General features: G+C 41.1%; 2 protein-coding genes across 3 annotated transcripts in view; one reads left to right on the forward strand and one right to left on the reverse strand.

Moving 5' to 3' along the window:
* The first annotated feature begins 205 nt into the window (after positions 1-205).
* On the forward strand, positions 206-85,964 carry TSPAN12 (tetraspanin 12). Its single transcript, XM_063445089.1, has 9 exons — positions 206-572; positions 1,445-1,530; positions 3,994-4,134; positions 16,090-16,172; positions 28,778-28,913; positions 61,034-61,108; positions 65,856-65,963; positions 78,721-78,864; positions 85,332-85,964. Exons 3-9 carry the CDS (start codon positions 4,069-4,071, stop codon positions 85,632-85,634), a joined length of 915 nt encoding a protein of 304 aa, XP_063301159.1. The 5' UTR covers positions 206-572; positions 1,445-1,530; positions 3,994-4,068; the 3' UTR covers positions 85,635-85,964.
* A 26,414-nt stretch (positions 85,965-112,378) lies between these two features.
* The window catches only part of KCND2 (potassium voltage-gated channel subfamily D member 2), a 361,032-nt gene continuing 343,278 nt past the window's right edge, over positions 112,379-130,132 (reverse strand). Inside the window, exons 5-6 of one of the 2 annotated variants that reach the window (XM_063446840.1) lie at positions 116,076-116,326; positions 112,379-113,886 (exon numbers count right to left, since the gene is read on the reverse strand). In XM_063446840.1, coding sequence (XP_063302910.1) covers positions 113,712-113,886; positions 116,076-116,326 — 426 coding nt within the window. In that variant the 3' untranslated portion in view covers positions 112,379-113,711. Of the gene's footprint in view, positions 113,890-116,075; positions 116,327-130,132 lie in introns of both variants that reach the window. The other variant, XM_063446839.1, reaches the window with a different exon arrangement.

Here is a 130,132-nt window from a genome sequence, read left to right on the forward strand (position 1 = left end):
CATTCAGCCACTCACTGTCTAACTGCACCCAGGCACGTGTGTGTGCTTCCAGAATGTCTGATTAGAAATATAGTTTAAAATTCTGATTAATTAGCAGTTTGAAACTTTCTAACTGAGATTCTTTTCTTGGAAACCCAGCTCAGTGCTGTCAGTCAAAGCATGGGGGGGGGGGGGGGGGGGGGGAGGAGGTGATCACTGAGTGCGAGGAATCCTGGGGTGAGTGAGAGAGTTATTCCTAGACTGGGTCCTGCACTTATCAAATGTCTTTTTAAGACCCAACAATGAAGCTGGGACCTTCACAGCGCATGCGCGCACAGTTCCTTTCTCCTGCTGATCTTGGCACAGCTCTGAGCAGCTGAGAGCTCTGCAAAACGCAAGGGGGGCTTCTCCTCTGCAGTCAGACAGAGCTGGGACCCCCAGGGACACACACTACCAATGAAGTGAAATGTTAGCCCACTCTGGATCTTCTAACAGTGTTCCTCCTTCTCTGGAAATGACTGCTACATAGTGTCAGAGAACTTGTCCTGGAAGTGTCTGCAGGAGATCGCAGGCTGAGGATCCCACACTGACAGGTGAGCTCCCCGTTCCTGCTCACTGCTCCTGGAGGGGGCTTCCCCCATGGGAGTCCTGCAGTTAGCTGGCTCTGGCAGTCAGTTTGTTACATTGTTACTCTGCTTGATACACAGCTGCACACATACAAATGGCTGCAGGTCACAGCCCCTGACTGCACTCTCCAAATTCCAGGACTAAGCACTGCCCAGTCCAATCTCACATTCCCAGGCTGAATCCCCAGCAGGCACATGGCTGTCTCTGGATCTCTAATAAACACTTTTATAACCACAGCATCTACAGATCAACCACAGGTATCAGCTGTTCTAGAACTACCACGCCTTTTTGTCTAGCAAAGCAGCATGGGAATTGTAGTTAATTAGTTACCCCCTCCCCATGTAAGTAATTTAATTTGAAAACTTGTGCAGCAGTGACATCCGATTACATGAAGTGTTTTGTTTATTTATAAAATCCAATACTCTAGTTGTAAGGTTTATTGTTTGCACCAATAATATTTAGGATTTTGGATCCCCCCCCCCCCCCCCCCCATCCTGTTATGGTAGAATCTGGAGTGGACACATGGTCAAATATTTATGAGCTGAACAGATATTTCAATGTTTTCCTGTATCACCTCATTGACAAGTCTTGCACTACTTAGCTCCTAGGAGTCACTCACTCCACATTGAATTGTATTAAACTGAAACTATGTATCATTTAGACCAAAACAAATGATTTGGGAAATATTCTCTTATAGTGAAATGTTGACTTTCAATGTGGTATTCAGCTCAATGTAATTAGGTATTTAGTGAATAAGCCCTATAAGTTTAAAGAATGATTGCAAGACTAATACTTTTTTAATGAGAACTAAGTTTGGACTGTCTCTTCTCTATTTTAGAATGAAGTAGATGACTTGGGACCTGGAACTTCTTCCTTGTCTGGCTAGGTTTGGTACCTGGACAGCACTACGGACCGGTCTCTCAGGTATTTTAAAAGCACGTGGCAGATTTCATTGTTGGTCTCTTATAATAATGAAACGCTTCACTGGTAACTTTCTAAAACAGGAAATGTGAAGAACTGACAATGGAATGGAAAAATGAGGCTAAAGTAAAAAAAAATGTCAATTCTGCATAATTCCCACCTTAGTAACTAGACTTGGGTTTATTAAAAAATTCAAAGTGAGTTTTAAATTAAAGGTCAAAGTAACTGAGAAGCATAACTGACTGAGTGAATTGTTCCAGTTTGGCTATTTTTGTCCTTTTATTTTAAATTCCCTTTGAATTTGCAATTTGGTGAATACGTTTCTTTTTAAGGAAGTTGTGTAAAATCTCACATATTTATCATAACTTGTTTCTCGCTCACATACATATTTACTCTCTATTTTATCTTCGGCTGTAAAGATTTAATATAACTACAGACTTCAGTAGTAAGTGTACGTTATAATTGCAGGTTGACAGGAGGCACAGGAAAATTTCTGTCTTGTACTAAGTTGCATTTAAATACTGCAGGACAGATAGAAACATAGAATGTGACGGCACACATGAACCATTCGGCCCATCTAGTCTGCCCAATTTTCTAAATACTTTCATTAGTCCCTGGCCTTTTCTTATAGTTAGGATAGCTTTATGTCTATCCCACGCATGCTTAAACTCATTTACTGTGTTAACCTCTACCACTTCAGTTGGAAGGCTATTCCATGCATCCACTACCCTCTCAGTAAAGTAATACTTACTGATATTATGTTTAAACCTTTGCCCCTCTAATTTAAGACTATATCCTCTTGTTGTGGTAGTTTTTCTACTTTTAAATATAGTCTCCTCCTTTACTGTGTTGATTCCCTTTATGTATTTAAATGTTTCTATCATATCCCCCGTCTCGTCTTTCCTCCAAGCTATACATGTTAAGATCCTTTAACCTTTCCTGGTAAGTTTTTTTTATTTTATTTTTTGTCCTGCAATCCAGGAAGCTCTCTCTAAAGTATCAATACCCTTCTGGAGATACGGTCTCCAGTACTGCATACAATACTCCAAGTGAGGTCTCACCAGTGTTCTGTACAATGGCCTTTAACCCCTTAAGGACACATGACATGTGTGACATGTCAGGATGCCCTTTTATTCCAGAAGTTTGGTGCTTGAGGGGTTAAGTCATCAGAAATAATCACCCCTAAATCCCTTTCCTCAGATGTTAGGACTCTATCAAATATTCTGTACTTTGACCTTGGATTTTTACGTCCAAGATGCATTATCTTACACTTATCCACATTAAATTTCAGTTGCCACAACTCTGACCATTTTTATAATTTATCTAAATCATTTGGTTTATCCCTCCTGGAACATCAACCCTGTTACATATCTTTGTATCATCAGCAAAAATACATACCTTACCATCAAGACCTTCTGCAATATCACTAATAAAAACATTAAAGAGAATGGGTCCAAGTACAGATCCCCGAGGTACCCCACTGGTGACCAGTCCATGCTTCGAATATACTCCATTGACTACAATCCTCTGTTGCCTGTCACTCAACCACTGCCTTACCCATTCAACAATATTGGAATCCAAACTTAAAGATTGCAGTTTATTGACAAGTCTTCTATGTGCAACAGTGTCAAAAGCCTTAATGAAATCTAAGTAAGCAATGTCTACTGCAGCACCCTGATCTATTATTTTATTTACCCAATCAAAAAAATCAATAAGATTAGTTTGGCATGATCTCCCTGAAGTAAACCCATTTTGTCTCTGATCTTGAAATCCATGTGATTTTAGATGTTCAACAATCCTATCCTTTAATATGGTTTCCATTACTTTCCCGACTACTGAAGTAAGGCTTACTGGCCTGTAGTTGCCCAACTCCTCCCTACTACCTTTCTTGTGAATGGGCACAACATTCGCTAATTTCCAATCTTCTGGGACTACTCCTGTTACCAATGATTGGTTAAATAAACCTGTTAATGGATTTCCTAGTACACCATAAGGTTATTTTAATAATTTTGGGTGTATTCCATCAGGCCCCATTGACTTATTTGTCTTTACACCTACTTTTCTCAGCCCTGTTTATTATTTTGCCTCGGAATGAACAGGTCGATCACCTGTAGTCCTGAGGCTTTAAATCTGAATTTTATCACAATATTCTCTCTGTTTTGAAAGACAGCAAAAAAAGAATAGAATGTAAGATAAGAAGTTTACAGAGGGGCCGTGAAACCATGCTGATCTGAAGTGTGGTTTTAACATTTAATGATATACAGCCACTTGAGGGATAAAATGAAGTAAGTGGTGGGAATCGTTCTTTCTTTTCTTTGAGTGTATTTGTGTGAATAAGTGCACCTGCTTTTCGTGGTGTACATCAAATAATAGTTATAGTCATTGGTAAACCGGTCTGGGCTTTTACAGAAGCTATTTGCAAGCTGATCTCTTTCCTATTTTTTTTTTTTTTTTTCTCTTTTGAAGTGCTTTGAATCTCCTGTAGTCCCAAGAGAGGATGAAGTGGTGAAAGGATGGGGCATTCTCCTGCAAGATTACACAATGGCCCGAGAGGACTCTGTGAAGTGTCTGCGATGCCTGCTCTACGCCCTCAATTTGCTTTTTTGGGTGAGTCAAGAAGGCCAGGCAGTCCCAGGCTATCTAGCAGGTGGCAATTTCTTGTCTCTGGTTTCATCGGCCAAGGGTAGAGTGAGTATACCAAAGGGCACAGCTAAGCATTAATTCATTTAACAGGATTAAAAGGAATTTTCCAAAGATCTAAGAGTTGTGTTCTATTAGCTCCTTTGATCAATGTACACTGTGGCCGCATGTGCCAGTTCTTGTGCCAACTTTTTTTTTTTTTCCTGTCCTTTATCAAAGAGAGAGGGTGATTAAATGACTGCCCTGGAACTAAAGAAGCAATACTTTTGCTTTCATCACTCTCCTAAATGAATGTAGTCATATGTTTTAAGTCCACCCTTAAAGTCTTTGGTTAGGTATTTTGGGGATGTAGCCAAACGATTGATGCGCCCAACTACAACTCCCATCATACATGATACGTAACATTGTAATTCATGGAAACCCTTTTATGTGAAAATGGCAAGTTGCTATAAGTGATAGTGGGACACAGAAAAGCAAAGAGGTTTTGAAAATGATAAGACATGGGTCGTTAGAGCTTTGTGGGGTTTCTGTACAGGATTTATTAAGCCCTTCCATTGTGATAATAATCTATTGGTCCTCACAAAAAATAAAATAAAACATAAAAGTAGCAAGTCTTGAGGAAATATAATTTGCAGGAATTGTTATAATTCAGCATAGCGTTGTTATATTTTCATATTGTCCGTGTCAGTGCCAATATGACGGCCGATGTGTTGTGGAGTAAAAAAGGCAAGGCAAGTGTCCTATTAGTGAATGACTGAAGAGCTACATTATGGTATTTTAAGCTGAAAATAAGCCAGACATGTTAATAGTACTGTACTATTATTATTATTATTGGTATTTATATTGTGCCAACTTGTTCCACAGCGGTTTACAATATTACATATAATCAGCCAAAACGGGGCAGTACTAATCTCCATTTGCTAAACTCCCCCCCCACCCGAACGTTGTACCTTATTGTTTGCAATGTGTATCAAGAACATTTGGGTTGTGATGTACAAATTATTTGTACTGCTGTACATGTAGTCTCTGATTACTCTGTCTGTGACCACCAAACTTAAAAACGAAATAAATCCCTCGAAAAAAAATATATACAAACACAAAATTACTTATTATTATTATTATTATTATTATTATGTAATTTATATAGCGCCAACAAATTCCGCAGCGCTTTACAATGGGTGGACGAACAGACATGTAGTTGTAACCAGACAAGTTGGACACACAGGAACAGAGGGGTTGAGGGCCCTGCTCAATGAGCTTACATACTAGAGGGAGTGGGGTAAAGTGACACAAAAAAGGTATAGGATAGTATTAGACTAGTGACAGTTGCAGAAGAGGAATCAGTCAGGAGCTATTAACAGTTTAATTGATACGCTTTTATGAAGAAGTGGGTTTTTAACGATTTTTTGAAGGAGTGGAGACTGGGTGAGCATCTAACGGAGGAGGGAAGCGAGTTTTTAACTTCACAAATTTTGGGCATAGTGGGCAATGTATTGTTGGAGAGTTTAACATTTTACACCTTTTCCTTGTTGAGCTTCTTTAGAAAACCCCCATATTCTGATTGGCTACTGACATCACATGACCTCAAGGTGGCCTCTTCTCCGAAGAAAAACTGTTACATTGTCAAGTGATAATAACATTTAAACATACTATTGTGTGGTTAGATGACAGCAACATTCAATGTGTTAGAAATGTTGTTTAAAACAGATTTACAGTATATATAGAACATTTTAGTGACAGTGGATCTTTAATTATAAACTAATCTGTTAACTAGGGTTGGCTGCTGGAGTGGTAATACATGTACTCGAATACGATGTCCATGTAATGAGTTAGTCCTTCATGGTTCACTACATTGCCTTATCTGTTCTAGACTTTTAAAATCTACTTTTTATGGTTTGATCCTGCACAGAAGAAAACAATAAGGCTATATCAGCGTACTTATCAGTGTAATCTATTTTCTACAGTGATACAGCCATTATCTGTGAAATACTCTCTTGCTTGAGTGAGAATTCCACTTCATGGGGTCAGTGTAACTCAAATCATTTTCTGGCTCAGCTGTTGTCTGTTTTATGTATCTTAGTTTTGTGTTCACTCTTAAAAACCAAAGGGGAAAAAAAAAAGAGTTACTTGCGCACTATCTCAAATCCCTATGCGCACTTAAATATCAGGAGGTTGTTTAGTATTACTCCAATGGCCATTCAAATGTAAGCTCATTTGCCACATCAATGCAAAACCTCTTAGGTGAGTCCTACACTAACAATTCACCTTGCTGCTTTTAGCTAAAAGGTCAAAATCTCTAATGAGACAGAGAGGGATATTTATATAAACCCTTTAATAGGGAAAACATGGGGTGGGGTGCAGCATTGTAACATGGCTGTGTGATACAAAAGCAAATACAAATATACAAAATTAAAGGAACACTATAGGGCCAGGAACACAAAAACATATTCCTGAGCCTATAGTGCTAAACTCACCATTTCGGTGGCTTGGCCCCCCTTAGCACATTTAAAAGCAATTAAAACTCACCTCATTTCCAGCGCCGTGTGGGTCTGCTGGCGCTGCCCCGCCCCCTTGGTGACATCATCAGAATTGAAGATTTTGAGCCAATCCAATGCTTTCCCATGGGGAAAGCATTGGATTGGCTAGAATCTGCAAGGGGCGGGGTCAAATGCTGTTTTGGCCAATCAGCACATCCTCATAGATTAATTTAATCAGTGCATCTCTATGAGGAAAATTCAGCATCCCCATGCAGAGCATGGGGATGCTGAACGGCAGAGCTACCTACTATGCAGCACTGCCCCAGGAAGCACCTACAGTGGCTATCTGAGGAGTGGCCACTTCGAGGTGTCCCTAGGGGCAATGTAAACACTGAATTTTCTCTGAAAAGGCAGTGTTTGCATTAAAATGCCTGAAGGCAATGATTATACTCACCAGAACAACTACATTAAGCTATAGTTGTTCTGGTGACTATAGTGTCCCTTTAAGCCCTGTACTCATACTCCCACTACTCCTGCTTGGCAGCAACAACTACTACATATCAGCCCAATACTCACAATGTAAAACAAATACCTATACATATTTAATTAACTGGAGTTTTTTTAGTATCACTCCAATGGCCATTAAACTTTTTACCCTTAAAACTATCATGCTTAACATAATAACAAAATACTTTTTCATAAATGGGAAACAGACATTTCTCAAAAATAAACCAACCATTTGAAACACCAGGAGCTTAACATACAATAATGGTTATGTATACATGATGGAGCAATGTGCAATTCAAGGGGTGATAATAGTTTTGTCCATATATCTGTACGGTATTTAGAAAGATGGTTAAACCGGTTTTCTACACGAGAACAAAATGTAACACAATACGAATTGTTATTCTTGCAACTCTTTATAAATGAAGGAATAGGCAGGATATTGTAGTGCCATTACAAAATCACTGTGAGCACCATAGCCACTACAGAATGCTGTAGTGATTAGTAATCAAACCGGTTTAGAATGGTTTGATGTCTTACTGGGGTCTGCTTGGAACCTTCACTACTTCAGAAAACGTACTGGAAGCTCTCTGTGTAAGCTAAGCCCAATGGTGCAGAGCTTAGCATATTGGCTAAGAGCGATCAGCTGAAATAGTGGAAGTGGGACTACAGGTAAGAAGTCAAGATGTTCTAAAACGGTTTGAATACTTGCCAAAAGGAGCATCCGAGCCCTCCTTCCAACAATGCCTGTGCGCTGTGCTGTAGTGGTTATGGTGTAAACAGTGTTCCTTCAAATGATCTAGAAAATCGATGACTAATTTTGTAAAATTTGCTGCAGCAAAATTCATTGGAAGTTTGCTATGTCACTTTTCTTATATTGGCATAGTTGGTGCGACAGTGCCTATTTCTGGTGAGAATGGGGACATACACAAGCCGTGTTTTACAGATATCCATATACATCATTTGTTTTAACCTCTGGTTTCATCTGCCCTGTACACCAGAGTGAGCCATTAAAATGAGAGCATGGCAGAGCCTTTTTGGTTGACTGCTTTCCAGGGCGTGTTAAAACCCTTTTATGACCCCAGACAGAAAGTCTTACGGTTTACAGTACGCTATACTATCTCCTTTCACCAATGTTTTAAGGTGCAAGAGCCAGGCATAAAATGCAGTAGTGTTATCAGGAGTTTATATTTATTATTATTTATTATTGCCATTTATATAGCGCCAACAGATTCCGTAGCGCTTTACAATATTATGAGAGGGGGATTTAACTATAAATAGGACAATTACAAATAAACTTACAGGAACAATAGGTTGAAGAGGACCCTGCTCAAACGTTTATAAAGCCATTTGTTGTTCCCCAATAACATGTGAGCATAAATATACCTACTTACAGACACAGACATGCATAGATACACATTCTGACAATGACACATGCTCACAAGGCTACATACTCTGACATCCACAGGTACAGAGAGCGGGGAATCTTGTAAACCTCGATGATTGTCCAGACCACTTCAAGGGTTACTCCAACCAAAAAACTGTGTTTTCATAAAAGCCTGGTTTTAGTAAGAGTAACTGTGACAAACTGCCATTTGCCACTGAGCATTGGAGAGGACTTATCGCTAGCCTCCTGCCCTGCGACTATGGCCCTGGAATGTATTGTCCTGTAAGAATTACATTTGGGCATGATGGATTTTTGAATGCTGTACCTGGCCCTTTAAATGCTTTGAAGCAGGGTTACAACTTTTAAACTGGCACTTTGAATGCAGTTGAAGTGCCGAAGTCGTCGAAGTGGCCGCCATTCGACAAACGAACACGTGGCGGCGGCCATTTTAACTTATTCGAACGCGGTCAGCGTACCTTCTTCGACACCACGACTGGAGACTAAGTCCCGTTCGAAGATTTGAACGCTCGTTCGAATGGGACTTTTCATTTTCTCGGTGCAAAATAGACCGACCGCACAGCCCAAATCCATGGAACTGTTTTGGGCATGAAAATGTGCTTGCGGTCGGTCATAAAGGACCTATCTCCCGAACGGCTGAACGGATTCAAATGATTTTTGGGTATGTTTGTATTTGGAATGTGCTGATTAATAATATGTAACTGTTATTAATATTGGATGTATGGTTTTAGAGTATGTTTAAATTGTACGCATAATTGGGTTACCTCTCAGGCTAAGGGGAGGGAATCTGTGGGATGTAATCATTGTGTGATTGGGTAATGTATAATTGTATGTGGGCGTCTCCCTTGCAGGGGAGAATTGCATAAAAGCAGAGTGTGTGTAATTTAACAGAGTTCTTCTTGATCCCTCAAAACGTAGCCTTGTCTCGTTATTGGAGGGAGCTGCTATAATCACACTGGGGATTGCTATGCTCTGCATACTCCCTTGAGCTTTAATCACTTAGCTCTTGTTCCTGATACGCTCTCCTGGAGGAGAGGTCTTCCCCACACGGTCCTGGAGGACAGAAGCTGATCCAGGGTGGACTGAAGACGACGAGGCTCCAGTTAAGCTACGGCGGTTGTGGAGTCTGCGGTGGTTGTGGTGTCCAGTGCGGTGCTTGTGGTCCTCGGCGCAAGCTAGGAAGCGTCCATTAACGGAAGGTGTCCGTTACAGTAACTTTTGCTGTGCGGAACTCTTGGAGGTCAATGGGGGGAGCACACAGAAAACATAGAGGTGGAGGCCATGCCGCCATTAGCTGTCTGGTCCCAGCATACCATGTCTGCTGGCATCAGATACCATATTTTCACAGGGTTCACATTATCCACCTGGAACTCTGATTATTCCAGGCTGGCTAATGACGCCACAATACTGCGGCCGGAGGCAGCAGGGGGTTTAAACTCTGTGCAGTGTTTAATAGCAAAATGAAGCACATAGGCTCCAACCATCATGACCACTTCAAACCAGTAACCCTTTACTGGACTGTACCCACCTGATTTAGACCCTGACAAAATGTTTTCTAATCGCCATTCAATGACTGTGTTTTTTTTTTTTTTCTTCCATAAGCAATTTCAATCTGCAGTCATTGTAAAATCACAGAAATGTTACTTCCTCCTCTGTTGCACCCCTTTATTTATTTTTTTAAATCCCTTTTCCGAGACCTTTAAAGTTTATAAAATTTAGGAACCAGACTGACAAATATTTAGCAGTCAATCCACATATCCTGCACAGCATCATTTATATTTAATGTAAGCACCCTGTACATTTATTTTATATATCCTGTGTGCAGTGTATATTTTCCTGCCTTTATATCGTGTCTGTCATGCTAAAGTGTAGTTTTGCTAGCCCTAAATGTAATTGTTTTATTCACCTATATGCATTCCTCTATTTCCCCTCTGATTTCCGACTGACCTCTGACCCCTCCCTTCTTTTATTGATATGTTTGTTTTTATTTGAATATCCATCTCTTCATCTCTGTACCTAGATCCACCTCCCTCAGCTTTATTGCAAGCCTATCTGACCCTCACATATCTTTATTCAACAGCCTGATTTCAGAATTATCAAGCCCCAATACTGCAGTAAGAAAGTCTGATACCCGCCCTCCCCTCACTATCCCACCCCATGCACATTATTATATTTATAGATTGTCTGTCACATTTTTGATTAGTAAAAATAACAGCTGTACACACTGCCTCTTATTAGTACACTCCTGCACTTTCTTAACCCTTAAAACTTTAACATTTACCCTACCTTCACCTGCTCTTGATATTCCAATTATTTCCAATGTACTTTTTTCCAGTTTAGCAATGATCTCTTCTCCTCCTTTATTTCCTCCTTCTCCCTCAGTATAAAAATCTCTCCTTACACCCACTTCACTCATCCCCCCACCCACATTTACATATGCCCCTCTCTGCTACATTCCCCCTTCTCTCATCTCATGCCTTGCACTTATTTTTCTACTCTCTCACTCCTACCCACAATCAATCTCATCCTAGACCCCATGCATAGAAAACCCATTCACACCTCCTGTCACTTTCTCTCCTCCTGCTTCTAGCAGCTGGTGATGTCTCTCCCAATCCAGGGCCCCTCACCTTCTCTACACACACCAAGACAACCAGAAACCCCACAAACCTCATCACAATACCCTGCCCTTTACCCTCACTTACCAACATTCAGTGTGCGTTCTGGAACGCCCGCTCCATCTGCAGTAATTTAAAATCAACAGCCATACACAACTTTTTCATCTCAAACTCACTCACACTACTTGCACTTACATAGACCTGGCTGTCCCCCTCTGATAGCTCTACTCTTGCCTCTTTATGTTTTGGTGGGCTACAATTCTCTCTCACTCCCAGACTTGACTGTTAAGGAACTGGTGTAGGCATCCTTCTCTCCCCTCAATGTACCTTTCAACCAATCATAACTTCTCCTGTCCGATCCTTTTCTTCTTTTGAAGTTCACACTGTCCGCCTATTTGAACCCACTCCTTTAAGAATTGCTATCATCTACCGCACCCTCGGTCATCTTAGGCTATTAATTTCTTCCTGGCTCCCCCACTTCCTCTCATCTAGCATTCCTTGCCTTATACTTGGGGATTTCCATATCCCATTCAACAACCCCAACTGCACTGATGCCTCTTGTCTGCTCTCTGTAACCTCCTCCTTTGGCCTCATGCAATGGTCCAATTCATCAACCCATGCAGCAGGAAACACTCTTGATCTTGCCTTCACCAACCTCTGTACCACCTCTAATCTCTCCAATATTACTTTTCCTCTATTTGATCACCATCTGCTGACTTTTGACATCAGCATACCCAAGACCCAATTGACACCACAGTCTGAACATCAATCTCACAGAAACCTCCAATGTCTTGACCTAGAGCATTTCTCCACTAATCTCCAAACTCTCCTTTTACCTATCTCAAACCTCACCTGTCCTAGCTCTGCAACCTCCTTCTACAATTCCACCCTCTACTCTCAACTAGACATCATGACCCCTCCTACATTTAAACACAGCAAGCACCCCCAAAAACAACCATGGCACACCAAGCTGACTCGATACCTCCAAAAATGCTCCAGAACTGCTGAACGCTGTTGGAAAAAGTCTCACTGTGCGTCTGACTTTCTACACTATAAATTTAAGCTGCGCTCAAACAGCTTGGCTCTTTTCTCTGCAAAAGTAAATTTGTTCAATACGCTCATAACCACACTCTCTCGCGAACCCAAACGGCAATTTTACACATTTAACTCTCTTCTTCGCTCTGTTGTTCCTCCTCCACCTACTAACTTGACCGCCTCAGACTTTGCAACTCACTTCACTGACAAGATCTCTACAATCAGAGAAGCTATCTCTCATCTTTCTTCTCACCCTTACTTCCCCTAACCTCACTCCCTCTGCTATTCCATGTTCATTCGCACCCGCTACAGCGGAAGCGGAAGAGGTTTCTGCTCTGCTCCAGTCCTCCCGCCCCACTACCTGCTCCCTAGATCCAATTCCCTTGCATCTCATCTGTACTCTGTCTTCTCTTTCTCTACCTCTCACTAAAATTCTCAATCTCTCTCTCTCTCTCTCCTTTCTGGCATATTTCCATTACCCTTCAAACATGCAACTATAACCCCAGTTCTTAAGAAGCCCAACTACCATCCTATCTTGCTACTGCCTTTTGCGTCCAAGATCCTTGAAAGAGTTGTATATGCTAGATTGACAGACTTCCTCAAGTCCAACTCTCTGCTAGACCCGCATCAGTCCAGTTTTCGCGCTAAGCACTCCGTAGAAACGGCACTGACCAAAGTATCCAATTATCTACTCGCTGCAAAATCTCGTGGTCACTACTCTATCCTAATTCTCCTTGATCTTTCTGCAGTTTTTGACACTGTTGATCATCAACAGCTTCTTCTCATCCTCCACAGTATCGTTCTACAAGATATTGCTCTCTCCTGGTGCTCCTCCTACTTCTCCCAGCTCTCTTTCAATGTTTCTTTCTCTGGCTCTGCTTCTTCTCCCCAACTCCTCTCTGTTGGTGCCCCCAAGGTTCAGTCCTTGGTCCCCTACTGTTCTCTATCTATACTGCCTCCCTTGGTAAACTCATTAGCTCCTTTGGCTTCTAATATAATTTCTATGCGGATGACACGCAAATCTACCTGATCTCTTCCCATCCCTCTTGACTAGTGTCTCTGACTGCCTCTCTGCAATTTCTAACTGGATGGCTGACCACTTTCTTAAACTCAACTTGACCAAAACTGAAATTCTGGTCTTTCCTCCCTCAAGTGTTGCTACTCCTGTGTCTGTCTCCAAGTCAACGGTGCTACCATCAGCTCCTCCACGCAGGCTCACTGCCTAGGTGTTCTCTTTGACTCCGACCTCTCCTTCACGCCTCATGTTCAGTCTATCGCCAAATCCTGCCGCTTCCATCTCAAAAATATTGCGCGCATCTGACCCTACTTAATGCCAGACTAAGGTGCTGGTCCATTCCACTGTCCTTTCTTGCCTGGACTACTGTAATCCACTTCCCAGTGGTCCGACGTGCTCCCAACTTGCACCGTTATAGTCCACAATGAATGCGGCGGCGAGGCTCATCTTCCTGCCCGCCCACACCTCCCACGCCTCACCCTTCTGTCAGTCCCTTCATATGTAAGATATACATAATGCTCCTCCCACCTATCTATCCTTCATAATACACAAGTATGTCCTGTCTAGGACCTTACACTCTGCTGAAGACTTACGTCTATCTTCTGTCCATACTCCCACCTTTGATGCTCACCTTCAAGACTTCTCCATGGCTGCACCGTTCCTGTGGAACTCACTTCCCTCCTCTGTTAGATGCTCACCCAGTCTCCACTCCTTAAAAAAAAAAAAATTTAAAAACCATCTTCTCCATAAAAGTGCATCAATTAAACTGTTAATAGCTCCTCTCTTGCAACTGTCACTAGTCTAATACTATCTTTAACTTTTGTGTTACTTTACCACCCCACTCCCTCTAGCATGTAAGCTCATTGAGCAGGGCCCTCAACCCCTCTGTTCCTGTGTGTCCAACTTGTCTGGTTACAACTACATGTCTGTTCATCCACCCATTGTAAAGCGCTGCGGAATTTGTTGGCGCTCTATAAATAATAACATAATAATATGCTGCTTTAAAGAGACCGACCAAAAAAAAAGATGAATTCTTTGTGTTTTATATTAAATGCTGCATATTATTGGGATCCTGCAGAAATATTTCTGAAGTCATAGCCTGCTAACTCGGGGTTTGTTACGACTTCAAGTAAATATTTATACTGTCAGACAGAAATGCCGTTTTCAGTAGCAGTGTTCTGGCTCTTATTGTGCAATGCTGCGAGAAAGCATGCATGCTTGGCAGTTTCAAATGACTGTCTGCCCCTGCTCTGTCGCCTTTTGTATCCAGGTTGCAAGACTCGACATGCACAAATGTGTATATACTTTGCCGACCGTAATAATCTCGAATGGCAGAAACCTGTATTGTGTTAAGAGAGTGACAAAAAGCTTTTAAAGGCAAACCATAACACCCCAGGAAACGTTATATAAAATAAATATTATGTTCTCCTGTGGAGTCTAGACTGGAGAGACACTTGTTTGAGAAACGCGCATGCTCCAGAGTGACTCAGACAAAAAGACACCAGTGGGCACATTGAGAACATAAATTTCTTAATGGTGGTGCAGTTGTAAAGACCACAAAAAGTGCAAAATTTTTATTAAGAGAGAAGTGCACATAAAATTCTAACAAGGCCTATCATACAATATAAATATAGAGTTATTCACATCTTACAACCATACCTTGCTTAAGCCCACCACTGCTTCAAACCAATGTCCGTGGTTCCTGCACTAATCTTAAAGAAGGACTCTGGGCACCATAACAACGTCTTCATAATGTGCCATCTTGCCTTTAGGGATTCATGTACAATCTGACACCCAAAGTCTTCAGTCCGGCGTTGTTTAGCTCTGCCCCCAAACATCTATCATGAAGCCTCACAGAGGGCTGATGCTTTCAATCTATCAGTAGCTCCATATTCACAAAACAGAAAAATTAAGTATTGTTCTTACTCCATTTTTTTAAATGGGGAGCTGCTGATAGACTGAGAGTGTCAGGTTGGTTGACACAAACCCAAAGGCTGGTTCTTTATTAACTCAAAAACAAAATACAAAATAAAAAAAAAAAAGCTTTATTTTATTTTAATCTGTAAATAAATTAGTTTGATTTCAAAGTTAAAACTAGAAACAACTTATTGTTAATGATGAACAATTAGTACCTTTTTAAAAAATGTTTTATTAATCAGTACATACTAGTAATACATCAGCATTTACATTTCAAATGAAAAAGCAATGTCAGATATCAGAAAATCTAATTTTTACTTTGCGTTTTTACTGAGGATAGAAGAAACTCGAACAAAACTATTTTTTTCCCCTTTTCTTTTCTTTTATCATAAAGTCCTGTTTGCAGAGAAAACTGCTCCAGGCAACATATCCATAGCCAACAACATGAAAAGCCTGTATTAATAATGCCCATAGGGGCACATCTTAATACCGCCCCGCATGTCAACTTCCACAGAGCGAACAAAATCCAATGAAAGTTTTACAGTGGTATATTTTAAAGTTATAGGACTGGATTTGGTCTTTATCAAATCATATATTCTTTTAAATGTATTTTTTTTAATTTATTTTTTTCTAAAGTGAGCTTGTGCATTTGTTTTCCTACCCTTCAAAATTATATAAAGTAAAATTAACGTTACGTAGACGTCATTTTAACATCTGCCTATTTGTTATACAAATGTATGTCCAACATAATCCCGTGGGTTCTCCTTTTTCTCTAATAAAATAAACCTTCTCTTATTGTCTTGCTATAGCTGCTCTGTATAAAAAAAAAAAAAAAATTAAAAAAAGTAACAAATGAACTTTCTTGAAGTAAACCATCCCCATGGAATGCTGTGATGTTATATCAATCGTAATCACTGTGGTGTGTTTGTATAATGCTTTTTTTTTTTTTTTTAGCTGATGTCGATATGTGTTTTGGGAGTTTGTGCGTGGATGAGGGACTATATAAATAACGTTCTCACATTAACTGCAGAAACAAGGTAAGAAATATCAAAATATACTTAAAAATATTTTATTTATCAGACTCCGTTCATTCATCCGTTTTCTCATGTAACAATTTAGATGGTTTGTCTGTTTCTTTTGAAACATTTCATGGTTAATGTACGCCGTCTTTTCAAGTTTGTGAAGAAACATTTGTAACGGTCCACTTCACTTGATTGTCTGCTGTCAGCCATGCTTTAGGAAAAAAACATTTACTTTTTAGTTTTCTTGCATTTGTAATGTCTAGACTAATCAAGTGTATCTAATTGCAGTTTCTAAAATATATAAGTAAAGTCAAGTTACTCCTTTACTTGCCAAGGAATTTAGAGCTTATATAGATATGCTTTTAAATACGGTACTCCTAATAATATATTTTATACAAAAGGGAATTGTAGAAAATTTGAGAAGGGATTTGTAAATGTTAAATAAAAATTGACAAACTGGAAGAATTCAATAAATTGTCTGTTTTTTTCAGTCATGGCTGTTTTGCAATTCTCTTTTCAATTCCCTGAAATTTCCAGTTCGCTGACTTCTTTGCTATTTGTTTATACAAAAATAGAAGTTTATCGTGTTTAGTTCACATGCATACCTAGAATAGTCTAGAAAATGTAAAAGCCATTTATTTGCATTTTAAATATCGTGTAGAATTAAAGGGACACTATAGTCACCAAAACAACTACAGCTTAGTGAAGTTGTTCTGGTGTGTATAGCCTGTCCCTGCAGCCTTTTAACCCCTTAAGGACACATGACATGTCTGACACGTCATGATTCCCTTTTATTCCAGAAGTTTGGTCCTTAAGGGGTTAAATGTAAACACTGCCTTTTCAGAGAGTAATGCCTCTAGTGGCAGTCACTCTGACGGTCACTAGCGGTGCTTCCTGGGTTGGGGGTCTTTGCTAAAGGGGTAGTGTACCATTAGAAATATCTGTTCTACATTGATCATTATTCATTAAGCGTTCACCATTCATAAGCTTGTTACTGTGGTTAAGTGACAGGGACTCCAGGCATCCTAACCACTACAGAGATCTGCCATTAAAGGAACAATCCAAGTACCATAATCACCCATCCTGCTATAGTTGTTATGGTGCCAGGAGTACTCTGGCGCACTCCCAGAGTAATCTGTCAAACCTTTTTTAGAATGGCTTGACAACTTACCTATATTCCTTTTGGTGCTATAGCCACTTCCGGTCCTCTCTTGCAGCAGAATCCAGATTTTGTCATTGAACTAAGCAGATTTTATACATGAGCGTGCTCGTTGGCTGATGGCCAACGTCAATGGCTGATTGACATTTTCAGCTAGTGAGTGCAGCCCTGTACAGCTCTTATTTTAGTGGCGGTTTGATAAATTACCCAGTAAGATGCCAGGGCACTCCTGACAACATTAGACTGTAGTGGTTATGATGTTTAGAGTGTACTCCAACTTGTGTCTTTACCTTCATAACCAGTATACAATTACTACCGTCCCGGCTCCCTGCCGTTGAATACAGCAACGGGAGTCTCGGCTCCCTGCCGTTGCATACATCAACGGGAGTCTCGGCTCCCTGCCGTTGCATACAGTAACCGGATTCCTCTTTTGATCTTAAAATAAATTTTTCTTAACAATGTGTGAGTATGAGGACCTTTTGTTAACCTCAAAACATTTCCAGGGATCCCACATGCTAATATACATTTTCTTTGACCTCTTACAACCTGTCCCTACATTTCATGTTCTAAGACTGCTCAGCCCCGGGCCTCTTGCACTCTCTGCTTTGCTTTTTTTTTCTTTAATTTTTAGCCCGTCCATTTAAAAATTATTTATATATTTTTTAACATTCACATTTCCTTAAATTGACCCAATAAGCACAAGAAACTTTAGCTCTGTCAGATAATCATGTATTTTTCTGATTGCTGTGTGCTTACTGCAAACCATGCCCCTTCACTCCCCTTATCATTTTTCATATTCCTTCCTACACCACCTGACCTGTATTACCCCCTTTCCAAGATTACTTACCCTGTGTACCCCCTCTTCCAACATCACCAGCCTGTATCCCACTTTCCCCACATATCCACCCTTGTCATCACGTCACTTGTCCCACCTCACAGTCTATTACTTACAATGATAAAACTTCCCTGACATAGACACGCTTAGTCGTAAAACAACAAACACACACACACGCACACTCATAAAGACACCATCTGCCATTGCACCATTGTTGCATTTACTGCCTCCCCAAAGTTTGATATTAACCATCCTCTTGACTATCTTCATTTTAAAGGGAAACTCCAGTGCCAGAAAAACGATCCGTTTTTCTGGCACTGGAGGGTCCCTCTCCCTCCCACCCCCCAATCCTCGGTTACTGAAGGGGTGAAAACCCCTTCAGTCACTTACCTGGGACAGCGGCGATGTCCCTCGCCGCTGTCTCCGCCTCCGCGACGCTCCTCCCAGTGATTGCGTCGGCCGGTGGGCGAGACTGATCTGAAATGCCGCGCATGCGCATTACGTCTCCCCATAGGAAAGCATTGAAAAATCATTTCAATGCTTTCCTATGGGGTTTTGAGCGACGCTGGAGGTCCTCACACAGCGTGAGGACGTCCAGCGACGCTCTAGCACAGGTTTCCTGTGCTAGAACCCAGGAAGTGACCTCTAGTGGCTGTCTAGTAGACAGCCACTAGAGGTGGAGTTAACCCTGCAATGTAATTATTGCAGTTTATGAAAAACTGCAATAATTACACTTGCAGGGTTAAGGGTAGTGGGAGTTGGCACCCAGACCACTCCAATGAGCAGAAGTGGTCTGGGTGCCTGGAGTGTCCCTTTAAGGAGCAGGAGAATGTGTTCCTTAATGTCCAGCTGTGAGTGGGTAGTATCTGCTTTCAGGGCTCCTTATTTTTTTTTCTGCGTGTTTGGCATTTGGAGCACTGGGATAATATGATTTGACATACTTTCATTCTAGCATTGTGCCATAAAGGAGCAAGGAAAGTCATTTCTTCCACTGGAGAATGCATCGACAGCCCACACCCTTGCACAGCTTCACAGAAGGCTAGTCGGGGGAGACCATTTGATCTCCAAGACTGATCACTTTTAATGACCCAGCGGGTTGTGGCCACTTGGACACTCTCTCTTATTGAGAAGTACTGCTTAATATTCGGTTCAACGTCCGCTCCCAGTATAAATAATAGTGTTTTAGGCTGTTTTTTTTATTTTATTTTTTTCAGTCTGGCTTTCCTAAGAAGAAGAAATTATGTGTTTGAAAATTAGGGATTATTCTAGCCTCGGTGAGGGAATAATCTAAATTTTATTAAAGACAGGAGGCGAATATTGCTTTACCTTCTTTACTGAAAACCTCCAGCAGCAAAGAAACAGTTAACAAAACTTTTCAAAACAACCAATCAGAACAAACAGGCATCAGTATAAAACCACTGGAACAGTCCCTCCCACTTCCTCTTTCTTTGATGAGGTCGAGCAGGAGAGCATGAAGACCAAACGAAAACTGTATCCGATCCGTTTAGAAGAGCAACCGTCATGTTCAGAGCAAGTTAGATCACACTGAAAAGAAAAGAAACGTCGTGAAAGTAAACTGTCATAGCAGAATGTCATATCCTATACAGGCAATGCAAAATAGACCGCAAATTGATAAATAAATCAACACTGACGCCAATTGTAGGTACAAAATGTTTATTAAATATAATTCGGACCATACATAAAGTAGTGTACATCGAAACCTAGATTAACATAAAACCAAAACTACTCCCATATAAGGGTGGGAAAAAAACAAAAACCATAAGGGTGGGAAATATTCGCCTCCTGTCTTTAATAAAATTTAGATTATTCCCTCACCGAGGCTAGAATAATCCCTAATTTTATGTCAGGACAGGAGGCTTCATATTGCAATTTTAACGTCCAGACATAAAAGCAGAAGAAACATGTGGGCGCGGACGAAAATAGAAAGTACGGAAAGTTGATTCCCTAGACCAGTCCGCAGCGTTGAGGATATCCCCAAGGGACCCACCGGCTTCAAGAGCTGCCGACGCTGCAGCACCCCGAACCGAATGAGCCCCAAATGAACTCGCCACGCCCGCCGATGAGAGGAGCCATCGAATCCAACGAGCGATCGTGGGTACAGAGACCGCCCCGAACGGTCGAACGTAGGAAATCAATAGCTGACCATGGGCGGAGGGCCGACACAACGAGGTCACGGATATATATGTCCGCACACAGCGTGCCACGCAGAGACGTGGTCTATCGGGGAAGTAGGGATAAGACACCGAAGACGAATTAGATTTCGTCCTGCGGGAAATGGAAACAGAGACACCATCTGGTGAAAACGAAAAGGATTCTACGTCAAAGGCCCGGACATCCGAGACCCGACGAAAGGATACGAGGCATAGCAGGAGAGCCAGCTTGGCCGAAAGCTGGCGTAAGGATAGATCCCCGTTATCAGGCCATTCCTCGAGGAAGCGTAATACGAGCGATACGTCCCAGAACGAGGAGTAGCGAGAAGTAGGGGGTCTCGAAAGCCTCACACCTCGGAGTAGTCTGCAGACCGAGGGTTCCCTACCAACACCAGAACCCTGAAAAGGGACATGGGCCGCCGAGATAGCCGAGCGGAAAACATTGATAGTCCTATAAGACTTACCTTGCAAAAATAGCTCCGCCAGGAAGTTCAAGACGGCTAAAACAGGGGCCGTAAAGGGATCCAAACGTCTCTCCAAACACCAGCCATGCCAGGAGCGCCAGGCGTGTAAATATGATCTTCTGGTGCCAGGTGCCCAAGAGTCCCAGAGTAATTCTCTAGCCGTAGCCGATAGTCCCGACACATCCCAAGATCCCCGGAAACGGTCCAGGCCACCAGGGTTAGACGATCCTCCGACATCAACGGGTGTGGGTTCCCCACTGGGTCTTCGAGGAGAAATCTGGAGGCTGGTAGCACCAGCGGATCCCTGCACGATAGCTCTAGCAGGAGAGGGAACCATGGTTGACTTCTCCAGAGAGGCGTCACCAGCACGATTGACACCTTTAGAAGCTTGAGGCGATGTAGTGTCCGAAGGATCATGGAGAAAGGGGGAAACGCATATGCCCCCGAAGGGGGCCATGATTGAAGGAATGCGTCCACCGCCATGCTGAGGGGATCCGGGAGCCAGCTGAAGAACCGTTCCGTTTGTCGGTTCGCCCTGGATGCGAATAGGTCCAGATGGAGGGGACCACGCACGAGGTCCAACTTCTGAAACACCCGAGGTTGCAGTCGCCAGTCGCTGGAGTCCCTCCAGTGGCGGGAGAACCAGTCCGCAACGAGGTTGTCTTGTCCCGGAAGGTATTCTGCGACGATCGACAACTTTCTGTCCAGACAATATTGGTACAGATCCTTCGTGAGGTCTGACAGCAGTTTGGATCGGGAACCTCCCAGCCGATTTATGTATCGGACAGCTGAGACGTTGTCCATGCGAAGAAGAAGGGAGCAATGACTCATCCCTTTGGTGAAGCTGCGAATGGCGAACATCCCCGCAATCAGCTCCAGGCAGTTGATGTGGAGAGCTCTTTCGTCCGGGGTCCAGAGACCCCCTGTCGCCACGCCATCGCAAGTAGTGCCCCAGCCTAGGCAGCTGGCGTCCGATTCCAGGACGAAGTCCGGTTTGTTCCCGAAGATTGCCCTGCCGTTCCACGCCTGCATGTGTCGAAGCCACCAGTGCAGTTCCAGGCGGGCTTCGTCCGACAGCGACACAATCTGGCCGTAGGAGGTGGACGACCGAAGGTAACGAGCCTTCAGGCGTTGGAGGGCCCGATAATGCAGGGGGCCCGGGAAGATGGCCTGAATGGAGGACGAGAGTAGCCCTATCGTCCTGGCCAGGTCCCGCAGGGTGATCCTCGGATTGCGCAGTAGGCGTCTGATGTCCTTCCTGATGGCAGCCACCTTGGGTACTGGGAGGCGGAGTAGTGTCTGGACCGAGTCCACGACGAACCCGAGGAACTGGACCGATTGAGAGGGGGTCAGTTCCGACTTCTCCACATTGATGACGAAACCTAAGTCCTGGAGCAGGCGGGTAGTGAAAGCCGTCTGCTTGCGCAGGATGTCGGGATCTTGTGCCATCAACAGGATATCGTCCAGATAGACGATCGATCTGATCCCTCTGGCCCTCAGCGTCGACATGACCGGTTTCAGCAGCTTGGTGAAACACCATGGAGCCGAGCTGAGGCCGAATGGGAGGCACGTGAACTGCCAAACGTGCTTCTGCCAGATGAACTGGAGAAAACACCTGTCCTCCTGATGGACGGGAACCGTGAGGTACGCGTCCTTCAGGTCTAAGCGCGTGAACCAGTCGTTCTCGCGAAGCAGATCCCTGAGGAGGTGGATGCCTTCCATCTTGAAATGTCGGTAGACGACATATCCATTGAGGGCGCGTAGGTTGATTACAGGGCGGAAGTCCCCTGATTTCTTCCTTACCAGGAAGATATTGCTCAGGAAGCGAGGCGGGCCCGGCGCCCTCTCCACCGCTCCCTTGCCCATCAGGGCGCGAATCTCCGAATGGACCAGAGCGGACGCCTCTCTGTCCATACGGATAGGCCGTGGGGCAGAGGTCTGGACCGGGGTTGACACGAAGTCGATCCTGAAGCCGGATACGGTTTGCAGAACCCACGGGTCTCCCGTGATGGCCCCCCACTGAGGAGAAAAGTGAGACAGTCTGCCCGCAATGGGTAAGTGTGGTAAATAAGGTAAGACTCTTACCTGAGGCGTATCTCGCCCGTGTAGAGGAGGCTCCCCGGCTTCTGGCTGATCCACGGGAGAACAAAGGGCGGTACTGGTACCGGGAGGAGGAGGAGGAGAAGGACTCCGAGATGCGGGGCCTGTTGCCCATGAAGGCAGCTCTGCTGGTGGCGCGGCCCCTTTGCCGACCAGCCCTGGAGGAAAAACGATCCCCAGCACGGAAAACTCTGCGGAGGGATTGTTGCGCCTTATTCAGAGACGTGTAGATAGACACGTGCCGGTTCAGTTCCTTCATGAAGGCGTCACCGAACAATAGGCCTTTGGCCTCCGGGCCCAGTTCTTTGGGGGCTAGGTCGGACAATTTCCCGTCCAGCTTATAAAGTGCCGCTTTACGGCGTTCCGAGTTCATCGCCACATTGGCATTCCCCAGGAGGCAAATTGCTCTCTGTGCCCACTCGCGGAGGAGGTATGCGTCAACCGCCGGTCCGCCTTGTAGGGAGTCATCGGCCATGAGGAAAATCTGAGTCAGCGGGCCGCTGATGTCGAGGAGCTTGTCTTGGGTGGAGCGCAAGCCCTGCTCCAGGCCTTTGCGGGGGTCCTTCCCCGACCTATTCAGAAAGGTTGCGAAAACCGGGTCAAAGTCAGGTGTGTTGGCCACCTTGTCTGGCAGCGTTGGGCGCGGGCATTCGGCCCGGAGCTTCGCCCTGACCTCTTTATCCAATGGGCGACGTAGCCAGTAGCGGAGGAATTCTGCGATGTGGTCCGGGGGAGTCCACTCCGCCGAGCGAGGATGCTTGAGGAGACGTGGGTCGAAGAGCGGCAGGCCCGCGGGGTCCAGTATTTCGCCGGGGTCGTCGGCGTGAGCGGTAGAGGCCTTCAGTGAGCTGGGTCGTGGAGAGTTCAGCACCGTCTCCCGTACATATCGGGAGGAGTGGCCCGGGGCATCTTCGCCAGGTGACGCGGGGCCTGATCCGCCGGCCCGGTATTCGTCCAGGACGTCGAAGTCTGGTTCCCCAGTAAGCGCCCCTATGTCGGGGTGGCCGTCCGATTCGGCACCCAGTCTGGCCAGCTTGGTGGGCATCTTGCCTTTGTCTGTGTGGGTGCTGGGGGCTTTCCAAGGCCTCTTCCGTATGGTGCATAAGTCCGCTGAACGCAGGGAACCCCCAGAGTCGGAGTCCCGTGCGCCAGCAGGACCGGGTGTGGAACCCGTAGGTGCGGGCAAGGCGTCCCCATGGAGGGCAGCGAGAGCCTTGGGTAAAGAATCCGCCAAGGCGGTGTATAGCCATGCCTGGAGGGCTTCAGGGGCGTGGGAGCCAGATTCTTCAGCCATGTTATAATATCACTGAAATAGAGGAAAGGCACAATCAGTGTGGTACCTCAGTATGGCTGGCTGGGGGTCACCCAGCGTGCAAGAGGGGGTCACCCAGCAAGCACTAGCATATATAATGCAATAGGAGGGGGTCACCCTCTGTTTTATGCCCAGGCTCCAGGCAATCTTGTCATTAGGGAGGGGGTCACCCAGCCCATAGCAGTGCAACAGCACGTTAGGATAGCCCAGTATAGGGCAGATTAGGTAGGGACTGAGTCCCAAATATATTTCAAAAAAAAAAAAAAAAGGGGGGTCACCCCTATTACTGGCAGGTTATCAGGGGCACCTGGGAGAGAAAAATCCACCTGCTAGGGAAGGAGAAACACAAATACTGGCATACAGTGTAGCATAGAAAAAAACTGTACATGAGTGTGTTTAACATGCCGTCAGTCTGCACCCCGGACAGCTGTGAAAGTCCCAACCACCAGGGAGTGCAGAGACCGAGAGACAACCAGGCCAGGGGCAGGGGGGTTGAGGGGGACCGAGGCCCGGTGAGAGGGAGAGCGAGGAGACCACGCGGCTCCGGCAAAATGGCCGCCGCGGCTCCAACAAAATGGCCGCCGCGGCCGCAAAACGAGCGCGGCCTACCTCGCGGACGGCTGCGCGAGGGAGGTCGCGGTGAGAAGTGCGGTCGGAGACCGCAGACAAGTGTAGGGAGAGGGGGGTGGAAGGGAGAGGCGGAAAAAAACGGGAGGAAACCGCCGGACCGAACCGCAAGGCGGATGGTCAGATGGGAGCCCCAGGGGAAGCCCAGAGCAAAGGGCAGGCAGGAGAAACAAGAACCCCCACACTCAGGACCCCGAGATGGGACAGAAGGGGCCACCTAGGCAGCCCAATTAGTCAGGTGGGAACAATAACTAAACAGTGCAAAAAATACCAAGTAATAAAGTATATGCAAGAAAATACAACCCAGAGCAGAGACAACTCTGAGTTGGTGAGTGCTCACCTGGAGGCAGCAGCAAAGAAAGAGGAAGTGGGAGGGACTGTTCCAGTGGTTTTATACTGATGCCTGTTTGTTCTGATTGGTTGTTTTGAAAAGTTTTGTTAACTGTTTCTTTGCTGCTGGAGGTTTTCAGTAAAGAAGGTAAAGCAATATGAAGCCTCCTGTCCTGACATAAAATTTAAAAATAATGCCCTGGCTATTACTATAATGGACATGTAGCGGATTGTATCAAGCCTGTCCTGTAATATTCATATAAGACTGCATTCGTTTTATTGTAACTGTGTATATATGTAATAGATGAGTATTTTCGTATGTGGGTTCGGTAGTCTCATAGGAATGAAACTACCGAACCATCAGACCACCCCAGTGAGAAGTGTGCGCCTCGTTAAGCGTTCACACTTCTCCCAAACCGCAGCTTAATGGGTAATTGGTAAATGCCTGGGTGGCCGCTGTTCGGTATATGAACCACGCGCGGTGGCCATCTTACGCATAAAAATCTCAGCGGTGTTTGGTCGTTGAGTGTCTGGAACTCAAATCGGACACTCAGACAACCGAACACCGCTGAGACCTCCAGAGTTCCGTAACTACCGAACGGAGGGACCAGACTACCCCCCATTTCGGTAGAACAAGTACAGAACAAGGGAACTACAATGCAGGTAATATTAAGTGTGGATGGCAAGGATTGTTATATGTTTTTACTGCCGAACAGAGACCGACCGCAGGGCCCAAACACATGGAACCCTTTTCGGATACTACCTTGTGTGCGGTCGGTCAAACTTCACCCTCCACCTAACTCCCGAACCCCTGGTCCGATCTGGGTGAATTTTGGATATATTATTCACCCAGATCAGGGCTACCTGGCGGTACCCTAAGAATTATGCTATCTACTGGTTTAGGGGTACATCCAGGTTTTGGGGAATTGTATGGTACAAATAATAGGATTATGAGTCACCTTAAGAGGAGGAGATGTGTGGGAGTTAACTATTACTGTATTGGCTGATGTCCTAATGTGTGTAAATCCCTCCCTTGCATGGGAGAAACTCTTAAAAGGAGACTGTGGGAATAAAAGTTCAGTTCTGCTCCTGATGCTGTGTGTCGTCCAGTTATTGGGAGTGCTGTTGGGATAGTGTTGGATTATTTTGCCTGCTGGAATTACTACTCTATGGATCTATAATACTTGTTCCTGAGCCTCACTGGGATCTTAAGTGGAGAATAGCTGTGGAATATCAGCTCTCCGCTACAGGACAATACCAGTTTTACCAGAATTTTAAAAGTAATGCATCCAATTATCTTCAATGCCATTCTCTTTCTTTTGATTCTGAGATTATGGTACGACCTAAGGGATTTGTTTAATGTTTTATGTGAGAGGCTTTTATATGTACTATAAATTATGTACTGGGGCATACAGGTGTGCCTTTAAGTCTGCTGTGACCACCGTGGGGGTTATGTATATAAAGTATTGTGTTCACTTTTTAGGCAGTCTTTTTCTGCCTTTTTATTCTCTTATTTGTACCAAAATATTCTTAACTTAACCTATTCAGCTATTTTATTTTTCTGTTCCATTTTGGTTTTTTTGGATCACATATTTGTATAAAGTATAAAACAAAAAATAGTTGCAAAAGTGTGACTTTTTTCATGTCAATATGGCAACATTCTTTTCTCATTTCACGACTTTCACCTTTTTGTATAAATAATGTAATAGTGTTAGTCATTTGTCTTACTGTGTGAATGTAATCGGTGATAAAATCATCAGGGAAAAAAAAAGCAGAACATCTTAAAGAGGAATAAAAAGTGTTGACAGACTGAACATTTTGCCACTTTACAGAAATGGACGAAAAAAAGGTCACATATTCATAAAGTGTTGTGGTAAAAGTTTTATATATAAAAGAAAATGGCTCATGTACACATGACTACCGCAAACATGAGTTCTGTGCCGTAACATTGTATCTGGCTTTCTAATCCACGTTGGCATGAACATTGGGATTACCATCTTCCAAACCGCTGGCTTGAGTGAGCTGGTTTAGCTAGAAGTATTCATAACTTGTCTGGTTCAAAATGTAATCTTTTTATTCTGCTAATAAAGGATAAGAAAAAAAGAAAAAGGCATGATTCGCAATGACTATTTCTGTCATTGAGGTGTGCACAAGGCCAAAAACTCGTGCAATAGCATTTTCTAGCAGTAGCTAGTGTTTAAAATATATTTATTGGTATTTTTAAAGCCAAGCACAAGCTCATGACATTTTGTATGTTCATTCATGAAAGAGAACAAAAATACATCTTGCCTAGCACGAACAGTACACTCTCTGCCTTTTTTATTGTGGCCTTCTCTCAGTCAGTTCACCTGCCCTGGTGAAAACACCTGACAAACCTTACAAGAAGAAGTGCACTCGCTGGATTTTCAGTTGGACTGGAAACTACTTTACTGAAGTGTGCGTAGCTATCTAAGACCTTAAATTTATTATTGTTGGATAAGTGTTTAAAATTATTTAAAGCGACATTGTCAAGTTTGGGGACTTTACGGAATTCGTAAAATCCCCTGATGAGGACATCGCTGCTGGGGATTTAATGGCCGAGGTGGTAAGGTAAAGGTGAGTTTACATACCTAAACCTGTCCCTCATGGGCGCTGCCAACTGGGTCTGACGTTGTCCACCTTGGTGCCGATGTAACTGCTTGCGTCCTTCTTAGACAAAGCCACTGGTGACAGCTGCAAGGATTGACACTTAGGCTCAGCTTTGTTTCAAGAAGCGTCAAGTGGAGGTGAAATACAAAAACAAAGCAGTACTTCCTTTGTCTCTGCATATTTCTTGAATGGCTGGAATTTAGGGGGGCATGACAGTGCTGCTTTAATATTTTTGGATAAACTTTTAAAGCGATTTAATATTGTGAAATTATTGGTATTATTTGATTATATATTTTTATTCATGATATATTTTTGGAATTTAAATATTTTTAAAAAATAATAACTAAAAAAAAGTTTATCCAAAAAAATTATTAATTTAAAAAAAGCTTATCCAACAATATTAAATAGAAGCCTACTTGGATTATCTAAGATGTAAAAAACAGATACCATTTGTATCTTGCAATACCTTTTTTATTGGACTAAAATAATTTTGTAATGACAAGCTTTCGGTAGAACCTCCCTTTCTCAACTCTAAAGCTTTTGCTCAGAAATTCTTTAGACTTGAGAAAGGGAGGTTCTTCCAAAAGCTTGTCATTACAAAATTCTGTTAGTCCAATAAAAAAATACATATTTTTTGCTTTTATGACTGATACTCTTTAATAAGCTACATTTACCATCATTAGATGCACTTGTGCTGCGAAGTGGGCACTAGGACCATGTAGAGAGCACTTCAGCAACGCTCCCTACATGTTCCTGGAGGCTGGAGTTGGCCTATCAGTGAGCCTGCTCCTTTTCTTGTCGGGCCGAACCATTGAAATAATGGATCCCACTAGCGATGCTGGTCACCCACCTGTCTCAATTTCCTAGTCCAGCTTATTGGGTTAAACCTGTCGTCACAAACGGATCAGTTAGTTGTGTAATATCTGAATTGTTGATTTAGGTATCAATTTTAGACATGATCACGCATAACCTGTAACATTGTCTCCCGTTCCAGGGTAGAAGAAGCCATCGTTCTGACATATTTCCCCGTGTTCCATCCAGTGATGATTGCTGTCTGCTGTTTCCTTGTCATCGTTGGGATGCTTGGCTACTGTGGCACTGTGAAAAGCAACCTGTTACTTCTTGCGTGGGTAGGTTTCTTTCTGTCTTTGTTCTTCGGCGCTGCAGTCACAGTACACATTGTTTATATTTAGAAAACCTCAAAAAGGTTAAAGAGCACTAAGTAAAAATAGTTAACGCATAACTTTATTAAAACGGTTCTACCAAAATTCAGTAATAAATAACTGACGCAAATATTAATGGTATCTGTAGGCAGAGAATATAAACAATATTCAATGATTCTGTATTTAGTGCAGTAAATATATAAGAAGTCCCATTAACTCTAGATTAGTCAAGGAAGTACCAAACCTGTCCAAAAGGAATGGAAATGCAGTTATCCAAATCAAATCCTAATGCTAAAACACAATATAATCATCTCGCCCATAGAGCGATAGTACCTGTTGGAAAATGTACTTTGTATGATCCTCAGCAAGACCCGATCTGGATAAATAGATTTGCATTTCAGTTGGACTGCTTGTGCCTTTCCTGACTGCTAGAGCGGCTCAGCATGCTCGCTCACTGTTACTGTTTCTGCATTTTATAGAATGGATCGAAAGCTTGCTCTTTGGGCATTATTGATGACCAGCATTTTTATTATTACAAATTGTACTTACGTCAAAGCTGCTTTTATCTGGCAGATCTTTAATGTCTCTTTCAACCCATCTTTCATACCTTATCTGTTTTTTTCCATACCCTCCTGTTTCTTCTGCCAGTTCATTATCTGGCCATTTTTTAAATAGCTTTATTCTTATCATCTATAATACTGAAAACTGCAATATGCTGATTCTCCCATTGTCAATTTTTTAATTTTTTTTTTTAATGGCTCCATAAAAAATACATATTGTAATAAAAAGAAAATGTAAGCACTTTTTTTTTTTTAAATATATCTTATTTTTAATTAAAATATCTGTGCTTACCAGGTTACAATCTCTGCTGAGTACACTGAAAACCTACAAATGTGTACATGGGTAATTTTTTAATTTCATCTGTTATGTACACCTTTATCAATCCATACCTGACATGTGATGTTTTGGAAATTCTGTCCCATCAAAGCCAAATGTTGCAGATTGTTATATTGTAATGTACACTATGACTTCCAGTGTTCATTTTCCCCAACTAGTTCCCATTTAAAACGCATGATTCACAGCACAAAATGCAATGTTATAATATAAATCAGATATATTTTGCTATTATAATATGAATATCTAGTAATATATTGAACTTTTATTATGTGATCACCCATTGAAGGGGGATTCTAAACACCATAACCATTAGAGCTCTTTGCAAAGAGTTTGACAAGTGTCATGCCCATTCCAGCCCTCAACGCATGGCCCCTATATAGCAGTTTGGCCAATGTTAAAGTGCTTGATGTGACATTGCCACTCAAAGTTGGATGGGCCACCAGTTTTGTCAAATTGCACAGATGGATTGACATAAGGCAGGGGGTGACCCCCCACATAATGATTTCAATGATCTATTGTAGTTATAGTGCCTCGGATGTTTTTACCCATTTAATAACGTGTTAGCTACACTGCTTCTGAGAATTGTTTGAAAAACCACTTGTTAATTGAGTGTTATAACATATAACACAGACTCTAAATGACAGCGAGCTTGATTTGGCGAGTTTCACAATAATGTACGACCTCCTGGACCTTTTTTCAATTTAATAATATTTTTGCATAAAATACTTTCTTGCATTTTTATATGATAAAACGTACTCCAGACAATTCTCTTTCATCACCTCTTGCTAATGTTTATGCTGATAAGCTGTAAATGTAACTTATTCTAAAATGTAGAGTTATGCAGATGACATGTAGCTATTACAGCAAGATGCAGGAGAATATCTTTCACCATTTCAAGTGCTCTAAAAACATTTAAGTCAATTTAGAGTAGATTCTCTGTCTATCAAAATGTAATTTTTATAATGGTGATATATATATATATATTTATTTTCTCTCGCCAAAATTGTATGTCACATATAACAGAAACGGTAACGTAAAAAAAGAATAAAATATGCAGAACTCGATTTTTCTTTTAACCCCTTCATCACCAAGGCTGGATAAAATCTATTTTTATGTTGCAGTCCTGCCATGTTTCTGGTACTCAAGAGGTTAAATGAGACCTACGTTTGGGAGACAAAACGAATGACGCTAGCTGGGTAATAACGTGCTTCATACTGAAACACCGCACCATGACCACACCAAATTACTGACGCTGTCAGGATGTTTGGAGTAACCCCTTACACTATATTGCTGGTTTCAGTTGTTGAACAATATCTGACAAAATATAAGAGCGTGTATATTTTACATGTAACTCTTCCTTTATATAAAAGCAAAAAAAAAGTCTTAAAAAAATCATAATGTAGAAAGTCTAGTATTCAAGATGGGGATCCCTGACCACAAGCCACAGGTTTATTAAAATGTTGTGGATGAGAGCCACTGGTTTTGCATAGCAGGAAGAAGGTAAAGAGGAAATTGTTAGAATTGAGTGAAAAATGGCAGTACCAGTGGACAGATGTTCATAGAACCAGGTTTATACAAAGGATTTGGGTACGAATGCCCCCACACTCTTGTGTAGATTTACTGGCCACAGTGATGTAAACTCTTCTACATTGTAAGCACCAAAACCGCTATATTTTAATATAGCGGTTTTGGTGAGTAAACCTTTTTGGTCTAACAAATCTATGAACTTTTGTTTGTTTGTGATCTGTCCGAGAGCCACAGAGGGTACTTCGAGGTGAAGAGTTTCAACTATTGAGAGTCTTCACGTTCATGAAGTTGTCAATTGCTGACAATTCTTGTTCTCATAGAGAATTGGAATAATGTTTCTCTATGTGAAGCATCCAATTGGTACAGATTGACAATTGTGCAGTAGGGCCTCGGTGCTCATAGAGCGTAGTGATGGTTCCATGGCAAACAGAGCATCTACGGGGTTGAGAACGGGACAGCAAGTAGAGTTTTTTTTTTTTTTTTAAATAAATTCATCAAGTGGGAACCCAATAACCATGAAAATGAACCATTTAACTTGATGGGAAATATGTTTATTGATAACATTAGTGTGTTCTTTTATTGAACAGCTAAATAAGTATTGTACCTGGTATTGATTCTGATATGCATTAACAATCTTTTGTATGGCCAAATATATAAAGGGTTAAAATATGTATTGTAATAATAATGGAATTAAAGTGTAATAAATGTCAGTGACTGATCTGCGTAATCAGTTATATGATGTCTACTAGGATAGAAAGGTAACAAGGCCTGATTTCCAACATCCAAAAGATTTAAAACCATCAAAAAATGTTTTCAGCAGTATCATTAAAGGGACACTATAGTCACCAAAACAACTTTAGCTTAATGAAGTAGTTTTGGTGTATAGATCATGCCCCTACAGCAGGCTTCCCCAAACCCTGGCCCTCCAGATGTCGCTGAACTCCAACTCCCATGATTCTCACCCTATTTATTTTTTTATTCTCAGCCTATCTATTTAATTCATAGAATCATGGGAGTTGTAGTTCAGCAACATCTGGAGGGCCGGAGTTTGGGGAAGCCTGCTCAACTCACAGCTCAATTCTCTGCCATTGAGGAGATAGAGAGATCTAATGTTTATACTTCTTTATTGCAAATTCTGTTTAATTTATAATTTCTTATCTCCTGCTCTGTTAATAGACATCTAGACCCTGCAGAAGCCTCCTGTATGTAGTTAAAGTTCAATTTACAGAGCAGAGCATAAAAACGTCTAAAGCAAGTTAACATCTCATTGGAAATGAAACCATTTTTCTCTCATGCAGACTGTGTCATTCACAGCAAGGGGAAGTGTTGCTAGGGCTGCTTAAACGGAAATAAAAGTGAATTAACTCCTAAATGGCAGAGAATTGAGCAGTGAGGCTGCAGGAGCATGATCTATACACCTAAACTGCTTCATTAAGCGAAAGTTGTTTTGTTGACGATAGTGTCCCTTTAACATTCACTAAATATGTGCGCAAAAAATGGTAGAGAATTTGTTGCATTTTATATTTAGTGCTGTTTCAGTCTCATGTTGTTTTGCATAGTGTTACATAGTTGCACAGTTAGATTGAGGATTCTTCATGGTGTATCCGTCCGGGAACTTATATCAGTTTCATTGTTTTTAGAAAATGTCTCATTTTATCCCGTCTCTGTTACTTTGTATATTCTTAAGAGATCTGCTATTGTGTGATTTAGAATAAGCAACCTCTCAAACAGAGATTAGGCAGCTGCCTTAAAACTGCTTCAGTGAGTTTAACGACTTTTGCTCAGACCTATCCTGAAACATATTTATTGCGTGTGGATAAGAAGTCATTTTTCTTCCTGCTCTGTTTCTTTGCAATAGGAATAGTGAGAGTTCTCTACACTGTTTTACTGCTGTTGAACGGCATTTATTATTTAATGTCACTGAAACGGTTCTTGCTCGTCTCTGTAATTTTGGTTTATACTGCTTCCTGCATTAACCATACAAGTGTTTTATGAATTCTTTGTACTTGTTTTTCATTGTTCTAATGGGGCATTAATTCTGATAATTACATTTATATATTTTGCAAGGACTCCTGTTGATGTTATGTCTTATGTTATTGAGGTTTGTGTTGCAATCACTGCGCATTTTCGCTTTGTGCTTTGTTGTCAGTGATCTGTTTTGACATCTTGAGTCACAGCTACTGCTGGTGCACCTTGCGAGAGTGGGACATGTTATCAGTCGGGCATTTATATACCTAACTTTTCATATAGGCAAAATCTCTCAGTTGAGAGGTCGAAGACTGCACGTTTAGTCGAGGTTTCGGTTTTACAAACTGATTTTGCGGAATGAAAGATACAATATAGCATTAGGAGTGCAAACATGTTTGCCTAACGCTATAGTGTTTTCCTCCCTATTTAGATTCAGTGCCCCCTGAATTAAATTATAAAAAAAAAAAAAGTTAATTTGCCTTTTTTTCCTTCGCTTGGTACTGCTGCCTGCTCTGCCTCTGGTGATGTCGTCCCTCATTCAGAGATTTGCATTATTTAGCATTTTCACAAATTTGCACATGTGAATCTCTGTCTTTGTTTACTTTACTGTACAATAATTTAATAGGATAATATTTCAAACCTGTAAAAGTTAGATAATATTTCTATTATTGTCCTTTTTGAATCATGGCTTCTGTAGTTTAAAAATAATAATAATTTTACTAGTTATTTAGTATTTTTTGTAGTTTGGAAGTAGACTCCAGTTGATGGGACACAGCGAGTCAATACATTTGAATATATAAATAATCTGATTTATAATTCAGTTTCTAACTTGTCAGTCAACATGCACACCCATTCACAAATGCATACAGAGTCAAAAATTATTTATAGACACTGTAAAATGATCTAGATAGAAATTAAGTGAAATGGATTTAGAGACAGGACTAAGACAAACAGATGCTTTGTGTCAACAATTTGCACATTTTATTTCTGTCTAAAGCCAAGAAGATATAAGCCTCCAGGCAATGGTAATTATCTAATAAAAATACTTGCAGCTAATGTAAATATTTAAATATTCATATAGAAATATGTTGCCAGCATGTAAAATAGCAAACATCACTTTTGATTTTGTTGGGCAGTTGTTGTGCCCTTGCTGTTTGTATCTGCACAAATGTCATTTCTAGACTTAGAAGTAAAATGTTCTGTTGATGTTTGACTTTATAATCCATTCATTGTTGGTACAGCACACAAACAGTAGCATTCGTTCGTATGAGGTTTCCAGATAAGGAATGTTTGCTTCTGAAATGCATTGGGGCATTTAAAGTAGCTCTGTGGCTTCTCAATATTTCATAAAAAATATAATCTTTATGAAATTCTAATGCTAGCTATGTTTCATTGATCCAATGCAATCCAAAGATACTATATGACAAAGTAGGGGTGCACTTAACATTCGTCCAATCCTAGCAGCTGTCAGAAGTGACAACTGGCTCAAGCATCGTCTTGCTCAGACGTGATGTATGCAGGCTCCTGGGACATTGTCAAAATACTAATTTATTTCTGGTTAGAGAAATATATGGGTGGATTGGCGCTATTAGAAAATAATGGGAACAGCAACAACCCCCAAGTGCCAAACAAATCACCCAAAGGCACTATACAAATACAAATAGTGAAAAAGAATAAAAAGAGGAGGGGGGTGCTATATATATGAAATCACAGTGTTATACTTATATCTGTATACAGGTGGTCCTGTCAAAGATCTGCCGAATCGATCTAGAAACAAATTATGTACATAGCATAATACTGTATAACACAAATGGTGAATGAATATAATTTGGTATTGGGTCACTCACGATCTCCAAAGCCTATTATAGCAGGCTTGGACTGTAATAGCTCTTCATAAGGTCATGCAGACTATGATTTCCAAGATGTTCCACTTTTTTGATTTCTCCCCGATCACATCAAAAGCTCCAATAGCCAAATGGATACGATTAAAGGGATTTATTCAATAAAATAACAAATTCACAAAGTGATAAAAAAGTATAAAAGTACTTTTATACTTTTTTATCACTTTGTGAATTTGTTATTTTATTGAATAAATCCCTTTAATCGTATCCATTTGGCTATTGGAGCTTTTGATGTGATCGGGGAGAAATCAAAAAAGTGGAACATCTTGGAAATCATAGTCTGCATGACCTTATGAAGAGCTATTACAGTCCAAGCCTGCTATAATAGGCTTTGGAGATCGTGAGTGACCCAATACCAAATTATATTCATTCACCATTTGTGTTATACAGTATTATGCTATGTACATAATTTGTTTCTAGATCGATTCGGCAGATCTTTGACAGGACCACCTGTATACAGATATAAGTATAACACTGTGATTTCATATATATAGCACCCCCCTCCTCTTTTTATTCTTTTTCACTTCCTGGGACATTGTGGTTTCACTGATGTGGCAAATTAATCAATAGTACCCAAAGACGTTCTGAGGGAAGAATATGGCGGTGGCCATGAAGGACAGTTTCAGGTAAGTAGAGCTACCTTTTTACTGCACCCCATGGCCACCAAACCCTAACTGTAAATTTCACCTTAGGGTCGGGAATCTTTGCAAAATATATGAAAAAGCCCAGAAATAATAGATTTGCTCTAAAAGACCCACTCTCTCTCCCGCTATTTTAAAAAAATCATTATTTTGATAATGCATTAAATAGTGTAAATATGTAAATAAATAAAATGGTAAAAAGTAGAGATCGACCAATATTGAATTTTTAGAACCGATACCGATAACTTACCGATACCGATATTCTGTTCATTTACTATTTTGAAAAAATAAACTATTTCTACACAAATCTACTGTTAACTTAACATATTTATTGTTTTGCTAATCTCTTTTTTTTAATTTTTTTTATTATTAAGGTAAATGCACAAAATATACATGCCAGTCAGAATTTTGTATGTTTTCAAGAATATGTGTGTGTGTAGTGGATGCAGTGAGAGTATTTGATTAGCGAATGCAGTGTGTGTGTTTGTGTAGTGGATGCAGTGTGTGTGTTTGTGTAGTGGATGCAGTGTGTGTGTTTGTGTAGTGTGTGTATAGTGGATGCAGTGTATATAGTGAATGCAGTGTGTTTGTGTAGTGTGTGTATATAATGAATGCAGTGTGTGTGTTTTGTGTAGGTATGTAATGTGTTTAAAATGTGGTAGGGGGCGTTTTTATTTGTTTTAACTTGATTGAGTGAATGATTTTTTTTACATTTTGTTTTAGTCCCCCCTCCCTGCTACATACCTGGTCAGGGAGGGGGGAGATCGTGTTCCCTGGTAGTACGGTGGCCTGGACTCTGCAAAGGTCGCCCAGCAACACTCTTACTTCCCTTCCCAGCAGCTCCCCTGGCTGACTCTCGCGGCCTGCTGCCATGGTAACCCGTGGCAACGCTCTGACAGCCATTCAGGAGTTAGACAGGGAGGTGCTGGGAAGGTAAGTAAGAGAGTGCTGGGCCCTGATGGCAGCCCTAGTCTTCAATATCGGTATCTTTATTGGCTGATACTGATATTGCTATAAGTACAGAATATCGTCCGATAATATCGGCCAGACCGATAATCGGTCGATCCCTAGTAAAAAGAAAAAAGTCACTTTTGTAGTTATCACATTTGCCGTGAATCCACATGATCTGCAGCTTCTACAATGAGACAAGTATCTGAAAGTCTCTCAGCCAATCCTGCTGATTATATAGCTTTTCATGGAAGTCCCATACATATCCGATGCAACACTGAACATCCTTTATTTATAGAAAAGGCTTGGAAATCGATATAAATTCAGTTATCCATTAGAATCACGAACATAGAGATGAATGTATAAAGCAGAATGGCAGCAGTGCGATATAAATTCCACGAGAGCCACATTGATGCACACAAACTCTTTGCTGAACACATCAGCATGCTGCAAAAAAGGTTGAGCTGCATGCTGCTGCCTTAAAGGGACACTCCACTGCCCAAATACAAAATAAAAGTTTAGAAGGTATACCCCAAATGAAAACATTTATGCATTAAATTATTAATTTTTTCATTGGGGTTATATCTAAAAAAAAAGTTTGCAAAACCTACAGATCTCTTACATGCAGGGTTTGCAAAGCCTTCCCTTCTAACTTTGCCCAGACTTTCTGTGGCTGTCCAATCACAGACTTCCCAATGCAGCTCAATGAGAAGTCTCTGCAAGGCAGGTGCTCTGAGCAATTGCTGTCTCTTAAAGGAACACTATAGTCACCTAAATTACTTTAGCTAAATAAAGCAGTTTTAGTGTATAGATCATTCCCCTGCAATTTCACTGCTCAATTCACTGTCATTTAGGAGTTAAATCAGTTTGTTTCTGTTTATGCAGCCCTAGCCACACCTCCCCTGGCTATGATTGACAGAGCCTGCATGAAAAAAAAACTGGTTTCACTTTCAAACAGATGTAATGTACCTTAAATAATTGTATCTCAATCTCTAAATTGAACTTTAATCACATACAGGAGGCTCTTGCAGGGTCTAGCAAGCTATTAACATAGCAGGGGATAAGAAAACATTAATTAAACAGAACTTGCAATAAAGAAAGCCTAAATAGGGCTCTCTTTACAGGAAGTGTTTATGGAAGGCTGTGCAAGTCACATGCAGGGAGGTGTGACTAGGGTTCATAAACAAAGGGATTTAGCAGTGAGGCTGCAGGGGCATGTTCTATACACCAAAACTGCTTCATTAAGCTAAAGTTGTTCAGGTGACTATAGTATCCCTTTAGGTTTTGCTCCATTGAGCTAACCAAACCAGGAAATAACAGGACCCGTTATCTGATTGATAACTGGGGGGTAGGGGGGCATTTACTATATAAAAGTGTAAATTTCTATTGAAATATGCTCTTTTAGCAAAATGGAAAGAAAAAGATACTCGCTTCACACATAAAGCTAACGTGCTTTAGGGGTGTGGAGTGTCATTTTAATAAACTGAGATTGAAGAGAATGAAGTCCACATTTAAAGCACACAGAGAAAGCAGTTTAATAATTCCATGCTGACTGATGACAGAAAATGCTAAATAATCAGGGGAGGGCTGGCAGCCTTAGGCCTGGGGGGCAAAACCAGTCAAGTGGCCCATTGCGCCACCAAATCAGTTCACCATCCATGCCCACCTTTTCCTGGTTTTATAACGGATATTGATGTTATGCTAATCAGTAGCTCTTTGCCATACCCACTCCTTCACGGCTCTGACTTTCAATGTTGTCAGAGCACAGGCTGAGAATCTCTGAGCCTGTGCTCTGACTCACTAACTGAGCGCTGGAACCACGAGGGAGAGGATATGATCTGACTTCACCTACTGCTGGTGCGCACCAGTGGACCACCAGCGAATCGTTTCAATTAAATATGCTGGTATACCCAACTTGTGAGCTGTGTTGGCCGCCGGGTGCCTCTGTTGTCATGGCACCCTGCGTGACCGCACAGCTTGCCCACCCCAACGGCTGGCCCTGCTGACACACACTGACGTTACTACTTAGACATCCCTCAATATTAATACAGACATCAGAGTAAACACCAATAAACTGTGGAAACAGAGCTGATCCCCCAAAATTATAAAGGTTTGCTTAGAGGATTTATTTTAAGATTAAATCATGCCTCCTCCTCTCTCTCCCCCATGCGCTGCTCTGTAGGCTGGGAGGAAGTGAAGAGTAATCACAGTCTCCCAGCACAACGCCACCTGTGGCTGCATGGGGAACAGCTGTTTAATGTAATGCTTGCAGGACGGCCAGCTGCCGCAGAACCTCTTTGTTTCCGTCTCTGCAAAGGGCTCCAGGCACTGCTTGTTGTGAGTGTGAGCCACTGTAAATTAGGGGCAGAGGGCAGAGGGCACTTGCACTGCGGTCAAGACGGGTCTGGGCAGGAGGAGAGTGCAGTGCAATCAGTGAACTCCCCTCCTGTGGGTCACCAGTAGACTGGTGCACCTGCCCAGGATCAGAGCCGGTGCAAGGATTTTTGCCGCCCTAGAAATATAAATTTGCCGCCCCCCCCATGTGACATCACAATGCCCCACCCATATGATCTGCCATATGAACTAACGCCAGTGCTGCACAACGTGTGTGTTTACATTAAAAAGCCTGCAGGGACCAGCTATAGACACCACAACCACTTCATTAAGCTATAGTGTCCCTTTAATGTGAGGTAAATTATAGATTAGTGTCACTAATAATATACTAGATTGCCTACTTACAATTAGATGAGGATGATGATGAGCTGCAGTTTGGCTCCACTTGTCTGGTGTAGAACAGGATCTCTGGAGGCTGTTTGCAACTGTGGTCACAAAATTCAATGTTCTGGGAGAATTAGAAGCAGCTCCATTTTTTGGGGGCCTCTTACACAGCTCAAGGTCTGGGCCCCAGGGCCTGACGGTGAGTATGCCCATAAGGCCCACTCATAAGTCCACTTATATGTTCCACCCACCCATGAGTTCGCTCACAGGGAGTGGAGTGTGTAGGGGATGTGTTATGAGTTATTGTAGAGGATCTAATATGTGTGCTTATGGTATGTAGTTTATAGGGATACCAGTTTGTGCAGGTGATGCAGTGTGTTTGTGTGTAGTGGAAGCAGTGTGTATTTGTGTATAAGGGATGTATTATGTGTTTCTGGTTGTGTGTGAGGGATGCATTGTGTGAATCTGTGTTTGTATGCATAAGGGATGCAAGGTGTGTGTCTGTATGTGTGTGCATTGAGTGTAAGAGATGCATTGTGTTTCTGTGTGTGTGTTTGCATTGTCTGTTTCTGTGTATGTGTGCAAAAGATGCATTGTCTTTGTGTGGGGGTTGCATTGTGTGTGTGTGTAATGGATGCATTGTGTGTTTCTCTGTGTGTAAGGGAAGCATGTTGTGTTTCTGTGTATGTATAGGGATGCATTGTGTGTTTCTGTGTATGTATAGGGATGCATAGTGTGAAATAGCTCCCTGTCTTGCCCCCTGTCCTATAGAGCTGTCCCTTCTGTCCCTTAGAGCTTCTTAACCCTCCTACTTCTTCTTACTCCCCCTTCTTCTTCTTACCCCCTCTTCTTCTTCTTCTTACACCCCCCCTTCTTCTTACCCCCTTCTTCTTCTTACCCCTTCTTTTTCTTATCTCCCCTCCTTCTTACTCCCCCCTCTTCTTATTCACCCCCTTCTTTTTCTTATCTCCCCTCCTTCTTACTCCCCCCTCTTCTTACTCACCCCCTTCTTTTTCTTATCTCCCCTCCTTCTTACTCCCCCTCCCCCTCTTCTTATTCCCCCTCCCCTCTTCTTCCCCCCTTTTTCTTATCTCCCCTCCTTCTTACTGCCCCCTCTTCTTACTCCCCCCTCCCCCTCTTCTTACTCCCCCTCCCTCTCTTCTTACTCCCCCTCCCTCTCTTCTTCTTACCCCCCTCCCCTCTTACTCCCCCCTCCCTCTCTTCTTAGCCCCCTCCCCTCTTACTCCCCCCTCCCCTCTAACTCCCCCCTCCCCTCTTCTTACTCCCCTCCCCTCTTCTTATTCCCCCCTCTCCCCTCTTCTTATTCCCCCCTCTCCCCTCTTCTTATCCCCCCTCCCCTCTTCTTATCCCCCTCCCCTCTTCTTATCCCCCCTCTCCCGTCTTCTTATCCCCCTCTCCCGTCTTCTTATTCCCCCCTCCCCCTCTTCTTATTCCCCCTCCCCTCTTCTTATTCCCCCCTCTCCCCTCTTCTTATTCCCCCCTCCCCTCTTCTTATTCCCCCCTCTCCCCTCTTCTTATCCCCCCTCTCCCCTCTTCTTATCCCCCCTCTCCCCTCTTCTTATCCCCCTCTCCCCTCTCCTTATCCCCCCTCTCCCCTCTTCGTATTCCCCCCCTCTCCCCTCTTCTTATCCCCCCTCTCCCCTCTTCTTATTCCCCCCCTCTCCCCTCTTCGTATTCCCCCCCTCTCCCCTCTTCTTATCCCCCCTCTCCCCTCTTCTTATTCCCCCCCTTTCCCCTCTTCTTATTCCCCCCTCTCCCCTCTTCTTATTCCCCCCTCTTCCCTCTTCTTATCCCCTCTCCCCTCTTCTTATCCCCCCTCTCCCCTCTTCTTATTTCCCACTCTCCCCTCTTCTTATCCCCCCTCTCCCCTCTTCTTATTTCCCCCTCTCCCCTCTTCTTATCTCCCCTCTTCTTATCCCCCCCTCTCCCCTCTCCTTATCCCCCCTCCCCTCTTCTTATTCCCCCCTCTCCCCTCTTCTTATCCCCCCCTCTTCCCTCTTCTTATCCCCCCTCCCCTCTTCTTATCCCCCTCTCCCCTCTTCTTATTTCCCCCTCTCCCCTCTTCTTATCCCCCCTCTTCTTATCCCCCCTCTCCCCTCTTCTTATTCCCCCCTCTCCCCTCTTCTTATCCCCCCCTCTTCTTATTCCCCTCCTCCCCTCTTCTTATCCCCCCTCTCCCCTCTTCTTATCCCCCTCTCCCCTCTTCTTATCCCCCCTCTCCCCTCTTCTTATCCCCCCTCTCCCTATCCCCCCTCTCCCCTCTTCTTATTCCCCCACCCTCTCCCCTCTTCTTATTCCCCCCTCCCCTCTTCTTATCCCCCCTCCCCTCTTCTTATCCCCCCCTCCCCTCTTCTTATCCCCCCCTCCCCTCTTCTTATCCCCCCTCTCCCCTCTTCTTATCCCCCCTCTCCCCTCTTCTTACCCCCCTCTCCCCTCTTCTTATCCCCCCTCTCCCCTCTTCTTACCCCCTCCCCTCTTCTTATTCCCCACCCTCTCCCCTCTTCTTATTCCCCCCACCCTCTCCCCTCTTCTTATTCCCCCCACCCTCTCCCCTCTTCTTATCCCCCCCACCCTCTCCCCTCTTCTTATCCCCCCCACCCTCTCCCCTCTTCTTATTCCCCCCCTCTCCCCTCTTCTTATCCCCCCCTCTCCCCTCTTCTTATCCCCCCTCTCCCCTCTTCTTATCCCCCCCCTCTCCCCTCTTCTTATCCCCCCCTCTCCCCTCTTCTTATCCCCCCTCTCCCCTCTTATTATTCCCCCCACCCTCTCCCCTCTTCTTATCCCCCCCTCTCCCCTCTTCTTATTCCCCCCCTCCCTTCTTCTTACCCCCTCCCCTGTAGCGTGGCCGAGCTGCTTTCCGGTCCGCGGTCCCGGCCGGAGTGATGGGAAGGTGCACGCTCAGTGTGCACTTCCTGTCAGTCCGGCCGGTTACAGGAAACAGAAACTCCGCGCGGAACAGGAGTTTCTGTTTCCTGTAACCGGCCGGACTGACAGGAAGGTGCACACTCCGGCCGGGACCGCGGACCGGAAAGCAGCTCGGCCACGCTACAGGGGAGGGGAGGGAGGGAAAAGCTGCTGCAGCCGTCTGAGCGCTCTTTACAGAGCGCTCGGCGGCTGCAGCATTTAAAGGGCCGGCCCACCGCGGCCGGTCCTAAAAGAATTTCGGGCGGCCTGGGGGGCAATTGCCTCCCTGCCCCCCGGCCCAGCCCGCCCCTGTAAATAATGCAAGGTTCCAACTGATGCTGGACTATAGACATAAGATTGTTATTTTGTTTTGTATTTTTATATGTCGAATCATTTTTGCTCTTTTTATATGCTGAATTGTGCTTGACACAAACACTCGCTGGGCAGAGAATTCTCATTCACAACAATAAAAGGGTCAGTGGGATTTCAGTCTCTTCATAGTCTGAGCAGAATACTCCCTACAGAACCGGCAAATCCACAGTATTTGTTACAGAAATTGGAACTTGTAACGAGACCATCCTTTTATTTTTAATCTCATTATTATTATTTTTAACATGAAAAATTTAATTCATTATCTATTTGAGGCAATACAACTGTCAGCTCTAAACATGAGTGTCCTAAAACATAGTCATATTTTGTTATGAGGAAAAATCATTATTTCTTACTTTTATTAACTTTTTTTGTCCTCTTATTTTGTACAGCTGTTGGGGAAAAGTAGATTTGTACATTGCTAAAAAAAGAAAAAAAAAGAAATGAGCAGATCTATCAGGAAGTTGTGCTGGTACAATATATGTCTTTAGAGGCATATTACACACCGAGAGCTGTTAAGTTCCGAAGAAAATAAACTGCTTGTAAGATGCTTTAGAATTTACTTGGCAAGCAGTCGTATCCATTTCCTACTAGAATGAGCTCTTGAGACCTGAAACACAAAATCGCTCTGTCTTAGGACTTATTTCAATTAAGAGAAAAAGTGAGATTGATGGAAGAAAAGGAGTGAAAATATGTGTACATAGAGGTGACGATTTTTGCACAATTATCATGTGTGCACATTAATTGCCAAGCTTTGTGTGTTATGGAGTCCATTCCAACCCGGAGGGATGGGTTTAAAATCAAGTTCTATCAGCAAAGAATTTGTAGAATTATGGGAAAATTCAAAAGTGACAGAATCTCAATTCTACCCTTCCTCAGTAATTAATAGTAAATCACATTAAACAAACAAACCAACCAGTAATGTCCTCTACACTATATATTATTTACCAAAGTGAGAATTGTTTGGAATTCAAAATTAATTTTTAATTTAAGGCCAAAATAGGCAAATTGGAAAAATTCTGGAAAAGTCAGCAATGATTCCAGTTTAGCGACTGTGACCTTCAGTTTCAAATTCAATGTGAATTCCAGACAATTCTCAGTTTAATAAATAACCCTGATAATGTCTCTAAAACATTTTGTTTTTAGATCCAGATGTGTACTGAGGTTTTTTTTGGACCAGTGTGGGATTGTCAATTTCAGAATTTTTAATCCACTACCATTGAAATCTTTTTTTCACTCCTTTTACCGCATTTTGTGTCTCTACTAACTCCCCTTACTCCCTTTTATATCTTTACACACCTTACCTAGTTGTGTCTCCTAAATGGTTACTCCAACCAAAAACAGTGTTTTCATTGTAGTAACCATTGCTGGCCCCCTCTTATAAAAACCAAACAAAACCCACAACAAATAAACAAACAAAAAAAAAAACCCTACAAAGTCTTCACTCTGAAGCAAAGTTCTCCCTGCAATCTGATCCTCCTCCGGTGATGCTGGCTAATGCACATAAATCAGCCCGGAACACTCCTGTCAATCTTATACCAAAATAAAAGCAGAATAATATAAAAGCCTCTCTCTAGAACAGCTCTTTTTGTTTTAAACCAAAATAAAACCCTCTGTATCGATTTACTGCAGTGTGAAGAGTTGTCTGTGGCTTTGGCCAACAGCCGATTAGAGTGGATGAGGAACCGGCAGCTAGATAGCAGGATTGAGTGGCCAGAAGCCACCTACTCCCAGATTTACTTTGGAAAAAAGCAACCCACCATATTTAATAATGGGCAGACTGGGCTGAATTAAGGTGGTTGGCTTCTCATGATCCACATTGAGGCCTCTCTGTGCCACATCTGTGCCTCTCACATCTGGCGGCAGCTCTAAAGTGTGCATGGCAATACAAAAATACAGAGTCATACACAGGAAAATGCATCTAAAATGGCTGTCAGTGAATTAAAAGCAATTTTGATGAAATCGTTTGTGACATTTTATGTCATTATTTAAAAAAACAAAACACTTTATCATTAATGGTCTGTAAAAGCAGAACTGACCTTTTCCATTCAGGATTCAGTTGGAACCCTTTGCATAAGCTGCTACGGCAGTATCTTTTTTTAAAAATAGAATGTGGATAGAGATGTCCCGAATAGATCGCTGGCGAATAGTTCTTGGCGAACATAGCTTGTTCGCGTTCGCCACGGATGGCAAACATATGCGATGTTCGGTCCGCCCCCTATTCGTCATCATTGAGTAAACTTTGACCCTGTACCTCACAGTCAGCAGACACATTCCAGCCAATCAGCAGCAGACCCTCCCTCCCAGACCCTCCCACCTCCTGGACAGCATCCATTTTAGATTCATTCGGAAGCTGCATTCTTTTTTTTTTTTTAGACAGAAGTGTGTTATATTTGAGCATGCTAGGCTGAACGTGCGTATACCATGGCTAGTTGCACTGAGGGTATGAGTATATAGCAGTACATTGTTGTGAAAGATGGCTGTCATGTTTAGGGTGTAGCTTGCATGTTATCAACTGTGTATTTATATCAGCAGCTCCATCACTAGTTATAAATCAAGTGTGAGTCGCCCCATGAGATGAAACTAGTGAATGCTGTTTACTGCTTGTGCTCATCCGATCCCTTCTGGGTGCCAGGTGCAGACCCTGGGAGTCCCTGATACCTGGAACAACAAAGGCAAGTCTCTGGCTGAGTGCCGGGTTCGCGGCTTGAGGTGGTGGAAGCTTGTTTTGTCGGGTGGTCAGATCTGTCCCGGTGGTGCTTCACGTCCGGTACGGGATTGTGGTGGCTTAAGGTGGAGGCGAGTGCTTGACGTGGGGCAGGCTCTGCATTTCTGTTTGTGCCTCCGGTCCCGTCTTCGACGCCTTTCGCGTTGGTGGATTTTAATGGGGACTGCTTCGCTTAGCTGTGGTGGAGCTTGTTGGGCCTGTGGTGGAGCTTGTTGGGGCTTCCTGCTTGTTATTTACTTCCAAAATTGATTAAAGAGTCTGTCCAGCTTAGACTCAATATCCTGCCATGCTTTGCTGGTACCAGGAGGACACACGGCTGCCGCCATATTGGGAGAGTCGCAGATGAGTATGTCAGCCTGGGCGGCTGTGCTCTGTGCGTCCATTAGCTCCAGACAGCCTCTCAGGGGTGGACTGGGATAACCCCCACCTGTCAGAGGGGTGGGGGGGTAACGGAGCTCCTGCCGGGAAGTAGATCGGGAGATCGGCCGCCTCTCCCGCCCGGTGAGCACCAGGCCACACTTGCCACGCGGAGGTAAGTAAGACTCTGTCGAGTTGCTGACTGCTATTAAGCATGTTGGGTCGGTCAGGTAGGAGCAACATTGCTGGGTCATCCCCTTCTGGGGTGAAATTAGCTTGTTGATAGCTGCTTAAAGTGAGGTATTGAGGGAGCTCACACAAAGTGCGTCTTTCCTCCATGACAGCTAGGCCCCGCCCCCCGGAAGCTGCATTCTTAGTGAGAGGAGGGACAGTGTAGCTGCTGCTGATTTAATAGGGAAATCGATAGCTAGGCTAGTGTATTCAGTGTCCACTACAGTCCTGAAGGACTCATCTGATCTCTGCTGTAAGGACAGCACCCCAAAAAGCCCTTTTTAGGTCTAGAACATCAGTCTGCTTTTTTTTTTTCCTGTGTAATCTAATGCAGTTGCCTGCCTGCCAGCGTGTGTGTCAGGCTCATAGCGAATACTGTGCCCACTTGCCCAGTGCCACCACTCATATCTGGTGTCACAATAGCTTGCATTTAAAAAAAAACAAAAAACTTTTTTGACTGTAATATAATAGTCCGTTTCCTTCACACGTGTGCGTTTCAGGGCCTGCCAGGGCACAGTGTCACACCAGTGCAACTCATATCTGGTGTAACAGTAGTGTACATTTAAAAAAATAAAATTTTTGACTGTAATAGAGTGAATAGCAGTTAGTTGTCTGCAAGCGTGTGTGTCAGGCCTACAGCGTCTACTCTGCCAACTTCTGCCAGTGCACAGTGCCACTCATATCTGTTGTCACAGTAGCTTGCACGCATAGTACCACTAATCGAAAAAAAAATGACAAGCAGAGGCAGGCCAACCCGCAGGGGCCGTCGTGGTCGTGGTGCTGTGATTTCCTTTGGCCCTAGAATAATGCCCAGTGTTCCGAGGCCACGTACCCTGAACTCGAAAAGTTCTGAGGACATAGTTGACTGGCTAACACAGGACACCCAATCTTCTACAGCTTCCGCTTGGAACCTTGACGCACCATCCTCCTCCAGCTTAGCTTCGGGCACCTCTCAAGTTACCACTCACCCGCCTGCCGCCACCACCAACACTAGCACCACAGCCGCTTCACTTGATCTGTCAGAGGAGTTATTTACACATCAGTTGGAAGAAATGAGTGATGCGCAACCATTATTGCCAGAGGATGTAGATAACAGGGATATGTCTCAGTCAGGCAGCATTACACACATGGATGTACGGTGTGATGATGATGATGTTGTCATCAACAAGGAATGGGACATGGCTAGCTTGGTATCCAACCTTTGGCAAATGGGGAGTTTGCGGTTGTGCAAATGGACTGTTTGCGGTTGTTTGCGGTGCGTTAAATGGGGAGTTTGGTCTGTCACTGTGAAGCGGGCGGAACCCTTACACTACCTGATCGATACAACATCATACCTGATGTTTTAAAGCACGTTATTCCAAACAATTTAGGAATGTTAGGTGATTTATGCCCTTTATGGATTAAAACCAGACTCTGCATCAACTATGTAATTTTCCTTGGGAGTTTTGCCATGGATCCCCCTCCGGCATGCCACAGTCCAGGTGTTAGTCCCCTTGAAACAACTTTTCCATCACTATTGTGGCCAGAAAGAGTCCCTGTAGGTTTTAAAATTTGCCTGCCTATTGAAGTCTATTGCGGTTCGCGAACATTTGCGTAAACTCGCGTTCGCCATTCGAAAATTTTATGTTCGTGACATCACTAAATGTGGACAATGTTTTTGAATATTTATGAGATTGTTTGCAATTGTAAGTCTTAAAAATCACAGATAATGCATGGATTTTATTTTGTATTTTTTTTTTTTTAATATCATTTTTTAAACTCTAAAGCCAGACTTTTCACCCAACACACCATCCATCCATCAGAATGGATCTAGTAGTCCAAAGTTCGGGAATTGTTTAAGATTTTCTGAACTTTATTTTTGCTGAAAACAAAGACTGTATTTTATTGTGAGCACTGTATGTACAGGCACACCTTAGCTGACATGAATGACTTAGCTGCCTATTCAGTGTCCTGTAATCACAGTGTTATTCAAACCATGTGATCTAATGAAATAGAACCTGTCTCCTTGGGAAATAGAATCTGGACAGGAGAGCAACTGATACACCTGCTTACATGAAATGCAATTATCCCAGACCTCTATTCAAATGAAAAAGAAAAGAAAATGACAAAATACAATTACATTCCGAAATAAAAGTATATCAGGTGTTTAGATTGGAATTGTATTGTGTTTGTTTCAGGCAATAGAATATTGATGGACACTAGCTATGTTTAGATTACAATAAACATTTTTATTTAGGATTCTGATCTTGGTTAGAACGAATAAAAATGATTCTCTTAGTAATAAAACCAGGTACTTGGTAATTTCTTAATACTCTTTTTTTTTTTGCAGGATGCCACAGACAATATATTGTATATACATATGGTTTACGTGTACTTAGGGCATACGCCATATGATTAAGCCAACTTTGAGTTAGATGTTCAGTAAAACTTTAACTTATATATTCTATTCTAGGGATTATAGATATCTGCATGTGGGAAGAGTCAGTTGCTGGATTAAGGTGCTGAGAAGTGTGGAAAATATATTAAAGGTAGACTGTTCTATTTCTGACAATTACACCATGCAATAAAATGATGAAACCGTGATAGCTTAAAGGGACCTTCTGGGCACTAATGCAACTTTTAAGGGAGGTGCAGCCTGGTTGGTGCATGGAGATGCAGAACGCACCCCCCAAGAGATGCATCAATTCAATGCATCTCTATAAAGAGATGCTGATTGGCTCAGCAATGCATTTTGCCATGCACACCGTCTCAGCCCCAACATCACCAAGTGAACTGTTTTTAAGTCACAACTTGCAACAGTCAGAGAAACTACAAACAGGTAGTGATATCCTTACAATATTCCTCCCTGGGTGGCCTCTCCTTGTAATGCAGCTTGTATCGCTGTTTAGATCATTCAGTGGCTTAGCTGTGTACATACTGTGATAAAGTGAATTGTATTTTGTTTAAGTTTAACCCTTAATAGAGAGGGAATTGAATGTTAGTTAGAGCTCAGCCGAGCTAGGATTTTGTTTGCAGGGATTTCTGTTATATTATTTCGTATTGCTGCTGTCTCCTGAGCGGATTTCAACAATAAAGTGCCTGAATTCATGTTAATTAACCAGACTGTGCATGTTTATATCCTAGAGGATCGTGCTATTTGCAATACAGGATCACAATACATTGGATAAGGTAGTCTTTTTCTGGCATGAGGAGGCGTGGTTAAATAGGCAGGCTTATGGTGCAGCATTCTGCAAAATATTTTGTGGCGCATGAAAAAAATACTATATATTAATGAGGTCAAACCCTATCAAATGCATTAAAGTTGTACTGATGCTCGGGGTCTCCCTTTAAGTGTTTTTTTTTTTTTCTCCATGTGCTCTTTTCTGTTACATTTAGACTACAGATTTTACAATGGACATCAAAATCCAGTTCATTATCGGCAGAGCCAGGGCACAGGTTGCTTTGTAGTAGGAGAATCTGAAACAATGTACTCTCTATCCATACTGACCGGTACAAAGGGCCTTAGAACAGTGATTGGCTGAGGGAATACACCTTTAAAGGGAGACTAGTCACCAGAACCACTACAGCTCAATGCAGCATGCTGGCACAGCAAAGAAAGACTGCTTTTTAGAGAAAAGGCAGTGTTTACATTGCTTTGACCATTGACATGGCTGAGACCATTAATGGCTTTTTATTGACCGGCATAAAAATAATACAGCAGGTGTTTCAGATGCATTTTACATTATGACTTTGCGAGTCACAGCCAGGAAAGGTGTGAATGGAACTGTATAAACATAAACAATAGCAATTTAATTCCTAAATGGCAGAGAATTGAGCAATGAAACTGCAGGGACATGATCTGTACACCGAACCAGCTTTAGTAAGCTAAAGTTGTTTTGGTGCCTATATTGTCCCTTTAAGAACTTTTGCTTTGTTACAGTACTTGGCACTAATGTACTCAGTTGTGTTTTCTGCTCTACTCATGATGACTCACTATGTTTCCTGTGTAATCGCCTTTCCAGCTTGTGTCTTGCCCCTTAACCCCACATGTGGTTCTATGTACAGGTTGTAACTCCTCTCTTCAGCACCAGTTTTTTTTATCATTGTCATAAGATAAACCCGTCGTTAGCAAAGAATTCAGCTTTTTCTATTACTGAGAATCTAACAACCCAATGCTAGATAAAAAAAGCTTTATGGCCTGGTGCCCAGCAAAAAATATAATATATAATGAAGAAAAATACCGGCACTCTAGGTCTTCCAATGATTGTAGTTTAATTTTCAATCCAATGTCAACGTTTCAGCCCTGGTTCAGGGCTTTCATCAGGACACACAAAAAAGTGTATATGTATGTATATGTGTATATGTATGTATATGTATATATATATATATATATATATATATATATATATATATGTGTATATATATATATATATATATAGGCAATTGAAATAGTTGGCTGCACTCTCGGATTTCCTTAAAACGTAACTTTTATTGAAATATTTAAAGGGAATCTCTAGTGCCAGGAAAACAATCTATTTTCCTGGCACTGGAGGTTCCTTCTCCCTCCCACCCCCAGGTCCCCGGTTACTGAAGGGATGAAAACCCGTTCAGTCCCTTACCTGAGGCAGTGACGATGTCCCTCGTTGCTGTCTCCTCCTCTGCACCACTCCTCCTCCTGACTCTGTCGGCCGGTTGGCGAGACTGATCCCGCCCACCGGCCGAGGAGACCTAAAGAGCTCACTAACACACAGATTCACTACAGACAAGCTCACTGACACACACAAACTCACAATAGGCGCGCACACACACAGAGGCTCCCTCACTAGCAGATGCGTGCACACACACACACACACACATGCTTGTTTGCACACTCACTAGCAGATGCACACACACAAAGGCAGACAGTCACTGACACCGAGGCAAACATCCACACATACAGAGACAGGCAGACAGTCACTGACACTGAGGCAAACATCCACACATACAGACACAGGCAGACCGTCACACGCACAGGCAGACTGTCACACGCACAGGCAGACCGTCACACGCACAGGCAGACCGTCACACGCACAGGCAGACCGTCACACGCACAGGCAGACCGTCACACACAGACAGTCACACACAGACAGTCACACACAGACAGTCACACACAGACAGTCACACACAGACGGTCACACACAGACGGTCACACACAGACGGTCACACACAGACGGTCACACACAGACGGTCACACACAGACGGTCACACACAGACAGTCACACACAGACAGTCACACACAGACAGTCACACACACACGCAGGCAGTCACACACACACGCAGGCAGTCACACGCAGGCAGTCACACACGCAGACAGTCACACACGCAGACAGTCACACACGCAGACAGTCACACACGCAGACAGTCACACACGCAGACAGTCACACACGCAGGCAGTCACACACACACAGTCACACACACACAGGCAGTCACACACAGACACACTGACCTGCTTCTTACCTCCACATCCCTTGGAGCTCCTGGAGGTTGGGTGTTGGGGAAGCAGGGACTCATTCCTGCTTCCCATGCTGCAGTCAGCCAGGCCCTGCCGCACTGCAAGCCCCGCCCCTGCCGCACGCTTAGCCCCGCCCCACCGCACACTAGGCTCCGCCCCCACCGCAATTTATTTTTATTTTTTTTAAATTATCCCAGCCGGCCATGTGTGAGCGGTGCCGGCCGCCTGGCTCCCCCTGCTCCCATGGGGCTCTGTGCGGCCGCACAGCTCACACATGGCCGGCCGGGATCACAGGAGCCTGAGCAGGATGATTAGGGCTGTCAGTCCAGCCCCAGGTGCCGCGGCCCACCGGGAAATTTCCCGGTATCCCGGTGGGCCAATCCGGCCCTGCATAATACAGTCATATCATGTTAAGCCCACAATTACGTCACAGTACCCCAATATCAGTGGGTCCTACACTAATATTAGCAGGGGAGACAAACAACTGCTAGAATGGTGCCAGTATTTATCCTACACTAATTGTAACATAGGAAATGCATGATCTTGGTGTGCCCCCAGCTCTCCTTTTTTACCATGTGAATGCTTGACTGGGATAGCAGAGCAGATATAGGAGAGGTAACCATGACAAGATTCACTAACATGACAGTTAACTACAGGCAAAGCTACTAAAGAGGACTTGTTAACTAAACCAGAAACCACAAATGGGATAGACAGAAGCGAAGGTCAAACTGTGTGATGGACCAAAAGTGAAGAGTCCATGGATGGGTTTGGGGATCCCCATTGGCACTTAAAAATAAGAGTCACAAATGGTATTGGGAACCCCGTGAGAGAGCGAGAGAGAGAGAGAGAGAGAGAGAGAGAGAGAGAGGAAATGGCAAGATGGAGAAGTAATTAAACAATTTATGTTTTATATTAATTTAAATGGGTTAAAAGTATGTTTGTCTTTTGCCACATCACCTCTAATGCAAAACTTGGATAACGCATTGAAAAAAAAAATAATAATAATTAAATAACCCTGTTTAGTTATCCAAATGATTCACCTCATTCTAGTCAATGTGTACTGGTTGTGTTCAATATTATAAAATAAAATAATATAAAAAAAGGTTTGGTGTTTGAACAGCAAAATTTGCAGTTCTTAACGTTTACATGGGCATTTGTCTAGACGTCTATTTTGAGTTAAGTGAAAAAAACATTCTAATTAAATCTGATCTCATCTGTCCCAATTTTCATCTCAATGTATTCACTATGTGATTACATCACGAGTTTTGTCAGGTCATACAGCTGACGGTCACAATCCATTTATTGTTTGCCCAGTCCCACTTCTGTGGGTGCCTGATGCCCAAGGCCAATTTCGGAGTCCCACTGGGAACTTCATCCAGGTTAAATCCTTTCCATTCTTTTAGCAGGACTTGGTAAAGACGGATACATTTCATTAGCATTGGTAGAATTTTTCATATGTATTAGGATTAATTAACAGATCGTTAAACAAATTACTCTGCAGTTGCCAAATAGCCATTTTGTGTAATCTTATTAAAGGGTACTTGAACATGTTGTTCTTTTTTTTTTATTGGTCCGTATTTTACAAGAATAGTGGGAATTGGCACTCATATAGGGCAAAATATACTCCTGGCACTATTTCACAAAACACTTCTACCCAACGCTTTCTTTTACATCAATCTTTTATTAGATCATATTAGTTTTTTTTTCATCTACTTGCTTTTCTTAATTTTTAATTTATTTATTTAATGTACGGTTTCTGATAGGATTTTCCAAATATTATTGTTAATTTCCAACCCATAACCTATATTAAACGCGTTAAACTGATTGGCTTGGAACCTATCCTATCATTGCCCATCATTTCTTTCGAAGATTATAAAATGTATAAGTTTGTTTATTTCAAAACTGGGTTCTATTTTGAAAAATGTTATGTTCGGTTTTGTGGAGATTCCATTTTGGTCTAACATTCTCTTTCTGCAAAGTGCAAATTGATCAGTAATGTTTTGAAGAACACAACTTTCTCAGTAAAAGTGTTTTTTTAAGTAAAGCTCAGCTACTATTAAAGAGTATGTTTACAATATTTCCTTCACTGTAAGTGCACTTTCTCTACTTTTATATTTACCACAATGTACGAAGCATCCTAAACAATTCACTCTACATCTTTTTTTAAACCTTAACAGAACCGAAATTGCATTCTACTTTGGGAACTCTTTTATATATTGTACATTTATGAACATTAGCTGGGTAATCTTTCATACAGAAAAATCTGTACATTTCTGCCATGCTTGAGTGCATAACCTTTCAAATGTATTTAGATATAACAACCTTTAGCCTTACCTTTTTTTTCACAAAGTAAATCTAGGGCATAAGTTTTGTTGTAGTTACCCAACTCAATGGTACTAATCTTATTGTCCTCACAAGGATAAGGGTCTGAGATTATTCTGATGGAATTTAAAGGACCACTATAGGCACCCAGACCACTTCAGCTCAATGAAGTGGTCTGGGTGCTCACTTCAGTTACACAACATACTCTTTGTAAAAACCCCTCACATATCACAAATGTCTAAACTTTGTATGTCTCCCTGGATAAAAGCATTGTGAGGGGAAAAAGTAATCACTCAATGAGTGAAATAAAAAGAGAATGTTGAAGGTCCTTTAAGTAATTAGTTTCTTTATAAAGTCGATAAATCAATATATTTTTTAATGGGCAACATGCTGTCTCTGTGACTTATTCAGTTTTATTAGTAATCTAGATCTTGGACCGGAGCCAGAATATTTAGTTAATCACTCATAAGCAGAAGTGGTCTGGGTGCCAGGTCCCCCAGGTTTTAACCCTTCAGATGTAAACATAGCAGTATCAGAGAAACCACTATGTTTACACTGCAGGGTTAATCCAGCCTCTAGTGGCTGTCTCCCTGACAGCTACTAGAGGCTGCCTCTGGCTGTGCATGCGCATTCAGATCCACTCGTAATCTGACGTCGATGGAGGAGGATAGGTCACCAGTGCCAAGAGAGCGCTGGATTAAGGTAAGCAAATAAATGGTTAATTAACCATTGATTCATCATGTAACTGGGTCCTAGTCACCTAAACGGTGACTAGGGCTCTATAGTGTTAGGAATACAGATTTGTTTGCTAACGCTATTAGGGTTCCTTTAAGATTCCATTTCAATAGACACTAGTGATAGCCCAGGAACCAGTGAGTTCTATCACGATAATGTCATAATTTTGCTAACACTCATATTATTTACACATTCTTCAGGTTACTTCTTACAAGACGTTGCAATATTTTGAATGATTTTATGAAGTGCTATCTCAAGGAATGAAGCAAAGCTAGGGTTTTCTGTTTGTAACTATTTTATGAAACTATAAACACATTTTTGTTAATTTCTCACTCATATAAAGCTCCTTATGTTATATACCGCCCCCAAACATCGAAATGGTCAAAAAAGTAAAGTCCCCATTAGGGGTTAGGCTCTTCATCGGTGACCTTCTGATCTGATAAGCATTTGTGCAAAATGAAAATATGATTAGCAACAAAATCAAAGTATCTTCTTTCTACATATATGTCTGTATTATTTATTACCCACTTCAGTTACACAACATACTCTTTGTAAAAACCCCTTACATATCACAAATGTCTAAACTTTGTATGTCTCCCCGGATAAAAGCATTGTGGGGGAAAAAAGTAATCACTCAATGAGTGAAATAAAAAGAGAATGTTGAAGGTCCTTTAAGTAATTAGTTTCTTTATAAAGTCGATAAATCAATATATTTTTTAATGGGCAACATGCTGTCTCTGTGACTTATTCAGTATCTAGATCTTGGACCGGAGCCAGAATATTTAGTTAATCACTCATAAGCCACATGGCATTCTTGATAAATAGGTTCCAAAGAAGAAAAGAAAAGATTTCTCTCTTTCTGCATTATCTGTCCCTTTGCTAGGCGGTAATTACAAAGCTGTGATTCTCTGAATCCTGAAATGTCACGTAGGGTTGCAAGAAGGAGATGAGCAGTAAAATGAAAAACTGAAAATAGCCAACTGCTCTCAATCAATATCTACCATTCAAGACAGTCGTGTGGATTCGTTTTAGGTACATCTCTCATGCATAATGATTGATGGGCTGTCATTAAGCACATGGTGTTATCAACTAACAGACATTTCCATGACACCCACATAATCTCTCCTAACTCAATCCAACCGATTTTTATAATGCAAATCCGAAATGGGAAATTCTTTCGAAATCAACAAATGTTGTTGCAGAGTGATCTCAACATTAAATAGTTAGAAAAAACTTTCACGGAGAATAATTATTCTAATCATGTTTGCCATTGCAACTTAAAATACACTCAAGAAATCGCAGAAGATAAATATGCATCTAATTTGCCATCTAGTCTAAGATGTAACTTCTGTCTAACCCATTTAAAATGCAGGTTTTGTAGCATTTCTCCTATAAACCTATTTAACCGTAATTTCACGGTTTCCTTTATTGCACATATATGGTATTATTTTTAAAGAACATATGGGATTTTCTAGAGACTACGTCTGTGCATGCATAGGACTTTACTAAGTATATGTCCAACATAGATAAATAAATAAAAGTAATACTTTCATTTTTTTTTGTAAATTATAATTTGTACATGACTTGTGAAGCTACCTAAAATTATATGAAAACTGTTTGTGGATTTGTCTTGATTTGAGAAGTTCCTCAGATTAATTGGGTTTTCATGTATATACTTATCAATCATTTGACATTGCAAAAAAAAATTCTGTGAAACATTTTTTTTCCTCAAAAGCATTTAGCATTTAAAGCATTTAACACTTTAAAAACAAAAAAACCCCAAAAACCTATATACCCTAAAAGAGCTTGCACTAGTAAAATAAATGGATTAACATATTACAATAGACAAGCACAATATTGGTAACATCAAATAATCACACAAATGAAAACATTAATCCTGAGATTAAAAACTCAGATATAGACTATGTAATATCAGCTGCACAATATATGTGCAACAAACCCTACACCTAAAAATATATATATACAATCAAATAAGGTAATAATATTTATCTTAAACAGTGAATATCAGGTTCCTACAGATTACCTCCCAGACAAGGATCTCATATAATCGTTAAAAATACAAAGGAAACGTGGGATACATCTAATGTGCCAATTAGAATATAAATAAATACAGCATCGTGTGATATCACACTATGTTGTATTTATATTTTATTAGATACGTCCGGAATATCAGCGACACACTTTGTGGAGATAATGAGAGTCCCAGTTAAATAATGTGGGGAAACAAGTGAAGATACACAAAATACAGGGAGAAAAATCAAATAATAATAACAATATAAACCCCTCCAAAAGATTTCAAGATGTGTGATATAACAGAGCAAATAAAATAGCCTCTAATGGATGTTGATCATAGTCCCCATCGTATATATGGGAATCTTAAAGTGTAGCACATAGTGATAGGTGAAACCTGAGATCGCCACAGGAAGAAGTGTACTTAATTTCATCTGCAGCACTGGACAGAGCTCTTTGCAGTAAGGACAATAAAAGTGGATTAGAGAGGTTGTTATAATAGCTTCAGTAGAAGCTTTTAAATGGCTCGATTAGGTGTAGGCAACTTCCGGCAGTCCAGATATTGTGAACTTCTCCCCTGATGCTTTGCCAGCATTATGGCTGTCAGAGCATTCTGGGAGATGTTGTCCACAATATTTGGTGTGCAGAAAGTTGCCTACCCCAGGTCTTTTTGTCAAAGCAAGATGATCAACATGGGCATTAACATATATATGGTTATTCACTCTAGTCCCAATGGCCCCATATTGAGCTGGGCAAAACCATCAGGCTGTATACGGGAGCCATTAGAACAGATCCCATGCATTGTTCATGTTGCCTGGATCTTGCATACAAAACTCTGGATGTGCCCGAACTAGGTCTGGATTTCAGCCGGACCGATTGTAGTTGACTGCTAAAATCTGGACACAAATCTTTCAAATGCTTACTTAAGCAGTTTTGGTGTATGGGTCATGCCTCTGAGGTTTCACTCTCAATATACTGCCATTTAGGAGTTAAATCACTTTTGTTTTTGTTTATGCAGCCCTGGCCACACCTCCCCTAGCTGTTACAGCTTGCAGGAAAACAAAATGGTTTAATTTTCATTCATATGTTAACTTGCGTTAAAAGGTTTTATGTCATGCTCTGTAAATTGAACTTTAACCCACCCAGGAGGCTCCTGAAGGGTCTATCAAGCTATTAACAGAGCAGGAGATAGGAAATTCTAAATTAAACATAATTTGCAGTAAAGGAAGTGTAAACATTAGATGACTCTTTACAGGAAGTGTTTAGGAAGTCTGTGTAAATCACATGCAGGGCGGTGTGCCTAGGGCTGCATAAACAAAGTGATTTAACTCCTAAATGGCAGAGGATTGAGCAGTGAGGCTGCAGGGGCATGTTCTATACACCAGAACTGCTTCAATAAGCTAAAGTTGTTTTGGTGACTATGATGTCCCTTTAAAGTGCCAATTTTTATTGTAAAACTGCACTTTTTGTGAAAATAAAAAAGGACACACTTCACACATAAAGCATTTCAGCAAGCTAAAGTGCTTGATGGGTCTGGAGTTTCTCTTTATTGTTACAGCGCTTCTTGACTTCCAAATGATTGTGTACACATATTTACATTGTGTCAAAGGTCCAGGATTCTCTTACAGATGGGATTAACTACCAGCATTGCTGCAGCAAAATGAAAATTGGATTGCGATGGCAACATCAGGACAAAGAACAGGAAGATATAAAAAGGATAAATTAATAAAAATATATATATTAAAAGGGCTGATATTCAGTATAGAAAGCAGGCGAGATGAGGAATGATATGTGATTAGTGTAAAGAAAATAGAAGGCGAGGCTGAAAATTGGCAGGGAATGCAGGTTCGGCAGAATAGAGGGAATTTAATGACACAATAAAGCATTCTTTGATATCGTACCGGCATATCATGTGTCCACATACTGCGGGTGTCCAACTCGCCTTTATACAGATATAGAGCAAGCTACAGTGACTTGTGAACTGTGATATAAATTAAAAATATAATCGGCACAGTATAAATAAAAGTCACTATTTAATTTTAAATAGTTTTCTTATGAATCTGATTTTCCTTCTTCAGAGGCACATTTTAAAGTAGTTTGTAAAAAAAAAAAGAGAGAGAGAGAGAGAGAGAGAGCACAAAGGGCCAGGTACGAGAAATTCAAAAGTAAAATAATATATATATATTTTTTATTATTTCCTCTGCTCCCCCATCCAACAATCAAAACTAGGTAATGCTATAAGTAGAAAGGAAAGGTCAGAAAGTGATGTTGGGTCATCTACTTGTTTATGTTTCCAAAACTTTTACCATTATGGAATACAGTTTTAATGTCCATGTTTTATGCTTTTTATGAGATGACCTAAATCTCTGGTTCTGTCTATGCTTCACTGCCCTTCTTCCAGAGTGAGTTATGCAGAATTTAATTCTGTCTTTTCTTTTTGTTGTTGGAGATGTGAAAACATGCGATCTGATCAGTAAGATCTGAAATAAATTTATAACTTTTTGGGAAATTAGAAAATCTCCCAAAATAAAATGTGAGAATTTATAAATATTTGCAATTTTCACTACTGGGTTTGGAATGGGACCTAAGCTCCGTTTTGCTTCCTCATGATAAACTTAATGGAACACACCCCAGGAACCATAACAACTTAATCTAAATGGAATTATTCGTTCACTATTCCTAATCCCCCCCCCTTTATCCTAAACCACCACAATTTAAAACACTCCAACAAAAAACAACAACAAAACTGGCTTAATTTAAAGCCCCATCTTAACCCTAAACAACCTCTAACTCTATGGCCCCTCTAACGCTAATATTAATCCTCCTAATATTATCCCAACCCTAATATAAGTGGTATCATTTTCATCTTAGTTTTAATTGCGCTGTAATTATATTCTGTGTTTCAAATATATATAACAAACACGCCATGCCTGCAACAGGGACGGGTGGAGAAAGTGATGCCTTGTAGTCTGTTTGTCCAATCTGACATTTCACAGATGTGTTAATTTATTATAGTCTGTTTGTTTATTCCTAACCTTAACCTGATGGGATATAAAGCAATCAGAAGACTCAAGTACAAAGTTTGGGACTATATGTTTAAGCAACGAATTCCACAAAGTGTTAACATTATCACATAAGGACCACCTCAGTGAATGGGGAAATGTACATTTGGTTATACAATTTAACCCCCCCCCAACCCACAAATGTTAAGGGTAAAATGGTAACACCCTGGTCCTATTAGAGCTTTAAACTTAAAGGAACACCCTGGGCACTCTTTATCAGAGTCCATAAAGATGTTTAAACAGCAATTGGATAAATACTTCCAAAACCATAACATACAGGGATATCATTTCTAATTAGTGGGGTAATAGCTGCTTGATCCAAGGAGAAATCTGACTGCTATTTTGGGGTCAAGAAGGAATTTTTTCCTAGTTTGTGGCAAAATTGGAAGCGCTTCAGACTAGGTTTTTTGCCTTCTTTTGGATCAACAGCAAAACAAATGTGTGGAAGGCTGAAGTTGATGGACACAAGTCTCTTTTCAGCTATGTAACTGTGTAATAACAACTTCATCTCAATTAAGTTATTATGGTGGCAGAAGTTCCTGTACATAGTATTTAGGGGACAAACATTTACAAACACTTTAACTGCAAAGTTGTAAAGACAGCACCTGTAAACCTTCAAGGTACGCTGCTTTATAACACGTTTAACGTAAGTTCCCCCCAATGAGCTGCTGTACCATGCACCTTTGCAGCATCGGGTACAGCAGTGTACACTGCACTCTAACAACACTCGCATCACAAACAGTACTGCAATGCAACTGGGTGACATTTTTCTAACCCGTAGCAACAATGTAATTCCACATTTTAATAGTGAATATTTTTGTTGGTTAATGTGTTCGTCAACTAAAATCTAGAAACGTGCATTACCTTCCAAAATAATTCCCGTTCTCCAGGCAGCCATCTTGCCTTGAATTTCATTTTTATTTGTTTCTCTCTGTTAATGGAATTTGATATCGCTGACTTTTTCGGATAGGGGAGTTAAAAAGTGAAGCTATTTCAATACAGATGAATTAAAAAATACCATGTGGAAAAACGAATAGCATAGAGGTAAAATACAAAGGCATACGGTAGAGCCCATTGTCGTTAAGATAAACCTCCCACAGTTCTCGAGAAAGCAAAACTTAGTGGGTATATTAACCCAACAGCGACAGGTTGGCTTCTGACGTAAATACAGGCTCCTCAAAGCTTTTTTTTTTTTTTTTTTAAAAGAAAAAATAAATAAATACAAGTAGTTTGATTATCTGTATGGTTATTTTGCAGTATTTTGGGAGTCTACTGGTCATCTTCTGTATTGAGCTGGCCTGTGGAGTGTGGACATATGATCAGGAAATTACGGTATGTAAAAGGAAAGGAAGTAAATGAAAATAAATCGTTTTTGAAAAGTCTGAAGTAAAAGTAAAACTATCACAATAATTTGTGCTGTAATATCTGAATGTTTTAGCAATTTGTTAAAAGGATTTTCTTTGTGGAGATACAAGTCATTTTTTAAAGGAAGTTTTATTCTGAAAATTCAATTTTGCTTGTTAAGAAATGTGAGGTAATGTGATTATTCTTGCTTAAAGTGAACGTCACTCCAGGTTCAACATTAGGTATAACCGTTCCCAAAGCAGTAAATATATCCTTTATCATAAATATAAAATACACATTTATTGACTTTAGGTGGTATTGTAGCATTACTTACTTGCTGTCCTAATAGCTCCAATAAATAAAAGTAAATATAGAAATCCAAACTCCTTTAACCGCCAAACGGTTGCCACCATCTTACCATCAACCATTTTATTAAAGGAACACTATAGTCACCTAAATTACTTTAGCTAAATAAAGCAGTTTTAGTGTATAGATCATTCCCCTGCAATTTCACTGCTCAATTCACTGTCATTTAGGAGTTAAATCACTTTGTTTCTGTTTATGCAGCCCTAGCCACACCTCCCCTGGCTATGATTGACAGAGCCTGCATGAAAAAAAAACAACTGGTTTCACTTTCAAACAGATGTAATTAACCTTAAATAATTGTATCTCAATCTCTAAATTGAACTTTAATCACATACAGGAGGCTCTTGCAGGGTCTAGCAAGCTATTAACATAGCAGGGGATAAGAAAATCTTAATTAAACAGAACTTGCAATAAAGAAAGCCTAAATAGTGCTCTCTTCACAGGAAGTGTTTATGGAAGGCTGTGCAAGTCACATGCAGGGGGGTGTGACTAGGGTTCATAAACAAACGGATTTAACTCCTAAATGGCAGAGGATTGAGCAGTGAGACTGCAGGGGCATGTTCTATACACCAAAACTGCTTCATTAAGCTAAAGTTGTTCAGGTGACTATAGTGTCCCTTTAAGTTGTGTTCTTTCCACCTGCCAGTCAATATAGAGAAAACGAGAAATTGAACAATGTTTCTATTTATCCTCTTCATTTGCAATGTTTATATGGTTTTGCTTTGTCTGAATAGCATTATATAATTTGCTAAATTTTCATTTTAATTTAAAAGTAAAAATGCATCTCATTAAGTAAACGTTAACTCGAGTTACAGGTTATTTTCAATTAGGTGCTTCACCATCCAGAGAAATGACTGTTCCCCTTTAAATATTGTATTTTGTTTTTTTTAATCTAATTCAATTCAGTGTTTAATGAATTAACCTCAATGACAGTAAAGCAATTTGTTGCTAATTTCTCTGTGGTTGTAAGGCTGAAATAAACTTGTATTTATGAGTTACAAGTTGTCAATGAGTAGTTAATCTTGTTTGTAGCTATATAGTCTCTGGGTTATATTTTCGGGCTATTGCAAACAATGTGTCATTTTTGTTCTCATTTATCTAGCGCAGACCATAACTTGTCTTGTACACCATGAGTCTGTTTCCAGTCTTTGAATTGTGTCAGTTTTACTGCCAAGTTAAACATTATTTGCTTATTTTATTACTCATATGTTACTGGTGGGATGGTATCTGGAAAAGGCAACAAAACATGTTATTAAATAAATTAAAAGAACAAAACACTGCCTCTTTTTTCCCCTAATAACACTGATTCACAGTCACCATTTTAAGGAAAGGGTATTATCTGGAAATTTATTTCAACAATGTAGTGCTGACTATGGTGTTCGTTTATATAAGATAACATATATAAATAGCAATAATAATTTAATCACTTGAGGCGAATGTTTAGGTCAAAATATCAAAATTGTAAAATTTCTCCGACTCCAAGTGATTTTTCCAGCTTGGCTATTTGATTTTAAAATTGAAATTCCTTTATCAAGAACTCTCTGCGTGCCAGTAAGAGCAAAGTTAAGCTACAGAGGCCCTTTATACAATTGTGTAGTTATGTTAGTGTGGGGAATGTAACAAATACACAGGCCCAGAGCCAAACGTCCCACTGGCCAATAAGCTCGTGGAGATGCATTGAATCGATGCACCTCTGTAAGAAGAGTTCAGTGTCTCTATGCAGAGGGTGGATACACTGAATGTCAGTGCTGCACACGGTGCAGCACTGCCTCAGGAAGCACATCTAGTAGCCATCTGAGGAGTGGCCAGTGGGGAGGTATCCCGAGGCTGTATTTTAAACACTGCCTTTTAGCTGGAAAAACAGTGTTTACTGCAAAAGCCTGCAGGCATTGACTATACTCACCAGAACAACTACATTAAGCTGTGGTTGTTCTGGTGACTAGTGTCCCTTGAAATCACCTCATTTTATATTTTCATTGTAAAATATATGTATCTGTTTTGAAATTCCAATGGACCATTATTGGCTTCTGATTAGACTTTGATTCAAATATTCCAATCCTTTAAAAGACTTAAATAAACTCAATAAAGACAATTGGCCTTAATTTAATTGATGCTCAAATTAGCTGGTAGAATTGGTATTTTTAGATGAGCATAGATATCTGCACTCTACTTTTCATGAGTTTGAATTGGTCATCCATATTTCATTCTGGCATTGGTAACATAATAAGTGCTAATACAAAATAAAATATATTGTTAACATGTACAGTGTCGCTCTGTGGTGTGTGGAGATTGAGGGATCTTACTTTGCCTAGCCTCTGTTGGTTAGTAGTCTGTTCAATGCAGCTAGCGCTCTATTATATGCATACATACATAAATAGTTACATACAGCTGCAGTTTCTCAGAGTCACAGGTTTCCTGACAAGGTCAAATAAGCCTTTCATCCTTCCGAGGTCAATAAAATGAGTATCGTTAATTTGGGTAAAAATATTTACAGCCCAGGATTTACATGAAACTATCGTCAAGCTAAATCTACCTTTTCTGATAAAATACTTTTATATCATTATTATCAAATACTTGTTAATTTGATGTGTAATTTATAAATAGCAAAGGCTGCTGTCTTGCAGGCCTGGTTGGTTTTAACTCACCAAAACAATTAGTCGAAGTACTCTTAGAAAATAAATGTAAAATTGAATGCTTCGTAAGAGCAGCCTTCGTCTGCAATCCACTGTCTTCCTTGTAGATTGTATTTAAACACGAGCTGCGTCTTCCAATGTAACCTTTGATTGATTGAACTTTGCAGAAGTTTGTCCTAGACGCTCTTAGAATATTAAGCAAGACGCAATTGTTTGCCCGTGAGTCTGTTTCAATTACCTGTGAAAATGTCACCCTTTTTCAGCACATCAATAAATCCCTAAGATAGTTAAGAGAGTCTACATTGTCTACAGCTAAACTTTTGAACATCGGTAATAGTTTTCTTTCAGGTAGTAGAAGAAAGTGTTTAGTTCGGATAATATAATATGAAAGAATATAAAAAAAAAAGGAAAATGACCAGTGTTTATCTGTATATTGTGTGACCACATTGTGAGACTATTTGTTACAGTACTGTGAAATAAATACATTATATGGTCAACGGAGTAGTTTATCAGGTGAAATAGGGTGCATTTGTGATTGCTGTATGGGGTTTTGGGAGTTTAATCATTGCACATGCTCTAAATAATGTACTGAGCAGGGGTTAATGTGTCGGTAATTTATTGTAATTCATATTTAAAAGCCTGGAGACATGTGATGTCACCTCAAAGCAAGGAGACGTGGGAGAGCCTTGTTACCAATTACATTTATATGTAAGCCATAGACTACCATAACTGGAGTGCCATTGACATCCCAATACTGTAAGCTTCAGTTGTATGTGTTTGCCAGAAATAGAACTACGTACCCTCTGCCTGTATGGAATAAAATATAAATACACTTTTATCAATGTCATTTCCCAGAGGTTTGGTGGACTGTTAAGTTAATGCAATTGTACACCTATTGGTTCTAATTGCCAATAAAGACATTTAGTGCTTTTTGACCTAAACATAGAGTTGCCAACATTTTGAAGAACATCTATATGGTTACTTGGGAGGTGACTTGGTTGATATGTCAGTTGACTTAACTTGACCCAACATGAGATAAATAAGAAAAATACCAAATTAAAATATCTTAAAACAGAGTTGAATTGATAACATGAGTGTTTCTGTTTGTCAGTGATTCAACTTATAAACCGAGGAAACTCCTGAAATCCTAAAACCAATCAATGACTAGCAACTTTTGAGAAAAACAATGTGTTCTTTCAAATCTATGTAAAATACTATAAAAAGTAATTATATGTGCAGCACTCTTTCAGGTATTCAGGGACCCATGTTCAACTTGTTTTTCTGTTTTGTTATGCTCTGTTTGCTCTATCTTTCTATATTGACCTGATGTGAATATTAGTCTCTTCCTGAGCTCAGTTTGCTCGCTGACTCGGTATAAATACTAATGAGTGCCTGTGTTGTTATGCATATTATTGGAACTCGAGTTATTGGAACCATTGTAACTATTGCCTCTAACCTGCCTTTGAAACCTGTTCATGCAGGGTTGTACTTCCCATTTGTGTGTCTGCAGTGAGTCCTGAACCTGTGATTCTGGTGTAATTATTGCAAACTTACTATACATTGACCTTTAGCAGAAAGACCTCTCCACGAATTGAGTTTTATGCGTGTATTAAGGTGTAAATACAAATACGCTTTACTCCTTTCCATTCTAATAACCACTATGTGAGTTTTAAAATATAAAAAAAAGATTATGTAGCATGATCTAAACCTTTTTTTTTTTTTTTAATGTGTTTCAGGCTACAGTCCAATGGGCCGACATGGTCAGCTTGAAGTCTCGAATGCCGAACTATGGCTTCCCCAGATACCAGTGGCTGACTAATGCATGGAATTTTTTTCAAAAAGAGGTAATAACATTTTAACAAGGAAATTGTCTGTCTTGCATTCTGTGCTCTATAATCAAGGTGGTCCCTTGTGGAACCAGGTGAAAATATGGAATAAATTGTTTCAATGCAGATTATGGGAAGTCACATTCTTGCAACATATGACCAGGGCTGGTGCTAGGATTTCTGCCGCCCTAGGCAAAGATCTATTTTGCCACCATCTCATGTCAATAACTCACTGACAGATACACACGCTGACACACATACACTCACTCACTGACACACACACACACAGAAACTCACTGACAGACATACATTCAATCACTGACAGACATACACTCACTCACTGACAGACACACATACACTCACACAGACTCTCACTGACAGACATACACACACTCACTGACATACACTCACACAGACTCTCACTGACAGACATACACACACTCACTGACAGACACATACACTCGCACAGAAACTCACTGACAGACATACTCACTGACAGACATACACTCACTCACTAACAGACACACATACACTCACACACACAGACTCTCACTGACAGACATACACACACTCACTGACAGCCATACACTCACTCACTGAATTGATATACATTTTTTAGTTTTGTTTGTAGATTTCTCACTAAAAGTGAAAAACATATTTTTTTTATAATTTTTATATAATGCTGACATCTGATAATATATACTTTGCATAACTGTATTATACCAATAAACACCTTTCAGTAGTGAGAGCCTCTTTCTGGGTGTTACATGCAATATTGGCAATTCATCGGGAATATACACAGAAAATTAGCTTCTTATTGAATGGAGAGAAATCTTTTTTTATTCTGCAAGTTAAAGCAGGGGAGCTCAATTCTGAGAAATTAGCCTCTTTGCATTAAGGAAACACATTTGAGGTTGATACATCTAGCGCATGTTTTCTGTAGGAGTCCAAAGATTTAATCCATTCACATGTTGTCCGTTGTATGATGAGAGAGCTGTTTTGGGATGTGCATCTTCCCAATGATTGCACAGGGAAGTGTAAAGGGGAAAGATGACAGAATTTAGATATATGCTTGAACAACGGAAACACAAAAAATATAGACTGCTTATCATTCCGCTGGCCTTGTCATGGTGTTAAAGAAATCCATTGTTTCACAAATTTCCTGTTAAATGAAGTATTTCCTGGCTCTGAATTGATTGGGCTGGTTTGTACTTGGCATTGACTGAATTAAATATGCATTTATCAGTTTATGAAATGCTTTGTTTTTGCTAAAATAAATAAATGAAAAAAAGACTTTAAGACCAACATAAATAAATGACAGAATAATTAGTTTTACGTGGCATACAGACAGTCCATATTTGAATATACCTTTCCGTTATATAGATATATAATTTGCTACATGTAATGTGTGTATTTCAGTATTACATACAATGCAAAAATAAATCCTTTCGAGGAAATAATAAAACGTTCGCAATATGATGTATCATACTACGGTTATTGTTGTGTGCGCCCTCTAGAGGTTAGCAGAGAAATTTACCTTGTTCTTTTTCATGTGTGAATATATTTCTTATGCCCTTATAATGTTCTGATGTATCCGTTATTAATATACAGTATATTAACACTAATTTGCAAAAAAAAAAAAAAAAAAAAAGACATAGCAAAGTCCAACCTACATTTCACACGACTTCAGAGAGACCTATTTCTCCATTGGAGCACTTTCAGTCTCACTGCATAGAGCAGAGCAAAATTGGCATCAGGCTCATCACATTTTCATTTTTTTCTGTTACTCTTTCCAACCAAAAAGGTCAATCGCCAGATGTTGTAGAATTACATCTCCCATGATGCTTTTACCTTAAATCATCATAGGAGTTGGGGTGCAACATCGAAGAACCTATATTTGGTCAGCCCTGCTCTATTGGGTTGTCAAAATCTTGCTCCATGGTGGAAGTTTTCCTTGTTGTTGGATTAGAGTTTGATAAATTACTGAAATCATAGCTAGTTTTATCAATCAAACAAAAGAAATAGGGGGTTAGCTTTTTCTGAATGCTGGAGAAAGATTTTAAATTCATGTGCCATTCTGTATATAATTTGTTGGGGAATTGTGTATATAATTAAAACGGGTAAACAGAGTGTTTTGAAAAGCACACTCTAGAATGCGCTCCATCGGAATACCCATTTCTTTTGTTTATCTGTAACAGAATCTTCGTAAAAGACATCAATCAAATCAATTTTTTATTTTTTATTGTTGCCTGAAGTCCCTTTTGGAAGGAAAGTTAACCCCAATAGTGTGTGTTCTATGTCATCTGCTTCAATGCATCATGAACAGTAAATGGAGTCCATAATAGAAAAAGATTGACAAACCACAAGAGAATTAAACAATTATAGCAAGGCAATATAGAATTCTGTAATCAGAGGTTATAAATGTAATAAACCTTTATTTGCCTGTATTTTAAGAGTTAACCATTGTATCACCTGTAGTAATCCATGTTGGGGAATTCTGTAGTTGTGAGTAGAAGTTAAAGGGTTACTCCAGTGGTTCCCAAACTTTTTAGGTTCAAGGCGCCCTTAATATTTCAAAGTTTTTCCAGGGCACTTCAGGTCAAAATTTCTAGGTTCTATATCTGTACAGCGCTATGGCATTTACTGGTGCTAAAGTGTAATGTACAGTGTTGGTGTTTAACCCCTTAAGGACCAAACTTCTGGAATAAAAGGGAATCATGACATGCCACACATGTCATGTGTCCTTATGGGGTTAAAGAGGTACTTATGTATAGTTTTAGCGTTTAAATATAGGGGTGTGTTTGTATGTAATGTTTGCGTTTGATTGCAGGGGTGTGTTTGGATTTAATGTTCACTTTTAAATGTGGGTGAAGTATTTGTAGTTGAGTGAAAGGGTGTTTTTGTATTTCCTTTTGGAGTTTGAATGCACTAGTGTGTTTGTATGTAATATTTGTGTTAGATTGCAGGAGCATGTTTGTATGTTGTGCTGGTGTATTCACATATACTTACACAGATAAACATACACACAAATTCATATAGACACCAAAACATACACACATAGATACACATACACACACACTGACATATACACACACCTTAACACACACATACACCGACACATACACACACACGCACCCTGACACACACAAACATTGATACATGCATACACCATGATACAGATACACACACTGACACACAGATGCACATATCCTGACACATAGATGTGTCCGCACACACACACACACACTGACACAGAAGCAAACTGACATACACACACACACACACACACTCATTCATACATACATACATACACACACTTATACATACACTTATACACACACACACACACACACACACACACACTTATACATACACTTATACACACACACTCATACATACACTTATACACACTCATACACACACACACACACTCATACATACATACTCACAAAGTATAACTACAGACTACAATACGTCCGATGCTTTTTTTTCTTATACAACTTGTTTCCTCATTAAGAATTTTAAGATGTCTGAAATCTGTCACTCTATAGTTATACTTACTCATGATTGGTTCTTCATGATCACATGAAGGCTTTGTTATCAGTTTCACAGAATTACTACATCATTTCTACGATGAGTGGGGTATGGGATATTTTTAAATGGGATATTTTTTAAAGGGATCACAACAGAGTTCCCAGTCCCCATTTATAACCAGGCAGTTAACTCATTGAAAATATATATCCTGACAGACCTAAGCAGAATTTTATAATATTTTTTATAATATTTATTATGAAAAACAAAGTTTTACTAAAGTTCTGAAAAATACCATCATGGCCAATTAGAGTTGAAAATAGAGTTTCAGATTGTCTTCTTCTGCATTATTCATTAAAGGTTAGGCAATTTTCTCATCATGGGATGTAATTTGCACAGAAAATATCAAATGACGTTTTTTTCAATATTATAGCCTGCAGCAAATCGATGAAAACCAGGAATACTTTACACTTTGCAAACCAATAATACATTTCTGCCAGCAGTATAAGATGATATGAACTCAAACAATTGTTCAGTTGTAATTTGATCTGTCTTAGTCCTTATATACCCATGAAATTCAGATATTTTCTAATTATACCAAACAGAAATGTTTCAAATTGTGCTGTATTTGCACCAACTGGTAAATTCTATTTTCTTTTCAAATACGAATGAAACCACGAACGTTGCTGACACTGGGTGTCTACTATAAGTAAATGTCAAAGCACATTAAAGGACATCACCGAGATTCTGCTAACGTTACAGTTTAGCAGCTGGTAACCTTTGACTCCCCTGCAAATTTGTTATCAGGTGGCAACTCTCATTACTGTCTTGTCATAATTCAACCTTGACCATCTAAAGCTCAAACAGTATAGGAGACATGTACCTAGTGCCTATTTAAGGGGGCTTCATTCTTTACTTCGTTTTTTTTCCTCTCCTTCAGGGAGAACTTCCTCTCCTTAAGGGGGAACTTAAATATTTTATATGTTGCAGCATATGTTACAATTTTATGGCACATTCATTCCGTCAGTATAAAATATTAAGTTTCATACTTACAATTCGGTAATAAGCAGAAACCACAAATCCTAATCTCCTTTAAAAGGGCTATGGCAATTAAGACTTTCAAAATTAGCATATATTAATAAATGATACAGCATATCAAATGTAAATGTTTAAGATAATTGCACGTTATTATAAAATTCTAGTATTTAACTATTCTTTGTCTTCAAAAACATCTTTGCAATCTGCACTACTAATGAGCCCCCAGTAATACTAAATGAGTAGTTAATTCTCATCTGATTAGTGTCTATAATAGTGACTCTTGGTTCAGGTACAATTTTGGTTCCCAAGCTATTTCAATGTTTCTCCAAAATGAGCTGCAATTTGGCCACATTTTGGCCAATCGGGTGGTATGCAAATACCCGAACCTCGAGTCAAATGTGCTGGAATGACAACCCAATGAAACGCGAAATACCAAACAAGTTAGTTTTGCTTCTTGATTCTGAAATCCACCCATGGTACCAAAAAAAGAGATGATTGATAGCTAGTGGACGGTCACTAAATATTGATTTTATTTACAGATCTAATGAGAAGTGAGCAATAAAGAGGAAAACAAGGAGGAGCAGTAAACAAAATCTCTATATATTTATATATTTAATAAATATGTGCTATAGTTAAATATAGATTTTTTTTAAATTTTTTTTTTTGTACTGTTTCTTTTTTTTTTTTTTCTGCCTGTCACTATTTCTCACTTGATCTGTGAGCCAAATTGCAGGAAAATGCACAGAATATATATATAACTGTGTATTATATTATCAGAGTTAACTGAATTTCAGACTTAAAGCCAAAGTAGCTAAACTGGAAGCATAGCTGACTTAGAGATTTTTTCCAATTTGGCTATTTTCACCTTGAATTTAAAATTCACTTGGTGAATAACCCTACAAGTAAATATTTTGTAGCACATTAATTGGCCTATTTGTGCACCATATTTTTGTTCTTCTGATTCTGTTCCAGGGGAATACGGGTGTTCCGAAAGATTTTCTGTTTTCTAGAAAAATTATTTTCTTCTCATGCTCAAGTCTAACATTCACCTCTGCATCATAAAACTGCCCATGATAAATTATTTATCATAGCAGTGCAATATGGATCCATCTGACATTATTAAAATGAATAATTAGTATCTCTTACGAAATGTATTTTAATATTAATTATATTACAATTGAAGGCGTTACCGAGTAATTTTAAAATTGGAGAATGGTTCATTGTGGTGATGTACTGTATGTAATTTGGACCTCTGTCATAAAAGGATTGACAGGAAGTTACCTTGTGTCATTGGTCCCTATGAGCAAAATGTTTCATCGCTAATATGTGGGTGGGAACATGCCAGTTACACAAATTAGGAACATAAAAATGAGCGTCATTGTTGCTTATTGGATGATCGGTGACCTTACAGTCATTCCAACCAGAGTACACCTGTACACAGAAGTGATAAAACATGAATAAAAAAACATGAATAAAACATGAAACGGCCTCACTTCACAATCAGCTCAGTGAAGACTGCATTTACCATCCTGCAGAAACACCCATCACTCTCAGGCCTAACTTCACAATCAGCTCAGTGAAGACTGCATTTACCATCCTGCAGAAACACCCATCACTCTCAGGCCTCACTTCACAATCAGCTCAGTGAAGACTGCATTTACCATCCTGCAGAAACACCCATCACTCTCAGGCCTCACTTCACAATCAGCTCAGTGAAGACTGCATTTACCATCCTGCAGAAATACCCATCACTCTCAGGCCTCACTTCACAATCAGCTCAGTGAAGACTGCATTTACCATCCTGCAGAAACACCCATCACTCTCAGGCCTCACTTCACAATCAGCTCAGTGAAGACTGCATTTACCATCCTGCAGAAACACCCATCACTCTCAGGCCTCACTTCACAATCAGCTCAGTGAAGACTGCATTTACCATCCTGCAGAAACATCCATCACTCTCAGGCCTCACTTCACAATCCGCTCAGTGAAGACTGCATTTACCATCCTGCAGAAACACCCATCACTCTCAGGCCTCACTTCACAATCAGCTCATTGAAGACTGCATTTACCATCCTGCAGAAACACCCATCACTCTCAGGTACTGACTGAAGCTTGGAAGATACCCCACCCCCGATTTACTGGATTGCTACAATATTCTCATGTGTTACTATAGAGTTGTTACAATTTATACCTGTAGTTTGCCACTGTAATGTTATGTGCATGCAGTGTGTACCACTGTCATTTAATGATTCTGACCAATATTTCATGTAGACAGTTATTAATATTTTGGGTGATAGAATTTGGTTGCTAAACTTTTCAATAGTTTATAACACATGCCTACTCTGCCCCCCCCCCACACTCTCCTTTTCCCCTCCCCACACTCTCCTTTTCCCCTCCCCAGTCGTAAATACCTTCATATGACTGTCCCATCCCTATTCCTCAGGCCTCACTTCACAATCAGCTCAGTGAAGACTGCATTTTTTCTCCCCACTTCCCACCCACCCTCCTCTCCTCCCGCCCACCCAGGCTCCCCACTTCCCGCCCACCCAGGCTCCCCTTAAAGATATAGCATGCTCCTCCAGCTGTTTGAGATTCTCACCCATTTACCTCTTCATTCCCCTAACATCTTACCAATAGCTTCTCTCTGTTAACTCTTTCAGCCATCACCTCCAAACTTCCCCTGCTACCTCTTGTCTCAAATCCATGGTTTCCTTTAGATTGTAAGCTCACGGGCCATCTAGCCAAGCACTTTGTATAAAAGAGCTCCAATGGCTAGATATCAGCTTACGGGCAGGGCTCTCTTACCCCTTGTATTTGTATGTGTATATTGTACGTTTCTCAACTAATTGTACAGCGCTGCGGAATCTGTGTGCGCTTTATAAATAGCAATAATAAATAAAATAAATAAATGAATGAAATGACTTATAGTGAAATAAGGACGCAAGCTCAATTTCATTGAAATCTATTCAATTAAAGACAGGCATGATAAAAATGATAGGTATAAGTAGAATATCACCACTGACCAACACATTAAAGATATGTAGAACTCAGTTGTAGAAACAATTCTTTTATACCTACATTAGCACATTGTGGGCCATGGCATCATAAAAAATAGTAATTACATTCTGCAAATTTTGAGAGGTCTTTTACTATTGGGGAACTTGGGTGCAATTTCACTACTATTGCATATTCACTGCCCGGACGCATCACACAAGGCACCATGACAGCACACAAGACTGTGCAAGACATAGGAACATTCTGGGACAGGGTCCATCTAATAGAACAAAATCTTTCAAGTCATCTGCTGCCCAATGCTTTGTGCCGACATTACAGTGTATAGACTGTAGAAGCATCTGTGCAATACGTACACTGCATTCAGTTCATTTTGATGTTGGCAATGGCATCAAGAGCCATTCAGTGCATATACTGTAATGACATGCAATGGGTGTAGAAAAGTGTGACACTGACCTAAGCTTTATAGTGATAACATGGAAATTCCAACTTTACTTTGGTGCAGCACATTACTATAAAAGATTAGCAGTTGTAGCTCTTTTACAGTGAAAGAAATATGGGTGTAGGGCACATCTTCACCCTTCTCAATGTGCCTCTTGTCACAGCAAGGGTGCCTAATTTCTTATTGCACTATGGAATATTGTCCTTTAATGTAATTTGTGTAGTGCATTAAGGACCTACCGGCCTGGCAGAGATGGTATTGTCAATATCAAAAGGGGTTAATTTGATTGTATGGAGGTCAAAAGGGGTTACATCCTTTGAAGCTGGAACCCCAACAGAGGCCAGATGACAGAACGAGTAGTGTGAATGGCATTGGAATGTGAAAAGTATTTTACCATATGGATGTGAATTAATCAAAGCTCTGCAAGGTGTGAGATTCTACGCTTGAAAAGCCTAATGTCTGGCTTCAGCCATTTGGCCTGTACCTTGTAATTGATGAGGGGATTTCTTTAATATGTTAATGATCATTAGCCTTGTGCTCAAGTATCATATGCAAAAGAAACATTAATATGTACCCCCAGAATAATGACAAAACCTAATTTTTGTTATATTTAGAATGGGACAAACACCATCTTCTAAATAAGCCCAAACATGAATGGCATAACGTAACCACATGGGAAGGGATTGTGATGTCCTTTATATTGGGTCACGAGTAAGGCATATGACATATCTATGGAATGGAAAAATAATAAATTCATAGATGCAATTATTATTTCTGTGGCAGGTACATAAAACGAGTGAGCCAAATTATTCCATTTAATTGATGGGGTCTGGACACAAGGGGGTGGTCCCATAGTGTCTTTATAGATACGCCTTAACTCCACCTCTGGGTGAGGTGTGGTAATCCACAGGGTATATCGCTAATGAAACTGAAGTATGCCTGGTACATGCTTGGGGCCAGGATCTAATTTTGAAGTAAGTCACCATCTTTCCTACCAGAGACCCCCTTGGGAAGAAGTCTTACTTTGAAGAGCTGAGTAAGTGATTAGGACTTTATGTTATCCCTTTTGCTTTTTTTCTGTTCTGCCTGTCTGGTAAAGAATCACGTTACCTGGAGAGACTAAAGTAGTATTTTGCAATTACATAGATATTGTGCTAAGTTTTATTTGGTGCATTTTTATTATTTATTTACCTGGGGGGGACCAAGGCACCACATTTATAGATTGTCTTGGCTGTGGCAGCGTTAAAATAGTAATAGTCATATTATTATATTTAAGTGTGGGTGGTGTTAAGGGGGATTTTGTAATTATTTCTGGTCCAGTGCAGACAAATAGTGAACTTTAACCCTTTCACCACCACAACTACATCATGCACACTCTTGAAGAAGGGTGCGTTCGTGGCACTCTTGCTTTTGCTCGTGAGGATTCCATGATATTTAGTGACATATAAGTGGGTGGTCATACAATATATTTAACTCTGTGTCCATGCCTGGCTGAACAAGTTATCATAATTCCGAACTACCAATCTGGAATTTTCTTTCACTGAAGAGACCTGGTTAATAAATGTCGTATATACAAATGCTTTTGTTTCAATTTTTGGAGGCTCAATGTTTATGAGCGGACTGATTTGACTCCTAATGCTAGGAGGTACAGATTTTCTTGTAAAATAAGTGGGTTGAAAACTGATTACAAGCAGCAGACTAATCTACTTAACTTTTTAGAGATTGTTTTACATTTGGAGGAATTAGCTGGAATTGGAGTAAATGAGCATCACATTGAAGGCAATAGACTACAGACCGCCTATAAACGTCTGACATTGAAGAAGATTTATCAGGGTCGTCTGTAAGTAAATTGGAAGTTAGTAGTCTTATCAAGAGTGACATACTAGGAGTATTTATATTCTCTTTAATGCCAGTTTTCATCAAAGCCACCTGAAAAATAAAATCAATATATATTAGTGGTTGGACCATGGATATATAGAAATCGATTTTTAAAGTGCGTGTACAAGGGGAGCCTGGATTTTATAGGTTTGGTATTGTTTGCAGAAGAATGGGGCTCAAACAATGGCTGTGCATGCTCCTTTATGCCGGTTTGTGCACTGGACTGGTCATCAAGCCATAGGAAACTCATTGAAACACAGACTGTTTTCAATGAAGGCTTACGTATAAAAGTACCGTTTTTGGGGTAATAATTAAGAAGTAATCAGCAAGGATACCCCATACATTTTTATGGTAATTACTCAAATTTTAGAATATTGCCCTAAAATGTTTGCCCTAAAGTGTTTCTGTGTATTCAGATGTGTCTGGTTGTTTTCATATCTATATAGTGGTTCATTGCTGCATTATAAAATGTCCCTAGGTATGTTTGTCTGTTATATGTGTGTTTGTATATATACGTATTAGTCTGTTTATATTTCTACCTCGCTAAGGAACCTTACAGCGTTAGGAATGCAAACTTGTATTCCTAATGCTACTATATGCCCTATTCACAGGTTTGTGTTAGATCCACCCCTCCGTTTCATGTGAAGACCTAAAAAAAAAAAAACGTTTTACTTACCCTTACTCTTACTTACTCTTACTCTAACTCTTACCCTTACTCAGCCCTCAATGTTGCCAGATGCTCCACCTCCTGTGATGTCATCCATCTCTCGAGCTGATGACCAATCCAATACTTCTCAAAGAGAAGAGAAACTGATGTGCACACAGAGCAAGCTTTCCGCACGCATCCAAGCTTCCCCATAAAAAAAAGCATTGCATTTAGTGTTTTCCTATGGGCTTGCACGACCCGAGACCGAAATGTTCTCAGTCAGTGCAGCATAATGCCCTCTAGTGGCTGTCAGTAATATTACTGTGGCTCTCAGCTGTTATTATTCACAATTCAGTATAACTAACATCATACAGTGCTTTACCATTATAGATATCTGGCAATAAGTAATACAGAATAATATTTACAGAGACAAGAGGTAAAAATAGCCCTTCTCAAACATGCTTACAATGGGTTTGTACCTGTTGGTGCACATAGCATTCTACCTCCATGCATTGAGACTGCAGACATTGCTTTATTAGAGGTGACTTGGCTACATTGCTGCTGATCTGATACAGTTTAAAGTGCTATGTCCCAAAGCTCATGTTCAGCCTATTGATACACAAGAAGCTCATGCTGTACAGGCTATTAAGGGACAGTAAAGAAGAAATTAAATTTGCGCTTTGATGTCCCCAAATGTAAGGGTTGGTTTTGGGTGCTGGGGATCCTATTTTTTTTTTTTTTTTTTTGGAAAATTGTTTATAAACATGTTGACAGACAACTGATAGCAGACATGCATAGCATCCAAGCATTACAATCAATAAAATAAGCTTTTATGTTTTGTCTTTTAGGGCTCCCCTAAAAGCACACTCCAGACCCATGAATAAGTGATTTATGTGAGAAGAGTGTGCTCTCTTATATTCATTTTACCAAAAAACTGCAGATTTCAATAGAAATTGGCACTTTATTAATTTAAACTAGTTGCACCCTCTTGGCTGTCAATCAGACATCCAAACCTGTTACTTCCTTGTTTGGTTAACTCAGTGGAGCTAAACTCAAGAGACAGCAATTGCCCGGAGCACCTGCCTTGCACAGACCTCTCTTTGAGCTGCATTAGAAAGTCTGTGATTGGACAGTTACAGAATGTCTGGGCGGCGTTAGAAGGGGAGGGCTTCTAAAGTTTGCAGACGAGATCTGGAGCTTTTTACAAGCTGCTTTTAGATTAACCCCAGTAAAAAAAAATATATATATATAATGCATGCATGTTTTTATTTGGGTATATCTACCAAACACTGATTTTTATATATATTTATATATATATATTTTTAATTTTGGCACTGGGGTGTCCCCTTTAAATACACAAGAATAAACTTTTTGGGTCAAACTGGAATAACCAATTTCTGTTTATTGCTCAGTACAACTTTGTATTTATAGCAGAGAGAATTGATAGTGATAATATATCAATGTAAATATCACATTATAAATATGTAAAACTGGTGAAACCTCCAACAATACAGTAGGCGAAGTACTAAACATGTTTTATATCAAAAAAATATCTACATATTTTCATATTTTCCTTAGTTTAATGAACATTGTCTTGCTTTGTCTCTGTATTCATTAATTTGTCTCAGGGTGCTGCTCAACTTCTTCAATGTTTGTGATGTTGGTATTACTTGTGCATCTTGATGTAAAACATTTATCTTTTGGTCCTTTTAATTTGTTATGTATATTACACTCTATTCTAAACGTTGTACTCCATACTGACACCTACTGGACAGTTAAAGCACTAATCTTCAAGAGCTATGTCTAATCTAAAATACAAAATACAACACGTTTTATTCAGTGAAACCCCAATGCAAAATGCATATGTAATGCTGCACTTTTTGTTCCATTAGTTTTCAGTGTGACCCTACTTATCACAGATAGATGGAACATTACAAAAAACATTACCTCTTGCTTTCATTTCACAGTTAAACAAGTCAAATGGGACTCTGAGCCTTTCATCGCACCATTGTTAAATAAAAAACGAGTGGTGTTATTTATGGCAGCCTGTGCAGCGCTTTAGTTAAGAATAAAATACTATCATTATGCAGGATGGTTTTGTCAATATCTGACTAGCTCCTGCCTTTTATACGTGGATGATTGCATGCGGTTTATTTTGTATCGTCTGTGAAACATTCATGTGAAAGATAAATCATTTTTTTTTCTTCTTTTTTTTTATATTTTAACAGTTCGAATGTTGCGGAGTCATATACTTAACAGACTGGCTAGAAATGACGGAAATGGACTGGCCCCCGGATTCATGCTGTGTTAACGAATACCCAGGATGCTCTAGGCAAGCTCATCATGGAGACCTCAGTGATCTTTTTCAAGAGGTAATAAAATCTGTACTTTATGGTTTATTTACTAAACAATGAGTTGCAGGTGAATTGACATATGGCTTACAATATTTTGGCCAACATGGCACATTTGAAAAAATACCCAGGGCTTTTTAGATCATTTTTTCTAATTTTACTATCTCGGTCTATTTTTTTAGTGAACAGACCCATGTGGGACTTTGAAATGTCTGGAATAAAAGGGAATTGTGACATGTCACACATGTCATGTGTCCTTAAGGGGTTCAAGGAAAACTGTAGCATTAAAAATACAAACATGTATCATGCTCAATGTTTAATAGATAAGCCACCCACTGTGAGAAGTGAAAAGGCCTTTTATTTACCTTTTCTCCGTCTCCAGGGTGCTCTCTGTGGCCGGCCCCATTTCCTTGGCTGAGATAATCAATCTTGATGCAGTAAGATGCTGTGCTGCGCCAGTTGTATCGCCACTATCAGACCATCTGATTCAAATAGCCAAATTTTGCGCAGCTATTTCAGCGGATGCACCTCTAGTGGCTGTCAGTGTGAAAGCCACTAGAGGCATTTTAACCCTGCAATGTAAGCCAATTGCTGTTGCTGCAGAACAGCAATGTTTTTCATTGTAGGGTTAGAATAACAGGTGTATGAAACCCAAACCACTTCATTGAGGGAGCTGACCGGACCGGAGGAGAGAGAAGGGAGCTGACAGGAGCTGCAGGAAAGGTAAGTTACAGCCCTCTGCCAGACCCCAACAGGACCGCCGGGCTTGTAATGAGCCTGGCGGTCCTGGTCTGTATTATGGCAATGTAAGTTGCCATAATACAGACATTGATTTGAGTATAAGTCGAGTGGGGGTTTTTCAGCACAAAAAATGTGCTGAAAAACTCGACTTATACTCGAGTATATACGGTAACCAATTTTTACTCTTCAATTAAGTTGAGTTAGGCAAATAATTAAGCTTTTGTTACGAGTATACCATGTTTGGTATTCATCAAGTCATCCAGCCCACTTATTTGTGCAAGTCAAGCATTTAATTCACAACATTGAGATGGGACTCATCCTCACTGGTATAGCATGGAAAGGTCATGGATTTCATTTCACGTGATCCGAAAGTCCCAACTTTAGTGTCGAACTTGTGAAAATGATAAACTGACTGAATTGCAGTTAAAGAAAAAGTCCCAAAAATATACCACTATATAACAATGCTAAAATAATTCAGAATTGTATTTGCTATAATTAAAAAAACTACGATCAACCTGCATAACAAATATGCAATAGAGAAGAGGTGTCAAAGATGTGTATTTAAATAATCACATTAGAATCTGCAGGAGTTTTATAACCGTTTAATGCTATATGGAAAACATAATCAAAAATGTAAGCACCAATGTAAGCAGATTATTGAAGTGGTTTTGGTGTATAGATCATGCCGCTGGTGTCTCAATATTCAATTATCTGCCATAGCAGATCAATAACCTTTGTTTCTGTTTATACAGCCCTAGCCACTTCTTACACAGTCTCCCTACAAACTTCCTACAAAGAGAGATCCATTTTTTTAAACTTCCTTTATCATAAAATGTCTTATCGTCTGCTTTGTTAATAGCCTGCTGGAGCAGAACATGAGATAAGAATGTCTAAACTCTAAAGTAAACACAATGTGCTGTAAAATCTGATGAAAATTAATTCTTTTTTTCATGGAGACTCTTTGATTCACAGGCAGAGAAGGTGTGGCTAGGGCTGCACAAACAAAATAATTTACCTTTTAAATGGCAGATAATTAAACAGTGGGACTCAAGGGGCATGATATATACAGGGAGTGCAGAATTATTAGGCAAGTTGTATTTTTGAGGATTAATTTTATTATTGAACAACAACCATGTTCTCAATGAACCCAAAAAACTCATTAATATCAAAGCTGAATATTTTTGGAAGTAGTTTTTAGTTTGGTTTTAGTTATAGCTATTTTAGGGGGATATCTGTGTGTGCAGGTGACTATTACTGTGCATAATTATTAGGCAACTTAACAAAAAACAAATATATACCCATTTCAATTATTTATTTTTACCAGTGAAACCAATATAACATCTCAACATTCACAAATATACATTTCTGACGTTCAAAAACATAACAAAAACAAATCAGTGACCAATATAGCCACCTTTCTTTGCAAGGACACTCAAAAGCCTGCCATCCATGGATTCTGTCAGTGTTTTGATCTGTTCACCATCAACATTGCGTGCAGCAGCAACCACAGCCTCCCAGACACTGTTCAGAGAGGTGTACTGTTTTCCCTCCTTGTAAATCTTACATTTGATGATGGACCACAGGTTCTCAATGGGGTTCAGATCAGGTGAACAAGGAGGCCATGTCATTAGATTTTCTTCTTTTATACCCTTTCTTGCCAGCCACGCTGTGGAGTACTTGGACGCGTGTGATGGAGCATTGTCCTGCATGAAAATCATGTTTTTCTTGAAGGATGCAGACTTCTTCCTGTACCACTGCTTGAAGAAGGTGTCTTCCAGAAACTGGGAGTTGAGCTTGACTCCATCCTCAACCCGAAAAGGCCCCACAAGCTCATCTTTGATGATACCAGCCCAAACCAGTACTCCACCTCCACTTTGCTGGCGTCTGAGTCAGACTGGAGCTCTCTGCCCTTTACCAATCCATCCATCTGGCCCATCAAGACTCACTCTCATTTCATCAGTCCATAAAACCTTAGAAAAATCAGTCTTGAGATATTTCTTGGCCCAGTCTTGACGTTTCAGCTTGTGTGTCTTGTTCAGTGGTGGTCATCTTTCAGCCTTTCTTACCTTGACCATGTCTCTGAGTATTGCACACCTTGTGCTTTCGGGCACTCTAGTGATGTTGCAGCTCTGAAATATGGCCAAACTGGTGGCAAGTGGCATCTTGGCAGCTGCACGCTTGACTTTTCTCAGTTCATGGGCAGTTATTTTGCGCCTTGGTTTCTCCACACGCTTCTTGCGACCCTGTTGACTATTTTGAATGAAACGCTTGATTGTTCGATGATCACGCTTCAGAAGCTTTGCAATTTTAAGAGTGCTGCATCCCTCTGCAAGATATCTCACTATTTTTAACTTTTCTGAGCCTGTGAAGTCCTTCTTTTGACCCATTTTGCCAAAGGAAAGGAAGTTGCCTAATAATTATGCACACCTGATATAAGGTGTTGATGTCATTAGACCACACCCCTTCTCATTACAGAGATGCACAACACCTAATATGCTTAATTGGTAGTAGGCTTTCGAGCCTATACAGCTTGGAGTAAGACAACATGCATAAAGAGGATGATGTGGTCAAAATACTCATTTGCCTAATAATTCTGCACGCAGTGTACAACAAAACCAATTAATTAAGCTAAAGTTGTTTTGGCGCTCTGAGTGTCCTTTTAATTTACACACGCTAATCTCCGCTAACAGAGCCATTTAGAGGAACTGAAATAGTGAATACCAACAGGGTTAGTTTGACTTTTATAAGGGGTGAGAGATATATTTGTCCTACCAATTGCCGTTTAGGTACATCCACACATTTCCAAAACTTTGATTGGTACTAACACAACCAATATTAAAAGGGTTACTCAACCACCATAACCATTTCAGAGATTTTAAGTGGTCATGGTAGTAGGCGTCTGGATGTGCAGTTATTCTGCTTGAAACATTGCACATACAAAGTTATTTTTAATTGTGTACTTAGGGCTAGTTGCACTGACACCGGTAACTTAGGCAGCCCAGAACGCTGTTCCCGTCTGCATAATGTGAACTCTGCATTTTGTATCTGTCATCAGTGCACATAGCATTCTGGCAACAGATGTGATAATCTCCTCCCTTGCTGGCAGAGCTCCTGCAAGGGGAAGATAACCGTCTCTTCCTAAAAGAAGCCTGTGATTGGACCGTGGGAGAACCGGGTTACGTCATGATGGGGTGTCGTAGATCAGTGCCAGGAGCTTTGCCTGGCACTGGATTAAGGCAAGGTTTAAACCTTTTCACAGGAGGTCCTCATAGTTGTGCTTTATAGCACATTTATAATTTGAAATATATATATATATATATATTTTTATAAGGGTTGTAAGAAACCCTTTAAGATCAGTCATGATCCTTTTTGCTTGGATCCATCCCATTTAATGGATTTCAAAGTGAAATAATGATGGATGACAGATTGATTATGTTGGGGGCAAAGCAGCCAAGTATACGAAATGCCATTAACTGACTCTTTCGATTCTGTTTATTAGGGCACACATACGTCTTGGAAGTAATCAATTAAGTTTAGATTTTTTTGTGGTGTTCTCAATGACCCGTTGAGCATAAACAACGTGCCGTATTTACACAGGAAAGCAGAAAAGATAACGAACCTTTAGTTAATTACCTTTCCAGTTGTTTAAACAAATTATTTAAATATTTTGTCACTTGTGGTCTTTATTAAAGTTATTACAGGAACTCTTGAGGAAAGCCAGAACGGTATTACATACAGCTTTCTTATCTGACAAATTCAAGATATAATTACAGATAAAGAAACATGGTTGTTGGACTTATTATGATAGCGCCGAATGCAATTCCGTAAGGCAATGAAGAATAAACAGTAATATATTAGTCACCAGCTGGAAATAAACTGCTGGCATACACAAACATGTAATGTAAGGTGGGTAATAAAAGTAATCAACGATTCTGATACAACTTTCACGGAACATGCTGTCCTTGGGGGTCTCTAAACTGCTTGATATTTCATTTAAAAATATACCAGAATAAATGTGTTGATAAACTTTAAATATATGTAAATCATTGTAGATCAAAAGAATGAAATTCATATACATTTTGCAATGTAGGCTCAGTAAACACACTGTGCACTTAATTATAGATGAATCAGCATCTACAATGAAGAAGTTATGTTTAGAATTCTGTGGAATAGTTTTGCAGTGTCGTAGGGTACCACAGTCAGGTGTATGATTTTGCCCCATTTTTCACCCTGACGAAGGTGCCCTATTGAGCTCGTTGGGTATATCTTTTATTTCACTTGCACTATGGGTAGCACGGTTGTTAGTTACACCTAGAACAAATTGTGCAGGACAGAATTTAGCAGGCACATTTTTTTATTGTGCCGAGGTATTGAAGTAGTTTAGCAGAAAACTGTGTATTGAAGGATTCTTTGTCTTTTTGTTATTGTTTTTTCTGCCCTTTAATGTCTATAACTGGGTCTAGTTGTTGCAGACAGACTTTGCTCACTGTCTCCTCCTATTATTCATAGTGTTTACATTGCTGCTTAGGAACACCTCTAGTGATATTCAGGCAGATGGACACTAGAGTTGCTTCCTAGTCTAGTTCTGCACAGTGTGCCCTGTTATTGTGAATCTCCATGTATAACCCCCATCAGTCTGACAATAAGCAGTTTATTGTTCTAAACCTTAATGTTTAGTCTTTATTTTTAGTTTTGTTCTGCAATATCTTTTTAGACATGCCTTATTATCAGGTGTATACCTTAATGGGACACTGAAGGCACTCAAACTACTTATTTCAATAAAGTGGACTGGACCTCTGTTGTTTTAACCGGCAATGTAAAACACTGCCATTTTTCTAGAAACCAATATGTTTTTATTGCATGATTAAACACACCTCTAGTGGCTGTCCTACTGATAACAACCACTAGATGCACATCTCCGGTGAGAACTGAGTCATACTTGATTCTTCAATCAAATGCTGATCATAGAGAGCATTTGATTAGACAAGCACTGCGTTTTGCTGCACATGTCTATAAATTCCCCAATGTTTCTCGGTGAGAAGCATTGAACTAGATAAGCGTGCAGAAAATGTCACCAGGCTAGCTGACACAGATCAAGGCAGAACGGGCAACTGCACCGGAAGTGTCTCGGCGTGAGTAAACTTTATTTAACTAAACATATTCACCAGCAAAGGTGGGGGTGGGGAGGCGGACAGGGGGAACTTAAGTTGAGGTTACCAGATTCACCATGTTTTCAAGGACACACATACTTTTGTCGTATTTATGAAAACGCATTAAAGGGTTGCCCAGCAGTATGTATAACGGATATTCTGCAGGTTTCTTCATTGCCTAATTACTAAATCTTATACATCTTCTTCTGAAATCTACATACTACAGGGCAACTCTTTTCATGTGCTGCATATGTGATATGTGTGTCTGAAAACATGGTTTATCTGGTAATGCTATACATAGTCATGAAAACCTGACTATAGGTTCCATTCAATAAATGTTGGCTTCCAATTGCGTATGTTATATTCACAGTATGTTTTTCATTTTTATATTTCATTTAAAATAAACTTTTCATTTGCAGAAATTATCTTGCTTTACCAAGAGTACACGGAGATGTGTTTCATATACAAGTATTTTTTTTTTTTTTACTTAAAAGATTTATTTTTATCGTGTGGCTTTCAGATGATATGATCATATAAAACAAATGAAAGCTTGACAATACGCTTTGATGAATTAACCAATAAATATTTTTGTTTCAGGGTTGTGGCAGGAAAATGTACAGTTTCCTGAGAGGAACCAAACAGCTACAAATGTTGCGATTTCTTGGAATCTCTATTGGAGTTACACAGATTTTGGCCATGATCCTTACTGTCACATTGTTGTGGGCATTATATTACGACAGGAAGGATCCCCGAAAAGAGCAGATGGCGTCCTTAAATCACGACTCCTCGCAGCTCGCATGTCATCCAGTGGAACTGCTGAAGCCAGGCCTGTCTAGGACTTGTGATCAAAGGACTACAGCCAATGGCTTAAACACATATTTTGAAATGGAAGAATTGTAAATGGTTATAGCACAAACGTGTTATATTAAATCCCTCTGTATGAAAAAAAATATTCCCCAGGTGCATATATGTACGTTTAACCAGTTGAGGTCTTGAAGAATATTCAAGTCAAAGTTATGGATTCAAAATGTTTAAGGGAATATGATAAGCTCAGTGTAATTTGATTTGAAAAAATCTAAAAATGAAAGTAGAATTTGCTATTTAATTAAATTAAACCATGGTTTATTGTGAACAGCCAATTTTACAATTGCTGTTTAGTATTAACGAAATGTTATCATCCTATAAAAATATGTTGACAATTATTTTTAGCATAAGACTGAAGTAGTACAATATATTTTCACTGTGATTCATTTAGCAGCATCACCTGGTGCAAACCCTCCTAGTACAGGGGATCTATAAAATAGGGACAGGGAGGAGGTGAGTTAGCCATAGCTGTGCCTGTACAGAACACAATACAAAAAAAAAAAAAATACATGGATTGTCCCTGTTTAGTACTGAAGAATTTACTGCACCAGAAAACTTAACTGTGGAAGAAGAATCTTAAATGCGGACTGTCCTGGTGGTTCCAGGACAATTGGGTGATATTCAAGAAGAAACCTTATGTGATTGATGTGTATAGATGTTTGACTAGTTTTGTAATGGAAATGCTATCCAGCATTTCAGTTCGGTGGTTTAAATACGTTACCGCTCAATAGGTAGAACACATTAGACGATGAAAGTGCTACGTATTGTGAGTTCACATATGTAAGTGTTCAAATATGGCTGTAAGTAACACAGACCAGTGGCAGAGCTAGTATTGTTTCAACACGAATAAGCCCCAGTGCTTAGAGAACCTTTATACTGTCACTTCCTGTGGATACAATTTTATGTCATCAGAATGGTAAGAATTTTAATATCTTTGCACCACAAAGATATTCCTTTTCTGGTCACTGACAAATCGTTGCAAGGCAGCATACCGTTTGCTAACTTTGCCTGGAATGCAGCCAATCAGTGATGCTCACTATAGACCTGATGCTTGGTTATATTACAAATGAATATGAAACCCACTACCTCTTCCCACCCTCCCCCAGTTAACATATCTTTATAGAAATAAAAACACTTCCTTTGTTTACAATTGTAAACAACTTTTTTTGTTTTTACATGACTTCTGCTGTTTTAGTTTAAAGTTGTTTTGGAATTAGAAACCTTGTTTGCTCCATCTTTTAGCACTTTGAAAAATGCATTCTAATTTTGATCAGCTAAAAACTTTTAAACAAACATTTTCACTTCTCTGTACACTGGGTAAATTAGCTTAATTATGGACATCCCAGGTTCTGCATAGCTGATAGCATAACATGTGTGTCCCCCCCCCACTAACAATTAAAGGTTTGAAATGTGTAAACAAGCTCCAAAATGGCCACTTGCTCTTAAATCAGTTATAGCTTCAACTCTAGTGATAGGATTATTTCCTTTCAGTAACGTTTAGCTGTTAAACAGTAAAATAGCCAATGGGATTTTCACTGAGAATTACCAATATGATTCCTTGGGCAGCACGAGTTGGACATCTGCACACTACTTACACCTGCCTCCGCTGATACCGTCCACCCTCAGGATTTATAATTTTGTAATTTTAGCAATTTTGTCCCTGATTTTACTATATTTGGAAAAACTATTAAATGACTGTCTAGGAGATGTCGCCAGTGATTCAATTCACAATACTGGTGACACCGACGATAGACAGAACCCACCTGGGAAGTGAGCTTGTCCACCCACTAAAGGGGGTGTGTCAGCCTGGTGTCAATGGAGAGCCTTCTCGTTGACCTCCAAGCTACAGGACCATGCAGAGAGCATTGCTATAGCACTATATGCATGATCCTAGTGCCCACCTTACAGCACAAGTGTGTCTAATGATTTGCTCATAATGTGCTTCTCGAGAAAAGTACCCTGGATGGTAGGACACCAAGGAACTAAATCGGGACCATACGCAAAATCGGGACAGTCCTGAACAAAATCTGAACAGTTGGTAGTCCTTGTAAGTGCCTTAATTCTATCTTATTTTTTGTTTTGTTTTCTTTTGTTTTTGTGTTTTTATAGAATGTACTCAATATGCTGTTAATTCCTTTAATATTTAAAAAAATGTGTATCTAAAATGGAATGTCCTTCTCTGTAAATCACATCAGGTGTTTACTGATCTCCCATAGCTAATTAAGAAGGATGTAGTATGCTGACATGTTAAGGACTACCTTGTTATGCCTACAGCAACTCTCTTTGGTTTTTAATATTTCAAAAATACAATGTCTATTAGCCTACTGTGAAATACGATTGCCCTATTCACAGCGGTGTTGCTGGGGCAGAGGGGTGGCTGACTAGGACTACAGCTCCAAGTGGAATCCTCAAAAGCTGTGGGTCTCAATTTGGCACAATTTCATTGTTATCCTAGATACCTTATAATTCAGAGTTTAAGGCTGGGCATAGGACATATTATAGGGCTTGTTCTAGAAGGGATTTAAGTCAATATATGTGGAACCCCCTGGACTTTTTCCCCACCTAGCAGCGTCCCTGCCAGTACTTTTAGCTATAGCAACCAGCTTGCATTTCTTGAACCATAGCTAGCCCATTAAATACTTTTAGAGTTTCAGGATAATGCCTATAGACAAATTGGCATGCTCCTTTAGAGCTGCAATTCACCCACTTTAAAGCTGCAATTTAGTTTACTGTTATAGAAACCACCATTGTGGAATATCTGTCTCTACATAGCAATTTACCTTCCTAGCACAGTCTCTTAGAAACAGTTAAAAATATCGACTTCGACTTTGCGGTTCTCAGCCCATCTTTTCTCTTTACGTTGGGATCTGAAAACAAGTAATTTAAGAACATGCAGCATGTGCAGAAATGTTCAAAAATTCAGTCTCCTACTGTATGACATTATCAGGGACTACAATGTTTCCAAGCTTCAGATAATTCCGTGCCGCACTGCCTTAGAACTTCAGAACGGATCTTACTGTTTGACGCGTGGAATCAATGTATGTATAAACAAAAAATATGTATGTATATTTTGTGAAAAATTTTACTAATTTGTAAAGTTAAAATTGATTTGTTTAAGATATTTTATATAAGAAAAAAACAAATTTATATATTTTTTAACTGTTCTTTTAATATATAAAGTTTTGACACATCAAGTCTGTTTAATTTTGATTGTGAGTTTCTGTTTGAAAAATCAAAAATGGCCTTGTACCTGTTAATTTTACCTGTTAATTGTGGACATAAATGTATTGATACATTCAAAGTATAATGGTTTTTAATGGAATAATGTTTACGTTTTTATGGAAATACAAAGCCTTGAATACATCCCATGTAATTGGAATGAAGCGGCTCTTCATTTTGGCCTGGATCTGTGAACTTTGAAATGTTGATCCTAATAAACTAGCAATACATTTATTATGTTTTTGTTTATTTTTGAGAACCTTATAACTTTGAGAAAATGTGTTGTATTGACCAGTTTCCTCAACATAGTAGTGGATAAACCTGCATATTTTCCTTTTTTTTACTGATGCAGTAGCAATAATCTAGGTTGAAAAAGACTCTGGTCCATCAAGTTCAACCTTCTAACATATCCTGTTTAACCTTTTATTATGTGTTGGCTTCCACCATCATGATGAAATATTTTACAGGACACTCTAAACACCAAAACCATTACATTAGCTTACTGTAGAGGTTATGGTACTATTAACCTTTAGGTGATGTACCTTTGATTTTGTTAAACCTTTTTAAAATGGTTTGATAAAAATCTGTGTTCTCCTGACACCTAAACCTTCGACCCCTTTGCTGCGGCTAAAACCTGAAAGAAGTTTCACTTCTATATAATTTACGCAAATTCAGACAGCAAAGACAATGAACCCAGCTTAGCAGTCCTGCCCAATTATGCTTGGCTGTAGGCATCAGAAGAGCCGTGGAGTTTGTCAAACTACTCAAAAATGGTCTGAGACCAAGTAGTGGGATGGTGCCCTTAATCTCTTTGCCCTATAACCACTACAAACATCCTTAGCGGTTATGGTGCTAAATGTCCAGTCAGGTTTTTCAACTGACATTTTAAAAAACATACCTTGTGAGCTATCTAAGTAAGTCATGTAGGTGTCAAAAAAGGCACGATTGGTTCATGTTTTTCTTTTATTGCAGAGTAAACCGTCAATCGTAAATTTCTCTAGACAATTGAAACATCCAAATGTAATGTGGAAAATATATAGCGATCTATGATTTAGACTGACAACGTTTTTCAATAAAGTGAGATGTCGAATTGCTTGACTTAGAGAATGTTTCCAGCTCTGCTATTTTTATGTTGGATTTGAAATTCACTTTTAATTCTCACTTTTGTTAATAACCCTGCAATCTCCTAGAAAGTCATTTAGTTAATAACCCTGCAAGTAGAAGTAGTGTATACCAGGTGCAATTTTAGCATGCAGATTTTAATAATATAATAGTATAATACATTTCTGGGCTAGAGAAATTCCCATTTCGATTCCCTACCATTCATGGTTTAATGAAAGAACTTGTGGCGGAACCAACTTCGCCACTGTGCACTGGAGAAGCCTGGTTGCTCGCCTGCTTCCTTTAGACTATGGCCCGGCAGTTAAAACCTTTTATTTTCCCTGCAGAAAGGCTTATTCGTGCCTTTCTGCCAGGGTGTTCGGTAGATTCAATCTACCGAACAAAGTACCGATCTAGGGACCACCTGGGAACTGGAGTGTGCCGTCAATTGACCACCCAAACGAACACGTGGCGGCGGCCATCTTAAACTTCCGAACAGCGCTGTTTTGCCGTCGAGTGTCTGGAACTAAAATCGGACACTCGACTAGGCAAACACCGCTAAGACCTCCAGACTTCCGTGGATTCGTGCCAAAACTACCGAACGAGCCGCCATTTGGTAGAAAGACTAATGCTAACATGGGGATTCTAACGAACACCAGGAAACCCACGGATGGCAAGCCATTCGGGACTTTTTATAGCACTCACAGAGACCGACCGCAAGGCCAAACCTCATGGAACTATTTTCGGCTACTTTGCCTGTGCGGTCGATCAAAACTTTAAACCTCCATAGCTCCCGAACCCCTGGTCTGATCTGGGTGATTTTTGAGTATGTTGCTCACCCAGATCAGGGCTATCGAGGGATACCATTTTTGAGGTGTATCCTAGGCATTTGTGGTACATCTAAAACTTGGGGAAAATTGTACACAGTTTAATTATGTTAACAGATAATGTGGTGGGAGGAGATGTGTGGGTTGTACCTTGTACTGCATTGGTTAACGTACTAATTGTTATGGGTGCCTCCCTTGCATGGGAGAATCCCATAAAAGCAGGGGTTGTGTGATTAAACTTCAGATTCTGCTTGACCCTCAAAACTAAGTGTCGTCTCGTTATTGGGGGAATTGGATTGTATGCTGACTGCCAGGAGTGTAAACCTTTCGTATGGTTTTTCCTGTTCGGCTATTTCCAGTGTTCATGTGTTTTCAGATTGGTGTTTTAAGTAGCTGCCTGGGCGTCTGGAAAGGGGAATATCGCCTAAACGGTTTTTAACCTCTGGTGAGCAAAACGGTCCGTTACAGAACTTTTTTTTTTTTTTTTGCTTGCTGTATGGGAAGAACTACCGCATGCCTATTTCCTCAAAATAAGGGTTAACTATCTTGCAAACATCCATGAGATTTAGAAAGAAAACAAAGCACAGAAATATACATACAATCTACATTCCAAGAGTTTATTTTGTACAGTTTTTTTATTACCAATCGGCCAATACTGACACCATTAACCCCTTAAGGACAGATGACGGATATATTCCGTCATGATTCCCTTTTATTCTAGAAGTTGTGTCCTTAAGGGGTTAAAGGGAAACTCCAGTGCCAGGAAAACAATCCGTTTTCCTGGCACTGCAGGTCCCCTTCTCCCTCCCACCTCCCAATCCCTGGTTGCTGAAGGGGTGAAAACCCCTTTAGTCACTTACCAGAGGCAGCGACATGTCCCACGTCACTGCTTCTTCCGCCGCCGCTCCTCCTCTGCATTACGTTGGCCGGTGGGCGAGACTGATCCCGCCCACCGGCCGGGGAGACCTAATGCGCATGCACGGCAATGACGCGCATGCGCATTAGAGCTCCCTATAGGAAAGCATTGAAAATGCTTTTCAATGCTTTCCAATGGGGAATTGAGTGATGCTGGAGGTCCTCACACAGCGTGAGGACGTCGAGCGACGCTCTAGCACATCTGTGCTATGATGCAGGAAGTGCCCTCTAGTCTCTGTCTAGTAGATTTTAAAAAAAAAAAAAGAAAAACTGCAATAATTACACTTGCAGGGTTACGGATAGTGGGAGTTGGCACCCAGACCACTCCAATGGGCAGAAGTGGTCTGGGTGCCTGGAGGGTCCCTTTTAAAAGCACCTGTAACAGCAAAAATTGATTTAGTAGCTGACAATTACTGAATGTATTGGTAGAAAGAGCAGGCAGAAAAGGTGTTTTCACTTATACCCAAAAGAATGAGTCATTTAATTCTGTCATCTCAGCCCACCATTTCTTTAGAGTACTTGTTAAGTAACTCACCAGCAACCCGGTGGATGACGTGGTTCAATCAAATTGGTCTGAATGAGAAATAAATGCAGGTTTGGGATGGTCAGAGGTAGATTTCTTCCTAGCACTGTAGAACTACTTCTGCCATGATGCTTGGTCAGTCTTGCGGTTTGCAAGGTTTCGTGGAAGCTGTAGTAGTACAACAACTGGGGAACTACATTTGGTAACCCTCAATGTAGATCCTGTTCCGTCTCAAATGGAGTGTGATGTGTAGCAGTACTGCCCACTTCAAGTACTTACATGTAAGATGAAAATGAAGTTTCACTCACATTTACTGACATTTTATATCTCGAATTTAATACCTTTGACTGATTTTATCATTTCTGCAGAGCATCTCCTAGATGAAGACAAAGTAATTAAATAAAATTATTTGTTAATATTTGAAGGTAATATGAGTAATTTCTCTTATAAATGAATATTTGTGATATTTAAAGTGGCTATGCCACCTTCAGAGGTCTTCATGTATTTTACAAATACCCTCAATGGTGACATCGCCGCCTGCCCAGGCTTCTGAATGCAGAGGAAGGTAAGTTTTTATTACCTAATGCTGTCCCTCACAACTATCACCATATCCATCTGGTGGACCCTCTTGAGCTCCTGGCAAGTCATCTGCCAGGAGCCCAAATTAATGCTGTACTCTTGCGCATGCTCAAGAGTACAACACTGATGTCTATGTAGGATCTCCACGAGACTGCAGGAGCCTCCATAGACATGCTTTTTTACTCACAGCCCCCCTTGGTGATGACTGTTGGACTTGACAAAACTTGATGGAATTAGCTTTGCCTTTAGTCACTGTGGCGAAACCGACCTCGCCACGTGTCCTTGGAGGGGGCTGCTTGCCCGCCTCTTGCCTTTGGACTATGGACCCGACTTTATGTGAATGTGTTAACCCAGATAGCTATGCCATGGAGCTTATTCATATAATGAAAGACTATGGGAAAGACTTTAGCTCCATGGCAATTGAACTGTGTGAATAGGATCTGAGCGCTATTCGGTAGTTTTGTGCGCTCAGATCCCAGCTATCTGGGGATATGTGAAATGTCTGTGTGTTATGTGTAAAAGGTGACTGTGTGACCTGTCTGTGTCCTGGGAGGTAATTGGATTACTTCTCCATTGTCTCCAGGAGAGAGGGCTCTGTAAAACCGGTCTGAGCCGGAAAGTCATGCTACTTTACTAACTTTTGAACCCCTGGTCTGATTCATGTCATTTTTTAATATGTTGTTCCCCTGAAAGGATTGATTGTGGATATGCATTTCTATGTGAATGTGATGTATGGTTTTAGAGTTATGAAAGTTGGTTAAAAAGTATGTTTTAAACTGTATGTATAATTGGATTACCTCCCAGGCTAAGGGGAGGGAATCTGTGGGATGTAACCATTGTGTGATTGGTGTAATGTAAATCCCTCCCTTGCATGGGAGAATCCTTTATAAGACAGTGTGTGAATAAATCTTGAGTTCCTGTTTAACCCTCAAAGTGAAGTGTCGTCTCATTATTGGGGGAGGATTTATTGCATGCTGTTCCAGTTTGACTGATAGGAGTGCAAACCTATTCGTATGGTTCCTATTCAACTGCATTGAGAGGCTTGAGAGGATTTATATGCTTCTCAGATTTGGTGATTGTGGTGTCTGCCAGAGTGCTTGGAGTCCTCAGGAAACGCTAGGAGCATCCTTTAACGGAGGTACCCAGTCGGGGTGCCAGGCGATCCGTTACAGTCACATTTTGTCAGGTGTAGGAAAAATGCATAAGAAAAAGTAGTCCTGACTTTGTCGTATGATGTCTTTTGAATGTGAGAATTGAGTCAATGTGAGTATTTCAAGATATATATATTGTTTATAATTCTTTATTTTTGTTGTGCATAATATTACATACAAGCTTGCATTGCCACAACAGCAGGAACAAGCTGTTCAAATACATACATACATGGTAAAACAGTAGTATGGCAAACAGAGTTGTGACGGAGCTCCCTGTACCCCAGCTGGTTACCTTCCGCCAAGGGCCCGCTTCCTAGCTGTGGCTGGATAGGGGAACTTGCTCTGTTCACTCCCAGGGGCTGGACGGCACACAGACCCAGGAGCTTTAGTCCTTACAAAGACTACCCCGCTGCATTGTCCACCAGCTGCGACAAGCTGGCACAGGGATTGACCCTTTTTTTCCCCCAGTAACTGGACAAGACCAAGTTCTGGAGGTACAACACTGACAATCCTTTATTGGTACACACAACGTTTATGCACAGACCCCACAGGGGGTCTCCAATCTTTCAATACACATTCCTTTGTCCCAGGCAGGAGAGGAGGATGGGTTACAGATAACCATCTCCCGCTCTGGGAGATACCAACAGGACACAGTTACATACATTAAAACATAGAGAAGAGACTTCTCCCTTAGTGATAGAAGCTTTAAGAGCGCATGGCTTGCGTTATCGCTGGGGATTTCCTACGAAACTCCTTGTCACTAAGGACGGAGGCATTGCAGTGATACACACACCTGAGAATGGCCTTCATAAGCTAAAAACCTGGGGAATGCCGGCTCCACCTACTGAACAAACACTTCGAAGACTCACAGCAGACTGGAACAAAGTACCTAAGTAATGTGATACAGTGGAGGACTGCTACAAATTGAGCAAGTACCACAATGACACCTCTACTTGGGACACTATACAGGTTATATTGCAATGCACTGTGTTGTTGAGCAGTACTAGCTCGTAAGGTGGTTTTCTAGTCCAGCAGCTATTTTATACTACCGTTTATGCCTCACACCATATATATCCTTAACACGATACACACCTGGCTCTGCAACCCCAACACTAAGATACAGGTCAAGAATGGGGCAGACAGCCTACAACAAATCCCACCGGACCACGGCATTTGCTGTGATGAGGCTCATGCGGAGCAGAGGGATATGCATCTACATTTCAATGTATATAGTTCACTCTTTACATCTACCAAAAGCCGGGATTGTACAACCAATGGTGTTATGGGACAGACGGGCGGTACACCAGAGGGAGAATGGGTTTTATGTTTCATGTGGTATAAATGATTGTCAAGATATGCAAACATGGAACCAACTCATAGGAATTGGGTAATTCACCCTCTTCTTTTTATGTATATAAAGTTAAGTTAATGCTCCTCTTGATACACTGTTGGCTGTCACACGTGAGGGCATGAAGGAGGTACGTCCGACACTTTCCCTTCGATAACGCCCATAACCAACAACCCCCACATCCATTTATTTACCTCGCCTTGTCTAACCAATTCTATTATGACCACCAGTAATGAGCACACTGTCATTCCTGAATAAAGTATGAAAATACATACTTACAATGTATGCCACATAAAAGATGTATTTTATTAGAGTAGGCCAAACAAACTCAAACTGTGTCTCCAGGAGACACATTTTGTGCATAATAAAATACCCAACTTTGCCAGCCGTGACTACCCAACACAATATCATGCCACCCACTTATCTAAATCGAGAGGGGTGTCCATATTCATACACAGCTCTCTAACGTTCAAACTCTTGCAGCTCAAAAAGGATACTCAGGGTAGATATGTAATACTTCACTGCAAGGTTAATGATAGGTTGTACATTATAGCAGTAATATACGCACCCAACGAAAACCACAGAAATTTCCTGCACAAGGTGCTAGCAAAACTCCCCACCTCCCAAATCTCAACCATGTCCTGCAGCCCCAACTGGATACAACACTGACAGATACCTCACACAGACATAAAATCTTACAAACCTAATGCAAAGCACTCATAAAACTTATATCAGAATATGGCCTGTACGATACGTGGAGGACATACCACTGGAATAATCGGGAGTACTCATCGGTACACAAGACATATTCAAGAATAGATTTCATTTTCCTGTCAGGGGATTTACTCCCACTTATAACACACTGTACGGTTGGGGATATGGTGTGGTCTGACCACGCACCTGTAGCAATCACCCTAGCAGACAAATTTCGAATTAGAGGCAAAGCACCTTGGCGCCTCATCAATAATATTCTCCAAAATGTTGAATTTAGAAATAAATTATTTATTTATTAACTTTACATTAAATGAAACCCCTGACATCTCACCAGGCTCAAGTAAAAGATACACAAGGGTCGCTGTAAGAGACAAAAAGGAGACAATTGGAGACAAGATACACTAAACGAGGTAAACGAAAATAGACGTAATTGATGTGATCCTGACAGTAATACACACATATATATATATATATATATATATATATATATGTATATATATATATATATATATGTATACAGGGCCGGACTGGGAATTAAAAGCAGCCCTGGAAAAAAAATATTTACCAGCCCCATAATGTGTTGCGCCAGCATAGTGTGCAGATACAGTGTTAGAACAGATAACTTTAAATAAAAATTACTCTAATGTAAAAAGCGCACTCATAGGCTTCAAAATAAACAAAAGTGCAGATTTATTTTAAGCAGATGTGAATCCCTGGTGGTCGCAGTGCTGAGAGTGAACTCTAGCCCGTAGCTCCAGGGCTAGAGTTCACCCTCGTGAGAGCTGGAGCGTTGCCGTGGAAGCTGGGGCAACGCTCTGTGCTCACGCGAGAAGGACCCAGGGGGCTGCTAGAGCTCCCCGGGTCCTCTCTTCCTCCCTCCCCTGCCGGCTGCCCGCACGGTGCCTGCGGAACGGGGAGGGAGATCGGCCCGCAGGGGAAAGTCTCGTGGGGGGGGGGGGGAATTGCCTTGTTGCCCCCCCATCCACCAGTGATATATACAGCACCTATGTGCTATGTGTCTCTTTATCTCCAGCCCCTCTGTGTGCCTTTTTGTCTCCCCCAGGCACTCTGTATGTTTCTTTCTCCCCCTCACTGCTCCACTGTGTCAATGTCTCCCCTCTCCTTCCCAGTCTCTCTCCCCCCCTCTGCCTCTTTCTCCCCCTCCCTTGTGTGTCTCCCTCATTTCTCCCTCTTTGTCTCTCCCTCCTCCACACCTCTCTTCCTCCCCACTTTCCCAGTGTCTCTCCCTCCTCCCCACCTCTCTTCCTCCCCACTTTCCCAGTGTCTCTCCCTCCTCCGCACCTCTGTTCCTCCCCACTTTTCCAGTGCCTCTCCCTCCTCCACACCTCTGATCCTCCCCACTTTTCCAGTGCCTCTCCCTCCTCCACACCTCTCTTCCCCCCACTTTACCAGTGTCTCTCCCTCCTCCCCACTTTCCCAGTGTCTCTCCCTCCTCCGCACCTCTCTTCCTCCCCACTTTCCCAGTGCCTCTCCCTCCTCCCCACCTCTGTTCCTCCCCACTTTCCATGTGTCTCTCCCTCCTCCCCACCTCTCTTCCTCCCCACTTTCCCAGTGTCTCTCCCTCCTCCGCACCTCTCTTCCTCCCCACTTTCCCAGTGTCTCTCCCTCCTCCCCACCTCTGTTCCTCCCCACTTTTCTAGTGTCTCTCCCTCCTCCACACCTCTCTTCCTCCCCACTTTCCCAGTGCCTCTCCCTCCTCCACACCTCTCTTCCCCCCCACTTTCCCAGTGTCTCTCCCTCCTCCCCACTTTCCCAGTGTCTCTCCCTCCTCCGCACCTCTCTTCCTCCCCACTTTCCCAGTGTCTCTCCCTCCTCCCCACCTCTGTTCCTCCCCCCTTTCCCAGTGTCTCTCCCTCCTCCCTTCCTCCCTACTTTCCCAGTGCCTCTCCCTCCTCCCTTCCTCCCCACTTTCCCAGTGTCTCTCCCTCCTTCCCACTTTCCCAGTGTCTCTCCCTCCTCCCTTCCTCCCCCACTGTCCCAGTGTCTCTTCCTCCTCCCTTCCCCAGTGTCTCTCCCTCCTCCCTTCCTCCCCACTTCCCCAGTGTCTCTCCCTCCTCCCTACTTCCCCAGTGTCTCTCCCTCCTCCCCTCTTTCCCAGTGTCTCTCCCTCCTCCCTTCCTCCCCACTTCCCCAGTGTCTCTCCCTCCTCCCTTCCTCCCCACTTCCCCAGTGTCTCTCCCTCCTCCTTTCCTCCCCACTTCCCCAGTGTCTCTCCCTCCTCCCTTCCTCCCCACTTCCCCAGTGTCTCTCCCTCCTCCCTTCCTCCCCACTTCCCCAGTGTCTCTCCCTCCTCCCTTCCTCCCCACTTCCCCAGTGTCTCTCCCTCCTCCCCTCTTTCCCAGTGCCTCTCCCTCCACCATCTCTCTATTCCCCCATCCCCATGTACCTAGAGACGTCAGAGGGGGCCAGCCGCGTTTCAGGCTGGAGCCGCCGGGCCGGGTGGCAGCCTCGCCGGGCCGGCGGCACTTCTGTCATTGGTGATGCTGAGGGGGGAGGAGCATGTCTACCATGCTCCCTCACGGTACCCACAATCCCCAGCACAGCATCATACTGATACAGCATAATGTGCTGGGGATTGTGGGTACCGCGAGGGAGCATGGTAGACATGCTCCTCCCCCCTCAGCATCACCAATGACAGAAGTGCCGCCGGCCCGGCGAGGCTGCCACCCGGCCCGGCGGCTCCAGCCTGAAACGCGGCCGCCCCCCTATGAGTGTGCCACCGGACCGGCCACCCGGTGGCACATATATGCGCAGCCCCCAGGTGCCGCGGCCCACCGGGAAATTTCCCGGTATCCCGGTGGGCCAGTCCGGCCCTGTATGTATATTGATTTGTGTATTAGTAACATATATAATTATGCCTATAATATTTACACATATATTAATATACATTTATATATGCATAATACACACATAAATGTCATTAATATATACATATATGTAATGATCACGTATTGGCTATTCAAAGTAAAGAGCGCACCCATAGGACTTCAAAATGACTTAATTTTTTTTCAGTTGTGCAACCGCATACATTCACCATTTCAGTCCCATTACTAAAATGTCCTTAATAGGTCAAAGTAGTTGTACTGAAACAATTACATGCAAAATTATGTCTGCTTAAAATAAAGGCGCTCTTTTGTTTATTTTGAAGCCCTATATGCATTCTTTCGTTGGAGTAATAGTTTTCAATTTAAAGTTATTTTTTCACCTTCTATATCAGCACACTATGCTGGCGCGATGCATTATTGGGCTGGTATAGAATTTTTTTCAGGGTTGCTTTTAGTTCCCAGTCCGGCCCTGGTCTCGTGTCACCCAACCCCCGCTGTAGGGAAGCTCATGAGGCCTGCATGGCCTTCATCAGTGAATGTAGCATAATGGGAGCAAGGGATAGATCCTCCGCCCCAGGCTGGTATGCAGGCCGGCACCTTCAAACCATGGACTTGGGGGGCCCAGTCCATCTCTTTAAGGGGACAGCAGGAGACTTTGGTGGAGATGGTCTTCCTCTTGTGTGGATGATGCTTCGGTGTACAACCCTGGGTGGGCTAGTATACTAGTAGCTGTAGATGCTTGCAGAGTCGCGGTTTTCCCCCGGAATAAGCCCTGCCTCTCCATGCTCTTTGTTGCTTTGTTCGTCCTCTGAGGGCAGGTGTGGAGTTGACGTGGAGTGTGGAGCTTAGGCCAGAAGTGTGCAAAGATTTCCTCCGATCTCTGTATAGAGCCCGCAGTCAAGCCGTGCAGGAACAGTTTTGGGTCCTGCCCACGGTGTGAGGATGCGTCCGCCATCTTGACTGATTCTATACAGCAGGGATTATAGGCAGGTCCATTGGAGACAGGGATTACCCCCCCGGTCAAAAGTGGGGGTGGGAAATAGGGCTGCAGGAGGTCTCTACACTGAGGCTGTGTTGCACGGAGCAGGAGAGTGGCTGCCTCTCCCACCCGATGGCCCCACTGGGCCTCACTTGGCGCTTTCGGAATAACTGGCAGCCGGCGCTTCACGGACCTGACCCTAGGCACTCCGCTGGTAGCAGGAGGTGGGTAAGTCCATATGAAAGCTGGATGGGAGTGTCCTAAGAGGGTATTATTTGAGATTGCGGGTCAGCACGCGCAAAATGCATCTGACCGCCATGATGGTAAGGCCCCGCCCCCGGAAGATTTTATCTTCACAAAAAACTACTTTTGGGGGGTTTGGTGGACGGGACAGAGCCACTTTAATTGTGTATAATGCTCGATCCTACTAAATGAAAGATTAACTTATTATTGAATAAATATTTCATATTTCAAACGTGCCAATGGTTTCCTATGGAGGGGTTTTGCTCTAGTTGCAAATCTTTTCTACTGGTGCACTGGCTGAGATACACAAACTGGTAAAAAGCATTTGCGCTTTGGGCACTTGTAAATTATCGTAAAGGGGTCTATTAATTTGCTCAATGATTGCTGAGAATTGACATGTGAATTGCTAATTTGTGGACAAAATGCTATCTTAGTTATTTTTCAAGTTCAACTATTTAAGCTCTGCTCTTTTATCCAATTCCCGCATTAGTGAAAAACCCTGTTAAAAAAGTAAAAAAGATTTACTAAATTTCTGACAAATCTAGATTTAGTCAGTGACAAATCTGTGAATAGCTGTTTTATTGTTCTGTAAATGTAAGAATTGTTAATTTGGCTTAGTTAGTATGTTCAATATTTATTATTACTATTGGTTACTTTAGTCTTCCCTATAGAAGAAGACAATTGACCAATGACCAATGTTGTCAATGCTTGTTTTTGTATCAATATCTAGTAGTCATAGAAATGCGAGGTAAAGTACTAAGGGCTCATTTCATGTTTTCCATTGAAATGTACATAAAATGTTAATACTGGGGGGCGGAGCCTGACCGGGAAGCTGGGCAGACATGCTTTTTGTGAGCTCCCGAGCCTGACCCGGAATCTTGCCTAAAATTGTGGGTAAAACACCCAACCCAGAACCCTTACCTGCCTCACTGTGGACTACAGAGTCTGGGGAACCGGGGGACACCTCGCAAGCCTGAATGCCGGCAGAATTCCCGGAACAGAGTCTTGGGGCCTACTCAGCACAGGGCAAGGGAGAGACGGCCGCTCTCCCGGCCCATCAAAACAAGCGATACCCGAAGTATCGGACCTGCCCCCCCTAGGACCGGTGGGGGTTATCCCGGCTCCACTCAGCCTGTATCATGACTACCCCAGCCACTGGCTTCACCAAGCAACGGAACCAGCGGTCAACCAAGTCCGCAAGGGCCCAAACAAGATGGCGGCCTGCACGAGACCCGCGAAGCAAAGCACCCTCATAAAGCCACCTAAACTTGTCCACGACTTCTTTCAGAGGCTCTGCACCAACCTATGGGCACAATACCGCAACAGGGGTCGGTCATTCCGACTAGCAGTGAAGGAAACGGCGGCATGGATCCGCCCTGCCACCCGGTGCCGCTTGTGCAGACACTCGCAATGCGCCCCCAGAGCAGCAGCCAGACGGAGACTGTGCCGGAGAGCCGGATGGCGGGAAGGAGAGGTTAACTCCACAAGCACCATCACCCACCCTCGCACACAACGGAGCGGGACTGCCAGACAAACCCCGACCCGCTTACCACACAGCAGCACTAGTGTCCTCCGAACACCGCAGCCTCCAAGCAACGGCAAGCTCAGAGCGGTCCCTCGCTTGCTGCCGCGCCAACCGCCAGGAGAGCAAGACCTCAACCCTTACCTCAACCTGGCGCAGACCGCACGATGAGGAACGAAAAGGTCGGTGCCCACCGCGAACCAACATGCAAGACTACCCCCAGAAGCACACCAGCGGCATCGGGTGAGGACTTACAACTACCCGTTACCCAGCTACCTACCTAGACACACAATGGGACTTGGGACACTTATTGCCATTACTAACAAGTAAACTCAATTCATACAAGCCACGCTCCTGCAGCCACATTACTTTTTACCATGGCATTTGTGTTTAGTATTGATGTGTTGCCGGTGACTTTTTGTTTTACTCTTTCGCACTATCTACTAATCTGCTTATTGTGGTTCGTCTCTCTAGCAATATCAGGCTACTTAGCTTGCCTAAGCTACTCTCAAATGGACTTCCCAGCCTGCGCAACGTAGCTACTAATAAGTGAAGCTTCTATTGCTCTACACAGCATGTTTAGCCAGACACAGCTAATCACTCACATATCTATTACATAGCTACGTAAGCTTGAGCAACTAACTTGCACTGTTATCTATCACTTTTAAAACTTGTTTTAGGCTAATCCAGTTTCGTACTTTTATCAAAAATCAGCCTAGACATAACTCATTGTTACACGTTAAAAAATTTAAAAATGTGCAAAGTTTTCCACTGCCTAACTGATGTACACCTTTGTTTCATTATGCATACTCTAGCTGTTGTGGCACGGTGTGCTATATGTATATCTTCATGCACAAATAAAATACAGAATTTAAAAAAAAAAAAAAATGTTAATACTAACAGGCAATAGATATTTGTAGCTAAAAGGACTTGTGCACAAATTCATTTACCTGGTGTGAACGAATCACAGATATATCCCAGAGGGATCGATTAGTTCGGCTGTAGATTAAAAAGGATTTGATTCCTTCAAACCAGCTGAGAAACATTTGTGCACAAGTCTAAAAAAAAACACCACAAAGGTTCCATGGTCAATGCTTGCGTCTATTGTCCCCACGTCACTTTGCCTCCACTGATACCGACTACCACTTAGTGTTTACCATTTTGCAAATCTGACGTACATCAAGAATAAGAATACATTTTCCAATTAATTACCATAGCAACCCCAACAGAACATTACACATGTTTCATTCAGTGCACTTCACCTGCAATCATCTGAGAACATTGCCTTTCAAAAAAATTGATTTTAAATATAGGATGTATTGAGAGTTTGTAATAACTCGCCTTATCCTCTTTACACATAAATGTGACATATGTTTTGTCTGGTAATGGCAGGAAGTAAGTTATACTGTTTAGTCAGGTATTAGCATTTAGTTACTTCCATTAATCTCTATGAGAGATGTTAAACCTTTTCACACCTGCTAATTACCAATTGTTAAATGTTACATTTTGGAGCATGGAAACAGACGGTCATTAGCCTTCTATTAGAATTCTTTTCAGTTGGTTCGCACTATATCAGATTTCCTTTAATCAATGGTTGAACAAACCAATCCGTCCAGAATTTACCTGTTCAATCTTATCAATTGAATACGACTTTACAGCTACGGTATATACTGAACAGATCCATTTGTTTGGGCGTAGATTAGAATTGATCAGCTTTGTTCGCACCAGCTAAAAAGAAGATAAGCACAATAATGCTAATTGTCTAATAAATGCTAATATTAATGACAGTCATATTAGCAATTACGGACTGATCAGTAAATAATTGCATCAAGTTTGGAGACAAACCCTTAATGAGTTATTAATTCAGATAAGGACAATAGCTGTATTTGTAAAAACAAAGAACATTGGGGAAAGCATAACAATATTTTACATTTGCTGTCACACATTAAGCATAGAAAATTATTAAACATAATTAAACTTTCACCCTACAGCAACAGAACATCTCATACCATTACAACGTGACTATTAATATCACAAATGAATTTAATCTGCAAAAATTACAGTGTATGCTGATGCTTCAGTCTGATCATCAAGCCATTTTTTTTTAGAGACTTCGCGACAACAATGAGGATGCACACCTGGGTATAATTAAAACAGTCAGACATGCTAATTTGCTTTTGAAGTTTACCGGCATAAAACAGACTATGTACACTGTTCTGTATTATTTAGAACCTAGCATCAAAGCATGTATGATGTTCCAAATAATTAAAACTGGTTCATGCAGAGGCCATGGTTTTTTTTTTTAGGATAAAATAAATATAGACATAAATGCATTGAAGCATATACCCAACTGAGTCAGACAGAGTCATCCCCATATCACATAACCCACCCTTACCCCCACCCCCCCAAATTACATATAGGGAGTGAAAATAAATAACCCCATTTACTCTTTTTTTATTTTTATTTTTATTTTAAAGATGCCAAAATGCCAAATGATGCCAAAGATGCCAAAATAAATAATAGTATTGCAGTATGCAATGATACATTTTTTATTGGACTAACATAACATTTCAAAGACAAGCTTTCGAGAGTTTTCCTCTCTTCCTCAGGCCTGAAGCAATACTGATCAACCTAATAGAGTTTAACACTTACAACAACTGATGTTAGAGAAGGGGAGGGAGGGGTGTGAGTGGGGAGTTTTAAATAGCAGAAGATGTGCCTGAAAGTGAGAGGTGCAGGTTGGCTGAGAATAGCCAGTAAAAGTAAATGAACAGAGGAGAGTCAATAAGCTAGTTGTCTTTGAAATATTATGTTAGTCCAATAAAAAACGTATCATTGCATACTGCAATACTCTGGTATGTTGGCATCTTGTCTACTGGACTAATATGGCTAATCCAATATACTCTTGGTTTTTTAATAAATAGGAAATTCAATTATTAAAACATTTAGGCACAGTACATGAAATGAACAATAATGTTTTAACGCAGTATACCTGTATTTTAAAAAACTGTGTATGAAATAGGACTTTATAAAATCTTTAGAATTGTAAAATATGTATCACCCCTGCGAAATAGCTTCCATTGTTAGCCCTTTTATTTCTCTAATGATGCAGGTGTCAATTGCAGACAGTGCAAACTACAGTGCTACGGTAACAGATTTATAGTCTGGTTAATATAATAAAGCACAGTAACTTAAAGGAAAAAAAGATTACTTCCACTGAATATAATATAAAAATAAAATTCACCTTTAACTTTTTTTGTGAGAGGTTCAATTTTTCTGAGTTACACACCTACCACCAACTTCAAATTGCGAATTTACAGTTTGAGAGTTATATGGGGATGTAGTATATGCATCTGCATCGCAATCCGACATTAATAAACTAAACACATTGTATAACTCGTTCTGCCGATTTGTGCTACAATGTAATTACAGGACCCACCATTGTGACATGCTAAAAGAACTAAACTGTCTGTCGCTGGAATCCAGACGCACCCTTCCTCTTTCCAGCCTTGTGTTTAAGAGCTTTTCTGGGAAACTTCCACTCTACCTAAACACAATGCTTTCCCTGGCTGTTCCCACTTCCTATAACCTCCGATCCAGTACCAACACTTTACTTAGTCTACCTCAATAGTAGAAATATAGATCAGGGTGTTGCAGTGGATGTGATCTACTTGGATTTTGCCAAGGCATTTGATACGGTTCCTCACAATAGGTTAGTCTTCAAACTAAAAGAAATTGGTCTAGATGAATATTCTTGTTCTTGGGTAGAACATTGGCTTAAGGATAGAGTACAACGAGTTGTCATAAATGGTAAATTTTCAAGCTGGACAAAAGTGGTAAGTGGTGTCCCTCAGGGTTCTGTTTTGGGACCGCTTCTATTTAACATATTTATAAATGATCTTGAAATGGGCATTGAAAGCCATGTATCAGTGTTTGCAGATGACACAAAACTTTGTAAAGTAATAAAATGTGAGCAGAATATTGCCTTGCTGCAGAGGGATTTGGATAGATTGGGGGACGAGGCACTAAAATGGCAGATGAAATTTAACGTAGAAAAATGCAAAGTTATGCACTTCGGGGTTAAGAATGCACAAGCAATTTACACCCTAAATGGTAGTGAACTAGGGATAACCACACACGAGAAGGATTTGGGAATTGTTATAGACAATAAATTAGGTAGCAATATGCAATGTCACTCTGCCGTTGCTAAGGCCAGTAAGGTTTTGTCATGTATAAATAGGGGCATAAATTCTCGAGATGAAAATATAATTTTGCCTCTTTATAAATCGCTGGTAAGACCACACCTTGAATATGCTGTGCAATTTTGGGCGCCTGTTCTAAGGAAAGATATCATGGCACTAGAAAAAGTGCAGAGACGAGCTACAAAATTGATAAAAGGAATGGAGTATTTTAGTTATGAAGAAAGGTTAAACATTTTTAATCTCTTTAGTTTGGAAAAACGGCGCCTGAGAGGGGATATGATAACATTATACAAATATATTCGGGGCCAGTACAAACCATTATCTGGAAATCTATTCATAAACAGGGCTACACAGAGGACACAGGGTCACACATTTAGGCTTGAAGAAAGGAGATTTCATCTAAGACAAAGAAAAGGTTTTTTTACAGTAAGAGCAATAAGGATATGTAATTCTTTGCCTGAAAAGGTGGTTTTGTCAGAGTCTATACAGATGTTTAAACTGCAATTGGATAAATACTTGCAAAAACATAACATACAGGGATACAATTTCTAATTAGTGGGGTAATAGCTGCTTAATCCAAGGAGACATCTGACTGCTATTTTGGGGTCAAGAAGGATTTTTTTCCTAGTTTGTTGCAAAATTGGAAGCGCTTCAGACTGGGTTTTTTGCCTTCTTTTGGATCAACAGCAAAAGCATATGTGAGGAAGGCTGAACTTGATGGACGCAAGTCTCTTTTCAGCTATGTAACTATGTAATACAAAAAGAAAGCAGCCCGATCCTCCTTCTCCTACAGAGCACCGCAATTGTGGAACGACCTCCCGCACAATTTAAAATCTTCCTTAAGCCTAAAGTCCTTTAAGAGATCCCTCTCTACATACCTCAAAACAGAATGCACCTGTTATGGTTGATTATAGATTTCCTACCTGTTCTATGTTAAATGTTGTATTTATTGTGTATTAATATTGTTTTTGTATTTTATTGTACCCTAATTGTAACAATGCAATGATTTGTGGACCCAGGACATACTTGAAAACGAGAGAAATCTCAATGTATCTTTCCTGGTAAAATATTTTATAAATAAATAAATAGATTTGTTAAATAGGATCTGTCCCTTTTGGGGGTCTTTGCATATTTTACAAAACTTCACGAAAGTGACAGATCCAGTGTCAGTCCGGTGGCCACTGCTAACCTCAAGTTGTCCCTCGTGTTTACTGCCATCTTCATAATGCTGTCCTATTCAATTGATAGGAGCCGCACATTTGAAGAGTACGGCAGTGCGATCTATATTAGATCTCTCGTGACAGGAGCCTCCATATATCAATGTCTATCGATGCTGTTGATCCAATAGAAGGCAAAAAATACAGTTTGAAGCACTTTCAATTTTTGCAACAAACTAGGTAAACATTCCTTCTTGACCCCAGAATGGCTGTCAGATCTCTCTATGGATTAAGAAGACATAACCCCACAAAAATAAAACTTATATGTCTTATATGTTTAAACATCTGTATAGACTCTGATAAAACCACCTCTTCAGGCAGAGAATTCTACATCCTTAATGTTCTTACTGTAAAAATCCCTTTCCTTTGCCTTAGACTAAATCTCCTTTCTTCCAGTTTAAATGTGTGACCATGTGTCCTATATATAGTCCTGTGTATGAATAGATATCCATAGAATGGTTTCTATTGGCCCTGAATATATTTGTTTAGTGCTATCATATCCCTTCTGAGGCGAAATTTTTTTTAAACTAAAGAGATTAATATTACTTAACCTTTCTTCATAACTAAAACGTTCCATTCTTTTTATTCATTTTGTTGCCTGCCACTGCACTTTATCTAGTGCCATAATATCCTTGTTTAGAACAGGTGCCCAAAATTGCACATTATATTCAAGGTGAGGTCTTACCATTGATTTATAAAGAGGCAAAATTATATTTTAATCCTGAAAACTAATGCCCCTTTTATACATGACAATACCTTACTGGCCTTAGCAACTGCTGATTGACATTGCATATTGTTGCCTAGTTCGTAGTCTATAACAATTCCCAAATCCTTCTCGTGTGTTGTTATCGCTAAATAACTACCATCTAAGGAGTAGGTTTCTTGTGCATTCTTTACCCTGAAGTGCATAACTTTCTACATGTTTCTACATTAAATGTTATCTGCCATTTGAGTGTCCAGTCCCCATTGGATTGACTGAGATTGCCAAGGAGGTGGGTCGGGGTCAGAGCTAAGTACCACCCTGGCCAATTAGCATCTCGTCATAGAAATGCATTGAATCAATGCATCTCTATGAAAAAAGTTCAAGTGGAGACACTGAATGTTAGTGCTGCTCAGTGTACAGCATCGCCCCAGAAAGCACCTCTAGAAGCCATCTGAGGAGTGGCCACTGGTGGTGTCCCTAGGATGTAATGTAAACAGTGTCTTTTCTCAGAAAAGGCAGTGTTTACAACAAAAAGCCTGCAGGGACTGACTATACTCAATAGAACAAATATAATAAGCTGTATTTGTACTGGTGACTATAGTGTCCCTTTTAAATAGTAGTGGTCCCAGAACAAAACCCTGAGGGACACCACTTTTGTACAGCTTAAACATTTACCTTTATTCACAACTCTCTGTAACTTTAAGCCAATGTTTTACTTAAGAACAAACATTTTCATCTAGACCAATTTCTTTTAGTTTGAACAGTTAGCTATTGTGTGGAACTGTTTCAAACACCTCAACAAAATCCAAGTAGATTACATCCACTGCAACACCCTGATCTATACTTCTACTTACTTCTTCGTAAAATGCAATTAAATTAGTCTGACATGACAAATGTTTCATAAAACCGTGCTGATTTTTGTTTTTCCCAATGAATTCCTGAATATTATCCCTTAATAGCCTTTCAAATATTTTCCCAGGCACAGAAGTTAAGCTCACATGTCTATAATTTCCAGGCAAAGATTTTGAAGCCTTTTTGAATATAGGAACCACATCTGCTTTCCTCCAATCCTCCGGTACAATTCCTGAAAGAAAAGAATCCTGAAAGATTAAAAATAGAGATTAACTTATTTCCACACTTAGCTCCTTAAGTAATTGTGGATGAATACCGTCAGGCCTAGGAGCTTTATTTACATTAACTTTCTTTAGTTAATGCAGCACCTTGTCCTGAGTCAACCAATCACAATTTTTCTGCAAGTATTTTTGAGCAATCATTTGCATATCTCTACCCATATATTCCTCCATAATATATACTGAGGAAAATAGTTTTTATTTTTTGCCTTTTCCTGGGATTCATGAACTAACATACCCATCTCTGGTTTCAGTGTACATGTGTACCTACACTTTTATTTGTATATTATTTTAGAATTTATGTACTTAAAAATGTTTTGGAGTTGCATTTGCTCTCTTTGGCTATCGTTTCTAATTTTCTAGTTTAGCCAATTTAATTGTCTTTTGTTGCATGCATCATTGGCTTCCTTATATTTTATGTGAGATGCCTCTGAATTGTCTGATTTAAATGCTTTAAATGCTGTTTTCCTATTTTCAATTTCTAGGTTTACTTTCCCACAAAGCCACATTAGTTTGATTTGTCTCTTTTATATTTATTACCCGATGGTACATACTGAGAAGTGTACCTTTCTAATATTTGTTTGAATATATTCCATTTATCCTCAGTGTTTTTTTCCCTAAAGAGTTTATGCCAGTCAATATGTTGTAAAGCTGCCCTTGTCTTATTGAAATTGGCCTTTTTAAAATGATATGTTTTAGTATATGTACGTTTGATTTTTAAAGTTTTTTTTCAACAGACACCATAGTGTGATCACTATTTCCCAAGTGCTCCCCTACTTGAATGTTGGTCAAAAGATCAACATTGTTTGTTATAACCAGATCCAGACAAGCGTCCTTTCTAGTTGGTGCTTGTACCAGTTGTAAATGAAGGTGTCATTTAAAACATTAAAAAATCCGATTCCTTTTGCTAAACTACTAGCCCCTTTATCTTAATGTATGCCTGGGTGTTACCCAGATCTGCAGCTTTCCCAATTTGCTCAAACAGCTGTTCTTCCTCATCAATATTTACATTAGGTGGTTTATAACATATCCCAACCAATAATTGATTTGATTGCCCCAACCATATATCTACCCATAAAACTTCCACATGCTCCTTGTCTCAATCCACTTGCTTAATATTTAAACAGCATGTTCTTTTTATTTTGGTTTATATTTGCTTATTTTTGTTTTGACCCATCTATCGATCATTATACCTGATCAATGATGTCTTGACTCTGCTAGCTTATTGTTGCTCTTGTTCTTTGTTATCCTGATATGGCTAGTTTATCTGTGTTGTTGCTTATGTGTAGAGCCGGATTACCTTAAGCTACCTAGGCTCAGACAGGGGCCTGTCGGGGCCTGGAGCTCCAGCTCTAAGTGGGCCCTCCACGAGCTCAGAGGGAATTCTACCTGCATGGCCCAGCCCTCCCTCACTTCATTGAGGGAGTGTTGTGGCCTGTACTGATATCAAGTACCGATGACTTTAAGAGCCCCCTTTGCTGTCCAGCCAGAGCTTTGTGATGATTTAGAGTGCCACAGCCTGTGCTCTGAACACTGGAACTACGAGGGTGCACTTAAAGTGGTCTGTACCTGATATTGGTGCAGATGTTGCAGCTCCCCCCACAGGACCACTTATGATTCAGCTCACCCTCCATGGGACCACCAGGGAAAGTAAACAGGGGGGTAAAAAATACACACAACACCTAGCCACACATTTAGACTTCTCTACACACACATACTCACACAACATTCAGCCAACACACAACATTCAACCAGCACACACAGACACACATAAGTGGGCTCTAAACTGGCACCTTTCCTAGGGTCCTGGGCAACCTTAATCCAGCTTTGCTCTTGTGGGTCCCCTGAGGAATTTATTGCTTTTGCATAAAGTGTGACCATCTAAGAATCAGTATAATGCTCTTAACTTTTGTTCTGCCTGTTTTCCCTTCGATAGGATACTGACCTACATTGTATGTCCCATACCTATCCCGACAGGTAGATAGAATCAGTGGAAGGTTACGTTTGGTACTTTATGAATGCTTTTCTTATGACCTTTAATTCAAGAGCTAGTTTAATTATCGTTATACTCTATAGAAGGAAGGTATATAAGCTAGTTCTTGATGCATTTCCAATATTAGCTTAAAGCAAACTATACTCAGTAAGGAAACCAACCTAGATTTGACTTGTTAAGAGTCTATTTAGTTTATTGATGTCTCATGTTTCTATATCTTCTACCTACAGAAGGAAAGAAGAAATTCTGACATCAGGCAGCGCTCCAAATCTGTATTTCACCTGTATGTGGGCTCATCTGGAGATCTGCTTATGATCCCCTGATGGGCAATCTAACATATGACTGGGGAAGATTGTAGCAATGCAAACAGATGCATTTAGTACACATTTGTTTTTGCAGTCCCAATATTAGCACAAATCAAGAGTGTATTGAACATTAATAACTGTACTTTAAAAAAAAAAAAAAAGAAATCTAGTTCTGTATCTCATGGAATATTTGTTTTGCATGTATAATCTATAATTAAACACATTACTGCCTTTTCCTATTAATTTTGCATGGGCATATATATGTCGGTATAAATATATTTTGCATATATAATCTTGACATCTGATACAGTATACAGGCTGTTTAATATATAAGGAACTTCTAAGGAAGTTAAATTACACACTATGCATGTAGATTATACCTTTATAATGTATAGGCGTATCTATGTTTAGGTGTCCATACCTCTTTCATATAAAGATTTGCTCCTTTTTTGTTACTCCCTATTATGACGTAAGGACTTGCTATCCTGGCCTAAATGAAGAAGGTTTGGTCTATCCACCAAAAAAGCAAATAGAAGAAATATCTCCAGGCACTCAGGATGTTAAAGCCACAGGCAGGTTTATTGAAAAAGAAAGGACAGCAACGTTTCGACCTAACAGGAGGTCTTTGTCAAGAAAAGTCAAGTCAAGGATCTCTAGCGCCGTAAACCTGCCTGCGGCTTTAACATCCTGAGTGCCTGGAGATATTTCTTCAATTTGCTTTGCTGTTGGGGATTGCTGGTCCTGCTCCGGAGCACAGGGTGGATGCTTAGGGATTGAGTGCGGTTCCTACCTACAAATACCTCCATGCTGTATATCATTCTATATATCACTTATACAAGAATGGTTTCCTTACAACAAAATGGAACATTCATACTGCAATATTTGCTGAAGTTTTAAGACATCAGAGAAGTTGTGGCCGTTTTCTTACAAATAATTAAATAAATAAAAAAAAATGTTAAGTAAATGCGGTACAAAACAACACAGTATTTCGAGACAGATGCATGTGTTATTCTACACTATGGATTCAAGGATGTTCTATCTATTCAATGACAAAACCCATCTTTCTGAACAATGAATGAAAATTGATTGTTCACAACACTTCATGTTAAAATTGGCTTCAAAGTGTATTAAAGATACATTGGAATCTCTTGTTTTAACTTTCTTGCCTATTTCCTTTTTTTTAATCGAAAAACTCTCAGCAACTCTCTGGATGAAAATCATAACTTTTCATTATTCTCAAATATTAGATATCTGTACCACAGACGTCAAGGTTAACAAAACAATAAATTGCTTTGCTGCTCTGCATCTTAATGTTTGTAAGCGCTATGTTTATTAAAATTTTCAATTTGAGAATCAGTCCTTTCAATTAATGTTTGTGTTTTAGGAAGAAGTCCCTTTCCTTTTACATAGTATGCTTGTATATTAATGTTAGACAACAAAACTTGACACTACCAGCACTACAAAAGAATTAACAACGAAATAAACATTTTTTTTTTTTTTTTGCAAGCATTCAGGACCAATCACAATAATTTTTCATGCATTTTCTGAAATCGTGTAGAGGGTCATGTTTCAATTTTTCTTTTTTTTTTCATTTAAAAATACCAGAAAGCTAATATAGCTCTCATCTTCGCTCAGATACTTCTTTTTCATTCTAATAAACGCACACAAAAAAAATAATCTAAAAGAACATAAAATGTATAATCAAATGCAATTTGTCTTTGTTTTTTTTTTTGTTTAGTTTTCTTCCACTATGCATGTTGCGTTTTCGAAAATAAATATTGAGATTCCTGATGTAGCAGACATATAATTCATTATTGCAGCTGTTTGAGAAATGAGATAACTCAACAACAGCAACAACAACATAAAAAAAAAAATATAAAAAAAAAAAATCAGTATTATGTACAACACATAATGTAACTCAGTGGAGGTACAATAATAAATACTGTTCTGTTCCCAAAATGGTTTTGTTTGTCTTTGTTTAGCTACTGTAAACATTTTTCTCATCCAGTTGCTGTGGGTGCGTTGACAGGCATTTCTTTCAAATAATGCTTGATGGGAACCATTTAAATTATCTCGGATCTCTGCTCCAAAGAATATCTGCATGCATTATAGCTGTCATTTAAACAAGTACAAATATACTTGCTATGCATGTTCTTTCATATTCATTACCGTGTGTAATGTTCATTGTTCCCTCTAGGGAAACTTGTTATCAAAATGTTTCCTATGCTATAGCACTTTTATTTCCCAAATGCTTGTAAAAGAGTTTCTTTTAAGGTTTTTTTGTTTTTGTTTTTTGTTTTTTTTTTGCTTGAATTTCCATAAAAAAGTTGCATTGAGAAAAAAAAAAATTGTCGGTGGGAGATCTTTCATTGTGCTCATGTACGTAGTCACACAGTAACCCTGTAAAATGCGTTGGAAGATCTGTTGTATGGTCCCATGGTACTGTGTCCCAGCTTTCGTTTTTAATATGCAAATCAACTACTGCTTGAAAATATAAGAAAGGTTTCAATGTTACCTCCGTATATATGCTGTTTACAACAGCCCCCTTTTTTTTTATACCTATACGTATTTATATATAAACCTGCTTGGAGTTGATTTATAGAGCTGACACTCGAACAATGTTTCTTTGAGAGTAATCTGGTGTTCCCGATCTCCCGTCCTCCTCTCGTGCAGTTCCTGGTGGTGAGGGGATGCTTATTATTGCTGTAGTGACGTAAGGCTGCTCACAGTTTAGTTTAAAATTATCTTCCACTTTGGCATTTAGACTGGATCTACTGTATAAAAGGAAAAAGCAAGTTGCGTCAAATGTGGATTTGATTTGAGCAATTAATTAAGTTGGATTTAACCCCTTAAGGACCAAACTTCTGGAATAAAAGGGAATCATGACATGTCACACATGTCATGTGTCCTTAAGGGGTTAAACAAAAAAAAAATGTAAAGAACAAAATAAGCATTCATTAGCTTAGCGGATCTACAGGAAATAATATATATGCCTACAGTTGTCTGAGGCCTAAGGAATACAATAGTCCTGTTCCAACATAGGTAGACACTAAAATGACATAGGCACACAATTTCTGGTCTCAATCCAAGATTGAAGTAGCAATGATCTCATGCAAACAATATATAGATATTAGAATTTAACAAGTAGAAAAATAGCCATACCTGCATTGTTGATATAGAAAATGTAAATGATAGCTGCCAGGCTAAATTTGGGGGGCTGATTATGTGGCCTAGGCAAATATCAGGGCTGGATTTACATGTCAAGCGCTTGTAGGCACAACATTCTAAAGTGCCTCTAGCTCCTTACTCCAAAAAAAAAGGCAGCTAAAATAAGAATAATCAATTTATTAAATGGACGCTGCAGGCCTAAAAACATTCAAAAAACATTCCTATTTGACAACTGCATATGTTTGTATGTGCGTGCGTATTTCTGTTCTGCTAGCAATGTTTTGTGTTTGAATCTGTGCGTACATTGGATGTTTGCAGATGTGTAAATGCACGCAGGTTTCAACATAACTCAAATAAATAATCATGTCAAAATGCTTTCAATCGTGTCAAAAGTTTAAAACTCACCTTATTACCAGTGCCGCGCGGGTTCGCAAGCACTGGCTCGGCCCCCTTTGTGATATCATCGAATTGGCCGATTTTTAGCCAATCCAATGCTTTCCCATAGTTGAAGCATTGGATTGGCTAAAATCACCATGGGGGCGGGGCCAAATGCCGTTTTGGCCAATCAGGACCTCCTCATAGAGATGCATTGAATCAATGCATCTGTTTGAGGTAAATTCAGCATCTCCATGCTGTTATACTCACCAGAACAAATACAATAAGCTGTAGTTGTTCTGGTGACTATAGTGTCCCTTTAATGATATAAGAGGAGCAGTAGCTATTATACAGTGTGCATCAGAGACTGTGGGTAGGCAGATGGGAAATGATCCCTTCCTCTTCCTGTCCAGCCTCACACACAGACACTGGAGGGGCTGGGACAGCACTGAGTTTTACAACTTCTATAATGGTTTCTGCAGCTCTGCTATTAAGATTGACTGGACTAGAGAGGACACTGGCCAGGGCTCCTGGTACTTATCTCTCCCCAGCATCCTAAATTAACTCAAAAAGGCACATTATAAATGCTGAACACATGTGCACAGTGGATTTCTCTGTCTAATGGAAAATCCAACCCTGCCAAAATACATGGAAGAGGTGCACTTCATTTTAGGGGTCTATGAATACTACTTCCGATTAATAGAAAACTATTCAGAAATAGAAAGAAAACTTAATGTAATTCAGACCACCTCACCAGTAAGTGTCCCCCGAAAAACGCACTAGGGTCTCATTTCGGGAAAAAACGGTTGCAAGCATGTGCATGAAAGCAGGATTATGTTTTGTGGAATTCCCCCGAACATAGACCAGTTCACTAGGGCATGTAATCCTGCAAATCTATACTTGGGGAAGTTTCCCCCGAACATAGATTTGCGGGATTCCATGCCCTAGTAAGCTAATCTATGTTCGGGGAAACTTCCCTGAATATAGATTAGCTTTCTAGCGCATGGAATCCCACAAATTGTTTGGATAAAATTCCACGAACATAGATTAGCGAACTAGTTGCTAGGGCTTATTTTTGGGTTAGGACTTATAATACAAGCATTGCCTGAAAATAAGCTAGGACTTATTTTCAGGGAAAGATGGTAGTGATATAATCTGCCTACCTCAAATTCTCATAGCTTGAAAGCTTGTTTGAGCAAGGCCTTCCTTATATCCATTTTCTATAACTGTAAATCACAGTGGAATATCTTGGCACAATATAAATGCTAGTTCATATGGCACATAATCATCGTCTCTTGGTTACTTTTGTCGGTACACTAATACAACAGAATATTTTACCTTTGTAAAACACCAGTAAAATACACTATGAAATTCTGGTAAGCTGTCACCAATAAAATAATTTGATTAAATTATGTACCTGTTGGACAGTGGGGCTCTTTCCATACACTGGATCTGTATAGCACTCAGTTCCTGAAGGCTTTCATGGTGGCTGCATTGGGTTACGTTAGCATTTGGGATTCTTCCATTTTTTTTATTCCTTCGAGAACAGCAGAAATGGCTAACGTTCTGTTGTGATGACAACGATGGACTGTGGTTTTTTGGTTTGTTTATTGTAGACACTCCCATACAGCCGTCTTGGTATGCTTGTTCGTCCACAAACTCATGATTCTAGGCCACAAAATGGAGACATAGACATATATCATTCAGACTTCACATGTCTCACACTAAACTATAATAATAATAAACACAAGAATTCAGTCAGAAATGTAATTATACATTATCAGGATAACCATCGAATTGGTCTAACGTATAATTATCAATATATTCACATGCTTTATAGGGTATTTCATTCATTTTATTATTTAAGTGCAAAGTGAATCAATATTCTCATAGCATTAAAACTAATAAGTACAGATTTGTTAATTAAATCTAATTAAAATAGGCCATCATTTTACATTTTATTATTTTCCGTTTATATTGAAGCAGGTCTATTATTATTGCATGACAAAGTCCACTAATAAAAAACAAATCTTTCTTCTGCATCAATTTCAAATTGCCCGTTCATCGATCTGTATCTTAGTATGATTGTCAGCAGTTTTTGGTCTCAAGAAATCCCTTTAGATTCATAAATAACAGACTTTAAATCAGGGATGCCCAAATGGTAGATCACCAGGTTGTCAGGCAGTCCCACAGACACTATCGCGGAAAAAATCCTTGCACCGGCCCTGCAAATATGAGTGTTTCGAAACAGTAAAATGTATCGCGGCAATGATGTCATCAGTAAAAGTGCAGTTTGTTGGTGAAAATGTATTTCTTGATTTCTCACTGTTTTTTTTTTTTATATTTTATTAATATGCAATTATGTTTCATATATACATATTTGATGTAAAATGAAAGCTCTGTTCCTCCTGAACAAAATGATATATAATAAGTGTGGGTGCACATAATATGAAAGAGGTAAATTATGGTTGACATTTAGTCAAATTCCAGGGTTTGTTTTGATCAAAATTTTTACGTTTGCCTCCGTCCTTAAGGGGATTACTGGCTTTGTTCCACTGAAGGAGACATTAAAGCAGTATTGCCTAATACCTAGATACATTGATCCTGTACTTAAAAACCAGATTTTAATATTGAGATAAAGTGGTGTGGGAGCCTTTAAGCTCCAAAAGGGCACACTATAACACTATAAGTGTTGAAAACAGGCTTCCCCTAGTGGACCTCCTACTCTCTCTATTGGGAAATCCGTCCTTGACCATCTTCAGCCAACTGCTCTAGTGCCTCAAAGGTGTGAAGAAAGCATTAATATCATGACACAATCATTTACATCACCAAGACACCCACACTACAAAGCTATACTGCTAAAATGTCAGCACCATCGATATGCTCCAGATTTCCATATTTTGTATGACAGTCGGTTTCTTTCAGCTTTGCATTCAGTGTTAAGGTCTAGGTGTGGTTAATCAGACTCATAATGTGCAGAGTGGCTTTATTAAAGGGACACTATAGTCACCAGAAGAACTACAGTTTAATGTAGTTGTTATGGTGAGTATAATAGCTCCCTTGGCCTCTAGGGACATGGCCTCTAGGGACACCTCCAAGTGGCCATTCCTCAGATGGCCACTGAAGGTGCTTCCTGGGTCAGTGCTGCCGAAAAACCAGCCCTGACATTCAGCGTCCCTACGCTCTGCATGGAGACACTGAATTTTCTTCATAGAGATGCATTGATTCAATGCATCTCTATAAGGAGGTCCTGATTGACCAAAATGGCATTTGGTCCCACCCTGTGCCGATTTTAGCCAATCCAATGCTTTCCCTATGGGAATCGATTTGATTGGCTAAAGATCAGCCATTTTGATGATGTCACAAAGGGGGCGGAGCCAGTGCCGGTGGACCCACGCAACGCTGGAAATAAGGTGAGTTTTAAACTTTTATAGGGGGGCTAAGGGAGGGCAATACACCTAAATGGTGGGTTAAACACTATAGGGTCAGGAACAGAGGCGGCTCTAGACTTTATGAGGCCTTAGGCGAAACACAAACATGAGGCCCCACTAACAAAAAAGTGTCACATATACACATTGATGCACTGTCTACCTGTGTATGTGCCTGAGAGTGTGTCTGACAGAGAGTATCCTTGTGTGTGCGAATGTATGTCTCTGTGAGCATGTTTGCGTTTTTGTCTGAGACCCTATGTGTATGGGGTAGCTGATGGTGAGAGGGAGCGGGGGGTGTGATGGTGAGAGGGAGCGGGGGGTGTGATGGTGAGAGGGAGCGGGGGGTGTGATGGTGAGAGGGAGCGGGGAGTGTGATGGTGAGAGGGAGCGGGGGGTGTGATGGTGAGAGGGAGCGGGGGGTGTGATGGTGAGAGGGAGCGGGGGGTGATGGTGAAAGGGAGCAGGGGGGTGATGGTGAAAGGGAGCAGGGGGGTGATGGTAATGTGAGAGGGGGTAATGCGAGAGTGAGAGGGGGTAATGCGAGAGTGAGAGGGGGTAATACGAGAGTGAGAGGGGGTAATGCGAGAGTGGGGGGCTAATGCGAGAGTGGGGGGCTAATGTGAGAGTGGGGGGGGGCTAATGTGAGAGTGGGGGGGCTAATGTGAGAGTGGGGGGGCTAATGTGAGAGTGGGGGGGGCTAATGTGAGAGTGGGGGGCTAATGTGAGTGGGGGGCTAATGTGAGAGTGGGGGGGCTAATGTGAGGGTGGTGAGGGGCGATGCTGAGGGTGGTGATGCTGAGGGTGGTGGTTGGTGAAGCTGAGGGTGGTGAGGGGTGATGCTGAGGGTGGTGGGAGGTGAGGCTGAGGGTGGCGGGGGTTTATGGGGGATGGTGAGGCTGAGGGTGGTGGGGGTGAGGCTGAGGGTGAAGGGGTAATGGTGAGGGTGGTGGGGGTGAGGCTGAGGGTGGGGAGGGGTGATGGTGGTGGGGGTGAAGCTGAGGGTGGTGGGGGGTGATGGTGGTGATGGTGGGTGATGGTGGTGGGGGGTGAGGCTGAGGGTGGTGGGGGGTGAGGGTGGGGAGGGGGTGAAGCTGAGGGTGGTGGGAGTGAGGGTGGGGAGGGGTGATGGTGAGGGTGGTGGGGGGTGATGGTGGGGAGGGGTGATGGTGGTGATGGTGGGTGATGGTGGTGGGGGTGAGGCTGAGGGTGGTGGGGGGTGATGGTGAGGGTGGTGGGGGGTGATGGTGAGGGTGGTGGGGGTTGATGGTGAGGGTGGGGAGGGGTGATGGTGGTGGGGGTGAGGCTGAGGAGCGGTGATGGTGGTGGGGGTGAGGCTGAGGGTGGTGGGGGTGATGGGGGTGGGGGTGAATCTGAGGGTGATGGTGGTGGGGAGTGAGGCTGAGGGTGGTGGGGGGTGATGGTGGTGGTGGGTGGTGAGGCTGAGGATGGTGGGGGGTGATGGTGGTGGGGGGTGAAGCTGAGGGTGGTGGGGGTGATGGTGGTGGGGGTGAGGCTGAGGGTGGTGGGGGTGATGGTGGTGGGGGGTGAGGCTGAGGGTGGTGGGGGTGATGGTGGTGGGGAGTGAGGCTGAGGGTGGTCATGGTGGTGGTGGGTGGTGAGGCTGAGGGTGGTTGGGGGTGATGGTGGTGGGGGTGAGGCTGAGGGTGGTGGGGGTGATGGTGGTGGGGGGTGAAGCTGTGGGGGGTGAGGCTGAGGGTGGTGGGGTGATGGTGAGGATGGGGAGGGGTGGTGGGGGTGAGGCTGAGGGTGGTGGGGGTGATGGTGGTGGGGGGTGAAGCTGAGGGTGGTGGGGGTGATGGTGGTGGTGGGGAGTGAGCCTGAGGGTGGTGGGGGTGATGGTGGGGAGGGGTGGTGGGGGTGAGGCTGAGGGTGGTGGGGGTGAGCCTGAGGGGGGTGGGGGGTGATGGGGAGGGAGAGCCTACCTTTCCCTGGTGGTCCAGTGGGCTCCCTGGTGGTCCGATGGTCACTGCTCACGGTCTGCAGCTCCTCAGAGCTGCAGACTGTGTAATCTCGCGAGATTTCAGAGCGTTGCCGTGGTAACCCGCGGCAACGCTCTGATTGGCCAATTCTCGCGAGTCACATGGTCTGCAGCTCTGCACACTGCGGAGCTGCAGACCAGTGTCTGCGGTGGCTGGCCGGGCAGCCAGGAGGGGCCTCGCACCCGGCGGCATACCGGGCAAGCCGCCGGGCCCCCTCCTGGTGTCAGGTCCTCGGTCACTGACCGAGGACCTGACACACTCTGCCAACAGGCGGTTTAGGCGGCCGCGAGGCCCCCGCCAGCGCGAGGCCTTAGGCGGCCGCCTAAACCGCCTAATTAGAGAGCCGCCTCTGGTCAGGAATACATGTTTGTGTTCCCGACCCTATAGTGTTCCTTTAAACCTGGCCTCTTTAATGCATAGGGATGTTCTCTAATGTTTTTTATTGCACTTTTGGGCACTCTAAAGGGTCTCACTGAATTAGGAGTTTTCTGTTAACTTACATTTTTTTTTGATGAGTGGTGAGTAATTTGCAGCGTAGTTTTGTATTAATATCTCTTTAAAATTAGTAGCTCCCATTCTCATTTTGTATGATAAACACGCAATTTATTAATGTTCTTTAATATACAGATTTGATTACCTAGTCTTCCAGCGCAGGGTTATTTAATTTGTTTCAATTTCTTTTCTTATGACACAAACATTCATCTCACAAATAAAAATGGAATGTCGCAAGAGAACGTTCACCCTAATTCCTCTATAATGACTGAGCTGAAATATGTGAAGCTAGCTGAACTTATCTCCCACAGCTATTATTTACGTCTTCTGCCATTACTTGAAAAGTATGCACATCACTCATAAGGCAAATATACTGGAAGCCACATAATACGTAGATATAATGGAATGGTGAACTAGATATATAATAATATATGTAGCCTTATCTGAAGTCATCAGTAGAATCAAATCACTGACATTAATAATTTCGACAAATATACAGTGTATACACCACAACGATTGTCACCAAAATAGTGTGGGACATTGGACACTTAACTCAGTTAAAGGGAAACTATAGTGCCAGGAATACAAATTTGTTTTCCTGGCACTATGGCTCCCTATAATGCCCCCCTCCATCTGTCACTTACCTTACCTTATTTTAGTTTGTTTAGTGTTACGAACGCTGGTATAGTATATACCCTGTTCGCCTATTCCTCCCGAACTGCTGAGCCTGAGTGATTATAGCTGCAATTCGGGTGTAGATACGCATAGTTTCCGACGAATGCAGCTTCCAGGTAGTTGCTCCCCAGCAAGTAGATCGTTACCCAAACATGAGTAGACTTCATGAAGGGTACAACAGGAATGAATTTTAATGGTGCCACACTGGCTTTTATGCAAGTCCCCATGCAAGGGGCACTCCCACATGGACCTTGTGAGGGACACAAAGGTTACAGCCAATAATATTATAGTGACCAAGATGAACACTCCCAATGCAAACATACAATCCCCTCCTCTCTACCTGTGAGATAATTGAGTCAGCTAACTTGGTAACTCTCCAGGCAGTAAAAACACATTTTCCCCAAAACTTGGAAAGTACCTTAAAACACATAGTATCCCCATATCCCCTGATAGCCCTGATCTGGGTGACCAACATATCCAAAAATCACCCAGATCAATTCAGGGTTTTTTGAATTTTATGGAAGTCCCATTTTACTGACCGCACACGAGACTCCTGCCGAAAACAGTTCCATGAATTTAGGCTGTGCGGTCGGTCTGTTTAGAAAAATCATAAAAACTAATAAATGCACGAACTGGCTCATAGGAGCTATTGTTCCCCTGGTTTGTGGGAACCAAACTACTGAACAGCGCTCTCCTGGCTGTTCGGGAAAAGGAAGCAGGCGTTCATATGGTTTAACCGATGTTCAGAAAGTCGAGTGTCTGATCTTAGTTCCAGACACTCAACGACCAAGTCCCGCTGCCTCCTTTTGTGCAAACAAGATGGCCGCCATTTTCTCTCGCACATGGCGTTTGGCCGCACAGGGAGAATGCTTAATCGACAGTTTTGTTTGAAGATAATGGGCCGGGGGGGGGGGGGTGTTTGGGGGTATTCGGTAGTTACAGCTACCGAACCAATAAAACATCAAAAGTCTCGAATGGCAATAAAAGTCTCGGATAGCATGCTATTTTCTTCACATTTAGTTTATTACAAACTGCAATAATTACCTTTGCAGGGCTAAGGAACCTGGTAACAGGGCCGCCATCAGGGGGTGACAACCATGACGGTCAGGGCCGCCATCAGGGGGTGACAACCATGACGGTTGTCACGGGCCCGGCGGCCCTGGCGGGCCCGGACTGCTCTGGCAGTCCTGGGCCCTACTCACTTTCCCTCCCTGCACACATAGATAGCGAATATCGCTATCTATGTGTGCAGCCGCGGGCCCCCGGCTCCCTGTTACCGCAGAGGGGGCCCAGGCAGCACACAGCTTCTCCTCTCTGCTAATAACTCTCGTGAGACCCGGTTGCCATGGCAACGCTCCGCGGGTCTCGCGAGAGTTATTGGAGGAGAGAAGAGAAGAGGAGAAGCTGTGTGCTGCCTGGGCCCCCTCTGTGGTAACAGGGAACCCGGGGGGCCCAAGCCGCCCCACCATGCCACCGGACCACCAGGGATGGAATCTCCCCCCTCCCTAGACACAGGTAAGCAGGGAGGGGGGAGAAACAATTTAATTATGTTAAAATGCCCCCCCTCCCCCTCACCCCAGACTGCACATTTACACACATACACTGACACAACACACACACACACTACATACACTGACACAACACACACTCTGCATACACCAACACAACACACACTCTGCATACACCAACACAACACACACTGCATACACTAACACAACATACATACTGCATACACTAACACAACATACATACTGCATACACTAACACAACACACACACTCTGCATACACTGACACAACACACACTGCATACACTAACACAACACACACTGCATACACTAACACAGCACACACTGCATACACTAACACAACACACACTGCATACACTAACACAACACACACTCTGCATACGCTGACACAACACACACTGCATACACTGACACAACACACACTGCATACACTAATACAATACACACTGTATACACTAACACACACACTGCATACACTAACACAACATACATACTGCATACACTAACACAACACACACACTGCATACACTAACACACACAGTGCATACATTAATACACTAATACAATACACACACTGCATTCACTAATACAACATGCACTCTGCAAACACTACACACTAACCCACTCACTGCATCCACTATACTGACACACACTCTGAATTCGCTACACATTAACACACTCTGCATTCATAACACTAACACACACTCTGCATCCGCTACACACTAACACACTCTCTGCATTCACTACACATTAACACTCTGCATTCACTACACCAACACACACTCTGCATCCGCTACACACTAACACACACTCTGCATTCACTACACATTAACACACTCTCTGCATTCACTACACTAACACACTTTGTGCATTCACTACACTAACACACTCTCTGCATTCACTACAAATTTACACACACACTACATTCATTACACTGACACTCTGCATTCACTACACCCTAACACACACTCTGCATTTATTACACACTAACACACACTCTGCATTCACTAAACTATGCACACACTCTGCATTCACTACACTAACATACACTCTGCATCAACTGTACACACAGCATCCACTACACAAACATCCTGTATTCACAGTACACACACTACATCTACCACAAATTGAAACACTCTGCATTCACTATACACAGACACTGCGTCTAATACACACACTACATCCACTACAGACACTGCATCCACTAAACACATTTCATCTAGTACATACAAACACACACTACATCACTGTACACACACTACATCCACTACTCAAACACTCTCTGCATTCACTACACATTAGCACTCTGCATTCACTATACACAGACACTGTGTCTACTACACACACTACATCCACTACAGACACTGCATCCACTAAACACATTTCATCTAGTACATACAAACACTACATCCACTACACAAACACACACTACATCACTGTACACAAACTACATCCACTACTCAAACACTCTCTGCATTCACTACACATTAACACTCTGCATTCACTACACTAACACACCCTCTGCATCCGCTACACACTAACACACCCTCTGCATCCGCTACACACTAACACACTCTCTGCATTCACTACACATTAACACACACTCTGCATTCACTACACATTTACACACACTCTGCATTCACTGCACTAACACACACACACTACATTCATTACACTGACACACTCTGCATTCATTACACACTAACACACACTCTGCATTCACTAAACTATGCACACACTCTGGATTCACTATACTGACACACACTCTGCATTAACTGTACACACAGCATCCAATACACAAACATCCTGAATTCACAGTACACACACTACATCCACCACAAATTTAAACACTCTGCATTCACTATACACAGACACTGTGTCTAATACACACACTGCATCCACTACAGACACTGCATCCACTAAACACATTTCATCTAGTACATACAAACACTACATCCACTACACAAACACACACTACATCACTGTACACACACTACATCCACTACTCAAACACACTCTGCGTTCACTATACACACTGCATCCGCTACACAAACACACACTCTGCATTCACTGCACAAACAGTATCTAATACACACAAACACTACATCCACTACACACATTCTAATTCACTTCCACTATACACACCACATTCAGTCCCGCATCATTGTCAGCGGACTAGGTAGGGCGTGGGCGGGCCCGGGAGGGAGGAGGCAGGGGGGGCCCAGACCTTGTGCTTTGTCAGGGGCCCCAAAATTTCTGATGGCAGCCCTGATGACGGTTGTCACGGGCCCGGCGGCCCTGGGGGGCCCGGACTGCTCTGGCAGTCCTGGGCCCCACTCACTTTCCCTCCCTGCACACATAGATAGCGAATATCGCTATCTATGTGTGCAGCCGCGGGCCCCCGGCTCCCTGTTACCGCAGAGGGGGCCCAGGCAGCACACAGCTTCTCCTCTCTGCTAATAACTCTCGCGAGACCCGGTTGCCATGGCAACGCTCCGCGGGTCTCGCGAGAGTTATTGGAGGAGAGAAGAGAAGAGGAGAAGCTGTGTGCTGCCTGGGCCCCCTCTGTGGTAACAGGGAACCCGGGGGGCCCCAGCCGCCCCACCATGCCACCGGACCACCAGGGATGGAATCTCCCCCCTCCCTAGACACAGGTAAGCAGGGAGGGGGGAGAAACAATTTAATTATGTTAAAATGCCCCCCCTCCCCCTCACCCCAGACTGCACATTTACACACATACACTGACACAACACACACACACACTACATACACTGACACAACACACACTCTGCATACACCAACACAACACACACTCTGCATACACCAACACAACACACACTGCATACACTAACACAACATACATACTGCATACACTAACACAACATACATACTGCATACACTAACACAACACACACACTCTGCATACACTGACACAACACACACTGCATACACTAACACAACACACACTGCATACACTAACACAACACACACTGCATACACTAACACAACACACACTCTGCATACACTGACACAACACACACTGCATACACTGACACAACACACACTGCATACACTAATACAATACACACTGTATACACTAACACACACACTGCATACACTAACACAACATACATACTGCATACACTAACACAACACACACACTGCATACACTAACACACAGTGCATACACTAATACACTAATACAATACACACACTGCATTCACTAATACAACATGCACTCTGCAAACACTACACACTAACCCACTCACTGCATCCACTATACTGACACACACTCTGAATTCGCTACACATTAACACACTCTGCATTCATAACACTAACACACACTCTGCATCCGCTACACACTAACACACTCTCTGCATTCACTACACATTAACACTCTGCATTCACTACACCAACACACACTCTGCATCCGCTACACACTAACACACACTCTGCATTCACTACACATTAACACACTCTCTGCATTCACTACACTAACACACTGTGTGCATTCACTACACTAACACACTCTCTGCATTCACTACAAATTTACACACACACTACATTCATTACACTGACACTCTGCATTCACTACACCCCAACACACACTCTGCATTTATTACACACTAACACACATTCTGCATTCACTAAACTATGCACACACTCTGCATTCACTACACTAACATACACTCTGCATCAACTGTACACACAGCATCCACTACACAAACATCCTGTATTCACAGTACACACACTACATCTACCACAAATTGAAACACTCTGCATTCACTATACACAGACACTGCGTCTAATACACACACTACATCCACTACAGACACTGCATCCACTAAACACATTTCATCTAGTACATACAAACACACACTACATCACTGTACACACACTACATCCACTACTCAAACACTCTCTGCATTCACTACACATTAGCACTCTGCATTCACTATACACAGACACTGTGTCTAATACACACACTACATCCACTACAGACACTGCATCCACTAAACACATTTCATCTAGTACATACAAACACTACATCCACTACACAAACACACACTACATCACTGTACACAAACTACATCCACTACTCAAACACTCTCTGCATTCACTACACATTAACACTCTGCATTCACTACACTAACACACCCTCTGCATCCGCTACACACTAACACACCCTCTGCATCCGCTACACACTAACACACTCTCTGCATTCACTACACATTAACACACACTCTGCATTCACTACACATTTACACACACTCTGCATTCACTGCACTAACACACACACACTACATTCATTACACTGACACACTCTGCATTCATTACACACTAACACACACTCTGCATTCACTAAACTACGCACACACTCTGGATTCACTATACTGACACACACTCTGCATTAACTGTACACACAGCATCCAATACACAAACATCCTGAATTCACAGTACACACACTACATCCACCACAAATTTAAACACTCTGCATTCACTATACACAGACACTGTGTCTAATACACACACTGCATCCACTACAGACACTGCATCCACTAAACACATTTCATCTAGTACATACAAACACTACATCCACTACACAAACACACACTACATCACTGTACACACACTACATCCACTACTCAAACACACTCTGCGTTCACTATACACACTGCATCCGCTACACAAACACACACTCTGCATTCACTGCACAAACAGTATCTAATACACACAAACACTACATCCACTACACACATTCTAATTCACTTCCACTATACACACCACATTCAGTCCCGCATCATTGTCAGCGGACTAGGTAGGGCGTGGGCGGGCCTGGGAGGGAGGGGGCAGGGGGGGGCCCAGACCTTGTGCGTTGTCAGGGGCCCCAAAATTTCTGATGGCAGCCCTGCCTGGGAATATTCACCCAGACCACTTCAATGAGCTTAAGAGGTCTGGGTGCCTATAGTGTCTCTTTAAAGATCAACTTCTCACAAGATTCATACTCCTAATACACTAAAATGACAAAATATATTGAGCTGTAGCCAATCTACAGAGTATCAAAAAAAGACATAGTATAACACTATTGAGATGATATATCCCAAAAGGTGTGATACTATGACACTCACAAACCACTAGATAGGTCAAACATAAAGTATATCTCAGGTGTTCTTAACCAGATTCCCCTAATGCATTGGGTCCTGATATATTATCTAATAGTGCTATACTAGGTGGCTTTTATGGCTGCATCTCTATATATTTTGTGTTTGACATTTATAATTTATAGTTTCAAGAGACATAAATGCAATTTCAAAGTTGCAACATCAGGGTGATTTGCTAAACTAGACCTGTTATGTTAGTGTTCCTAGTTGTATCAATATAATTACAAAATTTTCTTACCCTTTTCCAATCTTGAGGCTTCCTTGGCACTAATTACTTCTCTGCAGTCTGTTATGTTATGATGGAAGTATGGCCTCCTCCTGCACGTTCCAATTCGATTGCTCCTCATAGAGAAGTAGTGGGGACATGAGGCGCATGCTCGGTGAGCACTACTAGAACATTACAGCTTCGCCATAGAACTGCATTCTTCCAGAGATTTTTTATGAGGTTCTGTGCCTCATGACCAAGTTATACTTAGTCAGTGCAGAGGAATGCTTCTAGTGGCTTTCAGTATGAGAACCACTAGAGGACGATTTCACTGCAATGTTTTATACTGCAAAGTAATGGGTCAAGGCTATTGCACCCAGACCTCTTCATTGAGATAGAGTGACCTTAGTGACTTTAATGGTCCTATAACTGTGTTCAGGATAGGGAGCTTAAAGTGACCATTTAAAGTGCTTGAAATAATTATATTGTTATTTATTTTCAGTCTCGATAATAAAACACTTTAGTAATTTGTGATAATACATAGCTGAAAAGGTTAACCATTTTCTCTGTTTTCAATTAATGTATTATGACAATAGAGGCTTCACTGGGTAATCTTTAATCCAATTTTTGCCTTCATCAATCCTGGTTTGTAGAGGGCTTAGTGTGTGTCTAAAAGTTACTTGTTCTCTGTGGGAACCAAACAAAGTAAGACGTGTGAAATGCTAAACCACTTCTTTCTATTTTGCGTTTTACTTGATTTCGCCTCCTATGGAGTTAGCCGTCTCCTTCTCCTGACCTTGTCAAAGTAATACAAAAATGTCACCTTGAAAGGTTTATCTAAAAACATCCTCCTTTCAAATTTTGTGTTTGTACAAATTACTGAACATTGATTCCACACTATTAATGCATTTTATTGTAAATGGGTATTCTAATATATCTTTTATTTAAATTATAAATGTGCTGGTTATTCTATTTATTTATTTTTTATAAATAATTGAGAATGGTTGACTAAGTTGATGCCCCTGTCATCATCCCAGGCAACTGGAAATTTATTTGTTAGTTACAAGATTTCAGAAATGTACAAATATATTTCTGGAATTTCCATGGCTCACTGAGAAATGCTCGTTAATTAAATTGAAATGTGAAACATTTTTCAGCTTATTTCTTTTTCCACTTAGACAAGGTCAACAATTCACAGTTTAGTGAATCTCTTCTTGCATCTCCGACGTTGGAACATCTACAGATATATTTTACGATAAATTATCTTTTTAAATATCTGTTGCCTTTGTCAGCTTAAAACTCACTCGTCAAGTGTAATGACAAATTTGGTCAAACGGTCATTCTTTTTTATTGCTATTTGACCAACACTTGTTTTTTGTTATTGCACAAAGAAAAGCGAATCACTGTGTGAGACCGCTTGAAGCTTAGAATTATATTTTAATGGTTACAGTTTAATGGTTACAGTTTATGGTGTAAGAACTGCTCACTTGGAATTTTGCAGGACATATTTCACAAACACCTTCATTTATATTCCATCAGAGTGCATATCACATGTGAATAACATACTGGGCTGAATTTGTGTTTTTCATATATGTTCTCTTCTTTTCTATATAAATGCTAATATATATTGTATTTGTCAAGGTTCAAGTAGAACATTTCCTGTTATGCATCACCTACATTTCTAAAGTTGAACTTAAAAACTTCCTCTTGAGCCAAGAAATGATGTTTCCACAACTATCCCAGAGTTCCCAGGTTGACATCCAAATGAGCACAGACAGGCCTTGTGTTTCAGACTTCATACTGTAGATTCCCTTTGCAATGGACACTGTTTTAAATGTTTTTAAACCATTGCATGGGTTGTGATTCAACAGGAACAGAAGCCAGCCATGGACTGCAGGTTCAACTTTGTGGGTCTCATCGGCATGGTGCTGGATCTGGTCTGGAAGTTGAAATCTCTCTGAGAGCATATAACTAGGCACCAA

Source organism: Pelobates fuscus, chromosome 3, assembly GCF_036172605.1.
Source record: "Pelobates fuscus isolate aPelFus1 chromosome 3, aPelFus1.pri, whole genome shotgun sequence".
NCBI lineage: Eukaryota > Metazoa > Chordata > Amphibia > Anura > Pelobatidae > Pelobates > Pelobates fuscus.

Coding starts and splice junctions, on each gene's coding strand:
- TSPAN12 (XM_063445089.1), top strand. CDS start 4,069: ATGGCCCGAGAGGACTCTGTGAAGTGTCTGCGATGCCTGCTCTACGCC. Junction 28,914..61,033: donor ACCTGTTACTTCTTGCGTGG/GTAGGTTTCTTT, acceptor GTTATTTTGCAG/TATTTTGGGAGTCTACTGGT. Junction 65,964..78,720: donor GGAATTTTTTTCAAAAAGAG/GTAATAACATTT, acceptor ATATTTTAACAG/TTCGAATGTTGCGGAGTCAT.